The 142263-nt window shown below is 49.5% G+C and overlaps 4 protein-coding genes and 1 pseudogene across 7 annotated transcripts; 4 read left to right on the top strand and 1 right to left on the bottom strand.

Moving 5' to 3' along the window:
* The first annotated feature begins 18723 nt into the window (after nucleotides 1–18723).
* On the top strand, nucleotides 18724–20277 carry SLC18A3 (solute carrier family 18 member A3). Its single transcript, XM_008696335.2, has one exon. The coding sequence runs from the start codon at nucleotides 18724–18726 to the stop codon at nucleotides 20275–20277; it is 1554 nt and encodes a 517-aa protein (XP_008694557.2).
* A 4221-nt stretch (nucleotides 20278–24498) lies between these two features.
* Nucleotides 24499–68088, top strand: CHAT (choline O-acetyltransferase). The gene is made up of 14 exons (XM_040623771.1): nucleotides 24499–24564; nucleotides 26706–26897; nucleotides 27720–27838; nucleotides 29240–29293; nucleotides 30985–31165; nucleotides 33147–33324; nucleotides 51610–51779; nucleotides 54329–54429; nucleotides 55292–55420; nucleotides 56850–56972; nucleotides 59650–59791; nucleotides 59930–59992; nucleotides 65936–66073; nucleotides 67819–68088. Exons 1-14 carry the CDS (start codon nucleotides 24499–24501, stop codon nucleotides 68086–68088), a joined length of 1926 nt encoding a protein of 641 aa, XP_040479705.1.
* Nucleotides 68089–73560: 5472 nt separating this feature from the next.
* On the top strand, nucleotides 73561–74103 carry LOC103667903 (annotated as a pseudogene).
* Nucleotides 74104–77845: 3742 nt separating this feature from the next.
* On the top strand, nucleotides 77846–88610 carry CUNH10orf53 (chromosome unknown C10orf53 homolog). Its single transcript, XM_008696174.1, has 3 exons — nucleotides 77846–77942; nucleotides 87744–87863; nucleotides 88546–88610. Exons 1-3 carry the CDS (start codon nucleotides 77846–77848, stop codon nucleotides 88608–88610), a joined length of 282 nt encoding a protein of 93 aa, XP_008694396.1.
* A 23600-nt stretch (nucleotides 88611–112210) lies between these two features.
* On the bottom strand, nucleotides 112211–137764 carry OGDHL (oxoglutarate dehydrogenase L). Of its 4 annotated transcripts, XM_008696175.2 has the most exons (22): nucleotides 136645–137764; nucleotides 134373–134531; nucleotides 130440–130542; nucleotides 129905–130020; nucleotides 129618–129772; nucleotides 128716–128862; nucleotides 126824–126914; nucleotides 124265–124444; nucleotides 122285–122413; nucleotides 121052–121231; nucleotides 120601–120753; nucleotides 119957–120059; nucleotides 119267–119395; nucleotides 118058–118208; nucleotides 117437–117564; nucleotides 116650–116828; nucleotides 115023–115094; nucleotides 114810–114935; nucleotides 114637–114709; nucleotides 113146–113309; nucleotides 112799–112953; nucleotides 112211–112361 (listed from the first exon to the last, which is right to left on the bottom strand). In XM_008696175.2, exons 1-22 carry the CDS (start codon nucleotides 136846–136848, stop codon nucleotides 112238–112240), a joined length of 3021 nt encoding a protein of 1006 aa, XP_008694397.1. In that variant the 5' UTR covers nucleotides 136849–137764; the 3' UTR covers nucleotides 112211–112237. The 4 variants fall into 4 exon arrangements, with proteins under 4 accessions (XP_008694397.1, XP_040480343.1, XP_008694398.1 ...); XM_040624409.1 differs by lacking the exon at nucleotides 121052–121231; XM_008696176.2 differs by lacking the exon at nucleotides 134373–134531.
* Nucleotides 137765–142263: the final 4499 nt, after the last annotated feature.

Here is a 142263-nt window from a genome sequence, read left to right as displayed (position 1 = left end):
ATAATGTCATAAAAGGTAACTATATGGGTATGTGTATAAGACTTTTTTATTATTTAAGTTGACTTAAAAGATAACATAGATTAAACAAAAATGATGAAAATGTATTATAATAATTATAACGTATGTAAAGTAAAGTATATGACAATAGCACAAAGGCTAGGAGAGAGAGTAAGTACACTGTCATAAGGTTCTTTATCCTGTATGTCAGTGTTTCTCAATCACTCCGATAACAACATTTTGGACCAGGTAATTTTTCACTTTGAGGTACTGTCCTGTGTGAACTGAAGGATTTTTAGCAGCATCCCTGTCTTCTACACACTAAAGGACATTGTCAAATGTCCTCTAGAGCACAGAATTGCCCCCAGTCCAAAACCAGTGTTCTATGTGAAATGTTCTAATATCTCTTAAAGGTAGACCATGATAATTTAAAGATATATACTATAAACTATAGAGCAACTACTAAAATCACAAAACAAAGAGCTAATAGGCCAACAGAGAATATAAAATCGAATATTAGAAAACATTTGATCCAAAGAAAACATGAAAAGAGTGAAAATGAACCAAAGATAGGATACACAGAAAACAAATCATAAGATGATAGACTTGAACTTAACCATATAAAAGAATCACATAAAATGTACATGGTTTAAACATCCTATTAGAAAACAGAAATTATCAGACTGGGTGAAAAAGCAATACCCGAGCTACATGCTAAAAGAAATGCACTTTAAATTTAAAGACAAATAGATTAAACATCAGGGTGGAAAAAAAACATATGCCAAGATAACACTAATCAAAAGAAAGCTTCAGTGGCTGTATCAACATCAGACAAAGGAGACTTCAGAGCAAATAATAATCAGGGATGGAGAAGGTCATTTCGTAAAGATAAAAGGGCCAATTTATCAAGAGACCAAAACAATCATAACTATTCATGATCCCAATAAGACAGCTTCCACATATATGGAATAAAACAAATAGAACTTTATTGAGAAATAGATAAATCTACATTATATTCAGTTATTTCAATACTCCTCCTTCAATAATTATAGAACAGGGACACCTGGGTGGCTCAGTTGGTTAAGTGTCTGACTTCAGCTCAGGTCATGATCTCAGAATCCTGGGACTGAACCCTGCATCAGGCACCCCGCTCAGCAGCGAGTCTTCTTGTCCCTCTCCCTCTGCCCCTTCCCCCACTCATGCTCTCTCTCTCTCAGATAAATACATAAAATCTTTAAAAAATAATTATACAACAATCAGAAAACCATCAAAGATACAGGTTGACTTAAACATTCTCAACCAACTTGACTTAGTTGACATTTATAGAATTCTCCACAGCAAAGTATTCACTCTCAAGCTCATGGAACATTTACCAGGACATTCTGGTCTATAAAATAAGTCTCAATATTCTATTTCATTCCACGGTAATAATCATATTTCTGAAGTCATCCAATTTAAAACTACCTTCTACCTTAGTCCCTACCTGTTCCAGACTAGAAACTTTCAGGAAGCCTGGAAGATGAGATAGGTATAAAGAACATATCTTCAATATCTCCTAGTTCTGCACCCACTACCACCAATGTCTAGACTGTGTTGAACCAAGAGGGACAGATAATTAACAGAAGGCACAAAATCCCTGGTCATCTAGTAAATGTGGTCCCTGGATACCAGACTTATAATTGCCAATGTGTTCTCTCATTGGGGGATTGTGTAGGTTCATTGTTGTTCCCTTTTTGAGGAGAATCATCCTCTTAAGAGCCCAACAGGGGTATGGAGAACAATGGCAAAAAAAAAAATAGAGTGGAGCCTTGGAATCAGGGAAGGTATCTCCACTTTTACCTTCCCACAGACTGCAACCCAGATGGGACAGGGACCCAGCTTCAATGACAAAACTAGGACATTCATTCTCAAAGTGTGGTCCCAGACCAACAACTTAAGCATCACCTGGGAATTTGTTAGAAATTAAATATGCACAGTCCCTAAGTGCATAACAGACAGAACTAGAAACTCTGAGAGTGGGGCCCAAGTCTGGACTCAGGGAAACCGCCCATGATTCTCTCATGCTACAGTAGCTGTCCCTTCCTGGATCCTCAAAGAACAACCCAAGCTCCCTGCATCTGAGCACCTACCCCACAGTTTCTGGACCATGGTAGATCCAGCATGAGACTAAGGGCTCTTGGTCAATAAGTACCAGTGCTTCCTGTCATACCTCCAAGAATCCACGGGGGGAGGGGTTAGCACCTCCCACCACTGCAATTCTGGTAACAAACAACCCAGCGTAGCAGCTTACATGAAAAAGCAGTTATGGAGGTGGTGGGCATCTGTGACTTATCTAGGGTTGGCTGGGGTTAGCTCCAAATTAGGACCCACACCACTGGGGCATGATCTTCTCGAAGAAGAAGGCAGAGCAGAAGATTTTAAACTACATCGTGCAAGCACACAAAAGCCTCTGATCACAGTTGCATTGGCCAAACATCACCCCAGAGGGGCAGAGAAGTACACTCCTACAGGGAGCCATGACAAGAATGGATGGGGAAAGATGGTACATAAATAGCACCATGTAACACAGAATTCAACAAAGAGTCAGTCTTGTCAACCTCACTAAATGGTGGGACTATGTGAAGAGACTGTGTATCATATACTTTTATTGACCTTCACCTCACCCCAGCACCTAACTCAGTGCTCAGCTCATGGTGTGTTAGTGAAGGTAAAAGACACTTTCAGACAAAGACAAATGAAATCCTGCTTCCTTATTTGGGATACTCACTTCCTCATGTGCCATCAAGTACATCCGTCCTCTGAAGCCAACCTCTGACCTTCTCCTGTAGCGTTAAACCCTCCCTATGACCTCATGGTGTGGGCTGGGGATGACCTATGAATGGTCATGGGTCCAAGTGGAAACTTTAGGACACAGAAGGGTCCCGAAACAACAATCCTAAGTCATTTTTTTAATACACCAACACGTATCCAACATTTAATCCCTTGAAATGATCCTCAAGAAAAGCAGAAGGACTTAGTGGTCAAATAATTTTCCAAGACACTAGATTAGCTCATTAAGGTTTCCAAGAAGTTCTGCAGTAAAATACAACACAACAATAATAAGACGACTTCCAAATCCAAACTCGTTTAACTTTGTGTAATGTAGCACAGGACCATGTTCCTCACTCTCGAGCTGAAGTATCTTTAGAAAATGATGCGCCCACTGCCAGAAATTGAAGAACTTAGGGAAACAGAAATTAGGCAAACCGAAGTCAAATTTCAATCATTAAATAGTTGGGCATTTAGCATCAGCCTTTCCCCAAGCCGGAGTAAAATAATGATACTTCTTGCTATGAGAGGCCCTGGGAAAATGCCGTGGGTGGGGCTAAGCACAGCTGGGAAGTGATTCTCTCTCTCCTGGAAACAGATGGACAGTAGCCTGTCCCTTGTCCTGAAACGAGGCATGCCAAGACCTCTATGTGTCTTCTGAAAGGAAAGTGATCTAAGAATCTACTCTGAAGGAAGAAGACCTATATCTTCTGTTTCAAGCAGATGTTTGAAAGCCCCTTTCTTTAACAACCCTACTTGCTTAAAACCTAGTTTGAATGAGTTATATACCATAAAGACATAATTCGCTTTTTAAAACCTGCCTGCTTACCCTTTGATATATGTCTTAAATAAGTTTATGCCCAAATAGAACTAAGGAGATGTCTTATAACTGTCTCCGTGGACCTATAATTTTGCCCCAGATGTGATGATGTTGGTCAGGACGATTCCCACCTTTTGCAGAAACAGCTGCCCAATTGTCCTTAGAGGGGCTTGACTAAGGCGACAGGAAAAACCAATGAGTCCCTCCACCTCATCCCATTGCCAAGCAAACCCAACCAGCTCCATAGACCAGGATCATGTGTGTGGATTGTCTCTAAATCCCAGCCGTCCCCACAGATCATGCCTGAATGTTACATGGTGCTGTGTGCATCTGGGCACATAGGAGTGAGAACCTCAGACAACGCTTGGTGTCCCAGTGGTCTGCTGTTTCCATTTTAGGGAGAATGAAGCATCAGAGTAAAGCCTAGCCTGGATAGGGACAGACACAGCCCAGGTCTGTGCAAATCCTGAAACACCTATTATGTGCTGGGGCTTTACAGACCTTATCTCACTAAATCCTCTGGAGATGGAATATCAATAACTCACCCAAAATCACACCAGCAAGTGGCGGATCCTAAATTCAAATCTAGGTCTTCCAACTCTGATGATTTCAGATTTCTCGGTTAATCTTAGAAAGAGGTCATTTCATAATCCTGAAAGTACCCAGACAAAGCAGAACATTTTGACCCTGATCATTTAGCTTTAGCCACATTTTGACCAAATTTCTGGGGGGGGGTGGATTTGTTAAAAATAGTCAACACAAAATACAATAGGTAAAGCAGCATAGACAAAAAAATTTTAATTTATTAAGTAACTGATTAACCCTCTCCTAAAGAAAATTAAAGGAGGTAGAAGTTATATTGGGGATATTTGATATGGATTATTAAAGCCCAATGGATAAATAAAATCGTCATTGAGGAATTTACAAGAAAAAGAATTCATCCCCCTGAAGATACTGTCAGTGAAATAAACATTAAAACCAAGAGCCAGATGAATGGATGCATAATTGACACGTCAGAGGAAGAGAATGTCATTCTCAAGAGTAACCAGACAGTGGCAGCAAAGACCAGTAATGGAATCAAACTGGCCAGGGGTTCTCTAGTATGTTCTCTGAACCCGCAGCCCTTTCAGGAAAGATATAAGATAATTTCAGGCAAGGGCAAACAAAGCCCTGCTGGGAATTTGTTCAAAATACAGCTTCCCAGACCCACTGAATCAGAAACTATTAGTGCCTAGTACCCTGCGTGTTAACAAACCTTCTAGGTAATCCTGATGCCTGCTCAGAAAACTGTGCAGCCAGACACAAGTTAGCTTTCCCCTTTTCATGTGACCTTCTGGGGCATCCATTCCAGGGAGGGGGGACAGATAGTAAACATAATCTGTAAACTGCGTATGAGGATTCACACTGGAAAAGAAGAAAAGCAGCCAAGGGGACAAGAAGTACGGGGAGCACCTTGAAGCCAGGTGGTCTGGGAAGACTTCATTAACAAAAGCACATCAGAGGGAGATGAGGAAATGAAACGTGCAGGTGGATTACTTTCCAAGCAGAGGGGCGAACTCGTGCAGAGTGGAAGAGCCATGCAGAGGACCTGCTGAGTGGCAGTGAGGGTGGGATCTAGACCCTAGGGCCTGGAGCTACTGGGAGGACATGGTGCTGATGTCTAATCTTCAGATGGCAATAATTAAACAGATGATACAGTTCTCCTATTAGATTGTTGGTTTTTAAAGATAATAACTCTCGTTGCTGTCAGGTTGGAAAGAGGCATCTCATCGTGGGAATGGAATCGGGAATCATGCTTTTATTTTTTTATTTTTATTTTTTTAAATTTTTTATTATGTTATGTTAGTCACCATACAGTACATCATTAGTTTTTGATGTAGTGTTCCATGATTCATTGTTTGCATATAACACCCAGTGCTCCATGCAATACATGCCCTCCTTAATACCCATCACTGACCCCCCTCCCCTCTAAAGCCCTCAGTTTGCCATGATAGACTATGGACTCTGGGAAACAAACTGAGGGCATCATGCTTCTAGAATGCCATTTGGCTTCATGTATTAAGAGATGTAAAACCAGTCCCATCGTTCGGACCAGTCATTCCACATCTGGAACTTCATGTATTAAGAGATGTAAAACCAGTCCCATCGTTCGGACCAGTCATTCCACATCTGGAACTGAAAATAGGGATTCTTATTTTGTTCCTTTCAATTAGCCACAGAAAGCTAGTTGGCTTCCAGGGCCTTGGCAGACAGCGTCTCCAAACCCAGGGCTTCGCACTCCAGCATCTCACCCCCATGACCAGCCCCCCCCCAACCCCCCAGCTGCAGCACCTGCCTCTGGGTATAGCCTCTGTCTTCTCCTCCCTGGACAGCACTGGTCAGGGTGTGCTCTCTCCCCTGCCCTCTGGCCTGGGGCAGCCCAGTCACACCCCACCCCCTGCTCAGGAAAGAGTTCTCTTCCTCTCTCTTTCCAAAATGTCCAGGACTGATCCTGCAAGAGGTACCTCTCTCCATCCCTCCTACAAGGGTCTGAAGCTGGGCCTGTTGGACAGGGGCAGAGGGGACAACTTGGGCATCTCTCACTCCCACCACGAGTAGAAGGTCTTATCTGGTGCTCCTCCGTGTCGGGTACTGCCTGGACCCTTCCTGAGCCCCTTGGGAGCGCTCATTGGGTCCCACATCTCACTAGAGATGGCTGAGGAGGGCTACTCAGGGCAATGCCTGGCCCTGCTGTTCTCTCTTTCCGGCCACTAGAGGAAGAACAGAGGCTTTCTAAGCCCATCAGCCCTGCAGACTAACTCACAAGGAAGGCTGGAATTTGCTCAATATCTGAGGTCGGACAAGAAGTACATTCCAGGTCATGTAATCTGCTATCAGATGGCATCCGAGAAGTTCAAGTAAGGAAATGGCACCTGTCCTCTTGTCACTTGTTCATTTACAAACCCACAGACTGTCCACTCTTTGTTAGTTTGGCCAGGCCTGGAGCCTGCTGGTAGCCAAACATTCAGCTTGAGCCTCATAGCCCATGGGAGACAGGCACAGTCCTTATGCGGGATGCGTGCATGTGTCATCAATAATTAGCTTGAAATGGCACACCTGGGTGGTGCATTCAGTTGGTCATCCGACTCTTGGTTTTGGCTCAGGTCATGATCTCAGGGTTGTGATCGCAGGGTTACGGGATGGAGCTCCCTGTTGGGCTCCCCGCTTAGAGCGGAGTCTGCTTGGGATTCTCTCCCCCTCGCACTCTGCCCCTCCCGCTCATGCTCTCTCTCTCTCTCTCTCACTCACTCAAATGAATAAATAAATCTTTTAAAGAAAAGAATTAGTTGGAAACCAGCTTTAAACTAGCATCTTAATTACCTGAGAAAACAATGTTCTGGTTAGTCTTACTGATACTCAGAGTTGATCATGTTTTCAACTGAGAGTGCCCCCACTGGTCTTCCCACAGTTCCCACAGTTCCCAGCTGCCCAATCCCCCACACAACTGTAGAGAGAGGGAAGCTACATCAGCATTCACATCTGCAGCTACAGATTTTCTGCATCTCTGCCCATGTTACCATCTGGAGCTCCAGGACTAGTCAGGGGACCCACTTTCCCGCTCAGGAAATCCTGAGTCAGGCCTCACTGTAGAATTGGACTCGTGTAGCCAGTGTGGTCAGAGGTAGGGTCATTCAGGGGTGTCCCTGGCCACCTGCCCATGCCCCATTTCTTTCCATCAAGATATAGGTTTTTTCCTCCAGAACCTCCCATGACATCACCAGGAGTTTGAGGGTTAGAGTACCCAACTTTCCAGCCCAGACTTGCTCTCTCATGGAGACCTCCTCTCAGGCCTCATCTTGCCACATGGCCACAGAGCAGGCCTCCGAGTTTCTTCGGATATGTTTTAACATCTTTGTACCCCAACAAGAAGGAGTCACAACTCTGGTCACTTTCCTCCCTGCAAACACCTCCAGAAAAAGCCAGTTTTTATTCATTTTTCCACATGTGCCAGACATGGTGCCAGCTCCTGGGGACACAGTGGTGACAGATTTGAGGGAGGTACAGCTCATGAACATGAACCACTGTCCATCATCAATCTTCCCCAACGTCCCATCCCTGCTCTACCTGGCCCCGGCCTCACTCCCTGAGCACGGACCACAGGCGAGGAGAGGATCCCGCCATCCCTCGTTTAGGCACAAGCTAACTGTCCTCTCACTCCGGGAGGTGTAAGCACAGCACTCCGGGCAGAGCCACCCTGTAGCTGCAGCTCAACCCTCAGGGGAAGGTGATGCTCCAGCTCTTTCTTTCCTGTTGGCCACTTCCCAAGGGTGTGCAGGGAGCTGGAAACCACCCCTGCAGTGGGCTCAGTATGGCCTCTTATCTACCAAACCACCCAGTCCCTCAAGCCCTGATCCATCAGCAAAGCCACATTTGTGCGAGTTGCGAGTGTGGGCTCTGGGGCCACCTGCCTGGGTTCAAACCTGGGCTCTTGCTTCATAGGGTGTGATGTGCCTTTTTGTGTCTCTGTTTCATCAAATATAAAATGGAAGAGAATAATAGCATCAACATGATAAGGTTGTTGTGAGGAATAAGTCAGGCAGTGCAAACTTTTCAATCCACAGTTCACCAACCATTTGCTGATTAGAAACCCAAGTTAGTGGGTTGAGACCAGCATCTAACATAACTATAGTAGAAATGAGAGTATGCCTCATTTGAGATAGGTCAGTATACACATAGCTATATGTGTGTGTGTGGCAGAAACCATTCCCAGATGTTTTTCTTCCTGTGAGGCCCCATTGTGGGCACGGAAGATGTTAGATGGATTAAATACAGGATAGGGACTGGAGACATGCCATCAAACCCTAGAATCCCTTCCGGCAATGCTAGGGTTAAGGTATGTTCATGTGGGCCAGGATGCTCCCCATGGTTAGTAACCCATTCTATTGGGAAAGAGAACATAGCCAACAGTGGGACCGGGCACAGCAGGACCCAGGTGTTCTGGGCAGGCAGCCCTGTGTGTGTGGCAGGGAGTGCTAGTAGAAGCAGCATGGGGAGGAGCTGGGGACATACACTGAAGGCCTTGAAAGCCATGGTTAGCTTGTGAACTTGGCCCTAGGCAATGGGAATTTAAAGCTGAGCTTGTAAGGGCACTGGGATGACTCAGTCAGTTAAGCATCTGACTCTTGATTTTGACTCAGTTCATGATCTCAGGGTCATGAGATTGAGCCCCACATCAGGCTCCATGTTCAGCACAGAGTCTGCTTGAGGTTCTCTTTCTCCCTCTGCCCCTCCCCTCCCCCCTCTAGTGCACGAGCTCTCTCTCTTTCTCTCAAATAAATAAATAGATAAATAAAATCTTTTAAACAAATAAAATAAAGCTGAGCTTGTGAACTTGACCCTAGGCAAGGGGAATTTAAAGCAGAAGGATGACTGATTTAACAAATATCTATGAAGTGCCTACCGTGGGGAAGATTTATGTTTTAAAAAGTTGACTGTGGGGAGTCAGGAGCTGGTGGTAACACCAGAGGCAGGGGACTCTACCAAGAGGCTACTGCAATAGTCCTAGTAAGAGATAATAAGGACAGAGGTCAGAATGTTTAAAGAAGGAGGAAACAGGTATAGCCTCTGTGCCTGGGGCTGGATGGTCCCCAATACCCAGAGGAGAATGGCAGCCATGACCCTGCACACAGGTTGTGGGGGAGAACAGTGCTTTGAAGGCCACAGAGAAATTCTACAGGCTTCCAGAGGACGGAAGCCACATGGCCAAATAGACAAAGCCATGGACGTGAATCAGACAGCCGGGTGACTTTGGCACATTACTCAACCCCCTACACTGCCAATTTATAAAATGAGGCCCAGAAGAGGACTTAGCTCATAGGAGTTTCATGACATTGAAAGCTAATAATGGTAAAAGCCTTTCACGGCGTCTGGCACAGGACCAGGGCTTGCACTGGGGCTGCTTGCTGACCTCTCTCTTACGTCATAGACACGCCCAGAGAAGGCCCTGGCAGGCAGCCTGGGGAAGGACAAATTTCTGGCCACTCAGACACAAACCAGGGGAACTGAAATGACTTTGTAGTGTCCCTGCCCCCTCCAGGCTCATGTTTGAAACTCAGACCCATCTATTCACAATGACTTGGAGGCTTAGGGTGGTAAGCAGTAGGTAGGTCCTGCAGGGCCAGCCTTTTTACCAGATGGGGCCATCTCCTTGCATCTCCACTGTCTACATCTGAGGCCCCTCTGAGAAGGAATCCATTTTCAGAGGCTTCAGGAGAGATGATCTTGAATCCATGGCTACACTATCCAGGCACAGAGGATTTCCATAGTTCTCAGTGGAGATGGTCACCACATACCCATTCAGAACAATTCACTCCCAAACAAGCATTTCCCTTGGATGTTCACTGAGCCCTTCTAAAGGCAGAGATTGTGCTATGTTCTGGGGATGTACTGATGCAGTCAAGCACACTGCAGCCCTGTGTAGCACGCATCTATAAGGGACATCCTTCTGGAATAGTCCTCCACCCTCCCCCTGTGCAGGGCTCTGAGATTTCCCTGCCCCAAACTTATACTTTTTTCAAGTCTGAAAATGGGAGAGACTCTAACTGATCAGTGCTTGCTTTTCTGATCAAGACAAGCCTCTAAAAAAGAAAAGGAATGGCTGGCAGCCTTCATCTATCTTCCTGATTTTCCCAACCCAGCCAACTCTAACTGTAAAATGTAGAGTTTCCCTTAAATATCTTTTTGCCTATTCAACTAGTCAATCAGGAGAGCTTTTCAGCTAGGCTGCAGTGTCAACACGCTTTAAGGCAAATCTGTTTTCTGGCTCTCTCCAGGGTACATCTAGGGCTTTTTTTCTGGTACGCTTTAGCTTTCCTCTGAGTGTCCCTCCGTCTGTTCCAGATTCAACAAAATTTTAGCAAAATAAGGAAGCCCTTTTCTTTTCAAAAGTGACACACAGGCTAATACTTCCGCTGCACAGTCATCTACTGGGGTGCTGGATACCAGGCGCTGAGTGCAACCCACCCTCCTCAGACCCTACCCTCTGGTAGAGGAAAGAGACACATAAACACACCTTCATAACACAGTGTGACAAACAGTGATAGATACATGGTCTTGGCACAAAGGAGAGAGAAATCAATTTTATTTGGGGAGTAAGACAAAGAGACTTGATTTGACCACAAAAGATGTATAGGAGTCTTCTAGGCAGACAGGAGGGGGAATAATTAACAGTAGCAACAACTTACTTCACAAGGAATCTCATTCCAAAGCCTATGAGGCATTGTCAATGCACCCATTTTACAGATATATTAGTGAGGTTTGGGGAGGTTAAGCAACTTGCACAAGGTCAGAGAGTCAGAAACTTGCAAGGAAGGGACAGCTGTATGCTTTTTTAAATGACAGAGGCTAGATTCAGAGCATTTAAGTAAATGTGCTCAAAGTTAGACAGGTAGAAAGTGATGGAATCAGCAATCAAATCTGGGTATCATATTGAGGCCGCAGAGGTAGAGAGATTATAGAGACCCTGTTATGTCAAGCTAAAGAATTTGGAGTCTCTTCCATTAGAGTCTCTCCCATTGATGATGAAGAGGCTCTGAAGGGTTTTAATTGATGTTGCAACTCCACATCCACTCCATTCTATCCTGCCCAATATGTATAAACCATAAATTCTACTAGTGAAGAAGTAACAATGATTTTTAGCCACAAAGGACATGTCCAGGGGAAATGTATTTTATTTAATGAAGTTATTCTATTTAATAATGATGCTCTATATAATGAACATTCCTACGACTCAGGAAGAGAAGAACAAACAACCTCATAGAAAAATGGGGGAAGAAAATAACAGGCAATTTATGAAAAAGGAAACACAAATGGCCAATGAAAATAAGAAAAGTTACTCAGCCAATTAAAATATCTAATTAAAATAATATTGAGTGCCATTTTTCTCCCATTAGATTGACAAAAGGGAAAAAGGCAGAAAAGAACAAATGTTGCTAGGGTGTTGGAAATTGTGTACTCCTATAGATTACTTGCTGGGGTATACATTTATGCAGCCACTTTGGAGGGCAATTTGGAAATTTCTTTCAAAATTTAAAATGTGCACAGATTGCTGGGATCAATAAGGTGCTGGTGCCTCTCCTGGGATAGCACCTCACCCAAGCACAAGGACATCCATTGCAACATCATCATCCCTAAACATTAGAAATAACCCAAATGTCTATCATAGGGAACTAGTTGTAAACACTGGGGTATGTTCATAACAAAAAATACTATGCAGCCTCTAAGAAAATTGAGCTACTTTTTAATGGACTAAAGTAGATATATTCTTGAGTGGGAAGGGAGAGAACAGCAGAATGATACATATATAACAAGCTTTATGTTAAAATAAAGCCTGCTTATGTTATGTTTTATATGGGTTCATAGATATGTCTGGAAAAGGGTTTAGAAAGATCCTGGAAAATACATGTAAAACCAGTAACAGTGGTAGCTTCTGAGAGGGGCAGAGAGGACCAGGACTGAGGACAAACAAATATTTATTATGTTCTAATTTCTGTGAGCCTCTCTATAAGCAATTTCTATTCATGTATACTTCCATGATTTTCATTTTAATAAATGTAGAGATAGATTCAAAAACCACTGACATATCCACTCCTATGCAAAGTGCTGTGACCGGTGTTCTGAATGCATGACAAGCAAATCTTGTTATTAGACACACACTAGGCAGATATTGCCTTCAAAAACTCTCTGGCTGGCAGGGGGGGAGCAGGTCCAACACTGCGTGAGATAAATTCCTAAGAGTAGTAGAAAAATGCAGTAGAAGTTATGGTAGGGGTAGGGGTAGGGTTTCACAATATTTTAGGAAATGGGGAAGCATTTATGGCAACCAAGGAAAGGCAAAGCTGGGCATGGGCTGAGAGAACTTTAGGTTCAAAGGTGCAGAGGTGGGAGCTCCAGGGGTCTGTTAGGGAAGACAAGAAAGACAGGAAAGGTTGGGGACTCATTGTGGAAAGCCACAACACTGGAAAAAGAAGCTGGACAGCAGCAGGGTGCCCTGCAAGGTCTGTAATCACATGGGAACTTGTCTGAAACTTTACAGAAAAGAAGTTTGGCATCCGTGCAGGGAGGATTGGACAGACCAGGAAGCAAGGGCCAAGTTTGGGAGGTGACTGATTGTCCCAGTGTGAGGGAAGATTAGGTTTAAGGGAAGATTAGAGGTCTGGGCAGGGATGGTCTCAATAGAGGAGGTGATAAACCTGAGAAACTCATTGGATTGGGATGAGAAGAGTGGAGGTCAGAGCATAAACCAAGTGATTTTGAGGCCCTGCTCCCACTTCCTGAGAAGCATTGGGAGTCAGAAGAAAAGCAGGTAAGAGCAGCTTCTTCTCTGAGAGCTATAGAGGTGTTCCGAGGCCTGCCCACAGTACAGGAACTTTGGTCCCCTTATTCCCCCACTGGAGCCCAGCTATGCAGTGTGCAAGACAGGTCTGAGTCCTAGGGATGCACTAGCCAAGGGCAGGGAGGCAGGCACGTAGTCCTTCTGGCTTCCAGCCACCAGACTCACAGGCTTCCAGGAAAAGCTGACAGGGGCTGCTCTGTTCCTTTGAATCTGAGAATATGTGACTAAGGAAGCCTAAATTAATTAAGTGATTCTGAGGCCCTGAGGCCTTCCTGAGGAAGCACACAGGGTGAGTAGTGAGACCAGGGTAAATGACAACCCCCTCCCCCAGTACTGGAATCCAAAGAGTCTTCTGAGCTCCACTGGAATTAAGCCTGCACTTAAGTGCTTCCAGGGAGACAAAGAAATCATAAATCAGGAGCAGGTGCCCCACCCACGTGCTGCCACCACCACTATCAACCTGCTTCTCTACAGAAACATGGTCGTTTCGAGTCTCTGAGACCAGCTGTCTCAGCGAAGCAACAAATGGCATGGACCTGGAATTAATGTGGCCCACAACCTTCTAGAAAAGAGTTCAGGATGGGCTGATGCCTTCCTCCAAAGCAGCACCCACGCAGATACACTCCCTCAAGATCCACCCTGGCATACACACACCATACCTCACCCAGGCACAGGTGCGGGAAGGCTATCCTTCCACACCTTCCTCAAGCTCCCATATACCAGGACTCCCCAAGCCCACAGCAAGCAACACTGTGACATCAGTCCAAGCTTGAGGAAAGGACTTTGTTCTAGCAGATGGAGGCCACAGCTGTGTCCAACGGATAAAATGGGAAGAAGTGTTGTCAGCAGGAAATCACCAAGCTGTCTCTGTCCATACAAAACAATAATCATTAAGTTCCTATTAAGTATCAGGCATTGAGCTAGATACTTTCAAGTAAGTCGACTCATAATCTTCAGCCATCCTGGAGCAGGGCTGCATGGTGGTTGACAGCTGGGTGCTGGGGCTAGATAGTCTGCCTTTGAATCCTGTCTCCACCACCTATGAGCTCTCTGACTGTGGATAAATTCCTGTCCCTCGGTGTCCTTGCCTGTAAAAAGGTAATATGAAGGCTGGTAAGAGGATTAAATGAGTTAATGTTTGTAAGATGCTTAGAACAGTGCCTAGAACATCATAAGCACTTCTGTGTGCCTAAAAAATAAATTCTTTCCTTTACCATTTGACTTACCTTGAGTAGCAGATACGTACTCTGTAGTAACAGTTTCTATGTCTAATTGAGAAAGCAGAGAAGAAAATGTTGCCATTTTCTCCAATATGATTGGATGGGAAGTTCTCTTTTTCCTGCAAGTTATGGTCAGATAGAGAAGTCTCTGGAAAGGAATTTACCAAGAGTCCTGTTGAAGAGGAAGCCACAGACCCGGGGAAGCATGAGGGACAGGCCCTTGTGTAAGGCTGGTTGGCCAGCTGCGAAGCTGGGACCAGCACCCTGGACAGCTCCCCGCAGCCTGCGCAGGAACTGGGATTCTTCCCCTGTTCTGCCAAGGCTCAGCCCCTAGCCTTTTTCTGAGGCAGGAGAGTCCTGAGACTCCTGCACCCTAGTCCCTGGGGATGCTGATTGACGGGGTACAGGATTGCATTCTGAGCTGGAAGCTGAAGGTTGAGGGAGTTTAGTGTCCCAGAAGCTTCCTTAGGGAGGCAGCCAAGAACATTCCTCCTCCCACCAATCTTCATCTGTCCCTCTTCCTTACACTGCTAAGGTGTGGCCACCTTGCAGATGGAGTAGCAGAGGCACAATGAAGCACAGGGAATAGGGAGGTATCATAAGGACCACAAAACAGGCCCCGCCGCGCAGCCTTGGCTTAAATCCAGGCTGTACTGTTGGGATCTCAGGCAAGTGACCCAAATTCTCTATGCCCAGCTTCCTCATCAGTAAGACAAGGGAAAGAACACTTACACTGCACCAGGATTGAGAGAGATTAAATGAAACAGCACACATAACACCCTTGGCATAGAGTGCTTAATAAATGAGTCTGTTTCCTGCCATTGGTAAGTGGAGGACTGAAGAGTTGAGCATGATCTCAGAGATAACTTGGCCCCATGCTCAAGAACAGTCATGAATTATGAGGGCTAGCAGGCTGGGAGAGATGTCTGCACCTTGAAGTCCCTGGGAAAGTTTCTTTTCTCTAAGATTCCACTAAGTTTTAAATTCTTCAGCCACTGGACAGAAAAACATCTACTTTAAATCCTCCCCGCTTTTTAAATCAGACAGGGCAAAAAACATATGCATAAATAACAATTGCTCTACAGGCTGGACTACTGCCTCTTTAAAAGTCTCACAACAGGGGAGTCAGAAGAGGCCAGAGGTCTACATTGGGAAGCTGGAGCTGGTGTACTGAATTAAGAATATGCAGATTATGATGTGCTGAAAGAGGAAGCATAAGCCACCCACACAGCAGCCGCAGTAGCCCACACCCCCATCCCAGCATCTGAGCTCCCACTCTGGGAAAGTGAAACGGGGTGAATGGGGTCACCTCAATTGAAGACACAGTTTCAATACAACCATGCAAAGGAAGTAGACTCACAGACTTTCTTGTTACAGATCCCAGAAGAGGGGGGGATAGTTGGGGGGGATGTAGCTGCAATGAGCAGGGGGAAGGGCAGTCATCTGTCATAGATCACCAGTAAGCAGTAGACAGCAGGGTAGCAAACACTTATTATTTATAAGGTAGTTGGGGTGGAGGTCACTAATATTTTGTGGGCTTAACTCTAAGGGGTTATTTTTAAAGGTGCCCCAGGAAAAGCAAAATGGGAACTTAAGTCAGAAATCTTAAACTCAGGGTGCCTAGGTGGCTCAGTCGGTTAAGTGTCTGCTTTTGGCTCAGGTCATCATCTCAGGGTTCTGGGATCAAGTGCCCCATTGGGCTCCTTGCTCAGCAGGGAGTCGGCTTCTCCTTCTCCCTCTGCCCCTTGCCCCCTCATGCTCTCTCTCTCTCAAATAAATAAACAAAATCTTTTTTTAAAATCCTAAACTCAAGTCCTTATCTAAATGTCCAGACTCTGGGTGTGAGTAGGGCTGTCAAGCTGCAAAATGCTTACACAGCAACTTAGAAAAACAAAAGTTGTTTTTCTCAGAAGTTGTTTTCCTCATCACAAAGTTTAAAACTCAAATGACTGAAAAGCCAGGCAGGTGACATAAATGTGCAAAGTCAGGTGGAGGGACATTGTGATAAGCTGAAGAGTGTGTGCTGACTCAAGGCCTTCAAATAAAATTTAAAATAATTCTGCCACCCTGAAGAGCCCTTCTCCAGTACCCACTTCCCTGGGGAATGCAGTGAGTGGCCTCCTCCTTCACCCCTTAGTTAACAGAGACAAAGGCTGGAGGCCGAGAAAGGCTGTGACTTGCCAAATGTCGGTCAGAGCCAGATCTGTCCCCATACTTTCCCTCTCTCAGACAGAGGGCAATTTGGCCAGTGCAGAGCAGGTGCTGGGAGCTCCTTAAGTGGAGGAGTTTCTCCTCTTCCTTCCTGGGGTGCCTGGGTGGGTGGAGAGATTAAGCAACAGGTACCAAAGCCACCGTCTCTCACCCTGACACCCTGGTCTCCATCACCTCATCCCACAGCCATCTCAAAGACAGAAGCCAACTTGCCAATGCCCTTGAGCCTCCCTCCAGCTAGCACAGAGCCTGGAATCACAATGCCCACCTAACCACAGGGACTAGCCAGGAAGCCTGTACCTTCTACCTGCTCTTCACAAGACCCACTACTGTGAAAAAAAGATAAAAGAACACACTTTACAGATAATAACGACAATACCAAGCACTTACAGCACCCTTACTATGTTATGTGCCAGGCACCCTAAGCACTAGGTACTCTTATTACCCCATTTTACAAATAAAGAAACTGGAGGACAAAGAGGTGAAGTAATGCCCTGGCACCCTAACTAGTAAGTGGCAGAACTGGGAGCCACCTCAATCATCTGTCCCTAAAGCCTCCCTAAAGCCCAAGTTCCGTGCACTGCATCACCCATGCCTCACTTGGGGTGGGGAGCACGGTAGAGAAAGAAGCTGGATCTAATACTGGGGTGCTTTTGAGACCAGAAGAACGGGAAAATTCCTCTCTGACTCTGGAAGAGGCAAACTGGAATCTCAACAACACGCGTCTCCCAATCTCAGCTGCATCAGAGCCTTTCTCCTGCCAGCCTGGACTGGAACACAGACTCGGTGTGCCATCTAGGGTCATGGTTCTTTGGGGGACACATTAGGCCAAGTGCACAGCCAGGACGGCTCAGCCAGTCTGCAGAGAATGGGGCGTCTGGGCAATGCGGCCCTCTCGGAAGGTGAGCCTTCCTTGAGCCTCGGATGAGAGCAAAGCTGCTGGGTCCTGCCGTGGGAGTGGGCACGGCGCCCCCTCGGGTTTTCTTACAGCTGCAAGGGAGGACGCCNGAGGAGTTACAATGGGGAGGGGGTCAGGAGGAGGCAAAGGAGAAGAGGTGGAGCTGGGGGACCGAACAGTTAAACCTGAAAGGGGGATTACAGGCTGGAAGAAGGTGGCGAAGCAGTACCGGAGGGTGGAAGGGGCAGGGCTGATATTCGGGGCCCTTGGTGGGAGCGAGGCGACTTCTCCCCTCTATTCCGAGAAGCTCATAGTCAGGAATTCTCTGCTGTGACATTCTCCCGAAGGGCCCGGTCTGTCGGAACCCGGCCCAGCAGTCTGCGTCTCCCCCTCCCTTCCCCGGGGTGGAAGGGGCCAGGGGGTGGGGCCAGAGAAAGGGCTGGGGGTATCCCAGCCGGCCCCCCACCAATCGCCGCCCCACATTTCAGCTGCGAAAACTGATGGACGAAGCCACCGCTCACCTCGGGGGCTCTTTGCCGGCTGCGCGCGGCGATCCAGGCTGAGGCAGATATCTGGAGTCCTCGGCGCCCTCCTCTCCAGCGGCGCCGGTGGGGAGCGGCCGCTGCACTACCCTCTGGGGAGGGGGATAGAGCCGGCGCAAACCCCGCGGGTCCTAGAACTGGGCGGGGGTGGGGGGAACAGACAGCCCGCTCCCCGAGCAGGGCAGCCATCCTCAGAGGCTTGGCCAGGACTCTCTTCTTACCAAGACCCCTTTCTAGGTTTCCAGTCCTGGCGCATCTGGGAAGGGGACCCCGGCCCGGCCGCGCCCCGCCCCCCGGCCCCCGCCCCGCCGACGTCGCATTAGCATGAGCGACGCAAGTGGCCCGGGCACCACTCGGGGGCCGAGACTCGCCGCGTCACAGCCGCGAGTGGAAAGGAAAAAAAGAGGAGGCGGCGGAGGAGGAGGCAAGAGCCGACGCGAGGGGAGGGGAGAGCGGCGGCTGGGCGAGCGAGCCGGCGGGCGGGCGGCAGCAGCATGCCCCTCGGCCCGCGCGGGCGGCTTTTCAACGCTTAGGGGACGGCGCCCGGGGAGCCGCAGGCTCAAGGTGCTTAGTCTCTGGCCCTGGCCCCTCGGTTCGCCTGCCTTCCCTGACCGCGCCTGAGCCCAGCAGCGGCGGGTCCGGGCTCGGCTCCGAATAGCCGCGGCGTCTCGAGGGACGGGGTCTTTGCCTTTCCCGGGACCCAGGGCCATGAGCCCTGCAGCCACCTGAGACACAGGGGGCGCTGCGCCGCGCGGACCGCGCCCGCGAAGTTCCGTGCCCTGGTCTCCGCACTGCAGGGCGCCCGCGCCCGGCCCCGGCGGAGGCGTCCTCGGAAGAGCTGCGGAGTAGAGGCAATGGAACCCGCGGCGCCCGTGGGCCGGGCCCGGGCGGCAGCCATCAAGCTGTCGGAGGCGTTGGGCGCCGTGCTGCAGGATCCCCGGCGGCAGCGGCGCCTGGTGCTGGTCATCGTGTGCGTGGCGCTGTTCCTGGACAACATGCTGTACATGGTCATCGTGCCCATCGTGCCCGACTACATTGCCCACATGCATAAGGCCGGCAGGCCCACCCAGAGCACAGAAGTGTCCACTCTCCAGCCGTCCACTCCAGCCACTGGCAGTGCCGACAAGGGCAACACTTCAGGGCCCGCGAAGGCAGAGACGGAGAGTGAGGACGTGAAGATCGGGGTGTTGTTTGCCTCCAAAGCCATCCTGCAGCTGCTGGTGAACCCCCTGAGCGGGCCGTTCATTGACCGCATGAGTTACGACGTGCCACTGCTTATCGGCCTGGGAGTCTTGTTCGCCTCCACCATGCTGTTCGCGTTCGCGGAAAACTACGCTACGCTCTTCGCTGCGCGCAGCCTGCAGGGCCTGGGCTCGGCCTTTGCGGACACGTCCGGCATTGCCATGATCGCCGACAAGTATCCTGAGGAGCCCGAGCGCAGTCGCGCGTTGGGCGTGGCGCTGGCCTTCATCAGCTTTGGAAGTCTAGTGGCGCCACCCTTCGGGGGCTTCCTCTGCCGATTCGGGGGCAAGCACGTGCCCTTTCTGGTGCTCGCCGCTGTTTCGCTGCTCGATGCGCTGTTGTTGCTGGTGGTGGCCAAGCCCTTCTCCGCTGCGACGCGGGCGCGGGCCAACCTACCTGTGGGCACACCCATCCACCGCCTCATGCTGGACCCTTACATCGCTGTGGTGGCCGGGGCCCTCACCACCTGCAACATCCCCCTTGCCTTCCTCGAGCCTACCATTGCCACGTGGATGGAGCGCACGATGGCGGCGTCAGAACTGGAGACGGGCATGGCCTGGCTGCCAGCCTTTGTGCCGCATGTGCTAGGCGTCTACCTCACCGTGCGCCTGGCGGCACGCTACCCACACCTGCAGTGGCTGTACGGAGCTCTCGGGCTGGCAGTGATCGGAGCCAGCTCCTGCTTGGTGCCTGCCTGCCGCTCCTTCGCACCACTAGTGGTCTCGCTCTGCGGCCTCTGCTTCGGCATTGCCCTAGTTGACACGGCACTGCTGCCCACGCTCGCCTTTCTCGTGGACGTGCGCCACGTCTCGGTCTACGGCAGCGTCTATGCCATCGCCGACATCTCCTATTCCGTGGCCTATGCTCTCGGGCCCATAGTGGCGGGCCACATAGTGCACTCGCTCGGTTTTGCGCAACTTAGCCTTGGCATGGGCCTGGCCAACCTGCTTTACGCGCCCGTCCTGCTGCTGCTGCGCAACGTGGGCCTCCTGAGGCGCTCCCGCTCGGAACGCGATGTGCTCCTGGATGAGCCACCGCAGGGTCTGTATGATGCTGTGCGCCTGCGTGAGCGTCCGGTGTCTGACCCGGATGGCGCGCCTCGAAGCCCTTCGGGCCCCTTTGACGAGTGCGAGGACGTCTACAACAATTACTACACCCGCAGCTAGCAGCCCCGCTACTCCTCCAGGCCACCCCTAGCCCCATCCCCTGGGTCAAGGTGGCTACTTTGCGAGAGCACTGGCTAGCTCAGGCTCAGAGCCCGCCCCTTCCAACGAGTATTCCACAGCCTCCGCCCGTCTTGACTTCCCTATCGGGATCCCCTCTCTATGACCCTTTCTGTGTCTCCCTCCCTCTCGTCCAGTGGGGCGTAGAGCACCGAGGCGCGCGATGCGATACGGTCCTGCAGAGATAAAGAGGTGCGCGAGGCGCCACCTCGGGGCTCCCCTGTGTAGAACCGTGCGTCTGTCTTTCCTTCCGTTTCTCTCAGTGCCAAGTTGGCCCCCTGCACCGCGGTGCTTCCGGCCCAAATCAATAAACTATATCTGTTCGAGACCGAGTCTTTTTACTGATGAGGGTGGGCTGCCGGGCACAGGGCCAGGGCAGAGGGGAGGGTGAGCTGGGTCTAGCCCTAATCCAGGTGTGAGCCTGGCAAGCACTCGCGAAGCCTGTGGCTCTTTTGCCACCTGGTAGAGGAGATACGAAAAAAGCAAATGCAGCAAAGGCTCCCACCCTCGGACACCCTGTAGTACACGACTTCCTTCAGCTCGCGACAGCCCCTCCCTCCCAGCCCCAACGCCGCGCCCCAGGGCGCCGCCCGGGGGAGACTGAGGACCCGCTCCCTCTGGGTGCGCTAGGCCCCGCCCCATGAGGACACTCCCTGTGTCAACCTCTGAGCTCTGAAGCGCCAGGGGTGGGCTTCCCTTCGAGCCCTGCATCCTGGCCTGCCCAGGCTCGGGTGAAGAGTAGGAGGGGCCCGAGCTGTTCCGGACAGAGGTCCGATCTCAGTCATGTGTGTTCGTTAGAGAGCTAGGCTCTATCCTTCGAGGAGTGGGGGAACAGTTGAGTTGGTGTGTCTGCTGTGTCCTGGCTGTGCGGGTCTGAGTCGTGACTGAAGAGGGTGCCAATGTGGGAGCTGGTGCCAACCCCCCACCCTCTTACCCCCACCCTTACCCCGGCCTTGGTGGAAGCAGCTGGCCAAGGCTGTCAGAAGTCTCCCCACCTTGAGTACGGTCTCCGGAGCTGCAGGCCCCCTTTGCAGGCCACTCCCAGTCCTGGAGCCTGCCGCGGATGAGGGCTGAAGAGCCCTCCAATTCTGGCATGGACAGGCAGCGGAGTTGGGGTACGCCTGTGCATTAAACAGTGCCTGTGAGAGTCTTCACTGCTGGTCTGTCCTCCGTCTGCGTGTTGGGCTGTGTGTGTTTGTCTGGGCAGGGTCTGTCTTTGTGGGTCTGTGTGTGTGTGTTGGTGTGTAAGGTCTATATCTGGGGTGGGGGAGGAGTGCTTTGTCTGGGAGGAGTGTCTCCCCGCGCTGCGTGTCTGTAAGCATCCCCAGGTCTGTATCTCCACTCCCCCCCACCCCATAGTGCCAGCAAGGATGGGGTGGAATAGAAAAGAAGGATAACCTGCAGTGATCAACAAACAGGATTATTATGATGATTATTATTATTAACATTATCATTTTGAAAGGAGTTGTAGTATGATTTGAGCCTGGCCTAGACGGCGGGGAGTGCACAGATTTCCCCAGACCCAACCCTCCCCAGCGTTGTGCGGAGGCTGCCGGAGCTAGGTTGATGGGGTTGGGAGAGCGCCGGGACTGGGAAAGGCTGGGCAGGGGGCAATGGACATGGGCGGGGCAATGTTCTGCACCCCCTTCTCGGGCCTGGATTCCGCTGCCCTTACAGAAACTCCTCCGGGAAGCTGTCCGAGCCGGGGCCAGGGGCCGGGAGGTGGGATCGCTGCAGGCAGCGGCGGGGGTAGGGGAGAGGACAGAGAGCGAGAGAGACGGGGTGGGGCTGAGGGAGGGAGGAGGAACAGGAGGAAGGAGATCACAGGCGCGGCCGGTCCCTGGCAGCCAGTAGGGAGGCCGCGGGGACCCGGCGACGTCGGAGCCTCTACAGCGGACAGAGGCCCCCACCCCCGTACTGCTGACGCGCCCCTGGATCCCTTCCGGCTCACGCTCCCTCCCCCAGTCTTGCTTGGTGCGGTGGAGCGGCGGCCAACGCGGCAGAACCAAGGAGGGCAGGTGAGAGGGGCTGGGCTGGAGGAGCGCGGCGCGGGGAGCAGAGCGCAGGGAGCCGAGGGCAGTGGAGGAAGGCTCCGTCTAGGGGACGCGCGGGGATCCAGAAGCCCCAGGATCCGCGGGATTTTCCGAGTGCTGAACCGAAGCGGCCGTCGGGGAACCGCCGGGAGACTGTGGGATCCCGCGGCTCTGGCACTTCCCCACCGAGAGTGGAGGCAGGGGAACCGGGAGCAGGACGGTGAGAAGTTAGGGGGAAAGGGGTTGGAGAGGCTTGACGACCAGGCTCCGCGGCTCCACGTGCCGTGTCCTCACTTCTCTATTCTCCTGGATCCCCATCTGCTAAATGCCAAGGTCTGCACTTTCTGTGCCCACTCAGGGCGTTGACCCGTCTCACGCGGGCCCCTTTGAATCTCGGGTGCGCCCCAGACTCTCGCGGAGGCGGGAGGTGGGGAGCAGCTGCAGGTGGCAAGTGTGAGCTGGGTCCCAGGGAGTCCCTCCAGAGCAGGGACTGCCCGTGTTGCGGGGGCGGAGGTGGGATTGGGCCTCCAGGGGGGAGCAGAGATCCCTCCTGGCAGCCTTCGGAAGCCAGGCTGGTGGCAGCATGGATTGGAGGGCACCAAACAGAGACAGAAAGATACACATAGGTATAGACATACACCTCCTAATCGCTGGCCGTGGGCCAAGGAGGAAAAGCAGCCGGATGCCGGGCAGGGATCAGGCCCTTCCATTTGGTCCCCAGGAAGCCATCCCACTCCAATCTCACACTTCTCCAAGATACGAGGTCTCTAGCCACACTAGGGCCTTTACCAACTTGACCTTGCCATCACCGACCTTTCAGAACTCTGCATGCCTGCGATGGACCCTAACTTGGATGCCGCTGCTTCCATTCTGCAGGGTGTCAGGGCAGCTACTATGCTGTCAGCAGGTCTGGGGACCCCCTAGTCCGGAGCATCCCAGCACAGAGTTAGGGTGCGTTCTGTATTCTCAGCCCAGTGCTGCCCAGCAGCCCCAGGCTCCTCCATCAACCGAGCCTGATTCATCCATCTTTCTGCATGCTCTGTCCTTGGGTCAACTGGGACTGGAGCCTAGCCCCCACCTGGGCTGTGCTTGCCTTGGGTGGGTTGGGGGAGGGGGATAAAATGGGCTAAACATCAGCTTTAGCCTCTTGGGAGAGAATAGGGGATCCGTGAGTGGAAATCATGAGTGTGTGGGTCTGAGGCTCTGCTTAGGGGGTTCGCTGAAGGTAGGGGGTAGCCTTAAAGATAGGCCTTTGCCTCTCTTGCCCTGGGTCACTTCTACTGCAAATAAAAAATAATCCATTTCTCGCCAGGCTGAGTCCCGTGGCCCCTAGGGGCCGGACTGACCAGCTGCCCTGTGCTGTCTCCCTCAGCACTCCCGTGCCGCCTCCACTAGGAGCCTACAAACCAGAGTTTGCCTAAGTCACAGTCCATCAGGCAGGCCCCAGGGTCCCCCAACACAACCCCTGCCTTGGCCACAGGCCAGCCTCCCAGTCAGCCCAGAGTGCATCCTGGAGCCCACAGCCTTAGAGGACCTATATCATTTACGCACGTGTTCACGCATGCGTGCATTCCCTTTATTCAGCTATCCAGCACTGACTCTCCTCCGTGCTCACCACCAGACCAGGTCCCGGAGATGAAGCTCTGAATATAAGAGAAGCTCACAGTCTAGTAGGAGAGATTTTAATCAGCAAAACATGTATCTGCTGGGTCCCAGGCAGAAAAAGCAAGTGCTCTGCCCACAACCCTTATGATTTGGAGTGAGCCAGCCCAGCCCTGCTCCTTCCCACTCTGGGCGGGGTGGTCCGTTGAGCCTGGGTGACAGTCTTAAGGAATAGGTGTCAGCAGAAGGCTTGCTTCAGACCCCACTCTAACCCATGTGGGGACTCAGAAAGGACACTGCGGTCAGGGGGGCTGGTCTGGAGGTTGGGAGATTGGGACCAGGTCTACAATGAGGCCGTGTGTCATTGGGTCCCACGTCTACCTCTGGCCTCCTCACAGGGTGGGGATGGAGTGTCAGGCTCTGGGAGGTGAAGGGTCCATGGCAGTTCTGGGTGACTGTTGTATTGATGTTTCCCTACTTCTTGGTCCCCAGGTCTGCAACTCTGCTTCCCCAACCAGGAGTCACCAAGATGCCCATACTGGAAAAAGCTCCCCAAAAGATGGAAGCAAAACCTCCCAGCAGTGAAGAGGAGCCTGTGAGTGACTTTTGGAGTCCAATCTCTTATCCCTTCTCTCTCCACCCACACACCTTGCTTCCAGAATAGTGCTGTATGGGACTGGCCCCCAGCACTTGACTGGCCACCAGCCCTGCCCTCTCTTGGGCATGAAGCCCAGGCTGCAGTCCTGCCCTGAGCCCACTGAGGAGCCTGGGAGAGCCTGGAGGGGTGGGGAGTGGCTTCAGGGGATGCTGAAGGATGGCTCGCAACCACACTTCCTGACTCCCAAGGCCAGGAAGAGCCCTTGACCCGGGCCAGGTACTCTTCCCCCAAGGCTTTTCCCTCTCCCCAAGTTTCATTTCCAAAGACTTTGAGCCCAGACTTAACTTTCTAAGCCTTGTCACATCCCAGCCCCAGCTGCTGTCCCTAGTTCCTTCCTGGAGCCTTAGGCATCATCTTTCCCACTGTCTTAAGACAATGCCGCCCCTCCTTAAGCAGGCATCCTCCCTCCCCACCATCCTAAATGATGGAGCAGCACATCTGATCTCCAGGTTGTTGAAGTGCTGGCCCCTCTGTTACATTTGTCTTCTTCCCACCTTTTTAGCGAGGGCTTCCTTTGAAACCCTAATCAGAACTTTTTGGCTTCTCCCCATGAATTTGCTCACCACATCATCCTGACCGTTACAGCTGACAGACATCTCTGTTGAGTCTGGTCCATGGCACGTCCCTCCCATTGGACTGGAGCTTCCCTGAGAGCTGGCCTTCTTTCTCCATTGTCCCTAAGTCCAGTCCAGGGCCTGGCTCGCATGAACTGCCCATGAAATGTGTACTGACCAGGTGTCCAAAGACCCTCATTAGTGCATGTCCCTGTCTCCAGCCCCATGCATGGGCCAGCAGCCCAGGAGAGTCTGAGGAGGAGCCCCAGACATGTGGCTGGGACATGTGAGCTGAGTTTTCCTGCCTCATTCCATTTTACCCATCACCGGTTCCCCATGACTGAGTCCCAGCACATTGTCAGATCCCTGAGGAAGGGTGGCCTGTTTCTAGCAGGGGCTCTAGCCAGGCCTGCTGACACTCTTGGCAAGGCCACCAGCTGGGCTGGGCTTTCTGTAGGTGCTTGCCCACTTGCCCACCACACAGACCCCCCCCCAGACCCCAAGAGAAGGAAGAGGGAACCAGAGCAGCTGGGTGGGGGGCCTGGACCTGGCTCTCTTGAAGTGGGCTGAGCAACCTAGAATGCTACCCAGACCACCCTCGTCCTTGAGCATTCCCTGGGGCAGGAGCAGCCTATAGTTGGCACTGACACCCTCCTCCCAGACAGGATCAGGCAGGCAAGGACTCCCATTCACTCATCAGCACAGGCTCCCACGCTTGGTCCCCGTCTGCCCAGGGCGGCTGTGGGGAGGGCTCCAGCCCATGCAGCAGCAGGAGCAGAGCAGAGGCAAGCTTTCAATGGGTCCCTTAACTCCACAGCCTGCCTCTACCACCCCAAAGGGAAAAGCCCCTGAAAGAAGGTGGCCCCTTACCACCAGCTTTGTAAACTTGAATCAGTAATATGAAAAGTTGTGGTTTCTGACTGTGACTAGCTCAGTGAGGAAGAAGGAAAAGGAGGGACGGAAAAAGGAGCCTATTTCTCCATCAGTGTTATACTCTTTGGGTCCAGAGATAAACTAGCTTCTGAAGCCCCAGCTGGCAACAATTCTTAAATTAAGAGTGACCAGCAGCCAATATCAATAACAGATCTCTTTCACCTTAGACCCATTCTTTGTGGTTTAAAAGCACTTTCACATAGGATCTATTTGATCCTATGAGAGGTAGAGGCTATTACCCCCATTTTACAGGGGAGGACACTGAGGCACAGAGGTGAGGTGGTTTGCTTACGATCGCACAGCTTGTCAGCATCAGAGTCAGTGCACGAACCCAGTCTGTCTGGTGCCAACATCAAGGTCTTTTCCTCTATAACTTTATCCCCTCCTGGGGGCGGCCTGGGGTATCAGAAAAAAGACACAGGAACGTCCTAAGGTCACAATTCTGCTGAGCCGAGTCCTGGAAATAGGCAAGACCCAAGATGGGAAACAAGGATAGGGACACACTCTGGGGACCAGCTTGGGAACGGGCATGGTCTTATGGACCCCACATAAGAACAGGCATAGCAAGTGCCTGTGAACTTTCTCTCCTAGGAGTTGCCCAAACTTCCAGTGCCCCCCCTGCAGCAGACCCTGGCCACTTACCTGCGATGCATGCGGCACCTAGTACCTGAGGAGCGGTTCAGGAGGAGCCAGGCCATCGTGCAGCGGTTTGGGGCCCCTGGTGGCCTTGGTGAGACCCTGCAGCAGAAGCTCCTGGACCGGCAGGAGAAGACAGCCAATTGGGTAAGAGTTGTTGAGAGGGGGCAGACTGTGGAGAGAGCGCATTGCAGACAAGGGACCCGCAGGGTCGGGGGCAGGGAGCAGACATGGAGACAGGGATTTGGATGAGGGGCAGGTAGGTAAAAAAGGTGGGACAGATGGGCGGATAAGGAAGAGAGGAGAAACAAGGGGATAGATAGCAAGGGGCAAAAATGAGGGACAGACAGGATGTGGGATGGGAGATAGGGATGGGGACCAAGAGGGGACAGGTGGGAATAGAGATGAGGTGATGGGGAGAGACAGGGTAGAGAGATGGAAAACAATGGGGGGTCAGGGATGGGGGACAGGTGAGGGACAGGGATGGGGACAAATGGGGGGCACAGGGGATAGAAATGGGGCAATAGGGAAAGACAGGGCACAGAGATGGAGACAGACAGGGGACAGGGATGGCAGACAGGGATGGGGCAGTAGAATGTAGGGATAAGCTCAGGGAAGCAAAGGCAGCGGAAAAGCAGGTACAGGACACACATAAGGATGGGCAGGGGACAGGGATGAAGTACCAAACACCCAGATAGGAAACTGGGATGGAAGAGAGGGATGGCACGGGGCAAAGATGAAGGTCAGTCCCAGTGGACTGGAGAGCACACAGACCCTAGCACGTAACCAGGGCTCAGAGTATATTTGTGGAATGAATGAATGAATGAAGTTCATGATCCAACAAAGTGTCCCAGTCATCCCTTGGGGCTGCCAGGATGGGACTGGTACCCTGCACAGGCAAGGTGGCCTTGTTCAGAGGGGTGCGTATGGCCACTGGCGGTAATGGCACCCCTCCCGTTCTCCCAACAGGTGTCTGAGTACTGGCTGAACGACATGTATCTCAATAACCGCCTGGCCCTGCCTGTAAACTCCAGCCCAGCCGTGATCTTTGCCCGGCAGCACTTCCAAGACACAAACGACCAGCTAAGGTGAGGCCACCATGCTCCTGGGTTCAGAGCTTGAGAGTCTTCCTGGGGGCTGGCCCCAGTACCCAGAAGGAAAGGTCGAGGCTTGTGCCTTGGCTGAGCTTTCTGGGGTCAAATGCCCCTGAGACAGAGGCCGTCCAGGCCATGGGTCCAGGAAGGTTAGACGAGGTTGCTGCGTGAGTGACAAACACAAGATCTTCCTCAGAACGTATTTATCTGGGGTGGGGTTGACAGTAGTGGAGGCCATGGGCCCCCAGGTGTTCCTATGGCATTCTTGACCTGGCTGAGGCCCTGAGAGGAGGTGTGTACCCTCTACCCCACCAGGACTTGAGGCTTGGACTTGTCACTGGGACACACTACCCCAGGCTGACTGACGGGACCTCTGCTAGGCCCCCAGCGACTCCAGGCTCTAAAAGGAGACTCCAAGGGGGTGGAAACGGTTCCTTCCTGCCAGCTGCCACCGCCAGAGCCTCTGCCATCTGCTGCAATTTCAGGGCTCACTGAGCCACTGGAACCGCCTCTGGGCCCACTGATGTCGATGGCGGGGGTGCAGTGGGCGAGCATTTACTCAGGGATGTGGCAGGGAGGAAGGGTCTCCCTAAAAGAGTCTCTTTGAGTCACACCCATTGTGGCACCACATGGGGACAGTTCCGAGAGGAAAAACAAAAACAAAACCAACAAAGAAAAGAGGCAGGGCCTACCTGGGCCTATGGGCAGGGCTCAAGGATGCTCGATGCTCGGAAGACCCCCCATCCCCTCCTTCCTCACCGGGACTAGCCCAGCCGACCTGCTGTCCAGGCAGCCTGCAGCCCGGACCTCCCGTGGGCAGAAGGAAGTGTGCAGATAGACGGATGAACAGCTTCTCGAAACAGCTCTCCAACGGCATCCAAGGGGGCATTTTCTTCCTGATGCAGTTAAGCCAGCGTCATCATCCATGGACGGTTAAGATGACACAGTCCTGTGGCACGGTTCTCTGATGACTTTTTTCCCCCTAGCACCCACTTTCATTTTCACTAGCACTAAGGGGACCAAATCATTGACTCTTCCCAGGAGATGGGATTTCTCCAAACCTGGGTTCCTGGCCCAGTCCAGCCCCAGCACAGGCTTTTCCTAGGGAGAACCCCGCCCCTGACCATCCAGCCTTCTCCTGCCTGTTCTGCGGCCTCTTCCAGCTTCCTCTCCGTCCTCTTCCCCATTCACCTTCCAGTGTCCTCTCCTCTCAGTTATCTCTACAGGACCATTTTAATCCAAGGCTTGTGAAGGACTGGCAGCATGACATGACGGTGGCAGTGGTGGGGGTGGTGCTTATTGAGCTTGGGAGGTGAGAGAGGGAGAGGAAGGTTGGAGAGAGGGAAGGAGCCCGGGCCCCTCAGAGGAGAACTCAGGCCTGATCTCTCTCTGCAGGTTTGCAGCCAACCTCATCTCCGGGGTGCTCCACTACAAGAGCCTGCTGGACAGGTAGGGGGGCCAGCCTGGGGAGGGGAGTGCCCTGATTTGGCACAGCCTGTTGAGGCATCTGTCTCCCTGCCACACTAGCCAAGGAGATTCCAGAGGGCAGAGACCTTGTCTTTTTTCAGCTCTGTGCTCCCGGCTTCTGTCAGAGAGCAGGTGGGCTACCACCCCCGACCCTCCAGCCCCCCCACCCCCCGGCCCAACTCCTCCAGCATCAGGATAACTTTTACCCCAGCTGCCCCGACCATTAATGGGTCCTTTTCCTAGGGTGAGCACTGTCCTTCCTTGAGCTCTTTAAAATGCACCCCCCCCCCACGCACACACACTGTTATGTGCATCAGGAATTTAAGAAATGCCCGAGAAGACAGAGAAGGAGTCATGGGAGCGAGGTGATGGTGGGTTCAGCCTTGCTAGCTGCCAGCCGAGGGGAATGGTCTCCCCACACTGAGCCAGTGTAGCTGGCTTCAACCTCACTCGTTTCCTCTCCAGCTTGGACAGGTGTTCCTCAAATGATCTGTGGTGAAGGACCAACGTATTTTTTAATTTTATAAAATGTCAAACACTACAAAAATGAATTCACAGAAAAATGGTACCAAGGTAAAAAAGACACAACCACGTATTTTATTTTTATTTTAGACTGGACAGACATAAAATTCTGCTGTCAAAGTGCCATAAAATTTTCTGAGAGCTCCCTCTGATTCCCACAGTTCAGTGGGGCACCCACACCTTGAGAAGTAGGGCCGCGGGACACCCTACCCTCCCTCTGCCCCAACTAATCTCAGGGCTGCCTCTTACCCTCAGGGCTCAGCTCACACGGCTGGTCCCTGTCACCCTGTCTTACCACCCGAAACCCTCCCAGGTATCAGCTTGTTGCTTGTCTATGCTGCACGTACACATCCCACCACCTGGGCCCCATTAGAACAGGACACTTATGTTCTGTTTGCCACTATAACCCCGGATCCCAGAAAGGTGCCTGGCACAGAGGAGAGCTCAGTGAAAGGGAGGAGGGAAGGAGGGAGGGTGGAGAGACAGAGAGAGGAGGAGGAGGAGAGGGAGAGAGGGATGGATGAAGGAAAAAGGAAAGAGAAGGAGAGAGAAGAAAGAGGAGGAGGGGAAGGAAGTGGAGGAGCGAGGGAGGAAGGAAGTAAAGATTGAGGGAAGGGGAGACAGAGAAAGAAGGAGAGGGGAGAGCGGGATGGAGGACGGAAGGAGAGAGATAGAGGGAGGAGGGGAGGAGGAGGGGGAGAAAGTGGCAGAGGAGAAGGCAAGGGAGAGAGTAAAGAGGGACACAAGATGTGCTGAGACCACAGGAGAAGGAGAACTTTGTGCCTTGAACTCAGAGAAGGCTTCTGGAAGAGGTGATGGAAGGATAGGCTCTTGGAAGGTGGAAGGAGTTTTCTGGACACATTCGTTGAGCACAGTAGTGGGGTGAATGCATGCCAAACAAAGATCGCACAAGCGATGGCACGAGGGCTAAAACACAAATTCTGTATGGGTAGTGCCCAAGGCAGAGGTGAGGGAGACTATCAGAGGCTTGAGAAATCCCCGAGGGTCCCTCCATGGGCCACGGAAATAGGGCACTTCACTACTTCAAAGAGTGGGGAATCCAGCTCTTTGACAGCCATCCTAATGCCATTCTGGGTTTTCCAGTCAAGTGGAACCAATTCCGATCCCTTGCCTCCCTCCCCGCTCTCCAGCCACTCCATCCCTACCGACTGTGCCAAGGGCCAGCTGTCGGGGCAGCCGCTCTGTATGAAGCAGTACTATGGGCTCTTCTCCTCCTACCGGCTCCCCGGCCACACCCAGGACACCCTGGTGGCGCAGAAGAGCAGTGTCATGCCCGAGCCAGAGCACGTCATCGTGGCCTGCTGCAACCAGGTAAGTGGCCCCTCTCCCCTGCAGCCTCTCCGGCTTGGGCAGGGAGCGTGAGTACGTGTCTGTTCCTATTTCACCGAGGATGTTTGGTCTCCTCCGGAGGCACGCGGTGAGCTAGGACACAGCGAGGTCTCTCGACTGCTTGTCAGGACCATTGCTCTCCCGTGAGTTGGGTTTTAAGAACGAGGGGAGTCGTCAATTGAGAATAACTTCCGTGCGCTCCCATTTTGGCCCTGACCAGCCAGGTCAGCTGCTCCGGGTGGACGGTGGGCCAATCATGAGATGCAGCATGGCCTCAGTAGCCCCTCATGAATCACCCAGGTGGCGGCCTTCCTGCACACACAGACGGAGGGACAGCTGGACAGACTGACTGTCCGAATCCCCATGTCCAGGCCGTAGGCTCGGCACTTACATGCGTTCATCCCACCTGATTCTAGTGACTTGCAGAGGGGCTCGGAATCCCCATCTGACCGAAGAGGACATGAGGCCTTGGACGAGCTGAGTGGCCTGCCCAAGGCTGAGAAGGCCCCGCAGGCCTGGCCAGTGCCCCCTGCTCACACCCCACCTCCTGCAGCTCAGGACTTCACGCTGGCTTCCGGGAGCCTACCGGGGTCCATGGGGACCCAGGGGACAGGCTGAGTGTGAGGGCTCCTGACCCCTTACCCGTGCCCACACTAGGCTATATAGTGAGCCCCCTCCTAATTATTTCATCTGACAAAGAGCTGTCTTGGGGCTTTTTTTTCTTTGTTTTGGTTTTGGTTTGGTTTTTGGGATTTGGTGGGGTTTTTGTTTGGTGGTGTTAGTTTTTTGGGGGGTTGCTTTTTTGGGGTTTTTTTTGTTTTGTTTTTTGTTTTTTTTGCAAAACCCAAGTTTGACAGCTTCTAGAAATTCCCCTGCCATTTGTGCTACACTGTTTTCTTCTTGAGTTCACCTGACATTTGCCGTCTAAGATAGGACCTCAGTGAAAGTCTGCCATCCTAGGTGGGCCGTTCCCACCAGAAGCCCACCTGACAGTCTGGCCACAAACAAGAACTTTTCTCCATCTTGATTACAAAGTCGAACTCAGCATTTCCCAGCCCCCACATGCTGCAGTATTCATCCATTCCCGAAATGCTGTCAGGGCTCCTGCTCTGGACCAGGCCATGGGAATGCTGCTCAGAGCATGAGACCAGGGACTCGTATCAACCAGCAGAAGAGGATCTTGACTTGGGGCTAGGAATAAGACCTTTCACGAAGCCCAAGACTCTAGCTTCAAAGCTACCAAATGATAGCTCACAGGCCTCACGTCGAACACACGCACGTACCCATGTATATGTGCACACACAGGGACAGAGCATTTTGCATGTTGTTTTCCATTTTAATCTTCCTCTGCATGCTATTTGCTGACTTGCCTTTTTTTCTCCACTCACATTGTGTTTGAGATCTGTCCCCGTAGCCGTATCTAGAGCGAGTTCGTTCCTATTAACTACGGGGTCGATGTGCATTAGACGAATACAGTACATTTAACGTAGCTGTTCCCCGACTGGAAAACACTGAGCTCTCTCTACCGTGTTGCTATTACAAATACGGCTTCTATGCACACGCCTTCACATATCTTCTGGGCACGAGAGCATATGTTTCTCCAAGCCTTGGGCTAAAGTGTGCATTTAGAAGACTAATTGCTGAATCATAAGGTCTGCACATTTTCAGTTTGCACAGACACCGGCCTCCAATAGCAGTTGTATCACAAGAAGTGAAACCAGAGAAGCAAGTTTTATTTTAGCTAAGTTTAATCTGGCCTTCTTTGATTTGGGGAAGCTTGGAGTACAGCACAGTTGACAACATCGGGTAGGTCCCCAACTTGTGACTGTTCAGAGCCATCACATACGTTCAGATCCCTGGGCCTGAGTATCCCCGCTCTGTGCTCACATGGGAAGTCTCAGTGAAGGCTCTTCGCCTTGGGCGGGCTGCCATGAGTGACGTGTTTGACCTGTTTCCCCCACAGTTCTTTGTCTTGGATGTTGTCATTAATTTCCGCCGTCTCAGTGAGGGGGATCTGTTCACTCAGTTGAGAAAGATAGTCAAAATGGCTTCCAACGAGGATGAACGCTTGCCTCCAATCGGCCTGCTGACGTCAGAAGGGAGGAGCGAGTGGGCTGAGGCCAGGACAGTCCTCGTGAAAGGTTAGCAGCAGTGCCCAGCGCGTCTCCACGCTCATCTCATCCTCATGCCCATTGGCTTTCCTTCCTCCAGGGTCGGGCACCATGCCTCATCCCCATTTGCCATAGCATGGGGAGCTCAGGCCTCCCTCCAACTCAGGCCCCGACAGCAAGTCGGCTGAGGCACCTGGAAGCCGACAGCAACTTTTGTACTTTCATATTTCATCCGGCAATATTCTAGCTTCCTGGATGAGGCTGACGAGCACTGGAATCCTGGGATATCTGGGAATATTGAGGGAGGGAAGGTTTTGAGCTGGGGGAAGGCTGGCTACAATTAAGCAGTTGTGCTTTAGTGGTGGGCAGGGATGGTACCCACTTGAGTGGTCTGAGTCCTTGGGAGAGCTGTCACATGGAGATATGGGATAGAGCCCAGCTCTGGGAGGGTGGGTCACTGCCCCCTTCACGTGATTTCTCGGTCCTAGAGCTTTTCATCTTCAGGCTGACCTATCCTTCTGGCTGGCCGCTGCTCTTATGAAAGTTTCTAAGCATTCCCACAAGAAAGCTGGTAATAGTCTTAAAATTTTTAAATCATCCTTCTGGAAACTCATTTTCAAATCCAAAGCCAGTCCTATTCCCAGGAGTTGGATGGAGTGTTTTCCTTTCTTGCCTACATTAGAGATTCCAGGGTAAGAGGCAAGGCTTCCATGGACTTCCATCTGCGTCCTGGGCTCTCATTCGGCCAGGTGTCCATTCAGACTCCCTGAGTGTCTGTCACCTGAGGAGCTGGGCTAGGCCTGGCAAGTGTAAGAGGCAGAGAGGATGAAGCCATTGTCCCTGAGCAGCCCAGTGGACAGGGGAAGGGAAGGCATGGGGCGAGGACAGATTTAATACACAGAAATGCAGCATCCAGCCATGTAAAGCGGTAGAGACAGCAGGTACCAAACCAGCGGTCCAGGACTTCAGCAAGAGGAAGGAGCCCTTCCGTTTGGGAGGTTTTTGAAAAGCTTCATTGGAAGAGGTGGGAATTGTGCAAAACTCTGAGACATGAGCAAGAAGGGCAGGAGGTAGGGATAGCGTCCAGGCAGGCAGGCAGTCTGTGGGGAAAGCCAGCTGGCCAGCAGGGGCACGCCTGCCCTGCCTGGTTCCACACGGAGAGAAACCAGCAGGCAAAAATGGCCATGCTGCATGTATTGAGAGAATGAAAAGGTGGTGGGGCCTGGTTTTCTGGCAACACGCACTTGCATTTTCTGGTCCCTCTCCCTAGAAAGTTTTCTCCCCAGGATTAACTGGCTCCTGGCACCATCCAGAGCTCAGCTCAGGTGTCACTGCCTCAGGCCCCCTAGAACATCCCCCACTCAGCACACTCTGTCACCTTGTTCTGTTGTCTTATACTAACGGCATTCTGTTGTCATATACTCACTCTCTGAAGCCAGCTTCTCATTTGTTTATGCATGCCGATTATCGGCCTCCCTTTCCTAGTCTCTAAATTCTAGGAGAGTAGGGGCTTTATCTGTTTGGATTAACTTTTTAATCTGCCAAACACAGTGGGGCCCTAGCAGTATTTGTTAAATAAAAGAACAGAGGGTTACTCATGATAGTAGGCCCCAGACTTACAGCCTACCTACCAGTTAATTATTTTTTCATTCAGTCATGGGGCACCTGCGGAATGTTCAGTCCTGAATCAGGGGCTACACAGGCCACGGGAAGGTGTGAGAGCTAACCCTGCCCTCACCGACCTAACCACCAAGTAGCGGAATGAATAACTTATCATTGGAAAGTGAGTTAATTCCCTCAGGAGACCAGGGTGTAATCAAATCCCACTCCTCTCCCCTCCAGGGACAGAGACAGGCATCAGACAATCGCCTCTGCTCGCAATACAGTTTCCACTTTATTAGCAGGCCAAGCTCTTTCCCTGCAGGACTGACAGGGATTGCCTTGAGGTTTAAGTGCTTGGGCTGTGCTAATCGGAATTAATTTGTTAATGGCACTTGATCTGGCTTTCTGAATGGAAGTGCTGTTTCTGAGGGAAGCGTGACAGAGAGGAGGGGCCCACGCGCCTTCCCTTCAGAGATCTGATTATTCTGGGTGGCACTGACTGTGTCATCTACACAGCAGCAAACCAGTCTTTCACAGAGCCCTCCTCCCCGGAACAGCCCCTGACCACAGAAGGGAAACCCCTTTCGGAAAGGATTTCAGTATAGATGTGAAAAATCACAGCAACTTGGACTACAGTGGAGAATAAAGATGAAAGACATGGGCGGGGTCCAGGTAGATTGCAAAGGAGAGGTGACAAGGGAGAAAAGAAAAGTGAGAAAGATCCCTAGATTTTTTTATTCAAGCAACCTGGATCGTGGTAGCATTCACTGTGACGGGAACCAGGCTGGTGAAGTGGCTGCAGGATGAAGTCCTTTCTAAGTATGTCAGGTTTGAGATGCCTTGAGTCATCTCAGTGGAGATGTCAAATTAGATCTATGTGTCTGGAGCTCAAGAGAGAGGTCAGTATGGAGACATAAATTTGAGAGCCATCGGCACAGAAGTGATATTTAAAGTCATGGACCTGGGTGAGATCATCTAGAAACAGCAGAAGGGGTCTTCGGAGGTCAGGTAGAGAAAGATGCAAAGGGGATTGAGAAAGAGCAGCCTGTGAAGTCAAGAGCAAACCAGGAGATGATTCATGAAGATCCAAAGGGAAAGAGGAAGCGGCCAACCACTTGGAATGCTGCTGAGAGCTCAAGGAAGAACTGGGCAGAGAGGAGACTCAGAGCTTGGCCACCCTAAGTCATCAGTGACCTTCACCAAGATCAGACTGGGGAGTAGGAAGAATGAATGGTTGTATGCTAATGGGTGCGATCCAACAGCAGGAGAAATTGTTGATGAGACTGTCAATGAGTAGAATCAGTTAAGCGTGGATGACTCTTTTCAGGTATTTTGGTATTAAAAGAGCAGAAAAATGGGGCAGTTGCTGGGAGAAGATGGGAGTCAAGGGAAGTGTGTTTAGTAGGAGTGGCAAGAGCGTGGTTGTATGCAGACAAGTATTTGGAAGTACTCCAATGAGAGAAATTATTAGTGAAGACAGAGGAGACGAATGGAGGCATGGGATTCTTGCAAAGGCAAAAGGAAATGGAATCCAGAGAATAAGAGGCCTTTGGTTGGTACAGGGAAAACTGAAACCTGGGCCTGCAGTCGTGGTGGTGGGAACGTGAGGAGGGTCCTGACTAGTGGCTTCTGGTCTCAGATCAGCAGAGCCATGGGCATGAGCTGAGAGGTGAAAGTGGGATTCTAGATACAAAAGAGAACACATGAAATAGCCTCTTGGAACACGTGATGAGATTTATGGACTCTGTTGAGCTTATATTTAAGGGTTTGGGGGCCATACATTTTAGGAGAAATTAATTAGCATTGTTTTGCCATTTTTTGCCTCAGGTTCAGGCAAAGAGAAGGCGGGTCACCAGGTTGAGCCTTGGGTTGGAGAATATAACTGAGGGCGAGAGGGGGAAGGCATGGCAAGGGAATGGTTATAACGTTGGAATCTGAAGTGAGTGAGGAGGTGTAGTAGTCTGCTTGGGCCGCCATAACAAAGTGCCACAGACTGAGTGGCTTAAACAGCAGAAATGTATTGTCTCACAGTTCTGAAGGCTAGAAGTCTGAGATCGAGGCGTGCACACAGTTGGTTTCTTCTGGGGCCTCTCTGCCTGGCTTGTAGATGGCCGTCTTCTCCCTGTGTCTTCCCATGGTCTCCCATCTGTGCATGTGTGTGTCCTAATCTCTTCTTACAAGGACACCAGTTATGTTGGGTTAGGACCTCATTTTACTTTAATTACCTCAATAAAGACCCCATCTCCGAGTACAGTCCTATTCTGAGGAATTGGGGGGGTTAGGACTTCAACTTGGGGACTTTGAGAGGACACAATTCAGCCCATGACAGGAGGGAAGTGAAAGAGGGAGGTGGACGATGGATAGGAGAAATAGGTAGTGGGGTTGATGGTTCTGAGGAGTCAATGAGATGAAGCGTGTTGCAGAGCAGAGATAACAGAGTGCGTGAATCAGAAAGTCAGGAGTGTGCTCAGACTATGGGAGGCTTGAATCTGAGACTTCCAAGGGGGTCAGTTCCTGGTAGTGATGAGTTCTGGTAGTGATGACTGTGGGAGTGGAGGCTGAGGTTGGACTGTCAAAGGTGGGAGATCGAGGGTCTGAGAGAGGAGCGTGCCTATGGGCTGGGTCTTCCACGCAGACGTTGAGGCTGCAGGAATGATGGCTGCAGTGGTAATGGGGAGAAAGACGGCAAACCGGGAGCCCAGATCTGCATGATGGGGAGTTGTGAGGACAGCAGGGGAATGCAGCAACAGGGGGGACAATGACGATGGGGGTGGGAAGGTAGAAGTCTAATAGCTGCGGCTCCCAAGGGAAAGCAGGGAGGAGCCGCGCAGGTGCAGGAACAGGGAGAATACCACCTACCCTACCTGGCCCTGGGGTGCATGAGTGTGAAGGAAAATAGTCTCTTGGAGAGGGCGCAGGAAGTGTGTCCCTCAGGGGGGCCACTCTCCTGTTGAGGCAGAAAGTGAACAGAACACTCTCAGAAGAGATTAACAGTGCAAGAGGACCTGCCATCACGACTCAGACGTCATGAAGGGTTCGGGAAGGGGGAAAGGTGAGAGGTGAGGGATGAGTCCATGCAGGGGACACTGGAGCAGCAGAGCATGGGAGTGCCAGCCAGAGACCCAGGGATGGTGGTCACCATTGCAAACAATGCTCCCAAATCCTCAGCATCTGGGACGGTATTCTGCTGGTTCCAGGTGTGGTTGTAGGGCCTGGGGTAGGGGTCTGACTGGCCCATGCACGTGTTGTCCAGCAGGAGGCTTCGACCAAGCTGAGCTCCTGTTGTCTTGGGGAGGTCTGGACCGAGGCACCTGAGCTCAGACAAAATCTGAATTCTCATAGGGTCCGTTGAGAACCGGCGGGACAATTGATTTTATCAACCCTCTCTCCTTGAGAGACAGTCTCTGATCCTTCACTCTGCTCCCCAACCAAAACAGCTCCCTCTGTCAGCCCACAGGCTCCCCAGCCTGACCCTCTGCTGTGACATTGAGAGGGTGGAGCCCAGAGAACAGTGGAGCCAGCTGTCTGCCATAAAGCCCAGGCTCCCCCTCTGCACCCAGTGTCCCCACACCCCCTAGCCCCTCACACAGCACTGCTCACACAGAACTCTCTGAGAATGTGGTGCGGGACAAGTGAGGGTATCGTCATCTCTATCCACAGCCTAACCATCCACAGCCAACACAGAAGAGACTCTTGGGGGTCCAAGAGCCAAGAAACTTGGCAGGACCATCACTGTCCCCCCAGAAGCCTGGGGAGATCAGAATAAGCAGAATTGTTAGGACAAGAGTGGACAGGATAAAACCAAAGGAGTCCCTAACAGGAGTCCTGAGGGAATTTGGGGACCTCACCCCTGTGCCTGTCATAGCTTAGGAGGGCTTCCTGTGCCAAGCACAATATGAGGCTAAGCCCAGGTGTGTTGCGGCGGGTGTGATGGGGGCTGGCTGACAACATTGGAATCATCTAGAGAGCCCCTTAAAATAAAGAGTCTGGGGTCCCAGGGATTTTCCAGTGGGACAGGAATGAGGCCAAGAAACTGTATTTTTAAAGCACCTTCACTTGCAGTCCAGGTTGGGACCAACTTAAGCAGATATCAGCAGCTTCTGGGCATAGAGGTCCCCCGTGATGCGGGCCTTATCCTGGGTCCTTTCTGTCCCTTGTTGCTTTGAATCTTCAGTATAGCCTGTGAGGTGGGGATTTCATCCCCACAGAACATAGGAGCCTGTGTCTGCAACAGGTTGAGCTGGTCTTTGGCCTTAGAGGTGGTCAGCGGTAGAATCAGGGCATCTGTCTCCCGAGCCTCAGATCCTCAGGGCCTGGCAGGCAGGGTGGGAATGGAGGCCTCAGGAAGGGCGCTCATAACCTCGCAGGACCGCCCTCCTAGAGCCTCGAAGCTGTGGCCTTCCTGAACCCAGGAGGACCAACACTGTTATCCTGGTCTGGAAATTTAATTAGCTATTCGGCCCTGAGTCTGGAAGACTACAGTGCTTGTCAATTTGTAGGAAAAGGATAGCCAGCTCAGAGAGCCCGCCCCCCACCCTGGAGCCCGCTGGCTTTCCTGGGTGCTGCGTGGAAATCCTGCAAGCAGACTTCGGGCAGATGCTTCTGTTTACACAGCACCGTAAATATTTATCCCCAGCAACCAATTAGAGCTGAGCCACTGCTTTCAAGGAGGGAACTGACAGAAGGCGGCTGCGTCAGGAGAAGGCCTCGGTCATGGTTTACAAGAACCGCTCAGGATGGGCATTTTGCTACTTAAGTATTGTCATCCAGAGATAGGCAAGTCTGCTGATTTTAAAACCAATTACACATTAGCAATAACAGCCTCTCTGATTTAATTGGCCCAGAAATACCTCCCGGGCTCCCGAGGCTGAATGCTCTTTTCTTCCCTCGGGGCTGGGAGGGTGGGAGGCTTTCCTGGGGCCATTGTCTCCCTCCCGGAGTGGAAGCCTGAAGACTCCTGTGTTTGAGGGCATCCAGACAGGGAGAGGCTCGTGGCCTTGAGACCTGGGCTTGACCCGGCCCTCCTTGCTGCGCCCTGGAGCTGGCCTCCGAGGCTAGGACCTGGAGGTGGCGGCCCTGCCCTGTGGCTAGGACCGAGGGGGTGCGGAGGGGCCGCAAAGCAGGTGGTCTGGTGCCTGGCGCACAGAGGCTGTTCGCTAAATGATTAGTCTTAATTAGATTTGGGGAAATACTGTGGGGATGGTTTGTCCGAGGCACGCAACCTATCTGGAAAAATCTGGTGAACTGCAAATGGGCACCTGTTGAGTGTCTGTCCCATCAGTGACGGTGACCCGTGGCCTCAGACTGAATGGCCTGTACTCCTCGCCTTGGAACCCTAGCCCTTATTCACTCTGAGCTGCTCCTTTATCCCCCTGGGCGCCCCACATGCCCCGTGCTCTGAGCGTGCACACTCTTCTCTTTCATTTCTCCCCAGTGGCCCTCTCTCTCCATGTTATGATATTTGGGGTACAAAGTGAGTGGGAGGGTTTTTTTTTAATCTCCTGCCCTTCTCCACTCACTACCCCTCCCCTAATTCTAGAAGTATGATAGCTCTTTAAATCTGCCTTTGTGGGCAGGGTGTTTCAAACCCAGAAGAAAGAGCAATGCTTGGTTCTTGAAGGGTTTTTTTTTAATTATTAAACTTATTTTGGGGATAATTGTAGATGCACGTGCACTTACAAGAAATAATCTCACCTGGACCCTTTTCCTCCGAGTGCTAACCTCTTATAAAACTCTAGTCCAGTATCACAGCAATATTGACACTGATCCGATCAGGATACAGAACGTTCCCATCCCTGCAAGGATCCCTCCTGTTGCCTTTTATAGCTACACCCTTCCAACCCTATCCCGCCCTAACCCCTGGCAACCAGGAATCTGTCTTCGTTTCTATAATGTTATTGCTTTAAGAATGTTACATAAATGGAATCATACAGTAGTAACCTTCTGAGACTGGCTTTTTTCTTTTTTCACTTGACACACTTCTCTGGAGATTCATCCACATTGTCCCACATGTCAATAGTTCATTCTTTTTTATTTATTCCTTCTATGGATGGATCACAATGGGTGATATCATTCATCCATTGATGGACACCTGAGTGGTCCTACTTCTTGGCTATTACAAATAAAGCTACTATGAACATTATATATATATGTTTGTGTGTGATCGTAAGTTCTCATTTTAGGAAAAATTCCAGGAATAAAATTGATATCTGCATGTTTAGCTTTTAAAGAAACTCCTAAACTGTTTTCCAGATTGGCTGTACCCCTTTACATTCCCATCAGCAGTGTCTGAGCGATCCAGTTTCTCCGCATCCTGGTTAGCATTTGTGTTGTCACTATCTTTTACTTTAGCCTTTCTAATTGGTGTGTAGTGATATCTTATTATAGCTTTAATTTACATTTATCTAGTGACTAATGATGTTGAGTATCTTTTCATATGCTAATTTGCCATCTTTATATCCTCTTTTGTGAAATGTCATTTCCTGTCTTTTGCTCATTTTCTAATTAGATGGTTTGGGTTTGGGTTTTTTTTTGTTTGTTTGTTTGTTTTTACTATGAATTCTGAGAGCTGTTTATATATTCTTTAGTAGCCCTTTCTTGGCTCTGTGGTTCTATATTTTCTCCCAATCTGTAACTTACGGTTTCATCTTAACATGGTGTTTCACTGAACAATTGTTTCCAGTTTTGATGAAGTCCAATTTGTCTATTTTTTCCATTACTGGATCGTGCATTTGGTGTCAAGTCTAAGAATTCTTTGCCTAGCCTTAGATCCTAAAGATTTTCTCTGATATATTTTCTAAAAGTTGATATTACATTGGTACATTCAAGTTTATGATTCATTTTGAATTAAATTTTTTTATAAGGTATGAGGATTTATAGCCAGGCTTTTTTTCTTTCTCTCCTTTTCTTTCTTTTCTTTCTTTCTTTCTTCCTTTCTTTCTTTTCTTTTCTTTTCTTTTCTTTTCTTTTCTTTTCTTTTCTTTCTTTTCTTTCTTTCTTTCAGCCTTGAATTCCTGTAATAAGCCCCACTTCTGTATGTAATCTTTTTGTATGTTGCTTAATTCTATTTGCTTATATATTGTTCAATATTTTTGTATCTCTATTCATGAGGATTATTGGTCTGTAGTTGGTTGGGTGTTGTGGCTTTTTTTCTTCTTTGTACTGTTTTCATCTTGTTTTGGTATAAGGGTAACACTTGATTCATAAAATGAATTGGGAAGTGTTCTTTCGTCTTACATTATCTGGAAGAAATTGTATAGATGGGTTTTAATCCTTCCTTAAATATTTGGTACAATTGTCCAGTGAAAACTTCTGGGCCTAGAGACTTCTTTTTCCAGAGTTTAAAACTTCTAAATTCAATTTTCCTAATAGTTATAGGGCTATCCAAATTATTTCTTTTATATATGGTGCATTGCGGTAGTTTATACTATTCAAGAGATCGCTCCATTTCATCTCAGTTGTCAAATTTAAGTCTGTAGAGTTGTTCATAGTATTTCTTTATAATCCTTTTGATGTCTTCAGGGTCTGTAGTGCTATCCCTATTTCATCCCTGATAGTGTTCTCTCTCTCTCTCTCTCTTTCTCACAATCTTGCTAGAGATTTGATTATCTTCTAAAGGAGCTAGATTTCTTTTCATTGTTTTTATTGTTTTGTTTTCAATTCTCTTGGTCTCTGATTCTTGTTATTTCCTGCCTCTGACTGCTTTTAATTTATTCTGCTCTTCTCAAAGGTTCTTCAGGTAAGAGCTTATAGAATTCGTTCTAGACTTTTCTTCTTATCTATGTCAGCATTTGTGCTATACATTTCCTTTTCAACAGTGCTTTAGCTGTGACTCACAAATCTGGATAAGGTGTATTTTTATTTTCACTCATTGCAATGTTTTTTTCTTAATTTCCCTTAAGACTTTCTCTTTCATCCATGGGTTATTTGGAAGAGTATTATTTGGTTTCCAAATGTTTGGAACTTTTCTTGTTTTTTATTTTTACTTAGATTTTGTATGTCTGAAAATACGTTTTGTATGATTTCAATTCTTTTCAATTCATTTGAGGGTGTTTTATAGCCTAGGATATCGTCTACTTTGGTATATATATTCCGTGGGCATTTGAAAAGAGTGTGCATTCTGCTGTTGGGTGGAGTGTTCTACAAATGTCAATTAGATTGATTGATGGTATTTTCTATAGCCTTGCTGACTTTCTGTCTAGTTGTTCTATCACTTATCAAGAAAGGAGTGTTTAAGTCCCCAAGTATAATTGTAGATTCGTCTCTTCTCCCTTCAGTTCTGTCAGTTTTTTCTTCATAAACTTTGTGGTATGTTTGTTACCTACACACTTAGGATTGCTATGTCTTCCTAGCAGACTGACCATTTTGTTTTATGTAATGCCCTTCAGTGTCTCTGGTAATTTTCTTTGCTCTGAAGCTTACTTAATCTGATATTAATAAGGCAACCCCTGCTTTCTTTTGATTAATATTTCCTTGATATATCTTTTACCTTTCTTTTACTTTCAACCAATCTATATCATTACATTTGATGTGAGTTTCTTTTAGATAGAATATAACTAGGATTTTTTTTTAAAATCTGCTTTGTCAATTTCTATCACTGAAATTATCGATATGCTGGGATTTCATGCTGCCATTTTGTTTTTTGTCACCTCTGTTTTTCAATTCTTGCTTTCTTTTTCCTGCCTTCCTATAGGTTACCTGAACATTTTTTAGAATTCCATTTTGATGTGTCGTAATGTTTTTAGTGTATCTGTGTGTAGCTTCTGTAGTGGTTTTATAGGTCTTACTATATATATACGATTTATCACTGTCTATATCATTGTTGCAATTTTGCCAGTTCTAGTGAAATGTAGAAAGTTTACCACCCTTTACATCCCTTTACTCTCTCATAGTCATAATACAACTGTCTTAATTATTTCCTCTATTATAAATTAGAGCCACATCAGGCAGTGTTATAATTTTACTTCAACAGTGAAACATCATTTTTAAAAACTCAAAAAGAGAATGAAAATTTATTTACTGAAATATTTACTCTTTCTATTCTCCTTCTTGACGTTTCAATGTTCCTTTCTTTATATAACTTCCTTTTTTTGAGGGGGAAATTCCTTTAGCTTTTCTTTTAGGGAAGGTCTGCTGTGGACAAATTCTCTTAGTGTTTCCTCATTTAAGAATGTCTTGATTTCCCTTTTCTTCCTGAAGGATATTTTTGCTAGATCTAGAATTCTGGATCGACAGTCCTTTTCTTTCAGCATTTGAAAAAGGTTGTGCCACTTCCTACCAGCCTTCGTGGTTTCTGATGAGAAATACATCATAATCTGAATTGTTTTCCCCCCTATAGATAAAGCATCATTTCTCTCTCTCTCCTTTCAAGATTTTTTTCTTCGCCTTTAGTTTTCAGAATTTGGCTATGATAATGTCTTGGTGTGGATTTCTTTGAATTTATCCTGTGTGGAATTAACTGAATTTTGAATCTTTAGGTTTATGTCTTTTGCCAAATTTAGGAAGTTTGGGCCATTATTTCTCTGAGTACTTTCCTGCTCTGCTCTTTTTCCTCTCTTTCTGGGGATCCAGTGACATGATTGTTAGATCTTTTGTCCCACAGATTTTTCAGTTTTATGATGATTAATTTAAAAATATTTGTCACATAATTCCAACATTCCTGTCATATCAGTGTTGGGCATCTACGGGTTGTCTTTTTTCATTCAAGCTGAGATTTCCCTGGTTCTTGATATGATAAGTGATTTTCTGTTGAAACCTGGATGTGTTCTATGAAGAGACTCTGGATGGTATTTAAACCTTCTGTTTTAGCTGGCTTTCTGACACCACTCCAGCAGGAGCAGGGCTGGGTGCGGCCTTCTTATAGCCAGGTGGACGTAGAAGGCCAGGTTTCTCATGAAGCCTATATTGACACCCCGGGGGAGGGTGCTCCTTATTACTGGTAGTGAGAGTGGGAATTCAGGGTCCCCACATGTTCTCTACTGATGCTGTCTGTGAAGCAGTTGTGGTGGGGGCTGCCATCCAATGGAGAGGGTTACTGCAGCTTCCATCTGAGACCATGCCTTCTCTGATACCTTCAGAGGCCGAGCTGCTTCATGCCAGACTGGTTATGGTGGAAGTCTAGGCTCCCCACTCTGCCTTGGCTGGAATGGAGGAAGGTTCTTATCTAAAAGTTTCCTGCCTTGCTAGTCTTTCTCTTTCCTGGTCCTTTGGCTAAAGAAAGTAGGCTTTTGCTGGATTTTTTTGTTTGTTTGTTTGCATTTGTTTGTGTTTTTTGTTACTGGCTATTTGAGCTCCAAGTCTGGGAAATTTTACATAAAACAGAAAATCCAGTGTATCCGTTTCTTAGGGATACCATAACAAAATACCACAGACTGAGTGGCTCAAACAACAGAAATCGATTTCTCACCCTTCTGGCAGCTAGAAGTCCAAGGTCAAGGTGTTGGCAGGCTTAGTTTCTCCTGAGGTCTTTCTCTGTGGCTTGCAGATGACCAGCATCTTACTGCATCCTCCAGTGGCCTCCTCTCTGTGCACATGCATCCCTGGTGTCTTTCCCTCTTCTTATAAGGCTAATGGTCATATTGGTTTAGAGCCCCACCCTTATGACCTCATTTAACCTTAATTACCTCTTTAAATGCCTCATTTTTAAATACAGTCATATTGAGGGTTAAAGCTTCAACATATGAATTTCAGGGTGGAGGGGACATAATTCAGCCAGAACACCAGGGAATTCACCATCATGCCGTTCCTTAGGTCCTGAGGCCCCTAGCCCCTCTCTCTCCATCTTTCAGAGTCTTCTTATGTTCATTTTAAATATAGTGCCCAGGATTTTTAGTGGAAAGAATAAGGAAAAGCCCACTTGATGTTCCCGGAAGCAGAAGTCCCTCCCTTTTGAACTCTTTAAAGAGACTTTTGTAACTCAAGTAAAAGCCGTACTGATGTGCAAGAGCCAGGTTTCACTGGGTAAGAAATACCTTTGTTGAAATTTCCATAGCCTCTGGGGACTGGGAGCATAAAGATTATTCCATAAGCCATAGAGTAGAAAAGAACATGGGATGTGTGATGGCAGATTTCCATCCCAAAAGGAGATACAATGGCTTCATCTGGGGAAGAAAAATCCTCAGATGGGATTGACAAAGGTTTAAAAGCTCTAAGCCTCGGAAAAGGAGCCTAGTGCCTCCATCTCCCTCGACCATGTGAGGCAGGACAGTAGGAATGTGACTTGAGCCAACTTCCCAGGGGATAGACCAGAGAAGGCAAGTGTCCAAGACAGAGCTCTGTGTGTGTGCACACACGCACACACGCGCACACGCACACACACAGGTAGAGGTGTTGGGGAGCAGCACCTGATTTCTGCCGCTCTCCAGAGACAGAGGTGCTGTGTTCCTTCCATCTTCGCTCACCTTAGTCACAGTCTGTAAGCTCTCAGTCTCTAACAGAAGTTCCAGGGTCCTCCAAGGCCTTGTGGCCTCTGGAATTTCTACATCACCGAAGCTGTCAACTCCCCAGGCGTGGGTGGCAGAGCAAGCTCCTCCTATTACTCAACTCCGACTTCTCACCATTAAGCAGGGGCTCCTTGAGGAAGATTGATTTACCGCATTAAACGAGCCTCCATGTGCTCGATGAGAATGTCACAAGACAAACGGCTCCTGCCGCGTGCCTCCAGCCCACCGCCCCCTGTTTCCATTACACTGGGGCCAGAGTCATGGTGGATGAGTTTGGGTGTAGTTCATTTTCTGCCTTACACGATAAACTTGTCAGCCTTTGACCGATCAGCTACTCGTAGGCAGGGAGTTCATTTGCAAGGCCACCTGGCATCCCAGCTCTGCTGTCCTGCTCCCATTTCACCCTGTCTAATGAGCCAGGACCTGGTTACCGTTGGTTGGCGCTGAGCTCTGGGGCCCTGCACAACCTGCCCGCAATGGTGAGGGCTCAGTCCCTCCTCAGGGGTCCCTCTCTCCTGCCTGGAGGCGGTGGGGGCACTGATTGCTGGGGAGCCGTCCTTGTTTGCTGTCAGCTTTGAGTTGCCCAGCTGGGAAGGATTGTGCCAAGTGTTCATTCTCCTTCCCCCAGGATGTGTTAGGCCTACTCCCCAGCATCCTGGCTAGACAGGCCTGCCCACTCCATACTGGCCTTGGGGCTGTTTCCAAGGAAATTTTGGTGTAGGCAGATACCCAGCCTGGGCTCTCAGAGCTCACTGAGACATGGCCAACAAGGCCTAGATGTAAAGCACTGGAGCTGCCCATGGTCCGTAACTGGCCTCTAGGCCCACACCCTCCCCAGGCTGCTAGACGTCCTAGACTCTGCTCTGACCACATCAACCCCTGCCCAAGATCCTTTGGTGGCTCCTTGTTGTTGCTAGATGAAACCCACATTCCCGATCCTGCCATTCACAGCCCCTGCTGATCTGTTCCCACCCTGGGCATTGGGGTTGCATGCCTGGGATCAAGTCTAGCTCCCTCAATTTACTGGGTGACCTTAGGCAAGACATTTAGCTCCTCTGTGAATGGAGATGATAAAAATGCTTATCTCGTGTTCATCAATATGAGGACTTAGATTTATGCCTGGCACATAGTAGGTGCTCAACAAAAGTTAGCTAATAGCATCACTTCACTGCATTCTTCAACCTCCCCTAAATCCTACATGCCTTCACCTACAATCTTGGGGTGAACTGCAGCCTGGTCTGCTCACTTACAAGTTTCACCCACAAGCCTAGGTGTCTACACCCCAACCCTCAGAACATTTTCCAGCACTGCTATCTCCCTCCTGACATGCATCTTCCTTCCTCTCTGCCTATTTGAATCTGACCCCAGCCTGGCCAAGGCCTTCTTCTGCTCTGAAGTCACCAGCCAACCTGGGATTCGAAAGGAACCCCCAGAACAGCACACAGGGCAGGACCAGGCACCAGGGCCATTGGCAGGGACTCCTATTAGAGCATAAAGGGGCAGGGCTGGGAGGCTTGTAAAAGGTAAGGAATCCCTTCCCTATCTCTATCCCCTCCCAACCTCTCACTATCCCCACGAGACTCCAAGCCCCAAAGGTAATGGTTTTCAGACCTTCAAGCCAGCTGGTCTTCTCTAGGTTCCCTCTCTAACTGCATACACAGATCTCAAAAACTCACCTGTCCATGTACACTTAAGTCCACTGCCAGCCATGGACATTTTCCTGTGCCCACCTGGGCTGGGGACCCAGTCCCTGCCCTCTGCAAGCTCACAGATATGGGGGAGGAGACTAGATTGGGCTTCTGGGGCTGGACTGGCAGTGACTGCTTGAAGCATGGGGAGGTCTGAGGTCAGCAGCAGGGCATGTGCTGTAGGGTCATGCACAGTGTGGTAGGAGACAATGGGTATAGAGGGGACTGGTCCAGCCCTGGACCTAGGTGCTGTACGAGGCCAGACTAGTGGACAGAGCAGAGATTCTTTGTCTGCACTGAGCAAGGAGCTGGCATGCTGTGGGTGTGAGGAGTTCTGGAAGGCAGGAGCTCTGTCTGGGCTGCTTCCACCCAGGCCAGGCATAGGGCCAGTTCCGTTAAAGGATTGGGGAGCTTGGAAGGGGGGTATGCATGAAACTTTGATAGGCAGAGTAGGAGAAGGGCCTCTATCCAGGAGACATCCTATGCTGTGGTGAAGAGATGAATGAGCCCAGGTGTCCAGAGAATGGCAAGAGGCATGAGGTCGTGGATTCAGGGGAGGTGACCTCAGAGGGCAGCATGGTGAGCCATGGAGCCCAAAGGGCCATGTTTAGACTCAACTTCTTGAGCAATAGAAATCATTTCAGGTTGAAGACGGTAGCGCAGTGGCTGCACCTCCCTTGAGGAGCAGAGAGCAGGGGAGTTTCCCCAGAGCTTCAACTGGGTTGCTTTACCTGTAGCTCCTCAGGGCATGGCCTAAAGCCTTGGAGTTGATCAGACTCCAGGAAAGGAGGCTATGCGGAAGATAAGGAGACCATGCAGAAGATAAGGAGTCATGCTGGCCATGCAGAAGATAAGGAGTCATCCTGGCCCCATCGGGATCAAGAGGGGTCCTGAAAATGTGGTGCTCTCCAAACCCTCATTCCATGCAGAAAGTGGGGAAAAGATGACCCAAGGATGGGCTGGCTTACTTGTCATTCTCCCTCCCAGAGTGGAAGGCTTGCTGTGAGAAGGATTTGCAAGTGGGAGGATGGGGATGGGTGGAGACTGGAGACTCTCTTCCATGAGATGATAGATGGACACCTCTCATGAACTGGAGAAATCACGTGGGCAGAGCAGGGAACAGCACGGGTGGCCTTAGCATCGTGTGCCTAGCTCATGTTGCAGAGGCCCAGGGAGAGTCTTACGGACTGCCCTACTCAAGGCTAGTGCACTGGGAGAGAGAAGTTGCCGCATGCCCCAGTGAAGGTCAGGGTGAGGCTAAGAGGAGGGAGGAACAGACAGGACCTCATCAAGGCTCCCCTGGGTCCTTAGCTGGACAAAAGGAAGGGCAGGCTCCCATTGGTAGTGTTGGACTGTGTATGGACTCAGCCTCCCACTGACTGGGGAAGGTACGGTTGTGCCTAGCTCCAACCCACAGGCAGGACCTGGCTGGTGAACAGAGACCCTGAGCCTGAGGGTGTCAAAGCCACACCTGCTCCCACACATTCCCTGGACTTCAAGAAAGCAGATTTCAGATGGCTGTGAGAGATGATGGGCATAATTTTTGACGTGAGGCTCTGGAAGAAGAGAAGCCTCCAGAGCCAGGGGCTCCGAAAGAGGAAGTTCTGACTCAGCAGTAAGTGGGATCCCAGTAGGGAAGGAAAGGGCAGGAGCGAGAGGTATGTGTGCCTGGGCTTGGATCTATTTCCTACAGGCAGTAGGAGAGCCAGCACTCAGGACCAGGGCCTGCCCAAGTGCTTGCCTTGATGGGACAAGAGGGAGCAGGGAGGGTCCTGACTGTCACCTTGGAGGGCTCCTCAGCCCGCAGAATGTTTCTCTCTGACAAATAGCCTCCTGCACAGGGACCTTGGATTTCAATACCTACAGGGACCAAGGAGGTTGAATGAATGAGAGAAGACTATGGTAAACCAAGGGTGCAGTTTCTCCGCTCCAGCTAACTCTTGCAGTGCGAGAATGTGAACCCACCATCACCAGATGGTATAAGTTAGGATTCGATTTGGCCACATATGACAGAAAACCCAAAATAATAGTGGTTTAAAGAAAACAGAGGTTTCTCTCTCTCTCGTATACCAGAAATAACCATCAGAGCTGATACATGGTGGCTAGGATTTTTCCTTCACTGCAAATGTGTGGCCCACAACCATATGATCCAAAATGGAAGCTAGAGGTCCAGCCATCACACCTGTGTTCCAAGCAGTAGATAGAGGAAGGTGGGAAGAGGAGCCAAGAGCACCTGCTAGTTTTCTTTTTTTTTTTTTCTTTTTTTTTAAAGACCTTACTCATCTATTTGACAGAGAGAGACAGCCAGCGAGAGAGGGAACACAAGCAGGGGGAGTGGGAGAGGAAGAAGCAGGCTCACAGTGGAGGAGCCTGATGTGGGGCCCGATCCCATAACGCCGGGATCACGCCCCGAGCCGAAGGCAGACGCCCAACCTCTGTGCCACCCAGGTGCCCCCACCTGCTAGTTTTCTTTAAGAAAGTCTGTCATATAGTGTTTTTAAATTTTGTCGGCAGAATTTAGATGTGTGGTCTCCCCTCACTGTCACCGAGGCTAGGCAGGGCAGCTTCAGCTCTGGTTCTCCCTGCGCCAGGCTAAAACCAGGCACTCTGTGACTAAAGGGAGAATAGATATTGCCATATGCAGCTAGCAGTCTCTGCCCCATAGTGCCCCCTTGCCTCCAAATACTTCATCCCCCATCTTCCGTGCATAGAATATTCTGGGGCTTGGGGGGAGAGGTAACCCTGCACCTGCATCCAGCCCAAAAGTCTGGGTAGAGGAGGTGGTGGAGGTGGAGGAGGCTACCTGGGGACAGCCCACCCAGCTGGCCCAGCTCTATCTGGGGAGGAACCCTATGCTCAGTGTCCCCCATGGAGAAATCAAGCTGCCTTGGTGACACATCTCCTGCACAACTCAGTGGCTTCTAGCCTATTTGTCCTGATGAGTTCCACATGCCTGAAATGGCCCCAGTGGGCTCACCTGGATATGGCTTGGGGCAGGCAGCCTGGCCCTTCCATCTGCCCTGTGCATTGAGATAACCGCTGACGTGGCTGGGGGCGGGGAGAGCAGCACCTTGACTCCCTCACTTCAGCTCTTCATGTGACATTGACTGATTTTTAAATTTCAGCAACTGATGTTGAAGAATTTTAGTTCAGGACGAACACACATGCCGGTGTGCCAGATGTGGTTCTCAAGTGCCGTGGTCGGGGCGGGGGTACCGTTGGATGGAGGCGTTGGAGCTCCTCCCCTGGCAGGGGCTGGCCTGAGGGTCTAACGCATGGAGAAGGCCCCGCATGAGCCCCCTTCATCCTGGCAGGCAGGCCCGGTGACCACCCATCCGGGGGCAGATCTGGCCACAGCTAAAGAGTGAGCGGGACTCTTGCAGAGACCCTGAGAGGGAGCTGGCTGCTGGGATTGGCACAGAAGCTCACGGCCCACCCACTGGAGTTGGGACAGGAGTCAGGACCTGCTCAGGGGCTGGGGGTCCATGTGTGTTTCTGCCTGTGGTGTGTGGGGCTCCGTGGAGGGGACCTCAGGCCTGGGGTTTGGAGGATAGCGGGTAAGGCCTTGTTTGCCTGGCCTGCAGACTCCACCAACCGGGACGCATTGGATATGATCGAACGCTGCATCTGCCTCGTGTGTCTGGACGCCCCGGGGGGCGTGGAGCTCAGCGACACCAACAGGGCGCTTCAGCTCCTTCATGGTGGAGGCTACAGCAAGAATGGGGCAAACCGCTGGTATGACAAATCCCTGCAGGTAAGCCTCCCCAATGGCACGGCCAGGGGCCCAAGCCAGCAGGTGCTCACGCCCGGCAGGCTCGCTCGCTGGCCTGTGCTGCCCAGAATGCTGCGTCTGGGTCCACGGGACCTGAAGGCACTGGAAATGGGCCACTGGTGTCATCCTCTGGACTGGCCAGAATTCTTTTCAGGAGCAAGTGACCAAACCCAGCTCAAACTCCCAACCTTCCTGCAGTCCCAGGCGTGTGGGACCTCTGGGTCAGACCCGGAGCTCACTTCCCCTCTCCCAGCACACACTGTCAGGTGGGGGCATCCCGGGGGCCCCACTGAACACATCTTCAATGCATTCAGCAAGAATCATGTCTAATGCCCAGAAATGCCAGCTTTTCTGAATCTCCATCACTCTCCCCTGACCGTTTCAACACACCCCCATCCCTGAGAAGTAGGACAGCCCAGCATCCCACAGAAGGAAAGTCATAAAATGAAATAAAGCAATTCCTATAGTTTCCATTCACATGGCATCAACCCAGAAACAAGACATTCACTTTGGCCTGGAGAGAAATACTCATGCGGGTGTGGATGAAGTTCGAGGTTGGGCCCCTTCATTTCTGTTCCTCCAGCCTTTTTTTTTTTTTTAAAGATTTTATTTATTTATTTGACAGAGAGAGAGAGACAGCCAGCAAGAGAGGGAACACAAGCAGGGGGAGTGGGAGAGGAAGAAGCAGGCTCCTAGCGGAGAAGCCTGATGTGGGGCTCGATCCCATAACGCTGGGATCACGCCCTGAGCCGAAGGCAGACGCTTAACGACTGAGCCACCCAGGCACCCCTCCTCTAGCCTTTTTTCTCCAGTGTGTCATCCTGAATCAAACCTTGTTTATTTTTAAAGCCACCCCACTTTCACAATGACCATATTAAATGGCCAACAATCACTATGCTTTGGGCTCTCATTGCTCCCACTGATAAGCATTTCTAGGCAACATTCATTTTTCTCTTTCTCCGGCCCCCATATTCAGCAGGTTATCCTTTTTATTGGTTTGCATATCAATTCTGCTATTTCTGATGAGTCCACTTGCTGCTGCCCCGGCTGTTTTAGCCGCCACCGGTGGTGCTAATGGCTAGTAATCTTTCATGGAGCAGCTGTGGGAATGAAATGATATAATGGATGTACAGGACGAGAAACATAGGAAGCCTCAGTAGTGATTTTAAAAAGGCACCGTTTTCCTCCCTTTTGTTTTAGTGGCAAGGACAGATGACAGCCCACCCCTGGGCTCTTTTCGCAGGCAGAACAGACGATCAGGTGAGCTAGAGAAGCCAAACAGGCTCCAGGGACCTGAGTTGAATGACCAGGAGCTAGTCTCAGGACAGAGAAGCAGGGGACATTGGGGAAAAGAGAAAAGACTGCAAGAGATGAGTTTTGAGAAAGACTATGTGGGAAGGTTGTTTGAAGAATGGGAGTAGAGATTCGGGCCACTGACACTATGTGAGGGACGGGGGAAGACAGGAGGAGAGTCAGCTCACGTGTGTATCGAGCGTTACGGTGCCCCGGAAGGGCATCAGTAAAACTGTCAGTAGCTTGTTGATTTGCTTGCTTGTTTATGGATGGCGGACTAGACGTGACGCTGTGCCGAGCCGGTCTATGGGCAGCCCCACTTTATCCGGGTTACGCTTTAACAATCAAATCACATTCTTCTCATTCTTTTCTCCCAGCATGTCTATACATGCTGAGTATGTCCTTTTTCCAAGTCAGCTAAGTACAGCCTTTGCCATCCCTGTGGACCTTTCCTATACCTTCTCTCTAATCCTCATAACAATCCTGTGAACTGGGCTTTATCCATTTGAAATGGGAGCAAACTGAAGCCAGAGAGCTGAAATGGCCTGTCAAAGATCTCCCAGCTGGCAGGTGGCCATGGCGGACCTGGTATCTGGGTGCCTGACTCGAAGCCCAGGCAGCAGTTCGTGAAGCATCCCCACAACACCTTTCCTTCACTCCCATCAACAGACAATTTATTTCTCCCTAGGAATCCGCACATCATCCAAATTGGATCACTAACTGTCAATCACTCATTCAACAAAATTACTGAGCACCTGCTATGGGGTAGACACTGGGCTAGATCCTGGGAATAAAATCAATGGTGGCCAAACATACAGGGTCCATCTAGACACGTGCACGAAGCTGTACAGGATCGTGGCCCTGTTGCACACTGTGAGGGGGAACCAGGGCTTAACAGAAGCCAGAGGAACTTGCCCGTGACCTAAGCAAGAGTGCACAGCTTCAGGGTGGGCTCTTAGGACTCCCTGGGCTACTTCACAGGGAACCTTGGGCTCCACCCTCACTGTCCGGAGCATTTCTGGGAAGGAGGTCACCTAATAGAGCTGTCTTGAGGCCCCCATATTCTCAGGTCATGGCAATTTCATATAACATTCTTTTGGGGAGATAATGTGCTTTGGTGTTCTGGGAGGAGAGATCCCCCCGAGAGGCCAGGGAGATCCGGCCTGGAGCCAAGTGGCCAGTTTGAAATGCAGACGACCCGACCTGAGGTCCACTCACCTCTCTACTCATTATTGCAGTTTGTGGTGGGCCGGGATGGCACTTGTGGCGTGGTGTGCGAACACTCCCCGTTTGATGGCATCGTCCTGGTGCAGTGCACAGAATATCTACTCAAGCACATGTGAGTCTGGGGGCAGGGCAGGGGAGGCAAAGCCAGACTGCCAACGGACTGCCAAGCTAGGCCATGAAAAATTTGGGTTGCCACCGGGGGGCTGCATTAGTCTGGAAAGTGTCTTAGCAAAAGATGGTTTCGAAAACCAGCTTGACATCAGACACTTTACCTGCCGCGGGCAGTGGGGGCAGACTGGATATCAGGTTTAGGGCAGTTAGGGAGAAGCTTGACAAAGAATTCTTAGCCAAAAAGGAACATCTGCTTTGGCCCAGGGAAGCCCAGACCAACACCTATTTCTTATTCCGAGTCTGGGCGGGGCCGACTGTTGACCCAGCAAAGAGGAGGGGAGGTCTGTGAGTTCCACCTCCTTCCACCCCCATGGGCTGGATATCTCTCCCTAGCTTCCAAGCTGACCAGACTGCGTGCTTCTCTATGCCTTAAACATACCGAGTTCCTTCCTCCATTCATGGTTTGTCCATTCTCTCCTTCCAGAATCTTCTCCCTGAATCTAAGTTCTAAATCTCTTCCATGATTTAGGAACTCTTTAGAATCCCTAAAAGCCCATACCCACCCTCATAGACACACAACACAGTTTGCTTCTTAATTTCTCTCCACGGGTTTCCTAAGTGTTAGTGGGGCAGGAAAATGCGAAAAGAAATGGCAGGCCCTGGAGTCAGGCAGAACTGGCTGGAATCCCGGCTCTGCTAGGTGCTTACTTGGGTGGTCTCTGACTGAGTGTCAGTCTATTTATCAGGGGTGGATCAGGGGCAGCTCCCACCCCCTGAGGCTAGGATGACCGCAGAGGGCAATCACTGTTGCCCGCAGCCCTCAGCTGCCAGGGCCGCAGGCCGTCACCTGTTTGTGCCTGCAGGGTGACAAGCGCCAAGAAGCTGGTCCGAGCCGACTCTGTCAGCGAGCTCCCGGCCCCCAGGAGGCTGCGCTGGAAATGCTCCCCGGAAATTCAAGGCCTCTTAGCCTCCTCGGCGGAAAAACTTCAACGGTAGGAAGTCCAAGCCTCTTTTAGGGCGATGCTCTGGGGTCACCCTGTGTCCACCCTCACCCCAACCCCCTCCACCCGGGATGATGAGGCCCCCTGGAAGTTTCCAAAGACCCCAGCTCTTCTGCTTCCCCCTGCCCACCCCCTCATGGAAATGTAGTCAAAATAAGAGGAGTTATAACTCTCGGGGAAATAACCTTGCTGAAGTCTCCATCATTTCCATAAAATGCAAACATGGAGCTATTTTTTCATGGGTTTCACCTGACTGAGCCGAGTCATGGCGGGGAAATCATCCCCCTGCTTTCGGGGGGAGTAATAAACAACTGGTTTGAATAGGTCATTTGAATCCAAGCTATTTCAATTTGCTTGAATTTACACTGCAATGTGACAAGGGGGCCTTTCTCCCCAGGGGAGAGAGGCAGTTCAGTCCCTAATGGGACCCATGCAGGAGGGCCGGGGTGGGTGTGGGCCTCTCTGGGGGGCCTTTCTGGGGGAACCTTTCTGGGGGGTTCCCGCACTGGCACGGTGGCAAGTTGTGGAGGGAGCTGAAGGCTGGCCACTAGATCTGGCCCTTCTCAGTGTTCATTGCCTCATTCGGTAAGCGAGCATCGTTCGTTCATTCATCCATTCATCAAACGTGTGAGTGCGCCAGGACTGTGGAAAGACTGAGGACACAGAAATGAATATGCCACCGAGCCTGCCGTCCACATTTCAGCGGAGGAAGTAGACCCCCAGACCAAAACGTGTGACACAAATGCTCAAACCAGATAAAGACATACAGGCCTAAACACACAGAGGACACAGCAGTGGAATTCTACCAGGACATTGTGGGAGGGCTTTGCAACAATGGGCCTTGAAGGATGGATAGGAGCTCGTGGTGCAGGCAGCTGGAGAAGAGGCAGAAAGGCAGCTTGTCCAAGCTTGTACAGGTTCATAGAAGATCTTTGGGCAAAGGCGGTGGGCCAAGTCTGGCAGAATGGCCAGGACGCCAAAAGAATCTGAGGATGTGGGACTCACCTTCCCAGCAGGTCAGAAGTATGGCCTCTTTCAGGCCCACTTCTGTGGGCAACGGGCTTCTAGGATTTTGTTTGTGGGCAGTGTTCTCCCTGTCCATGCAAATGTCTCTCGGGCCCCTGTGCCACCATGCCCCTCCCTGCAGCCAGGCCCCCTCCCCCTCCAGCACAACAGGGCCACCGCCCTGCCTGGTCAAGCCTCCCTTTTCTGCTCAGAGGAACCCTGATCTGGCGTGCCCTCTGCCACTTCCATATGTCAAGGCCTGTCTCTGACACCTGATATGTTCCTGGCGGGCAAGGACCGTGTCCTCCACTTCCAGAGCACTAGGTCGTGGGCCAAGCCTGAGCGACTTGGTTAGACTTTGAGGAGTGTGCATTCTATGTTGCACGCAATAGCACCTCTTCTTTTTCTCCCACAGAATAGTAAAGAATCTCGACTTCACTGTTTATAAGTTTTATGCCTTTGGGAAAACATTCATTAAGAAGCAGAAATGCAGTCCTGATGCCTTCATCCAGGTGGCCCTCCAGCTGGCCTTCTACAGGTAAGCAAAGCCTGCCCAGATGGGCTGCCCGACAAGCTGCTCTACACTCCAGAGTCTGGAAGCATCCTGGAGGGAGGAATGACTTTCTGTGGGCTTAGAGGATGGGAGGGGCAGGGCAGGCTGCATAGAAAGAGGTGCTGCTGGAACTGGGATTTGAAGTGTGAGTCCAATCTCAGAAAAGAGAAGGAAGGACATCACAGGAAATCGCGCGAGCGAAGGCCCAGGTGCTGTTCCTCCTGCCCTCACCGAGACCACGTGGGCCCCTGCAGCTGTGCCCTGTTCCTTGATAAGGACGTGCAACCAGCAGCCTCCATGGGGCAAGTCAAAGAATGTGAACTCATCCTTGATTCGTCCCCGTCTCTCCTCTTCCAGCCGTGACACCCCAATGGCTTCCCACCATGTTTAGAACAAAGTCCAGGCTTAGAAAGACTCCTTGTGAACTAGCCTCTGCTGGGGCCCTCCTCCCAAGCTCTCTCCCACCTCTAGCCCCTTGCTCCGGCTGAGTCTCGGCCCACCCACCCGCTGCCATCGCCACTCTTCACACACCAGCTCCTCCCCTCCCCCCAGGTCTCCGCCAGGGAGTCAGCCCTCACAGGCCTTCTCTGACCCCCTTCCCTAAAGCAGCCACCTCAGGCCCCCTCGCCACCCAGCTTTCCAGCCTATCACACGGTGCCCTCTTTTTCTTTCATCGCAGTTGTTCATGTGAGCTATCTTGTTCATCGATTCGTCGATTTTGTTTTCTAGACTGTCTCTCCCAAGCCTGACACTCTGGGTATCTCACACACATGGCACAGAGTAGGCGTCAGGACCTAAGTCACAGACGTGAGAAGACACTAGAGGATATTAACTGAGGTGGAAGAGTCAGGTCTGTGGTTTAGGAAAATCTTTATCATGGTAGCTCTGTGCTGGGGACGAGAGAAAGTAGAGAGGAAGGGTTGAAGACAAGGCAGGGAGGCCAACTGGTTTTTTATAGGACGCGAAAACTAAAATGCAAAGTAGATCGTCCTCAAGACAAGGCTGGCTCCTGTTGGGTCCAGTGTTCCTGAAGCAACGGCTCATACACTGGCCCAGGACCCCAGCAGGACCCACTTTTATTTTGCAATATATGGGGGGAGCGTAAAGTGACCTTGCAATAAGGCCAGGGCAAGGAGGTCTCACTAACGAGCAGACAGCACCCGTGTGGACACAGCAGCCCAGATCCCGGTGTCCTCCCGAGGGGCCATAACTCACAGGGAAAGGAAGTGGCTGCAGCCACTCTGAGCACTCGGACTCCTTGGGAAGGCTGACATCATCCCACATGAGCTCTGTGCTCATCGTGGGGACACAGAGACCTCGCTGGCATTGAGCCGTGGCAGGACCTGGTGTCTGGAACCACTGTCGCCCTTCTGATACTGGCTTGTGGCAGAGATGGGCCATGAGGTCAGGTCCTCCCGGTGTTACTTCAGAGAGCATTCCAGTTCGAGAGCTAAGAGGGCCTAGCGGACCCTGCACAGGGCACAACCTCTTCTACCCTCAAGTGATCTTTGTGTCACTGGACGTGGCCAGCAATGGACATGGCCAGAGGCTCCTGAGCTCCGCAAACCGCCAAAATAGGATCTGCTTCCCATGGAGAACACTCTTCAGAGTCTAAGCCATAACAACAACAAAAATTTTTTAAATCTGCCCCTAGATTCAGCAGAAGCCTGGAGGCTGCCTAGATTGGGGTTGATCAGCCACTAGCCAGTGATGGCATCTACTTTTGTGCTGGGCATGGCCTTTCCCTCCAGGGGCCATAGAGATACAGGAAATGAACTCCCTGCCAGAGTCCTTCCTCCCTGGGGAAATGCGACAGAAGTGTCCAGAAAGTTTATTCACCTTCTTGCCGAGTTACAGCGCCAAGCACTGTGCTGAATCAGACTTGGCCTTCCCCCTCCCAGAACTCCCTCAGCACGGGAGCTACATGCTCTGACAAGGCCAGCATGCAGGACTGTGACTTGCGCTGTCACTGCCCCTCTGTGACTCTGTGTCTTCCTCCTCCCCACCCCCAACACCAAAGACTTTAGTGACGGGTGAGAAAGACGTGTGCCAGCCAGGTGTGCAAGCCTTGGAGTGCTCACTTGGTCTGCCTGCCTAAGGAAGGGACTTTCTCTGGCTGGTGTGGGGAGTGACTCCTGTCACAGACATCGGGCAGGACAGGCACAGCCATGGCACCCAGCGGTTGGAAGCCCAGCTGACCCCCGACAGGCAGGGCCTGTGCCGCAGTTTCCACTCACGACCACGAAAGCCCCTCCTTGCCTCGACCCTTAGGTCAGGGCTGAATTGTTCTAAATAAAACAGGATTCCCTCAAGGGTGTGAGTGATTAATTACACAATGATGCCATTCTGTGCTATGAATCAAACCCTCATCAGGTCTCGAAGAAAATTCTAGGTTTCCCACCAGACTGGGGTTTTTTGAAAAGTCACCTGTCACTTCTTTATTTTATATCCACGCAGTGTCCCCAGCGGATGCACGCGCACGCAGCTCTCCCGACACTCCTCTTTGGGAAATCTCTAGAATTCTATTAACATTAACATGAAATACTACGCCAAGTAGAGTGGGGCTTGCACAACGAAAGCCCGCAGAGGCTGTTTTTCTGTCGGCGGCTCTGGCTTCCCGAGACTGCGACGCCAGTCGCCCCTCCTCGCTCGTCTTCCGCAGGCTCCACGGGACGCTCGTGCCCACGTACGAGAGCGCGTCCATCCGCCGCTTCCGGGACGGCCGCGTGGACAACATTCGCTCGGCCACGCCGGAGGCCCTGAGTTTTGTGAAAGCCGTCGCGGGCCGCGAGGCTGCGGCGCCGGTAAGTCCGCTCCGTGTCAGGAGCCCGGGCCAGCGAGGCGGCGAGCGGCTGCCTGTCGTCCGGGCTCCGCGACAGCCGCCGCCTTCGCTTGCTGGTCACCCAGTGGCCCCGTAGAGCCCGCCTCTGGTCTGTTGACAGGAGTCGGAGAAGCTGCTGCTCCTGAAAGAAGCCATCCGAGCCCAGACTGAGTACACGGTCATGGTGAGTGAGGGGCGCCTTCTCGGGGGCACTCATGACCGTGCGCTGTGCCCAAAGCTGAGCCGGCAGGCACAGGGCCACGGCGCAGGACCTGGGTGACAGCTGGGCCACCCGCCACCCAGCGACTTGGCCAAAGCCATGCCTCTCAGAGCTTTTTTCTTATTTTTAGAACCTGGGTAACACAGCCCTCATTTTCACATGGATTTTACAAGAATACCATGAATGATCGTTGAAAAAACAGTAATGATAATAATAGCACCAAATACGTATAGCACGTTAGAGTTATACAGTGAGAAAAGTCCACTGTGAGAGAGGGCGGCCAAGCCTGGCAAATTGTGGTGGCTTGCACACCTTGCATGACTGCAAGTGAGGCGGTCTTTATTCCCACCTAGAGCTGGTTTCACACTTTCTTATTTTCTGTCCATTTATATTGCCTATGAATAAAAAGTCTTCGCTGAAAATTAATAGTGAAATCAAAATTTTATTTATACTTTTTTTTTTTTAAGAGAGAGAGAGCAGGGAGGAGGGGGAGAGGGAGAGGGAGAGAGAGAATCTTAAGCAGCTCCATGCCCAGGGTGGAGCCTGGCCCAGGGCTCCATCTCACGACCCTGAGATCATGACCCAAGCTGAAATCAAGAGTCAGACGCTTAACCCACTGAGCCACCCAGGCGCCCCAAAATCAAAATTTTAAAGGAAATGTTCTCTTAGTTTAGGGCAATACTTTCTTTTCTAGCATGGCAGAGCCATCATTTGCATACAAATAACAGAGAATAAGCTACTACTTGGACTGGTGATCAATATATCAATTGAAAATTATTCTGATACAGTCTTTGAAGGCTCATATAATCTGTGAAAAGGGGTTGAACGAATTGCACTCTATATACTTGAAAGCAAGGACAATACATATCTGGGTTTTAGAACTAGCCAATGTAGACTTCTTTCCAATTCAGCTGCCAGGTCGCTAATTCATCTGAAGAGTTAAGTGTTAGTTCTGTTTGGGGAAAATCAAGCTCAATCTCGCGTATTCAGTGGGTTTTTTGGTTTTCCTGTTTAATGCCGGACAAGGTGCTGGGTGGTAGGAAATAAAAGATTAAGTCCATAACCCCTGTCCTTAGTGAGTTTATTGAGTAGCTGAGAGGAAAAGCCCTTAAATGATAAATCTCATCCCATGTGAAAAGAGCCCTCAGGAAGTACAAGAGAGCATGGAGGGGCAAGCTAGTTCCTCTGCCTGGGAAAGCCAGGAAGACTTCCAAGAAGAAGTGGTGCTTGATATGAGAATTGAAGGAAGAAGAGGTGCTTGTCAGGTGGATATAGAAGGGAAGAATGGTCCCAGAAAGGAAGAGTATGTGCAAAGGCAAAGAATCCTGAGAGAATAAGACACATTGGAGGAAAATCAAGTAGTTGAGTGTGTACAGCTTGCAAAGGACAGAGGAGCAGGGGAGCTTATGATATGGGATTTTTCAGTCACCAGGTTTACTCTGGTGACCAGGTAGAAGGACGGGTTGGAGCACGGGTGGTCTGCCAACACTCAGTGACACTAATTAGGAACCTATATAATATTTAGGTAGAGCTGAGGTAAGGACTGAAATAGAGCAGGGGCAGGGGATTGAAGAGGTAGACATCAACTTCTTCTTAAACATGGTGGACACAAGGGTTTACTGTCACTCCCTGTGAAATCCTCAAAAATATCAGCAAAGGGGTTTTTTAAGCCATGAATACACTAGGCAAAGAGGATGGGAAAGGAAGGGACAACAAAGTTTCCTAGTTGGAAAATAGAACAGATGGCCACTGACTTAGCAAACCAGAGGAAGCTGAAACCCAAGCAAACAGTAAGGGAGACCCAAGAGCCCAATGAATCGTACCACAGAACCACAGAATGGCTAAGGCAGTGGAGGCACCCCCCAAAAGTACAGGTGTGTGCAGGGCTGAAAAGAAGAGGATTGGTGATGATCTCTACAAGAAGCAGTTAGACCCTCAGTTCCTTTCCACTACCCCACGCAGCTAGGTGACTACCCTCCCCTTTGTCAATGATAGGCTAGAAGCTTATCCTCCAGAGAAGTTGAAGACAGAGGACTCTAGATGTGGGGACACCGGGCAGAGCTCAGGGAGGGTTAATCAAATTAAACAGGGTGATTAATCAAAGTCCACCTACTCAGCCCCAGGGCCATTGGGAAGTACTTTTATTACCACCTCTCTCCAAGTATGAGATTAGAGGATTTCTCCATGGTGAAACTGACCAGGCCAAGAGAACAAAATCAGAGACACTGACAGCTGGGGTGTCCAATGAAATAGCCCAGCCAGCTCACCTCCCAGTGAAATCTACCAGATGGCAAACACAGGCTTCTCCTTGTATCTTCTAATCATTCTTTCAGTGTTTTCTGAAATATAAACAGGTAGCCATTAATCATCAGACACTGAGGAAAGCTGCTAACATAAGACACAAAAGCCAATACAATTGTTTTTGTGTAATTTTTAAATTTTTGTTTAATTAAAAATTAAGGAAGCAGGAGAACATTTTTTAAAACTGTCATTGAGATCCTCTGAAAGATAATGAACTTATTGCATCCATTAATAAGAACATGAAACTTAAAAAAATGTTTTTGGGGGGAAATAAAAATAATTCTGGGGGAAAATATGGTAGAAAAAGTGCAATGGCGAGATTGGGAAATAAAGCTGAAATAATCTTCCCAAAATATCAACAAAACAAAGAAATGAAATATAGGACAGAAAAAAGGCTCAGTACAGGAGAATCAAAATCCCAAGTAATACATGTTCAGAAAGAGAAAATGGGGGTGGAGGGGAACAACAACAAAATAATTCAGGAAAATTTCTCAGAATTGAAGGACACGAGCTTCCATAATGAGAGAGCCCACCATGTACCTTGCATAATAGATGGAAACATTTATACCAAGGAAATTTCACAACACAGAGGTCAAAGAGAATATCCTAAAATCTCTGAGAGGAAAAAAAATCAAGTACAAAAATAAGGAATAAAAGTGTAATTGGACTTCGCAACAACATCACTGGAAGGTGGAAGATAATGGAGCAGTGCCTTCAAATTCTGCGGGAAAATGATTTTTAATGTATATTCCATACCCAGATGAACTATGATCAACTTTGAAGACAGAAGAAAGACATTTTCAGACAGACAAGTTCTCAAAAGTTTTACTAATTAAACACTCTTTCTTGTCAAACTATTAGAGGATACAGACCACTAAAGTGAGAGATAAAACATAAAAGACCTCACAGGCTCCAAAAATCAGAAGATTCAACACAAGAAAGAGAGAGGGTGACAGTAAAGGGAGATCCCAAGTTGACAGGTGTTCAGCAGACAGGGACTAATCGGTCCATAGAGAAGCAAGAAGAGGGCCCCCCAGGGGCTCAGTCAGTGAAGTGTCTGCCTTTGGCTCAGGTCATGAACGAGTGACCTCCCTCCTTGCTCAGCAGGGAGCCTGCTTCTCCCTCTGCCTGCCACTCCCCCTGCTTGTGCTCTCTTTCTCTCTCTGCCAAATAAATAAATAAAATATTTTAAAAAGAGAAGCAAGAAGTGAGAGGGGGAATGAAATTGATAAATTATCTGATTGTAGACTGTATTAAGAAGAGGCTTACCCTTCTGCTGAGAGTTTAGGAATCAATTAGTTATAGATACATAGAAAGCTAAGCAAGTCGGGAAAATCATAATTTAATCATTTAGAAATCGTCAATTCCAAGGAAAACAAAAGATGAATAAGAAAGGAAATCTAATCATAATACAACCTGAGACTCAGATGTGAATATTTGCATAATTATAATCATGTCAACACTGAATACTGATGAAACCATGAGGAGTTAAACCTACCTCTAATGAGAGGATGGGAAAATGGAAGACTATTTGGGGAGCAGGAGTATGAAAGGGCCAAAGTTTCGTCTTCTATAGCAAGAAGATATAGATAGAGCTGAAAAATGTAGTGAACGCAGTCTAAGACTGTTCTTTAGAACTAAGACAATTAAACAGCTGAATTGGTTGCCTCTGTGGAGTGGGAATCAGACCTGGCAAAGTGACAGACGTCTTTAGCTTCTTTGGGGTTTTAAGCTATATAAATATATAACTTTGGTAATAACTGTTTATGAAAGATTTAGAAAAATATCCTCTAAAGCATTGCCCTAGGGTTCAGCTGTGTTAATTATATTAAGTTGATGAGAACAGCTAAATAAAAGAGGTGGGGGTGGGAAGGGGACAGCTATAAAAATGGTTTGTGGTGAATCCGGTGCCTGGTTGGCTGTGTGGGGTCGGGGCCAGGGGAAAGAAGCAAGGGCAGCTCCAGGTCTCTGGCAGCTGTGTTTGGTCTCGGTAGTGGAGAAGGGACAGCCCAGTGAAGGAGCAAGCATGGTCCAGACACTCTGGCAAAGATTCTCACAGCACCTTAGGCTTTTCCTTCATAGCACGCACAGCCCCAGCACCCAGCACGCTGGGCACATAGTGGGCGCTCAAGGAAGTTTCCCTGAATGAATGAAAGACTGAACAGATGAATCATTTTACTCATGACTACTCGTGGCCTTAATCCAAACGATCTGTTAAATCCACCCCTGTTGCTACAGTGAGCGGGAGGTGGTGATGACGGGGCGGGGGGGGGGGGGCTGCTGCACAGAGCACCTGCTTGTATAGATCTCCACAAGTGAGCCATTAAACGGAGCCAACCAGAGAAGCTAGCAGCGCACTCACTTCCTAGACGGGCTCAGTCAGAGTCCTTCCCCTCTGTCCTCACGGGCACGTCTACAGTGAGCTGTGGTTATATAACACGTCTTTCCAGCCTATAATTAGGTGCATCTGAAGAGACTGGGGCCTCTGAATCATCTTTATGCATTCACCCGCCACTGAAAGAGAACAGCTGTCAAATCCCAAAACGTGCCTTGTAAACTTGAACAAAGTTCATTGTGATGGAGGTTTCCTCCTACGTGGGGCTTTAACAGCTAAGTGGCTGTCTTACATAAGGGGGAACCTCCCAAGATTTCCAATTACCCTGATGTGGACCCACAGGTTACCTATAGGCCAGAGGTGGCCCCCAAGTCTCCACCACTCCCAGAATTGCCCCAAATGAACATGTAATCCAAGCAAAACCAGTGTGCATCCTAGACACACAGCCTCAAGTGGGGAGGAGATGAAGCAGGTACCTGGCCCCACCGCCCCTCTTCCAGCCATACCACCTCTGAGCTCTGCCTACAGAGACGTCCTGGAGTCCCCACTGCTCTTATCTTAGCCTTTGATAAGAGTTCAAGTATCTTGTGATAAAAAGAAAAAAATTTATCTTCATTCAACAAGCTTTCCTCTTGTAAACATCAGCCGAGCCTCTGCTAAGATATCTAGTTCCTGTCTCAGAGTGATTTCTTAGGTTGTAAATCCAGTTTATTTGAACTGATTCGGAGCCCATGAAATAGCAACCAAGATTTAGGAACAGACTTTAATGTCCTCTATCCCTCATTCCTTCAACTCCTGCTGGAGGATAAAGTGTTGCTTGTGGTGAGACTCTGCCCAGTGATAGCCTGGGGCACCCCTCCCCATGCCCCAACAGGGCCCAGCACCCATCCCTGCCCCCCAGACTCCTCCCCTACCTAAGAAAGTACTAGGGATCCCCAGCCCACCCCTTCCACTTAGAGGGGTCAGCAATGACCATGCTGGGCTTGAGAGGCAGGGGATACTCACACTCATAGACCTTTAACTCAGGCATGCTCACTTTAGAGCCCAGCCTGCTCTGGCTTCGCCCTGTGCACATAGAAAGGGTCCGAGGAACACAGGCTGAGTAGTAGAGTGGTCAGTCCTGGGCGGCCACCCACGCACGTCGTCCGCAGCAAGCACTGCGAAAGCACAAGCCGGGGCCCTTGCAGTGGCCATCAGCACTGTGGCCTAGAAGGGGGGAGGGCATGGGAGCCCCTGTCTCATTTCCTGTTCTTTGTCCCCAACTACCCCAGGCCATAACAGGGATGGCCATCGACAACCACTTGTTGGCGCTGCGGGAGCTGGCCCGGGACACGTGCAAGGAGCTGCCCGAGATGTTCACAGATGAAACATACCTGATGAGCAACCGGTTCGTCCTCTCAACCAGCCAGGTACAGTATAGCTGTCACCCAAGGGGCCGCTTTGTGTAACCAGCGGGCTTTCTAAAAGGCCACTTAGCATCAACCAGTGACTACAGCCCACTGGCTGGAGTCAGGCAAGTCCCAGTGGTGCTTCTTACAAGCTGCACGCCCTTTGGCAAAATGACCTAAACGCTCAGAGTGCTGGTTTCCCCAGCATCTAAATGGGTGTAATCACGGATGCCTCCTTCGCAGAGGTGGATTGGATGGGAACTGGCACCCTAGCCGTTATGCTAGGTAGCCTTTCAATCTGTTACCTGCGGGCTGGTGTTCCACCATGATGGCCACAGGCTCCGAAGCCCAACAGGTCTAGAGTGAAGTCCTGGCTCAGCTAGAAGCGACGATTTGGGTAGAAAGCCTAGCCCGGTGCCGGGCACGGACCGGGCCATCCAAACAGGTCATTATTGTAAAGGGCTTTGCGACCAACGGCAGGCGATCGGCTGCCAGCCCAGCGTCTCCTAAGCCCGTTCTGTTGGAGCACGAGTGTGACAAAGACAGAAGGAAATCCACTCAAGAGGGTTTAGGAAAGAAAAGAACCCCCCAAACGTCAGTTCACTCAAACTCCACCTCGTCAGCTAAGGGCTGGATGTGGGCAATGAGAGGGGCTGATAAAGTTGTGTCTGAGGGTAAAAGCCCGCTCAGTAATTTGATTTTGACATTACGGCAGTGAGCTCGCCGCCGTGAGTAAACGAGGGCAGGACACAACAACATAAATTCTTCAGGAAACCATCCATGGGCAAAAAGTGCTTTGGAACGGCTTTAGGGCCGTCAGCTATTGCACGGCAAATTTATCTGACAATGAGGTGACTCTATTAGCAAGACTAATGGTTTGTTCTGCCCCATTAAAACGGCCGGTGTCATTTCTGAAGGCCCGACGACACAGCACCCGAAACCCTGGGTTTAAAAACAAACCCCACCCTGCAACTACCCAAAACCTGTGTCCTATTTTTTCCCCCTCAGACCAGCTAAGAAAGTGAATTTGGGGGTGTGGTGGTTTGGTGTTTTTTCTTTCTCCCCACTGGAAATGAACGTTTATGGCTCGAATGCCTTCAGAGACACATTTTCCTGATTTGTGACCCTGATTACAAAATCTCGGCGCTCCGAACTCAAAAGGTATTAGGTGCATCACTAAAACTGCAGTTGATGGCAATCTTCGAAATGCCCGATGCTGGGTAATCGCGCATGGCCGGGCTGTGGGGAGGAAATCAGCCCAGCCAGGCAATACTGACAGTAATTAAGGGTGTGGGGGAAATCGACGGAGAAGACGGGGGCCAGATTTCCTTCTGTTCATAAATTACTCCCTCTGGGAAGCCATCTAACCGTGGGGTGCCACCAGGGTGCCATTGAGTAAATTAGCCTGATTGCCTCAGTGCCTCCAACAGCCCCCAGGTGAAGGAGAGACTCAGCCTGAGACCCGGCACGGGTCACTCTGGGGGAGTCTGACTCCACAAGTAGAGCGGATTTCCCACCGGGGAGCGGCTGATGGACCCTCTTCTTTTGCTATCGTGCAGTTAGACGGGTTTGCTTTTCTGACTCTGGCTGCGGCCATCCATGCTGACGCTACTGGTTCATTTGGTTAATTCAGTCAAACGCCCAGGTGGAAAATAGAGAAGTAAATACCCCGTTGAGGCCTCAGGGTTGTTGAAACGCCCTGTAGTCTAGCAAGTTCACAGGTTACTTTTCAGAACCAGCAGCTTCTGACCTGTCCTCTTCTCCAGGTGCCCACGACCATGGAGATGTTTTGCTGCTACGGTCCTGTGGTGCCCGACGGGTACGGGGCCTGCTACAACCCCCAGCCAGAGAGCATCCTTTTCTGTATCTCCAGCTTTCATGGCTGCAAAGAAACCTCTTCTACCAAGTTTGCGAAAGCAGTGGAAGAAAGCCTCGTTGACATGAGGGACCTCTGCAGTCTGCCACCGTCTACAGCGGGCAAGCCACTAGCAACAAAAGAAAAAGCAACAAGGCCCATCCAGGGGCACCAACTTTGACTCCTGCCACTAGGTTTCACCTCCCCAAACCCCATCACTCTGCGGCCGCCAGACCCTGCCAGACCCCTGCTCCCAACACTCTCCCTAGCTTTCGGTAGCTCCCCTGTCCTCAGGGCCCAACACAGAGACCACGCGGAGGCATCACGCAAAGCAGGAGTGTGAGGAAGAAAGTGGCCCTAGGTAGGCATAGGGATTGTCCTTATTTGCCAAGCTGCCCTCTGGGAAGTAAGACCAGCCTGGCTCTGAGGCAGCCTTGGTGAGGTGGGCAACTCTACACCACCTTCCCTTCATGGCCTCAGAAGCTCAATGGTGGTGTTTGCTTCTCTAGCGGGACCTGGTGTGTCCAGGTGATGTTTTGCCCAACAAAAGAATGAGTCACCCTGTTACATGCAGTGAACCTACATGAATCACGAAGAAAGAGGCTACCTCCAGGTCAATACCTCTTTTCTTTTGGGGAGTAGGGGGCATCGTTTTGAGATTCGAAGCAGTGTGATCACAGCATTCAGGGTGGCCCGCACTAAGCCACGCAGGGCTGCAAACAACTCGTCCCCTACACACACACATACATACATACACACACACACACACACACACACACACACACACACACACACACACAGAGTTAATTTAAAGTACAGTGACCCAGGCCCCAAAACACATTTCTCCTTCCATCTCCCAGGGGCAGCCTTCCACTGAGTTCCGAAAATCTGGTCCTATTCTTCTGAAAGGGCCAAAAGAATCGTGGGCCGTTGCAATGGAGTCGTGCTGCTCTGCCTCCCCCAGGGGCATCAGCGCCAGTCCAGGATGAGTAAACAGCACGATGCCTGCCAAGCAGCAGGGATGGAGGGAGGACCAGTGCACTTCCCAAGAATCCTGCCACTCGCATATTTTCTGGTTGCTTCCCCAGTCCCCCCTCACGGGAATCATATCCTTATAGGTGATCTGCATTCTAGAGGAGAAGAAAGAGGGTTGCTTTGGGGGATTTTCTGTCGTTGTTTATTTGTTTTATTTTATTCATTCTTAAGAGAGGTTTTTAAGAAAAATCACTATGACATTAATTTCAGAAAATGATCTCAGAGGCCCAAGCAGGACACCTACGGAGAGCTGGGCTCCTTTATGTGGAGGATGTCATCTAGGGATTCTAACTAAACCCCCTGTGGAGGAGCACAAAGCAGGGCTCTCCCCGGCCTGGGGGGTCGGGGGGAGCAGGTTTGAGGAGACAGCTGGTGGGGAGGAGGGCCAGGAGGGCCAGGAGGGCCAGGAGGAGGGAACGGCTATGTCCGAGTCAGCCCTGACGGAGGGGCAGACCGTGTACAGAGCCAAAGTGAAGTTTGTCCTGAGAGGCTGTGATCATCAAGGAGATATGAGAGGCACTTCCCATTTGGGGAATATTTTTATGATACATCTAAAAAGGCAAGGGAGTGGGAAAGCAACCAGAAAATCAAAACTGCAAAGAGCTGAGACAGCCTGTCTCTGTCCAGAGACTCTGTCACCACTGTGTTCTGCTGTGCAACCTGCAGGGGATTCCTGAAAAAGCCCCCTCGCCCCATTCCCACTGGGCTCTGGCCCAGGGACCCTGCACGAGTCCCTTTGGGCCACTGTGCAAGCTTCCTGCGCTTTGACCTCTATTGAAGGCAGGGCTGAGATGGGGGTGGCTGGCGTTATGACCTTTGCTCAGCTATTTGAAAACACAAACAGCCCCAAGCAGTAAATTCCTTGAGCCCTGGTTTTCAATCGAGGGTTTCTGTTGGGTGACCTGGGAGATTCTGCCACTGCCCTTCAAAGTCATGGGTCTGTAGGTCCATACTCCTTCCACAGACATCCACCTTCCTGCTCCCCTTGGGAAGCCGCAGCCCCAAGAGTCCTGGGACTATCTGGGGAACTGCTGTCCACCTACTGTAATTTGACCCAAAGCCACTTGTCTGTTCTCACCAAATGACCACAGTACAGATCTGCGTTCTCTTCTGGTTTCCTTCCATGGATTTCTGGGCAGGCAGAGAGCTCTGATTTGGGGGTCACGAACCCCATTGACCTTCACCAAGAGACTTAAACGCCAAAAGAATCAATTCTACCATCAAATGGGGACAAGAATGTCCCAACCTTGCAAGGCTGTGAGGATTGTAGAGCACATGTGTAAAGGGCCTTGCACAAGCAGGTGAGGACCCTGGCGTCCACTGTCAGGACGATGTTACCCCAGCGGCCACTGGTTAGGTGAATTTGTTTCAAACTTTTTACACTGATTTGAAAGAACCAAACTCACATGTATCATTCTCTGAGCATAGGGAAAGGAAAATGACTCTGTATATTCAGATATCAACCATACACTGTGAGGGCGTCAAGAAGTGTAGGACTGTGGACATTTGGTAGGAGGGACACCTCCTCTTTCTGAGGAAGAATCTGGAAGCTGGTCTTCCCCCTCTAAGAACAGGTGGATGCACTGACCCTTTATGCAAAGGCAATGCTGAGCCATGGCCATGGGCATCTCGGGGAGATCCTGGTAATGGAGACTATTCCAAGTGTTCCCAAAGAGATGGAAACTGAAACCTGGAGACAGTCACTTTGGGGCAGTGATGCATAATAAACATGCTTGTGGCCACCTTACAATACTGCTAAGTTGCCAAAATATATAAAGTTGACATTTGAGTTCTATTTTTATAAAATTGTTCTAGATTTATGGCAATATATACATGTGTATTTATAGCCTTTCAACTTTAAGTTTTGTGCTTTAAAGAAACATATGTATGACTAAAGAACTGTATATTGAAAGCACTATATTCAAAATATTTAAAGACCGCAAGTCCGTATTCAATAAAAAGTAATGCCAAGAAAGATGGTGTTAGCCATTGTTTCTAAACAGAAATGGTATACAAATTTTGTTATAAGTTCTGTGAACTGGGTCAACGATTCCTTTGGCATTGTCTGAGGTCGGCCAGCAGCAGTGGTGGATGTCTGAAAGATACAGGGGCCAGGAGAGAAAGGGAGGAACTCTGTCTCTCCCAGTGTGTGGCACGGGGAGAGGGTGAGGGGCACAGAGTCTTCACGGGCTGCTGGTGATCAGGTTGGCAGAAACCTGGGTGTAGAGATGGGTGTCTCCACGTAAGCTTGTGCAAACATGCATAGACAGAATGGAGTGGAGGGAAAAGCACCAGGCTCAGAAACACGACGGCTGGACAATAAATCCTAGTTAGAGTTCTACCTCTAACTTTGGGGACGTCACTTCACCTCTCTAGCCCTATTTCTTCATCTGTAAAATAAGGATGTTGATATCAGCACCACCCACTTCCAGGGTTGTGGTGAGCTGACATGGATGGTCCTTGTTTGAAAACTTGGAAAGTAATGTCAAAGCCTCCTACTGCAGACTCAGGTCCCTGCACCGAGTTTCTTCACTCTGCACAGACCAAAGATATATTCCAAGCTGCAAGACTCCCTCTACTGCTACAAAAATCCACAGAACCAGAACTGAGGTTCCTCCAAATGGAAGCCCAAATGCTTTCCAATCAGAGCCTAAAAGGAACCTTAAAGTATATGAATTTGTGTCATTGGGATGCAGAAGAGGCATTATCCAAAAAAGGTAATGGCTAAGAATATTCCAGGAGGAATGGTGGGGTTAGGAAGGAACAAGATCCAAGTAATGTGGGTTTGCTAGTCTGTATCAAGTATATCACACGTGGCCCTAAAGTAACAAGATGAAGACAATAGAGAGAGAAGGGTACAAACAGGTGAGCCAGCCCCCAACATACAAAATAATTCAACGCCCTCCTTGTTGCCTCTGGAGGTCCTGTGGGGTGCATGGTGGCACATTTAGCTAAAAATGTAGAGAAGAGTCCCTTCCACATGAACAACCAAAAGTTCCCAAATTAATCCTAAGCAGTTCTCCTTGGTAGTCGGGGGAGAACCAGTACCTTGCGTTCCCTTTATAAATTCAGCCAATCTCCCTCCTTTTATATTTCTCTGAGTTTTCCCTCCAAAGAGGCCTCTTGAGTCTGCAGGATTAATGATATGCCATCCCTGGGAAAAGCTGGCCTCACATCCCATAAGAGGACCTTTCTCAAAGCTGCTCTTCCTGTTTCCTAAAGACCAGCTCCCTCCTTGTTCTATTCCTACTGTTTCTTCCATCTCCTTGTGGGATTTCACTTCCTATTTCTGTCCCTCATATGTCACTGGACCCGAGGGTTCTGTCCTTGATCTCTATTCCTTATATTAAGGAACAGCAAAATGGGAGACTGAAGGGATGCAGAAGGGTCCCCTCCACCTATAAAAACATAGGCACAAAGAGAAAGTTCTCTTAAATATATAATCAAGTTCAAAAGAAAGAAAATAAATCTTCACGATACAGAAAAAAGAAGAATGTCCGAAACAGAGCAGTGAGCAGGAGCCAAAGGTGCGTCAGACCAGACACAAACTCCGGGGCTGACAGCAGGATTTACCACCCCTGCAAGCTGAGAGAACATGACCTCAGCCCATGCAAGGTGGGGGATGGGACTAAACTCTCTGCACAAAACCAGAACCTTGTAGAGGTGTCCCAATCTTTAAAAAAAAAAAAAAAAAGTAGAAAAACGCATCCCATCAGCCCAGGGGAGCATTAAGGAACAAATTCATAAATTTGTGCCATATGCAGACGTGGAGTCTGAGTTTATACAACTTATTTGTAAAGCAGGAATTCTAAGCCAATCATTTTTTCAAATTTCCTGGGTGAGTAAGATCCAAAGGGCCTCAGCAGAATCAAATACAAAACCACCACTTTCCAAAAACCCTGGAAACACCAAACACCCAGAGAGAGAAAACATTCTATTAAAGATGAGCACACAGTCAGAAAAGACAAACAGCATAAGAAATGGCTCACAGGAGCACAGGAGGGAAAGCAGCAGATAAAACAAACAAGAGAATCAATAACACAAAGACCGGAGAGAATAGATGAATCAGAGAGAAGCTGTAAAACCAATATGTTTAACATTATAAAGAAATAAAAATACAGGGAAGATACATGTAGAAGTTCAGGAAGAAGAGATTAGAGAGAATAGAGGAAAGCACTATTCAAAGAGAAAATCATTAGGAATATTCCAGAATCAAAGAAAAATGTTATTCTAAAATCCTTGGGTCAAAGAAGAAATAATAATGGAAATTTAGAAATACTTCGATCAGAATGATAATAAAGATACCTTATATCAAGGTAAGCCTCCGGGATACAGCAAAACTGATGCTTTGAGGAAAATTTTTACCTTAAAATACTTACATCAGAAAAGAAGACTGAAAATTGATGAGCTAAGTGCAACCTCAAAATAAGAAAAAGCGTCAGACAGTAAACTCAAGGAAAGTAGAAAGAACAGTAAACTCAAAGAAAGTAACAACGGTAAGACAACTATCCATGAAGGAGAAAACAAAAAATAACAGAGACACTAAATAAAGGAGAAATGGGTGCTTAGACCACGCACTCGGTGGAGGCTGGGAAGCCACGCCAGAGTCAGGGCGAGTACAGTGGTAACCATTGGACCGACCACTGCTGCGGCACAATTCGCAGACCATTATGTCTGGCAAGCCATGAAACATGTGCAGCCTCAAGTAAAACAAGTTTTTCAAAATCTACCCACACCTATAGACATGTGTTTGAACTCAAAATGACAAAATGAGAAGCAGCATTAATACTAGGCATAGGCTAGGGGCACCTGGGTGGCTTAGTCGATTAAGCATCTGCCTTCAGCTCAGGTCATGATCCCAGCGTCCTGGGACGGAGCCCCGCATTGGGTTCTCTGCTCAGCAGGGAGCCTGCTTCTCCCTCTGCCTGCCACTCTGCCTACTTGTGATCTCTCTCTCTCTCTCTGTCAAATAGATAAATAAAATCTTTTTTAAAACATTAAAAAAATACTAAGCCTAAGCCCTACTACTAATAAAGGAAAAATAGGAGATGTTCACTGATGAATTATGCTTTTAAATCACCCAGACAAGGAAGGATCTCCTTTTAGAGCAGCCCAAATCAATGACGCTCAAGATTTACGAGGAGGTCAAGCTAAAAAATGAAGTAAGTGTGTGATGAATTTTTCTCGTTAGTTTAGGTATATGAGTGCCAAGTTTTTATGATAAAATGCCTCAAAGCTACAAATTTTAAAAAATGATTTAGCACAGGCTAAAACAAAGCTTGGGTGTAAGTTTCTCCTTTGAATTTGAGTATTTTAAATCAGCTTATAGAATATTTGGAGATTTAACACTTAGAAATTATGGATAAATACACACAATTTAAATAGAAATATTGTTCGTTATTCATTTAGCAAGTAATTTGTTACCTACTTCAAGGCAAAATGAATGCAACAGTCGCTGGCTTTCAAGAAGCCCCCAATCTAATGGGATACTGATAAATTCATAATTAAAATATGATGTGATAAATATTTTTTTAAGTTGGTTCTTTGAAAAGAACAAAATAGACGAGTCTCTGGTAAAACCAATAAAAAAAGAGAAATTCAGAAATAAATAATATAAGGAATAAAAGGTTGATACAGCTACGGTAGACATTACAATGATAACCAGAAAATATGTCAACTACTTTACGCCAGTAAATTTGAAAACTGAGATAAAAATTCTTAGAATATAACTTACTAAAACTAATGAAAAAATAACTTTCTGGACAGTCTTATAAATCGTAAATGAACTGAAACAGTAGCTTAAAATCTTCCCACTTAGAAAAGAAAGTAGGGAGGGATGTAAAATTTTGTAGACATGTCTTAGCAAACTTTCAAAGAAGTGGTCATTTCAATTGTATATAAAGTCAATAAGGGGATATTCCCTCTTTGTATATACTCCTTTATTTATTATTCTTTGAAGGTAGTATAACTTTAATATCCAAACCAGACTTGGACATCCAATAATGAAAAACTAAAGGTCCATTTTCCTCATACATAAATATCTAGAAATCCTAAATGAAACAGTAGAAAACACATTCTAACAGTGTATAAAAGAGATAAGACACCCATGACCAAGTCAGGTTTATCCAAGAGTGCAAGGTAGTTTAATATTAGATGATGAGCACTAGTGATGTACGCAAGTGTTGAATCACTATATTGTACACCTGAAACGAATATGACATTGTATGTTAAGCAACTGAAATTAAAAATAAAAACTTTAAAAAAAGAAAATCGCTAAAAGTTATTTACTCACGAACAGCTGAAAGAATAAAAATAAAGGATCGCTCTAATAGATCATTAAAATGCATTCAGTAAAATTCGACAGTCATTCATAATTTTTTAAAAAACTCATTGTAAAAGGAACTAGAAAAGAAATTAGCTTGACATAGAACACCTACGTAAAACATACAATATACATCATCCTAAATAGGGAAATGTAGAATAAAGAGAAGATATGCACTATTTCCATTTCTATTCATCATTGCACTAGAGGTTCTAACTTGTGCAATAAAATAAGAAAAAGAAAGACAGGCTTAATAAAAGAAAAAAGCTATCATTGTTTGCAGACAGTATGATTGTCCATTTAGAAAATCCAAAAGCATCTGTAAATAAATTAACAAATCAATTAAAAAGATCAAGGTTGTTTATATAAAATCAATATTAAAATGTCAATTTTATTTCACACACCAGCAACAAACAATAAAATCACAACACACAATACTTGATTTATAATAGAACCTAGCAATAAATCTAACAAAAGACATGAAGATCTATACACAGATAATTATAATTATAATACATATATTAATGTATTGAAAGACACTGAAGAAGATCTAAATAAGGGAGAGGTATTTCAAGATAATGCATATGAATGCCTTAGAAAGATGTTAATTTTTCCCAAATTGATCTCTAGATTCAATGCAACTCCGGCAAAACTCTCAACAGGAAATCTTCTGTCTCTGATAATGGTAGACTAGTTAATTCAGACAAAGCTTCCTATAGAAGACATCTTTAAAAATCTGGCATATATGTATATTTTTTAAAAGATTTATTTATTTATTTGAGAGAGAAAGAGGGAGCAGGGGAAGAGGCAGATGGAGAGGGAAGGACAGACTCTCAAGCAGACTCCCTGCTGAGCGTGGAGCCCAACATGGAGCTCAGTCCCACGACCCTGAGATCATGACCTGAGCCGAAACCAAAAGGCAGCTGCTCAACTGACCGAGCCACCCCAGCACCCCTGGCATATATATTTTTTTAAATCTTCTTAAATCACAAAAGAGCTCACTAGATCAAGAGCAGGGAGAGGATGAGAGTAAGAAAGCAAAGTACTGGATATGCTTTTACTCTGGGGCTATTTAGTGATCTTGAACGGGCAACCTAGAAAATGAGATGCAATTTTTGAGTCTTTGCAGAGTTAGGCATACAAAAATTGGAGTCCAGCACTACCCCGGGGGAATCCTGGCAAGCTACCACCCTCTTTGGGGCAAGAATGAAGATAAAATACAAACAAACCAACCTCCACATGGCCTGCAGCCAGGTTTCAAGCCATCTGGATGGCTCAGATAATCTCAAACCCTGAAATTGAATTAAGATGATCCTGGGTTGCTGGTGTTACCAGGAACTTTCTCTGTAGAGGAAGATAACACCACCCTTGGCCTCAAATTGTTCCTACAAATAACATTTGTAATACAATGTCCAGTACACAATTAAATTAAACCAAGAACTCTACACAAAATAAGCAGACTCCAGGAGAAATAACAACAGAAACAGACACGCGGGGTCTCCAGATAGTGGAATTCTCAAGCACAGACTATTACAAAGTATCTTTACAATGATCAAGAAGATAATCTCAAACCTAAAAAACTTGGCAAGAAACTGAAAACTACAGAAGGTGGCACAGCAGATTTGAAAAAGGATCAAACTAAAATTCTAGAATTAAAAAAATAACTGAAAAAAAACAACCATTTTGATTTTAACAGCAGTTAAGACATGGCTACAGAGAAAATTAGCAAACTGGATGACAGGTAAAAATGAAGGTGTGCAGACATATATACACATAATCGAAAAGAAGAATGAAAAGAGAGAAAACACAGAAGCGGTCAGAAAGTATAGCATGTATTTAACTGAAGTCCCTGAAAGGCGAGAAAACGGAACCAGAAGCAATATGAGAGGAGATAATGACTCACATTTTTCCAAAAACAGATGAAGGACTTAAATTCAGTTTCAAGAATCTCAACAAATCCCAGGCAAGATACATAAAAAGAAGCCTACAGACAGGCATCTTACAAGGGTTTCCAGTCCCTTCTATACACCCCTGGCTTGCCTGGGAAGGTTGTTTGGCCCTTCTGAGCCTCAGTTTTGTAAATACAAAGTAGAAGATACAGCCTACTTCATAAGGATGGTAAAATGGGTAAATGAGATAATATACGGAAAGTGCTTAGCATGTCACATGACACATACTTTCTGTAACCGGCTATAAATGTTGGCTATTGTTGTTGTTTTTCATTAACACTTGCCACACCGGGCGGAAATACCCCGTTTACCTGGCTGTGAGGGTGAGAAAGCAGGTCGCCTCTGACGACCACCACACCCTTCTTGCACCCCGGAGGTGGCGGTGCAGATATCCAGAAAGGGACATTCCTCATCCCGGGCCCCCATGCAGGCACCCAGCACCGGACTTGGGGGAGGATCCTCTGGTCGCCCCCACGCAGGAACCTAGCACCGGACTTGGGGGAGGATCCTCTGGTCCCACCCCTACCGGCCATGCCCCCGCCCAAGCCGCGTGGCCACACCCACTCGCAAGGGCCTGCAGAGCAGTTGCCTAGCAGTGTGTGTTGCGCTTTGGCCAGTGTTAGCGGCCGGCCATGCCGAGGGACGCGGTGGTCATCATTCGCTACGGGCCGTACAGTGCCGTCGGCCTGTCTGTGGAGTACCGCACCTTCCGCCTAGAGGGCCTGCAAGGTGGGCAGCCGAGCGCCCCAGGCCACCCAAATGCATGTGTCCAGGTGCACCCCAGCCTCTGAACACCAGAACGGGCCGTGCCCTCTGCCTGTACCTCCTTCCTTCCCGGGACCCACACCAAGTTCACACAAGTTGTTTGGATAGGAGGGATTACACACCCTGCTTTACACATTGGGACACTGAAGATCAAGAACATTAAGTGACTTTTCCAAGGTCATATGGCTGGAGAATGGTGGAGAGTCTATACCTTCAGCTTCGATCATGCAACAACCCTTTCCTGAGCACCTAATGTGTGTTGGACACTCTTCCAGGTACCGGGGACACCCTGGTGAACAAAGATAGATGCCCTTAAAGTGGCCTTCTCATTGTTGATGACTAGTTGAGAGTTGTGCCCGGACCTCCAACAGAGGAACACAAGCATAGTGGGACCTGCCACTGGCCATAACTGGAGGGGAGAGGGCGAGATCTGGAAAGGTTTAGTCGCTAGAATTTTACTTGAGTTGAGCTTTAAAGAGTAAGGAGAAAACCACCAGGTAAAGAGAAGAAAGAGCATGCCAGACAGAGGAGCGGCAGAGGCTGAAGCATGGACCAAGGATGTATTTGTTGAACAGTTGGGAGGATGAGGCTGGAGAGGTAGACAGGGACAGATCTGCACAGCCGTATGAAAGCTTCAGGCAGGAGGCTGAAACCATGGCTGCTGTGCGGAGAGCAGATCAGAGGGGGGCCAAGAATGGAAGCAAAGAGACAAGTCAAGAGACTTCGGGGTGGTCCAGGGGAGAGACGAGAGTAGTTCGGACCTGGATGGCCATAAGAGGGGGTACATTAAAGTAAGAGGAACGGTACTTCCTTGGAGGATAGAGATGGGAGGCGAGGGTCAGGAGGACATCCTCCAGATCCAGTCAGTGTCTGGCTTGAGTGACGGGCTGATGGGTGGCAGTGCTTGACACTAAAACCAAGGACACCACAGAGGGACCACGATTGGAGGACCATGCTCATTTTCAGCCATACGTCGATGGACATACTGAGTTAGCTCTGCAGTTCTGGAGTTCAGAGAAAAAGTCTGAGCTAGAGATAGGAAGGTCTGAGTTACGGATTTGGGGACAACATACAGAATGAGAGGAGAGCCCAGGACTGAATCCTCAGTGCTTTAAAATGCTCTAATGTCCCAATGAAACCTTCTCGCCAGCTTTCTCTCTCGGGGTTGTTGAGGTTCGCTGTAGCCCAGACAGCTATGCATTGTTCATTGGCCCTCACGCTGCCCTCGGCTTTTCCGCCCTGTGTGCGGTCCACATTAGGTGAACCAGAGACAAGGGCCTTGTGCCAGTCCCTGAGCTAGCCCCCGGACAGGCCGGCACAGACAAACACGGGAATCTGCAAACAAGACACAGGAACCAGGGCCCACACGGGGGGGCAGGGGCTGCCACCTGCCAGGCTACCAGCAAGCCGGGGAGGAGGTGGGACAAGGGCAAGTTAAGAGGCTGCAAGGCTCTCTTACCACTTTCAAGTTGCCTTTGTCTTGACTCAGCATTTTACTCTTTTGCCAACTTTGACTATTTTGCAGAGTTCTGACGAAGTGGGTTCTCAGTTTTCTGGTGGTTTTTTTAACTTCTCTGTGGAGGAATGGGAGTTCGGAGTGCCCACTCCACCGTTTTGCAGCTGTCTGCAGACCCTTTTTAATTATGTTTCTTGCTGCTGCCATAATCAGCACGACTCTATAGAGTTCAATTAGATCATTTACATACCAAGAATTATATTAAAGGAGAACGCATAAATAAGCATTTGTTATAACGTACAATTTACAAGTATTGAGGCTGTGGGGGGGCTTTCCATATAGTTTGTACACAAATCCCATTGATTCAACGGTCACCTCTGGTCACTTGTCTCCTACTTGCATTCTTGGCACTGCTGGCAGAGCAGAGATCAAGTACAAGGACTCTGAAGTCCAACCAATCTCCTTTTGAATTTGTCTCCACCATTTAGTAGCTGTATGGCCAAAGTCAAGATCAAGTTATTTTACCTTTCCGAACCTCAGTTTAGTTGTTGGTAAAATGGGAGCAGATCCCTACCTCACTGATGCGAGATTCCAATGGGAAAACGCACACAGAGCCATGAATACCATTCCTGCACATAGTAAACGCTCAACAAGCATTCTTATTATGGGGGGGTTACTAGGAGGGGGAGGAGGGAGCAGCTTGGGGCGTGCTGGGGAAGCGGCAAGCTGCTGGGTCAGGCTAGAGGACTTATGCAAAGAGAGAGTCAAGCCTGTTTCACCCTGGACAACAGGGAGCCAGCAACATTTCTTGAGCTAAAGAATGATGAGATTAAGGATGTACCTTCAGAGGCCAATTCTGAAAGAAGAGATTTGGGGAGGGGAAGTGAGAGAAGACAGATTATTAAGAAATATGAAGAGATTAGAAATTAAATTCTGAAGTTCAGAGAAAGACAAAAAGGACTGACTACCTGATTACTAAAGACTGCTTGGGGTCAGAAGTAGTTGTGACTTTATTTTTTTAAAAGATTATATTTATTTATTTATTTAATAGAGAGAGAGAGCACAATCAGGAGGAGCGGGAGAGGGAGAACCAGGCTCCCCACTGAGCAGGGAGCCCGTGGGAGAGGGTGCCAGGACCCTGGGGCCATGAATGGAGCCGAAGGCAGACACTCAACCAACCGAGCCACCCAGGTGTCCCCAGTAGTTGTGACTGTAAATGACATCTATCTGCTAATGGCTCCCAAACTTCTCTCTCCAATGAGGACCTCTCATTGTCATTGGGAGGGTCAGTAAGCATCTCAGACTAATATGTCCGAAGTCTCTAAACTGGCCTCTTAATACCCAGCCCACCCCAGCCGCTCCTGCCTTCTCCCCATCTTAGTGCACACACTCCAGTCTTTCAGTTACTCAAGCCAAAATGCTTGCAGGCATCTTTCTTTTTTTTTTTTAATTTTTAATTTAAATTCGATTTAGTTAACATATAATGTATTATTAGTTTCAGGGATAGAATTTAGTGATTCATCAGTTGCATATAACACCCAGGGCTCATTACATCACGTGTCCTCCTTGATGCTGATCACACAGTTACCCCATCCCCCACCCACGTCCCCTCCAACAGCCCTCTGTTTGTTTCCTAGAATTAAGAGTCTTGTGGTTTGCCTTCCTCTCTGTTTTCATCTTATTTTGCTTTTCCTTCCTTTCTCCTACGTTCATCTGTTTTGCTTTTTAAATTCCACATATGAGTGAAATCATATGGTACTTGTCTTTCCTGACTGACTTACTTCGTTCAGCATAATACCCTCTAGCTCCATCCACGTTGTTGCAAATGGCAAGATTTCGTTCTTTCTGATGGCTGAGTAATATTCCATTGTATATATATACACCACATCTTCTTTATCTATTCATCTGCAACGGATATCTAGGCTCTTTCCATAGTTTGGCTATTGTGGCCATTGCTGCTATGAACATTGGGGTGCAGGTGTCCCTTCAGATCACTGCATTTGTATTTTGGGGTAAATACCCAGTAGCGCAATTGCTGAATTATAGGGTAGCTCTATTTTTAACTTTTCGAGGAACCTCCATCCTCTTTTCCAGAGTGGCTGCACCAGTTTGCATTCCCACCAACAGTGTAAGAGGGTTCCCCTTTCTCCGCATCCTCGCCAACATCTGTTGTTTTCTGAGTTGTTAATTTTAGGCATTCTGATCGGTATGAGATGGTATCTCGTTGTGGTTTTGATTTGTATTTCCTCGATGGTGAGTGATGCGGGGCATTTTTCAGTGTCTGTTAGCCGTTTGTATGTATGTATCTTCTTTGGAGAAACGTCTGTTCGTGTCACAGGCATCTTTCTGTCCTCTCTTTGCCTCACACTCATCACGGGCACCATCATCTCCTGCCTGGACCAGTGCCCTGGCCTCTTTCCTGAGCTCCCTGTGACCACCCTTGTCCCCTGCAGTCTGTCCTGAGCACCAAAGCCAGCTGATGCCTCTAAGCTTGAGTCAGAGCATGACCTGTGCCTCCAAGAACATCCTGGTGGCTCCCAGCTCACTCAAGGGAGAAGCCAAAGGCTTACAGTGGCCTACCAGGCTCCTAGTGTCCTCCCCGACCTCATTTCCCCCACCACTACCCACTCCCTCCCCTTACTCTCTCTTCTGCAGCCACACTGGCCTCCTCACTGGCCTGTGAACCCCTGGTGCACTTTGGCCTTGGGGTTTGGCAGCTGTTCCACCTGGAATGCTCTTTCTCCAGATGCCTGCTAGTCCTCACTCTTTACCCTCTCACGGCCCCTGGGTGTTTCTCAAAAACCACCTTCATCCACGGGCGCTCCTTGAACATCCCCATCGAAAATGTCAACACCTCCCTCTGCCTCCCTCTTCCCTACCTCCCTTCCTTCCTGTCTTCTTTCTCCCCAGTGCTCATAAATTTGAGCACAGTCTTTTTCTATGCCCTCATACTTCATGAATTCATCTCTTTCTAGGCGAAACATACACTTCTCCTGTTTACCTCATTATCCTTCTCTTCCCCCAGGATGTGTGTTTCAGGGGAGCAGGTGTTCTTGTCTCTTCTGTTTTCTGCTCTGTCCCAGTGGACTGTGCCAGGTATATCTTTATTTTTTAAATATTTTATTTATTTATTTATTTATTTATTTCACCGCTGAGTGTGGAGCTTGTTGTGGGGCTCGATCTCAGGACCCTGAGATCATGACCTGAGCTGAAACGGAGTCAGACACTTAACTGAATGAGCCACCCAGGCGCCCCCGTGGCAGGTATATGTTAAGGGTCGTGAAACATGAGTTAAAATAAAACTGAATGGAGCTGAACACTGGATCCACAGGAGGTGAGACTTGGGGAGAAAGCAAACAAAGACAGAACTAGCAGACAGCAGGACCTTGGCAGTGGCCCCTCAGAGGTAGGAGAGAACCCAGGGGCAAAGGAGGCCAGTGAGATGAGGATTTCAGGCAGAAAATGGCTAATGGGCCCCAAACTGTGAAGTAGGAGTCATTTCTAGAACAAGATGAATTCGTGGTTGATGAAGGACATAGAAAAAAGTGTTCTCAAAGACGGGATGAGAAGGTAAAATGGCACAGAAACTTCAGAGGGCAACTTGACGGTGTCTTAAAATTTAACCGTGTACTGCAGAACCCGGCTATTCCGTTGCTCACACATGTACACAGAGGCGTGCCCAGGAATGTTTCCTGCCATGTTCTTGCTGATAGGGAGGAATTGAGAACAACCAGAGAAAGGACTGGCTCGAATAAAACTGTAGTCCGTCCATCCCATGAAGTGCAGTGCCACAGACCCGTGTGTATTCGTGGGGCTGGGTCACCGCGACACAGCGACACCATGACACAGCCACAGCGGTAAGCGAATAGGGTGTGTTCCTGAATTCCACTTATGCTGTGATCCCATTTCCATTGAAATGACAAAGAGAAGGGGAGAGGAACCAGTATGGGTGATTTAAAAACTTTTGTCCTGTAATTTCAAGGTTTTTAAAAAAACCTTGGGCCTACATGACGTTTATACTCTGATAAAATTTTAGAGTTTAAAATAATTTGGGTTTCTTTTTAACCAGCAAAAGGATTTTGTTTTGTTTTATTTTATTTTATTTTATTTAAGATTTTATTTATTTATTTTTGCTAGAGAGCGAGCGACCATGAGCAGAGGGGTGAGGGTGGAGTGGCAAAGGGAGAAACAGACTCCTTGCTGAGCAGGGAGCCCAATGCCGAACGCGATCCCTGGACGCCGGGATCATGACCTGAGCCGAAGGCACACGCTTAACCAACTGAGCCACCCAGGCGCCCCAAAAAGTATTTTAAAGAAGAAAGGGGGGTAAGTCAGGGTGTCGATCGGCTAAGAGGGGTAGGAGAACTGAGTGAGCCACTGAACGTGCTGGTGGGTCCCCACGTCTGAGAGCACAGGGTCAAGCAAAGGTGGGCTGAAGCCTCCGTCTGCAGGAGGTAGAAAGCTGGGAGGGATGAGGCCAAGAGCACAAGCAGCTCTTCCCACAGTAGGGGAGGGGAAGGAGTATCTTGAGAAGATCGAGGGGAGACTTTTTATGGCTGAAGGAGAAGAGCACTGGATACAACCAGCAGGTGGTTGATTTTTAAAGTTAGTTTGTGTGCCCCTGAATGATAATTCATATAATGCCAGCAGCCAGCATTTACTGAGGGCCCGTGACAAATGCCCGGGTGCTAGCAAAAGCAAAGCAGGACGGGTCTGCTGCCCCGTCTCTGTCCCCCCAACTCCATCCACCACTTTAGGGTCACTACTGAACATCGCACCACGCACAGAGTGGTGCATTTGTACGTCCTCCTCTGTAAAATCTGCATCTGAATTCCGTATGTTTCTTGGAAAATCATAGCCCTTTATCATGTCCCGTAGCCCTGCTGGCTTTGGAAATATGCCTGATCTTTCCTGAACTTACTGTGCCTTACAGAATCTGAAAATTTTTGTTCATTCCTTATGACCCACAAATTACAACAGTTCAGCAAAAATATTTCTCCTATGGCCTCAGTATTGATGAACTTGAACTAATGCTTAACAACAAGTCCAAAGTAATTCCCTGGCCATGGTTGCTCCTTGTCTGCTGCCCCGAATGAAGTCTGCCGAATGACCTGCTAAAAGGAAGGGAAAGGAATTGGAATGGACCCATAAAGATAGGATATGCCCTTAGTTAGCCAAGATGCTCTCTGTGCCGTTCTCCCACCCCAGCCCCGCATTAGCTGCACACGGTAATGGTCCTCAGCCCTGCAACTGTGCCGAGCAGAGGAGGGGGAGAGGCCTGTCTGTTTGCCGGGACTTCCTAACTAGCTCTGTTTAAATCCCAGATGGTGCACAATTCCACCAGCGCTGAGAAGAGGGAGGCTTTTCCGTGTCCCTTCATTTTCCCCGGATCCCCCTTGAAGAATGAGGTGCCACTTCAAAGAGGCAGGCTTTCTGCGGGTGGCCTTACAGCTTCTGGTTGATTTATGCTGGAGTTTAGCCACTGCCTTTGGAAAGACTTTGTTGCGTGGAGTATATTTATCTGACCTTTCTTTGAATAGACAACCCCATAGCAGCTCATAGGAAAAAATGGGTCCTCCATGTAGAGAGGTGGCATTTGGATGAGCCGCAGGAATTCTGGTACCTCTCCAAGTTTGATCCCTTAAGCCTGCACTGACCACCCTGTAGCTGGGCTCAGCACATCCCGGATTGATGAGAAGGGGACAGGCGTCCTGAGAGTGAATCTACGATGTGGACTCCGAGGTGGCTCATCGCTTTAATAAGAAGCAGACTTAGGTCACTCAGTGTCCAAAAGAGTCATTGGAGGTGCCCAGCGCCATTACACCGAGCTCGCTTATTTAACAAGCTGTTTTAACACCGGGCACCTGGTGGGGTTGGAGGGATGCGGACTATGGTTGGCGAGGGAGACATGAGCCCTTAAAGGCCCCGAGAGCCCATGCTTCGCGAACCGTACAGAGGTGAAGTGAAGGGTGATATATTCTCTTAAGAGGATTTCTTCCTGTTGGGCTCCTTGGCTCAGGTATGAGGCAGACTCTCATTATTTGGCACCACTGACTTCCCGAGGGTAGGTCATTTGGTGCATCGAATCCTGTTTCTTAGATGCACTTTGCCGTGAAAGAGTGCGGCTCTTCTCATAAAACAGAGCCCAGAGCCAGATGCTCCAGGAGACTCAGTCAGACGGGGCCCTGCCCTGCGCGAAAGGAAAGCACCGCAGCGGGGTTCTCAGGGGCTCCCCCTGACTTAGACTGCAGTCACAGTGAGCACGCATACAGAACCCGTGCCTCCTCCTCGCCAGGACCCCCAGGCCTTAGGGAGTGGGTGCTGTGTGTGAGTCGGGTAGAGGCAACAGCTTGTCTCCAGAGACGAGGTGGGAATGGAGAAGCTGGTTTGTTCCTGATTTCTTCCCATCATACTGAAGTCCATTTCCCAGGAACATCTTCTGACAATGCAAAGCCAAGGTCCTGGAGGCCAAGTTGCCTCTTACCCACTCACTCGCAGATTTCCCTCTCTGGGTCCACGTCCCCACTCCTGAATGGGTGTTGCTGGGAGAGCGTCTGATCCCCAGATCCACTGGCCATCCCCAACTGCATGGACCACTTCATTGAAATAGTCATTGGTCCAAGCTGAGTGCCTTCCTCCAAAGATGTTTAAGACAGGACACTTAAATAGGATACAATAACATAAATATGCTGCAGAAAAAGACGCGGGTGTTCCGTAGAGAGCGGCGTTAGCTGATGCCGGGTCAATTAGGGCCACCACTGGGTGCCTGAAGAGCGCTATCTTGTTAATGGAGATCCTCACTGAGTTACTCTCTGAAGTTGCTTTCCAGAAGTGAAATTAAAATCACGCAATTAAAATGTTCACAGTTGGGGCTGGATGTTCTTGAACTGATTGAAAGATGAAGAAGTGGACACGCCAACATTTTGAAACAGCAATTGTCTCTGTAATTAAATGCAATTAACTGACATAACTGTCTGCTTTTCTGCACATAAAACTGATTGCAATTCTAAGACTTTAAAAATAAATAAATAAACGTGCCCTTCCTCTGATTCCTCTTCCCATCCTAACCAAAATTCTCACCAACGTATGACCAGAGATGGTGGTTTAGCGCATGGACTCTGCCACCAATGTAACAGGTGAACATATTAAGGAAACTGGGGAGAGCAGCGTTAGAGAACACAGACTCCATGATGGTCAATGCACGTCATTTCTCCTAAATGCATAGGTTTTTGGATTTCCACAACGGAGGATAGATCTAACAACTTTTCCGTGGCTGTACTCTAAGGAACTGATAACCAAAAAGCAGCCTCCAAAGTTTAGCTCATTAGGTTTGTTTTTTTTTTAAAGCATTTTGTTTCTTATTATTATAGAAACTCTGGAAAATGCTGAAAGAATAAAGAGAAAGAGGTTTCACATACTATTACCACAGAGGTATACCCACTGATTATTTCTTTTTCTTTTCCTATTACATATACATATTTTTCTTAGTATTGAAGATGTATTTTCATAAATATTATATATGTACCCTGATTGTTTGCTTATGTTACAAATATTTTTCTTGCTATTAAAAAAATTCATAAACATCTTTTGAAATGTTTGAATAAAACCTCATCATATGGACCTACCATCATTTGCTTGACCAGCCTCTTCTGATTAGGACAGTATGTTATTCAAAGCATTTCCTATTGTAATACTGCAGAAAGGAACATCTTGTTACAAAAGTCTGCCTGAATTCCTTATTTTCTCCTGAGGAAGCTTTCTTATAAATGTAATTTATTTCTTATAAATGTAATTTATACATTTATACAATAAATACATTTCTTATAAATGTAACTTCCCAGGCCAGTGTTTAGTTCATTTTGTAATTCTAAATTCTGAATTTTTGTAATTCTAAATTTTCTTGAGGCTTTTGAGGCTTTTGGCATATACTGCCAAATTACCTCCAGAAAGGTGACCAATTCATATTTCCCTCCCGCAGGAAAAGAAGTCACCTGATTCCCCACATCCCTTCCAACATTATCATCTCTATAAGAAAAGTTCAAAAACTCTTCCTGGAGACATCTCATATTTTTCACACATCCTATGGGTCTGGGGTAAATTGTAACCAAAACCTGAATTGCTCAGGTCCCCGGCTGTACTTCCCGGCAAAGGCGAGGGCACAGCTGGGGCAGCACCAGGAAGGTACCCCCAGTGCACAGCAAGGAGCAACTGGAGAACAAGCCAGCTGCCGCCATCCATGAGGACATCTGCCCATCAGGTTAGTCTAGAGCCTGTCCCCGTGTTACCCACACCCTCTCCATCTTTTGCAGCTGCGTTGACCAGAGATGGACACAAGGTCATCCTGGAGAAGATAGAAGACTGGAATGTGGTAGAGCTCATGGTGAATGAAGAGATCGTCTTCCACTGTAACATCAAAGACTTGGAGTTTGGTAAGTCCTTCAGCGCTGCTCCCAACCAGCCCTTTGCATTCTCGGAAGCGTGCTCGATTTCAAGTGGGTGATGCCCAGTCTCAAGCTGGGTTTTTTTCCGCGTCTTAAATTCTTACTCAAAACCCTGTGCTGTGTTACGTGCATGAGCACGTCCTAAGCCACACACAGTTAAATGCTTGATGCTCTGGACTTCTTTCCAGAACACTGGAAACAGAGGAGGGACAGAAAGAAAAATGAAGTTTTAGCCCTAGATTTCAAATGATATCATAGGAATTTAGGGGTAAGAGGTTTCGGGTTTTCTTTTTCTTTCTTTTTCTTTTCACATTTTAGCAATGTGTGTTTTATCAGGGTTTGCCTCCAAAACAGTTTCTGTTTCATTTGACTATTCTACCTAGGCTCGCTAAGACAATAAGAGTCCATACGCCGGCCGGCCGTGCCATTATCAGTGAGGCTCTAGGGATCTCTCGGCCCTGGAGAGCTTCCCGCCTGGCAGGCTGGCACCGCGCATCCCGCACTCTGTTCAGAAATAAAAGCTTGTGCGATCCATCCATACTCTGTTAAAGGCTAGTTGACAGTTGACGTGCCTGTGTACTTTGAGACTTGACCTCTAGCAGAAGCCATGTCTTCTATGACATGCATTGTATAGAAAACTGGCCAAAGAAAATCCTATCTATTTCCCTAGGAGGTGATGGTAAACTAGACCCGCTGTGTGAAGAGGCCAGGATAGCCGTCCTGAATGCCTACTGATCTCCTCGTCCAAACAGTCATCTGAAGTCAACAGAACAGCAGCTGCCTCTGGCCCCTCCGTGCAGCAAACAAAAGCAGCCATTCCAGGCCATGCACGCTGGGCTCTAGCAATCCCAGGTGATACCAGCCTGTCCTGCAGCCTGCCCACCACAGTGTCTCTCACCTGGCTGCAAGGAAGCAGGCCCCACAAAAATAATAAAACATCCTTTGCAGCATCTTTCAATCTCAACCCACAGGGAGAGCCCTCCAATATCAATCAGGTACACATTGAGCTGAAGGAAATAATAAAATGCAATCTAATAACAAAGCGCCATCCCGTACTAATAACACAGAGTTTGCCAGAAGCATCTGAGATTCCAGTCTATAGTAAGTAAAGAGCTAGGAATGGGTGAAATTAAAGATTGGGCGGAAAGGGGAACAGGCAGGGAAAAAAGCGGCCCTTGAAAATCTGAACCAAAAGTGTATGTCGGTATTTGGAAAACTGGCTATTTCTACAGGCTGATTTCTTGCTCCCAGGGCAATAACATTTCAAATGTTCATAGACAAGCACTTAAAGTCAAATCATCAGTTATTCATTAGAACAAGAAAATTATCTGCCTTCTTTGCATTCTCCAGTCCAATGAGCCCTTCTGGACAGAGCCCAGAAGAGCACAGGACAGAAGGGTCATCCTTATCCGTCTGGGTGAAAACGCAGCCCTGCAGAGTTAAGGAAGGATTTTAGTTATGGTCACTGTAAAAATCAGCTACGTCAACGTGATGCTCCTTGTGCTTTCAGCCCGAGGCGCCCAACTGTAGCACCGTGCTTAGCTATAGAGAAATGCAGATATTGATCTGATGACGTTAAGTGTGACGTCATGGTAAGAAGGCATCACACCTTGGAGGAGAAAGAGGAGAAAGATGGATTCCTTCACAGAAGACTCTGGGTGCCCTGGGGAAAGAGAAGAGCTTTCAGGCTTCCACAGGCCACCGCTGGCTCGGAGCACACACTCCCCAGGGAGGGGGCCACCCTGCTCCCTGTGGCTTCCCTGCACCTGGCAGCCACCCTCTCCATCCCTCCAGGTGGCCTCAAAGCCCCCGCACCGCAGGACTTCAAAGGCATCTGGGAGGCAATGAAGCTACTTGCACAAGTTCTCTCTCGCATGTGAGGAGATGGGGGATGTAATTTTCATTTTCAGCCCAAGCTTCACTTACCAGATTTCATTCAGAGATTACCAGCACTTAAGACTGCAAATATTTAATCATCCTCACTGAGAACCTGAGGCTAAAGAACTTTCCTCCTGGGGTCTGGTGCCAGTTTTCACACGTCTTCAGTAACCCTCGATTTAGTCCCTCTTTCCCAAAGACCAGTTTCAGTTATTATAGGTGTAGCCTTCTGCTTTCATATAAACATTTTACTCCAAGACAAATACCATTTTCATTACAGTAAAATGGAAAAATACAGGTGAGGATAAAGCATCAATTTGATAACATTTTGGTATATTTCAGTTTGAGTTTCTTTGATTTATGTCTGATTATTCATTAAGAGATAGATATATAGAGAAATTGATTTCACTCATTCGTGATCACATTGTATGTACCCAATTATGTATCTATTTTTTAACTTAACATTTTATGTTGATCCTCTTCCTGTGTGATTAAAACATTTGTCTAAGCATTCTTTTTTTTTTTTAAGATTGTATTTATTTATTTGACAGCACAAGCAGGGGAAGCAACAGGCAGAGGGAGAGGGAGAAGCAGGCTCCCCACTGAGCAGGGAGCCCGATGCCGGGCTCAATCCTAGGCCCCTGTGATCATGACCTGAGCCGAGGGCAGATGTTTAACTGACCGAGTCACCCAGGTGTCCCTTATCTAAGCATTCTATCATGAATCAGGCGATTTCTTCCTCCATGAACAATGATTCCTACTTTCACTGCCATAACTTTTTCTGCTAAGAAATAAAATTGCATTATTTCCCACCTGCAGTCAGGGCAGTAACTTCAGCCCCAAGGACTGAGGCTCCTCCTCGGGCTCTGCCCCCGTGTTGAACGAGCACTCCACCAGCCAGCCGCCTTACCCTCCCCTGACTGGCCCCATCCCAGCCTGGCTGAGTGGCCTCAGAGCCTCACCCTCCAACCTGCTCTCCTTCCCTCCCTGACCAGAGCAGAAGGGCAGGTGAGGCAAGATTGCACACGATTCTAAGACAAACTCGTGGGCACAAAGCTTCTGGGAGATGGCTGTGCCCAGGATGCTGTGCTCCAGCTTCCATCCGAGTTAAATGAGGTATGAATCAGCATGACCAGGCAAAGTCACAGGGTCACCTCTGGGTGGTAGGCTTGGGGGGGGGGTGGGGGGAGGCAGGACTTTCATTTCTTCCACATTGTAAATGTTTTCAGTGGTGGAATTTTTACTTTGTGTGTGAGTGTGTTGTGTGTTGGGCTTGAGGGTGCTTTTCAATAAACATTTAAAGCAAAATCGCGCCCCTGGGTCTTTCAGTCGGTTAAGCATCTGCCTTCGGCTCAGGTCATGATCTCAGGGACCTAGGATCGAGTCCCTTATCAGGCTCCCTGCTCGGTGGGGAGCCTGCTTCTCTCTCTCCCTCTGCTCCTCCTCCCTGCTCTTTCTCTCTCTCTCAAATAAATAAATTAAAAATCTTTTTTAAAAATCAAGAATTTGACATAAAGGTCATCTGTCCATGTGACGTAACCCTTTTCTGTCATTGATTAAGCAGAGCTTTCTCTTCGGAAATGTAATCAGTTTTTCAGTCTGAAGAATTGTGCCCATATCCTCCTTCATCTTCCTCTGTCTTATGTCTTCCTGAACATCTGTCTCCCTGCACAGAAACAGGAAGCATGGCTCGCTCCTGACTGAAGGCAAAAGCCCTCTGCGCTTCAACAAGCTAGACATTCAGGTGCCTTTTAATGCTTTTAAAATGCCACTTAATTAAGTCATATTTTAAGTTTATTAAAATGCCAAATCAACTTCATTACTTGACATGAAAATGTGTAAAGAAAGTGTCTCTTTAGTAGATGTCTTTACTATCTTTTAATAAAATTAGAAACATAGCTTTAACTTGCTAGCTATTTTAAGTGAAATTCAGAATCTCTAAGCCTGTTTCTTCTAGTTTTAAAATGTACAAAGAATGAAGTTTTTAGGAGCCTCCCGGGGCTTGGTGCCTGGGGCCTCACTGGCTTTACCGGCTCTCTTGGTGGTTTCACCCTTAAAACCTTGACGAACAACATGTGACAAGTCCATATGTAAGAGAACTGTGTGAAAAATCCATTCCCAAGGTGAGCTGCTGGGACATTTGAGCAGTGGGTGTATGGTGGGGGGAGAGGCCCAAAGGACTCTGCATAACCTCGCTAGCAAATGCTCCTCCCATGGACCCTATCCCAAAGTAATATTTGAATTTGATGCACAAATTTCCCTGCACTTTGAGGGAGAAAAATCTCGGGGGACATGTGTACAGCCTGTGGGGGCCATGCTTCCAGGAGAAATACGCAGGTGACCAGATCCAGGTGAAAGACCAGCAAACGTCGGCCGAAAGTGGCTGGCCTAAAGCAAAGAGAAATATTCTTCCCGAATTGTTTGAACCTTCCGAGGGAGCGTGACCAGGCGCACCAGCCCTGGAGGTAAGCTGATGTTCTGAAAGGAAGGGAGCCCTGAATTCTCCTCCGCGGGGGCCACAGGTCCCCACCCAGCCTGGAGGCCGCAGTCAGGCAGCACAGACTGAGTGGCACGAAGCAGGTAAAAAGGAACAAGAGGACTAACAGCAGAATGACAACCTTGGAGACCGGGGCGCCGTGGGGAGTGGGGACTGGGATGGCCTTAAGGGCCCACACTGCTGCTGTGGTCTCGAAGTTCTGAGTTTTCCCAGAAGAGTGGAAATCTAGATTTTAATTTGAAACTTTTGGTTTTAAAGTGTGGGCTCAATTTTTTGAAAGACACAGTGCCAACCAAAAATGAAAAAGCAAAACAGGAACTACCACATCCGGCCCATTCGCAGGATAATCATCTGCTCCTGGTTGCCGACCCCGCCCAGTTTACACCTTCGGCCTGGCTGTCATTATCCCCATAAGCGACGAGGTCACCCTTCCCATGAGGCCCAGGGCCCTCCGCCCCAGTGAAACCACTTGACTCCGCTATTTGATTACGCAAATGAAAAGCAGAGGCTGTTTGCAGATCTCTGAAATCAAGACATTTGAGAAGCTAAGCGCCTAAAAGGCCTTCTTGTTCTCTGTGATCAGGTACAAGGGGGCCCAGCTGTAGGCAGAGCTGCGTGCCCCAGATCACATTGCCTGATGGGAAATGCTGTTCTCTGAGTGAGGTAAGTGGGGGACTGTAGGTGCCTGCATCATGATGGGCCTTTTTGAAAGCACATGTTCCTGTTCAAGAGGCTGTTCGGAAGAGATCAAGAGGGGAGACCCAGAAGCCTAAGAGGAAGGGTAAGTCCCAACCTTTGCTTCGTGTGGGAGTCTCGAGTCCAGGCTGTATTACTCATGCCCCCAATATATAATATTTAGGACCAAACCCTTCTGAGTCCTTAAAGGAATGCACTGATGTTATAGTGTCCATGTCCTCCTATGCTCTGATTTAATGACCCTGGGATGGGCCCCAGGAATCATTTTAACACATGAGTCCATTGATTCCAGCGCACAGAAGCCAACTGCGCTCTGAGAAACTTGGGACTGGGGTGTAAGGGAAAGACCACATCCCTACAGGGACAGGTGGGTTCCCCTGTAAAGGGAATGGAGTTGTCCTCCCTCAGTCACACTGGGCAGGGATGGGAAGACAGGTGAGATGGAATGTTTCTTCCCTCTGGGCCTCCCAGATTCCAAAGAAACTAGGAAGGCTTGGAAATCCTCCTGGGATGTGAGAGAAGCTTGTCTCTGGAGCATGGAGGCAGGTTGGAGGTTAGGCTAGGAAGCCTGCTGCGGCCAGTACTCCGTGAATGTGACCAACAATCCCAGAGCCTCCAGCAAGCTCTTGACTTCTGAGCTGTGATGTAGGGAGAGGAATCTATTCTTCTTCTCAGTGTGTGTCTACTCTTGGGCTGCAGGGAGGTTCAGTTAAAGGGGGAAGGGCATATAACCCCAAGGTATGTACAGCGACCGCAGAAGCCTTAGAAAGCAGTGGCTCTGGAACATGCTGGAGGTGACTCCCTATTGAAAAAAGCCTGTCAGAGGCCCAGAGCAGCGTGGGAGACCATTGGGGTACATCCCCCCAACACTTCTGTCCAGAGAAGGGGGCACATTGAAGGACACTTGTCCTTTAGCCACGCAGGAAGACACTTTTGAGCAAACTTGGCCTTTTGTTGCCAATAATTTAATTGTACCCATGAACCAAGAAGAGTCAGGCGGCTTTGGGTTATAAAAGTAAAATTAAAAATAAAAATTACTTGCCCTTTCTGTATGTATATCTGTTTATTAAAAACCCACACTTCTATTAGTAGGTCTTTCACCTTGGATAAAAATCAGTCCAGGTACTCGTCACTTGGCAGAAGAGGTAGACTCTGGCCCAGTGTGGCAGTCAGCAGCACCTCTGGGGACAGAGGAGGAGGGCTGAGGGAAAGGCCACACCTGCCTAAGGCTGTGTCAGATTTCGGCCTTGTTCAGTCTGCAGACACCTTCTTTGGAGACAAAGGTGGTACCCTGGCCCTCCCCAGGGGAGTGACCTGCAGCCAGGTGAGCCTCTGTCACTGATGTGAGCATGTCCTGTATGGGGACAACAAGGTGGCGAGAACCCCGGCTAGAAATGTTTTATAAAGTGCTTCTTTCTCCATTAACTTTCATTTTATTTTATTTTTTTTAAAGATTTTATTTATTTATTCGACAGAGATAGAGACAGCCAGCGAGAGAGGGAACACAAGCAGGGGGAGTGGGAGAGGAAGAAGCAGGCTCATAGCGGAAGAGCCTGATGTGGGGCTCGATTCCGCAACGCCGGGATCACGCCCTGAGCCGAAGGCAGATGCTTAACCGCTGTGCCACCCAGGCGCCCCTTAACTTTCATTTTAAACCTGAAAGTATATTTCTTTTTTTTTTTTAATTTTATTTATTTATTTGAGGGAGCACAAGCCAGGGGAGGGGCAAGAGGGAGAAGGAGGGAGAATCTCTCGACTCCCCACTGAGCACAGAGCCCCACATGGGGCTCGATCCCAGGACCTTGGGATCATGACCCGAGCTGAAGTCAGACGCTTAACCGACTGAGCCACCCAGGCCCCCCTAAAAGTGCATTTCTCAACTACAATCATTATTGTACTCCAAGTTGCACCCCAAATTCATTATGGTTTCTCACACCTTGTAAGTCCTACCTCGGACCTAGACCTTGGCTGATACACACCCAATCTGGTTTCCCCACATTTCTATACACCATGCCTTTCTTGTTCCTGCCTTTCTCGTGCTTCTGTCTCCTCCCGAAAGCCCAGGCTGTGTTCTCTGGCTGAGAAAATGTTGCCTAAACTTCAGCCCTGCTCGAAGCCTTCCCCGCCCCTCTCCTCTCCGGCCCGTAGCACCAGGTACAACCTCGCGGGCGCTTCCTACCGCCTGTCGTTCTATGCGGAGGCCGCTTGCTGGTCTCCCCACGCCTCTGCGGGAGGAGCTCCCCAGCCAAGACGCTCTCTTCTCTTGCCCGTGTGCTCTGCATGTGTGGAGTCAAGTTCAGCAGCGCATCGAAGAAAAACCCAAAGTAACAGTGGTTGAAACCAGTTAGAAGCGGGAAGAAGCTGTGGTGGTTAATTTTATGAGTCAACTTGGCTGGGATGCAGGGTGCCCAGATATTTGCTTAAGTGTTATTTTGGGTGTGTCTGTGAGGGTGTTTCTCGTTGAGATCAACATTTGAATCTGTTGACTGAGTAAACCAGGCTACGCCCCCCAATGTGGGTGGGCCTTGACCGATCCCTTGAAGGCCTGACTAGAACACGAGGCAGGGTAAAGGAGAACTCCCCTTCTCTGCCTGACTCTTTGACCGGGGACATCCGTCTTCTGCTGCAATTCAGTTACAAGGCACACCACCGCTTCTCCTGGGTCTCAGGGCTGCACACGAGAACCGAAAGCACCCTGCTTGCTCTCCCTGGTCTCCAGCTTGCAGATGGCAGACTGTGGGACCTCTCGGCCTCCGTAATCATGTGAGCCAACTCCTTATAATACATTTTTCTCCCTCTGTCTCTCTCTCTCTAATATATATATATAGATAGATAGATAATGTGCATACATATATTACATATATATACACATATCCCTATACACAAATATTATAAATATATAATATATGTATATATAAATATACAGTTGCATATATATCTCCTCTTGGTCCTGTGTGTCTGGAGAAGCCTGACTAATAACAGTAGTCCAGAGACCCTGGCTCCGTGAACCTCACTCCAACGTCTTAGCATCAAGCCTCCTGGTCCATGACAGCTGCTGAATTTGCGGTCACCAGGTTTGGGATGCGGGCAGCCAGAAAGACGAAGGGGTGAGAGGAAGGGCTTTCCCCTTCCTGAGCATGAGCACAAGCAGGGGAGAGGGGCAGAGGGAGAGGGAGAAGCAGACTCCCCGCTGAGCAGGGAGCCCAACCACGCAGGGCTCAGCCCAGAGTCGCGACCTGAACTGAAGGCAGACTCACTTAACCGACCGACTGATACTCCCAGGTGCCCCTCCCCTTTCTTCTAAGAAGAATTCTCAGAAACCCCACACGATCCTCCATTCACATGGCCAAACCTTGTTGCAAAAGGAACAGGAGACAGAGATGTTCAGCCAAGCAGAAGCGTGCACTAAAACATCTTATTATTAAGAAGACAGGAAGAACAGCTAACTTGAGGCCTCAGCCACACGTGGGCGCAAAACCACGTGCTCCCGCGATGTCTGCTATATGCATTAAAGGGGGCTCAGTCATCACGGGAGGCTTATCATGCCTAGACTTGTGACGAGCTGAGTGTCGTAGGTCTGGGAATATTTCTAGGCAGTTCAAAGGCCTCCTCTCCTCGTACCTCCTACTCCTCCTAGACACTAGCGGCAAGCTCATCATAAAACATCAACTCTCCCTAAATGAATCTGTAAATGTCATGTTAAATTAAATTAAAATGCCAACAGTCCTTTTTAGAAACAAGAAAAACCAATTATAAAGTTTATATTGAAATATTTAAAAAGCAGTAGTGAAAAATAGAATAGAAATCTGAAATTGACAAACAGGAATGTAGGGTATGAGAAAGGGCTTTTCCAATCAGTGGAGAAGAGTGTTTCTTCTAGAATTGTTGTAGACAACAGGGTGGCCATCTGGATAAAAGCTGGATTCCTATTCGGCTTTATCTAGAGTAAGTTCCAGAGGGATCAATAATTTAAATGCAGTAAATAAAATCACAAACTTGAAATATTTTTTAAACTTGGAAGCAAGAAGGCCTTTTTAAGTGTGACTCAAAACCCAAAGACAGAGAAGCACACATAAGATAAATTCAACTCCATAAGAATAAAAACAATTGTGTGGTTTGTAAAAAAAATGCAAATAACATTGAAGTTAAAATACAGGTAGTGAAAAACATTTTCAACTTGTATCTTCAATCTAAACACAGCTCCCACAAATCAATGAGAAAAAGACCAGAAACCCAACAGAGAAAAGGCAAAGGACATGAAGAGACAATTCACAGAAAAGGAAATCTGAAGAGTCCTTAAACATAGGAAAAGATGCCTAACCTCGCTTAATAGATTCTTCAGATCCTAAAGATAACATTGACACATATGAGTCTCTACATGTGCAAAAATTCTTTACAGGATGACTTATAATAACAAGCTGCCCCATGTCCACTCATAAGGGACTGATTCAATAAACCACAGTTCATTCATACAATGGGGTCCTGCATGTCCTGGGAAAAGACAGATCTTTGGAATACTGTTATGGAAGGATCTCCAACATATATTGTTCAAGTCAAAAAATCATGAAAAGCATGACTCAGAGAAGTATGTATACTATGTGTGAAAAAAAGAGAAAGAACATACATATAAACATATATATGCATATGTATGTAAATATATGCATAAAACACCAAGAAGCAGGAAGTCGCTGCCTCTAGATTGGGAGACTTGGGGTAGCAGAGGGACAGCAGTGAAAGGGAGACTTTTTCACCATGCCTCCTTTTCATCTATTAAATTTGTATTTAAATTTAAATTTGTATATATAACATTACCAACTCAAAAATAGCATTTTTTTTCAAAAATTACATTTTAAAAAATAAAGCACTTAGGTTTAGATCAACAGAGAAACCAGACCCTAGCATAGCTGAGGGTCATGGGAGACATGAAAAATGAGAATTAAACTGGAAGGAAAAAAATCAACTGAAAGACTGCACCAAAGAGAGAAGTCAGTATATGGAGAAAGACCCAAAAGTTCGTTCCCTTAAGAAATGGTGCTGGGACAGCTGGATAGCCACATGCAAAAGAATGAGATCTGATCCTAACCTCATACTATATACAAAAATTACCTCAAAAATGGTTGAGGGGCGCCTGGGTGGCGCAGTCGTTAAGCGTCTGCCTTCGGCTCAGGGCGTGATCCCGGCATTCCGGGATCGAGCCCCACATCAGGCTCCTCCACTAGGAGCCTGCTTCTTCCTCTCCCACTCCCCCTGCTTGTGTTCCCTCTCTCGCTGGCTGTCTCTCTCTATCAAATAAATAAATAAAATCTTTAAAAAAAAATGGTTGAAAGACCTGTATGTTAGAGCCAAAACTATAAAACTCTTAGAAGAAAACATAGGGGTGAATCTTCATGACCCTGGATATGGCAACAAATCAGACGTCATCAAAATTAAAAACTTTTATCTTTCGAAGGATACCATCAAGAAAGTGAAAAGACAACCTATAGAATGGAAGAACTTTTTAAAATCATGAATCTGTTAAACGATTTCTATCTAAAATACATAAAGATTTCTTACAACTTAATCATTAAAAGACAATCCAATTTTTAAATGGGCAGAGAATCGAATAGACAGTTCTTCAAAGAAGATATACAAATGGCTGACAGCATGTGAAAAGATGCTCATCGTTGGTGATCAAGGAAATGCACATCCAAGCCACGGTGAGATATCATTCACACCCATTAGGACAGCTATTCTCAAAAAGTTAAGAGGTGCCTGGTTGGCTCAGTCGGTGAAGCGTATGCCTTGGGCTCGGGTCCTGGGATGGAGAAATGCAAACATGCTGACACAGAAAGTTGTACATGAATGTTCATATTTATGCATAATAGCCAAAAATCAGAAATAACCTGAATGTCCATCAACTGATAAATGGATGAACAAAATGTGGTGTATCCATGCGATGGAGTATTGTTCAGCCATAAAAAGGAAGGGGGTGCTGATACATGCTACAACATGGATAAGAGCCATCTTCTATGATTCCATTCCTGTGAAATGTCCAAGTGGGCAAAGAGAGAAATAGAAAGCAGATTAGTGGCTGCATCGGGCTGCAGGATGGAGGATTAAGGGTGTGCTAGAGTATGGAGTTTCTTTGACGTAATGAAAATATTCTGTAATTGATTGTGTAATGGCTACACAAGTGGGTGAATATACTGAAAACCATTGAATTGTACACCTTAAATGGGTGAATTGTGTGACATGTGAATTATACATCTATAAAACTCTCACCAAAAAAAAAAAAAAGTCAATGGCCTCTTTCCTTCAAATCATTTGAACAATTTTAAAAAAGAACAAGATACTGTGTGTATCTTCCTACAGCGGCTGGTTTTGCAAAGATGCACATATTGTACGGACTCATGTGAACTCCCCAATTGCGCCATCTATGTATGGTGTGTATACACACGCTTGCACAAGTAAACATACGTCAGGACCCTTTACCAGGTTTACCCGAGAAGGTAAACAGGTCGGAGGGAAAGTTTCCTTTCTACTTTATACACCTCTGTGTTGTCTGAATGTTTACAGTGAGCACTTGCTATTTTGTTAGTAAACAATAAAAATAAGAAAAGGCAAAAAAGTGAGCTCCTTTACGGCCCTACACAGTAAATATTCTCTCTTACTGGGCGGGAAGACTGAGTCCCAGCAGAGGTGAGGGACACCGCCAGGCTTTCTGACACGGCGAGGGGCGGCCGTGCCTGGGAGCAGAGAGCTCACCCATGGGACCCCAAGCCTAAGCATTCCACCTCCACCCCCTCTTTGCTGGAATGGAACTCAGGCTATTTTGGTAATCTTCCCGAAACGGACCTCCTGGGAGTCTACTTCAACAACAGGGGATGACAACAATAACCCAGTTCAAGTGCACACATGAAACTAACCAGGTTTGTGCAACACATTTCGAAGTTCACCAAAATTAAGTAAGAGCCTACGAAACACCAAAGGAGGCTCAGAGCAGCTGGTGATCAGGCTCCAAGGCTTGAGAGATTCTTGTCTTTAAAATGTTCCAGTCATTTAAATATTCATTAGGAATTCAGCATCACTGGGGAAATGTGTTAAATGAGTTAAAAGAGCTAAATACCACAATTCACAGTGGAAAAATATCCAAACTACTTGTTGATTGCTACACTTTCTGAAGCAACCAGTGGAGTGGCACTAAAGCCAGGCAGCCCCCTGGCATTTAAGTAGTGTGTGCCTTCTTGGAAAGTGTCCTTGGAGAGACCTCTGTTTTCCCTTGGGCTGAAAAATGTTTCCAAGGCTTCTAGTAGTATCTCAGTGGTTTTCCGTAGAAATTTAAAAAACAAACAAACAAAACACTTGCCTTGGTGAGAAGTGCTTAGTACGAATGGTTGCTGACAATTTCTTAGCATCTCCCTTTGGGGATCAGTTGACCTGCTGGAGAAAACTGTCTCCCTAGGTTCTTGGTACCTGGAAAATCTCTGAAACTGTGGGGCAGAGGAGACTTGGCCTCTCCTTTGTGGTGAACAGTGGCTTTTCACTTCCACTGCCTCACCGCCACCTTCCTCCAGTTAATAACCCTGTGGTTTGAGGAACGCACCTCTCCCCTACTCTTAGTCTATGGGGTCCAACTGGGATGCCACTCTTTGCCTTGTGGCAGCCGGAACTCATGGCCAGCTAATCAGAACACAACACCCCCCAGCCCACAGTGATTGGCTTTTCTTAGGTCAGTGTGAGTATGGTTTCCTATCACTCGGAACCAAAATGGTTTTCACTGGATCAGCCCCCAAACACAACAGTGGGTGCTCAGAAAAACAGCCACTGCTAGAGCAGCTAAGAGCAGCTGGGGGGCCTGGGTCCTCTCTCACTCAGGAACTGGGCCAGCCTCTGGCACACCCCACTACAGTGTGGGACCTGACCTTCCCACCTCTGCAACAGCTGACTTGTCACTCATTTTATCTGCCTCTTAAGGCACCCCCAAATAAACCCACTCACCCAGAGGTGACCATGCACAAAATAGAATTTGTGGAAGGTTCCCTAGGAGAGAGGGGAGGGCTTCTATCACGTACCCCACAGCAACGCCTTTAGAAGTCTTCATCACGTGTCCGTACTCCCCAAGGCTCTTCTCTGTGCCCCCCTGCCCTGGCACATTCTTCTCTCCCTCCCCACCTTCCCCCAGGGGCTCTGCAATCTCCCCCCTACAGAAGCAAACACTTTCTTATTTTCTCAGGCAGCAAACTCCTCCCTTGTTACAATTCCAGGCAGACGTGGACCCCAGGTCGTGAGGCTTCGCTGCGGTACCCGTTTTAAGTGAGGAAACCATACCTTGCTCATCATGTATGTTAATGAACTTGCAGCAACCTGGGAGCTAATGAGACTTGCTATCCAGATTTTTTAAAACAGTGTTTCACAGAGTGAAGCAACTTGCTCCTGGCCACAAGCCTGGCAGGGGGCAGAGTCAGGACTCAAACCTACTCTGCCTTGGCAATCCAGATGAAACCAAGCAACTGGTGTGGACAAGCCATGCGCTGATGGATAAGTGAGAGAGGCAGTGGAGGGGGCCGAGAACACTCGGATCCGCTTCATTAGATGTGAAGGTGTCCAAACATGTAAGGGCTTTGGGCAAAGGTGCGGAGATATATGTGGTGGAGATTTCCTGAGAAAAATGATTGTAACGTTGATATGTTCGGGAAAATTGTACATTTCCCAATTTGTTGTTCAGTTTGTCACAGTGATTGTTGCTGTTTTCCGGACAGCTTGACCTGCTCATAACATGAGTTATGCCCGCCCTGGCATGCAGACTCACAGCACGGATGGCCCCTTTGTTGTTTAAAGCACACATTTCAATAGACTCTGAGATCCCAGCAAAAATTGCCCCCCCAATCCCCACGTAGGCAACCCTCTCCAGGCCATGGACTTCCTCCAACTTCAGGGACAGCCTTGATTCCAAATCTCCTTTCGACTGGAGCATCTTCTACCTGACCCAGGGAGCCCCATCTACGTGTCTGTGAGGACTGGCCTTCAAGGCAAGGGGTGCGGGTGCCCCCTGGTTCTCGATCCCCGCACTGTCCCTGCTCTGCCTGGGCCCCAAGTGGCTGCTATGTCAATTAAATCTCCCCCTGCAACAACAACAGCAAAAAGTGCCCCCAGTCCCTTTCCTGAACAAGACAAGCTCGGCACACATGCTTGAGAAAATGCTTTGAACGTTGGTCATAGCAGATGCATATATCATTTTACGGACTTGGGGCCCAGAAAAAAGAAAAGATGGCTGTTTTCTTCGTCAGCAACACCACAGGCACAGTTTGGGGCGGAGATTCAGAGCCTGGGTGCGAACGCTAGCCCCCTCTTAGGATCTGTATGGACGAAAAATTACTCATCCTCACAATCCTCGGTTTTTTCATTGATAAAATGGGAGAGGTAATAACACCTTCCTGATCGGACTATTATGAGGATAAAAATGAAAGACTGTAAGGAGCAGAGCTGGGATCCTGGCACGCTGTTAGGCCATCGATAAATGTTAGGGCTTATTATCCCTTATTATTATCCTGAGTGTCCATTTTTGTTCAAAGGACATAGATGCTTTTCCCATCGGGAAAAAGATGAAGTTTGGTTTTAAGATCCTCTGTAACAAAGCAGCAGCTTCTGTTTTCTTTGGCCTTTCTTTCGGGCCCAGTGATTCTGCGAAGGCAGTGACTGCGGGGTATTTTCATTTTGCACTTCAGCTGGAAATAAAGGCGACGAACAGCATGGAAAGTAGACAATTTGTAACACAGTTCAGCTCTGGCCTCCAATGTTTGAGAATTCCCTCATGACAAAATGTTCCTGGGGTATTCAAAATAAAAATAGCTCACATTACCTCCTCTCACTCCCCACATATGGAGGAAACCTAATGAGCCCCATTGGCCCCACATTGACCAACCTGGTCAGGCCCTGAACAAGCAGCATAGACCGAGCACTGGTAGCTGCTCTCCCTGCACTGTCTTAATGTTCAATCAAGTGTATGAAGATGCACTTGAGTCCAGAGGCAGCATGACTCAGTGGCTCGGTGGCTCAGGAGGAGAACACTAGACCCCAACCAACTGGATGTGAATCCCAGCTATGTGACCTTGGGAAAGTTACTCAACCTCTCTGAGCCTCAACACCTTCATCAGTAGCATGAAAGTAGTACATGTCTCATGGGGTGTAGTGAGGATTTAGAGGTGCTATTAAATGGAAAAGACCAACAATGACAGGCACATAGTAAGTACTTGGAAGTACGCGATAAATATTAGCCACTATTTTTCTCACCCTACTTAGTGACAGAGTAAGTAGAATGGGCATCTATAGTTTGTTCTATCCAACATGTATGTTCCTGTCTTCTGGAAACCACACCCCAATTTTATTTTGAGTTTCCTCCTCCATTCATTGCACATAGTCTTGGATAGGCTGTCAATTAAATTACTCCAAGAAAGATATGGCTGGCCCAAGAAATGCCAGTCAGATATTCTTTCCCGGAATTTGACTCAAGGATAGTGACCAAATGACTGAACATGATTGGGATCTAGAAATTCATCCTAGGAACAACAGGGACCAGGGTCGTCATTAGCTTCTGCTGCCCAGATCTATTCTGGTCATGTCCCTCTACTCCATGAGCTACCTCTCAGGCTTCCTACGTGCAAATTCCAGAGGTAATTTCTGTGGCTTGCAATGAAACAACGCTAAGACATCCTTCAAGATTCTTCCTATTTCAGCACAGCCCTCTGCTCTAGTACATAACAATGACAGATAAAACTTGAAAAGAGAAACACTCTAGGATAAATGTTTGGGGCCAGAAATAAGACAGGAATGCAACATTGAAGATGATACAGAAGGTATGGCCTGTTGACCACTGGAGCCCAAAGCAGGCAAGGTACCTGGAGCTTGGTGGTTTTTCACAGGTAAGGGGACTAAAACTATTCCATGTGAGTTGGAGAACTGGCTCCAATCCCTCTGCTTAAAGTCAGGTGTTGGGATGTGGATCCCCTGGTGGGGCAATAAGGATGAAATAAACTCCGACCTACTCCCTGGAGCATTGATTTATTTGAGGTTCTGGATCTCGAGAGGAGGCTGGACAGAGAACATAGAATTAATCAAGACTGCTGCTGGCTTTTGTCTGGGCGTAGGATTTCTCTAGCATTACCAAAGAACAGAATCTTTAGAAAATAGATACTATTCAAACACAAAGAAAAGTCGAGTATTTATATTTATATTACACAAAGTAGAATTCAGAAGAAGGAATATTAGCAAGAATGAAGGAAGATATGATGATAAAGGAATCAATTCATTAAAAAAGAAATCCAGAGGCACCTGAGTGGCTCAGTTAAGCATCTGACTCTTGACCTCGGCTCAGGTCTTGATCTCAGGGTCATGAGTTCAAACCCCATGTTGGACTCCACTCTGGGCATGGGGCCTACTTAAAAAAAAGAAAGAAAAAAGAAATAAGAAATCCAAATATGTATGCATCTAATAACAGGCTCTAAAACATGGAAGAAAAACTGATAGAGGTAAAAGGAAAAATAGACTAAACCACAATTGTATTTGGACATTTTGACACCCATTCATTAACTGATAGACCAAAAAAAAAAAAAATCAGTAAGGATATAAAACTCAACACTATCAACCAACCTATCCTAATTGGTATTTCTAAAAAAGTCTACCCAACAACAGAATAAACATTCTTTTTGAGTTTATATGGAACATCACCAAAATATACTGTATTCTGGTCATAAAATAAGTCTCAATAAATCTGAAAAGGATTGAAATAATACAGATATGTTCTCTGACCAAAACAGAACTAATCTAGAAATCAAGAACAGAAAATTATGAAAAAAAATCCGAATATTTGGAAATTAAACCATACACTCCTAATTTACCAATGGGTCAAATAAAAAATCACAAGGGAATTAGAAAATATTTTGCACTGAATCAAAATGAAAATACAATATTTATAATTTTTGGGATGCAACTAAAGCATTGCTTAGAGAGAAATGGATACCATTAGCTATTTATATTAAGAAACAATGGTCTAAAATCAGTGATCTAAGCATGTATCTAAAGGAACTAAAAAGAGGAGCAAATCAATCTTAATAACAAAAAAATGAAAGCAGAAACATCAATGACACAGAAAATGGAAAAAAATAAAATCGATAGGAGCACCTGGCTGGCTCACTCAGTCGAGAGACTAACTCTTGGTTCTGGCCCAGGTTATGATCCCTGGGTCATGGGATTGAGCCCTGTGTCAGGCTCTGTGTTTGGCAGGGATTCTGCTTGGGATTCTCTCTCTTCTTCTCCCTCTGCCCCTCCCCCCCATGTGCCCTCTCTCTCTCAAATAAGTAAGTAAATAAATAAATCTTTTAAAAAATAAAATCAGGGGCACCTGGGTGGTTCAGTTGGTTGAGTGTCTGTCTTTGGTTCAGGTCATGATCCCAAGGCCCTGGGATCAAGCCCTGCATCAGGCTCCCAGCTCAGCAGAAAGCCTGCTTCTCCCTCTCCCTCTGCTGCTCCCCTGCTTGTGTGCTCTCTCTCAGTCAAATAAATACATAAAATCTTTTTAAAAATAAATAAAGCCAATAAAACCCAAAGTAAATTCTTTGAAAAGTGTTTTTTTAATTGAACAACTCTAGACAGACTTGCCAGAAAAAAGAAAAAAGACACAAATTGCCAAAATCAGGCAAGAGACACCACCACGAAGCCTACAGACAAACAAAGAATATTAAAAGAATACTGTGAAGAATTTCCTCCAACTTTTTAAATTGTGGTAAAATATGTAAAATTTACTATCTTAATCATTTGTAAGTCTACAGTTCAGTCATATGGGAATACATTTATAATATTGTACAACCATCACCACCATCCATCTACAGAACTCTTTTCATCTTTTTTTTTTAAGATTTCTTTAAAATTTTTAAATAATCTCTACATCCAACATGGGGCTGGAACTCACAATCCCAAGATCAAGAGTCACACTCTCCAAATGAGTCAGCCAGGTGCCCCTCTTTTCATCTCATAAAACTGAAAATCTATATGCATTAAATAACTCCCCATTTCCCATCCAACCAGCCTCTAGCAAACACCATTTTACTTCCGTCTCTGTGATTTTGGCCACTCTAAGTACCTCATAAGTAAAATCAAACAGCATTTGCTTTTTGTGATTTGCTTATTTCATTTAGCATAATGTCCTCAAGCTTCACCATGTTGTAGCATATGTCAGAATTTCCTTCCTTTTTAAGGCTGAATATTCCATTGTACATATATACCATATTTTTTTAAGTTTCTTTTTTTAATTCCAGTTAATTAACATACAGGGTTATATTAGTTTCAGGTGTACAACATAATGATTCAGCAATTCCATATATCACCTAGTGCTCATCACAAGGGCACTCCTTAATCCCCAATACCTATTTAATCCATCCCCCCAATATACCACATTTTTCTTATTCATCCATCCACCAATGGACATCAGGGGTCCTGTCACATTTTCAGATACTGTGAACAATGCTCCTATGAACATAGATGTATAAATATCTCTTTGAGACCTTGATTTCATTCCTTTGAGTATATATCCAGAAATGGAATTACTGGATCATATGGCAATTTTATTTTAAATTTTTTGAGGAACTGCCATCCTCCTTTCACAATGTGCATTAAGTGTTTTAATTTCCCCACATCCTTGCCAGCATTTGTTATTTTCTTTTCTTTTTCTTTTAAAGATGTATTTATTTATGGAGGGGGGGCAAAGAGAGAGAGAATCTTAAGCAGACTCTGCGCTGAGCACAGAGCGCAACATGGGGCTTGACCTCATGACCCTGAGATCACAACCTGAGCTGAAACCAAGAGTCAGACACTTAACCGGCTACACCACCCAGGCACCCCTTTCTTTTCTTAATAATAGTCATTCTAATGAGTGTGAGGTGGTATCTGTTATAGTTTTGCTCTGCATTTCGATCAACAATTTTATGCTAATAAATTCAACAACTTGGTGAAATGGACAAATTCCTTGAAAGACCTTGTATTACTTTGCTAGGACTGCCATATCAAAGTACCAAGACTGAATGTCTTAAACAATATAAGCTTATTTTTTCATAATTCAGGAGGCTAGAAGTCTAAGATCAAGGTGTCAACAGGGTTGATTTCTTCTGAGGCCTCTCTCCTTGGCCTGTAGATGGCCACCTTCTCCCTGTGTCTTCACACAGTCTTCCTTTATACCTGTGTCCTAATCTCTCTTTTTTTTTTCCCAAGAGTTATTTATTTATTTAGAGAGAGAGTACAGCAGCAGGGACAGAGGGACAGGGAGAGAGAATCTCAAGCAGACTCTGCACTGAGCTTGAGCCCGCTGCGGGGCTTGATCCCAGGACCCCGAGATCACGACCTGAGCCAAAACCGAGAGGGTCTTTCAACTGACTGCACCACCCAGGCACCCCCTAATCTCTTCTTATAAGGACATCAGTTATGTTTGATTATGGCCCACCCTAAGGTCTTAACTTAATTACCTCATCAAAGGCCTGATCTCTAATACGGTCACATTCTGAAGTACTGAGGGTTAGGACTTCAACATTTTAATTTGGAGGGAAACACAATTCAGCCCATAACAAACTACCAAAACTCACTCAAGAGAAAATAGATAATGTCAGTTGCTCTAAATTTATTAAAGAAATTGAATTCAGGGGGCTCCTGGGTGGCTAAGTTGGTTAAGCGCCCACCTCTTAGGTTCTGCTCTGGTCATGACCTCAGAGTCGTGAGATGGAGCCCCGCATCAGTGCTCAGTGCAGTGTCTGCTTGGCATTCTTTCTCTCCCTCTCCCTCTGCCCCTATCCTCTCTCTCTCAAATAAATGAAATCTTTAAAAAAAAATGAATTCATTGCTTAAAACCTTTCCACAAAAACAAAAACAAAAAAACTTCAAGCCCAAGTGACTTCACTGGTTAATTCTACCAAATATTTAAAACAGAATTAATGCCATACCTACACAATCTCTTTCAGAAAACAGGAAATGATGGAACACTGATATCAAAACCTGACAAAGACACTACAAGAAAGAAAGCTGCAGAACTATATCCCTCGAAACCACAGATGCAAAAATCCTAAACCAAAATTTTAGCAAATCAAGTCCATCAATAGGTAAATGGGTAACACATCATGAGCAAATGGGTTGAATGCAGGAATACAAAGTTGACTTAATATTCAAAAGTTAATCTAACTAAGAAAAAAAAATGGAAGAATTGCTAAAATCCTACATCCATCCCTTATAAAAACTTTCAGCAAATCAGAATAGAAGAAATTTTGCTCACCTGATAAAAAGCATCCAAGAAAATACTTTGGTTAACATCATGCTTAATGACAAAAGACTAAATGTTTTCTTTCTAAGAACAGGAATAAGGCAACTTCTTACAACTTCTATTCAACATACTACAGGAGGCCCTAGCCAGTGCAATAAGGCAAGAAAAATAAATAAAATGTGTAAAGATTGCAAAGGAAGATATAAGACTCTATTTGCAGATGATATGATGGCCTTTGCAGAAATCCAAGGAGATCTATTTTTAAAAAAGCCATTAGAACAAATAAGCATGATCACATCATATAAAAATAAATTCTATTCCAATATAAACAATGAAAAAGTATAAATTTAAAAATTTTAATATCATATGATGGCTAAAAAATTTCATAGATAAATTTAATTATGTATGTAATGTAACTATACACTGAAAAACTACAAAATATTGCTGAGTAAAATCTAAAAATATAAATAAATGGAACATATAGAACATATTCATAAATATAGAACATATTCATGGGTTGGAAGGTTTTTTCCTGAAATTGATATGTACATTCAACATAATCCCATTCAAAATCCTAGCAGACTTCTAGTATACTTTATAACAAGTCTTGAAATTAGGTAGTGTTCTTCAGTATTCTTCCTGTTCAACGTTCTTGGACTAAGTATTTACATATAATTTTATAATTAACTTGTCAATTTCTACAAAACAGTTTAATGTAATTTGGATGGGGATTGTACAGAATATAGATCAATTTGGGGAAAGCTGATTCTTAACAATATTAAAATTTCTAATCTATGAACATGGTGTAACTCAATTTATTAGATCTTCTTTAATTATCAGTAATATTTTATACATTCAGTAAGTCTTACTTATCTTTTCATATTCTTGATGCTATGTAATTGACTATACATAGACAAAGGTGCAAAGTTAATTCAACGAATAAATGAAAGTCTTTTTAACAGATGATACAGGACCATTTAGGTATCATACAGAAAATCCTAAAGCTTGACCCTTATCTCATACCACCTGCAAAGTACCTCAAAATGTATGTTTATAGACTTAAATGTAAAACCATGAACTGTCTAGGAGAAAATCTTTGTGACATTAGGTTAAGGAACAATTTTTTACTTAGAATATAAAAAATGCAAACCATTAAAAATGATAACTTGGACTCCGTGAAAATAAAAATCTTTCACTATTAGAGGAAATTAAAATACCAGGCATAGCTGATGATATTTGTAAAACATATATCTGATAAAGGACTTAGATCCAAATGATATAAGGAGTTTTCATAACTTGATAACCAGTAGCAAATAATTCATTTTTTTTAAAGATTTTATTTATTTATGTGACAGAGAGACAGCCAGCGAGAGAGGGAACACAGCAGGGGAGCGGGAGAGGAAGAAGCAGGCTCCCAGCGAAGGAGCCCGAAGTGCGACTCGATCCCGGAATGCTGGGATCACGCCCTGAGCCGAAGGCAGACACCCAATGACTGCGCCACCCAGGCGCCCCAAATAATTCATTTTTTAATGAAAATTTTTTATAATTATACAATTGCATACAGTTGTAAGAAATATATCCCACGTAGCCTTTATCCAGTTTCCACGATGATAACATCTTGCAAAACTACAGTATAATGTCACAACCACAACTCCAACATTGTACTGTCCAAGAACATCTCCATCACAAGACTCCCCATGCTTTCTCCTTCTGGGACACGCACATCAGAACTGTGGGATCTATACGTATTCCATGTCTCTTTAAAGCATTCTTTTTTTTTTTTTTTTTAAAGATTTTATTTATTTATTTGACAGAGAGAGAGACAGCCAGCGAGAGAGGGAACACAAGCAGGGGGAGTGGGAGAGGAAGAAGCAGGCTCACAACGGAGGAGCCTGATGTGGGACTCGATCCCAGAACGCCGGGATCACGCCCTGAGCTGAAGGCAGACACTTAACCGCTGTGCCACCCAGGCGCCCCTCTTTAAAGCATTCTTTTAAATACATCTTTGTTCATTGTTCTACATGTTTTGGAGAATTGCTTCACCTTATCTCCACATGTATAATTTCGCATTTCAGCTGTGCCCATTCCGCTATTCAGAACATCCAATGACGTTATTTTGGCAATATTTGGTATTTTCTAAATATCTGAATAGTTTTTTTTTTTTTAATTGTCTGTCATTGTTTCATAGTAGCAATATCCTCCTGGCCCTCTGAAGTTACTACAGTTCATGTAAAGCTTTTGTTTGGGCCATGAGCTCCATTTTACTTCCCAGCATTAGTTCTTATGTTTATAGAGTTTGGACCCCTTGTTTCATGAGGCTGGTTTTCCTCAGTTCAGTAATCCCAGCGGTTGGCCTTCATCAGCCTGTGCCTAGCCTTTGTACGCTGAGAGTGAGGAAGGGACAATGCGTGTTACAGGCAGGACACCCCAACCATCCGCCTCCGGAGCATGAAGGCTCCCTGCTCAGCCCAACTGCGCTGGCCACAGCCCAACTTCAGGGAGAGAGCCCAGGCCATGGGATCTCTGTGGAGATCATCTATCACATGATATGGGAAGAGCTTATTTCCCAAGGGAAGCAGTGTGGTCACGGACAGAAGTCAAGTCCACTTGCTAAGTGACCCTGGGCAAATAACTTCATGTGAACCTCAATTTTTTCATCTATAAGAGAGCATATCCCCAGTATGCAAAGCCAAGGTGAAGGTTAAACAGTATTTAGTAACACATGCAAAATGCCCAGCAGAGGGCCCAGGACACAACGGACACATGATAAAGACAGCTGTAATTATTTATACTCATGTCACTTAGCTGCTGTGGTGTGATTCAAAGCATACCCCAATAAGCTGTTTTTGAGGCTGACGGAACACACTGTTCTCCAACTTTAGGCTGATGGTTCCTTTAGGTTGCCCCACCCCAACCCTGTGGTCTGTATTTCTAGGTCTGCCCCATGGGCGATTCACCTCTCCCAGTTCTCCTATAGGATTCTTCTTCCTTGAAATACCACCTCCTCCAGGAAGCCTTCCTTGACTCCCACAACCCTCTGCACTTACCTCCAACGTAACTCTTTTACCCAGGCCCCAGTGTCTAGCACAGAGAAAGTACTCTAAGAAGCGATAAATGAATAAACGCTTTGCAGAAAGCAAAACATCCTTCCTCCGCTGCAGCTTCCCCAGCATCTCTGTGGGGAAGCAAAACCAACGAAACGCTAAGAGTGGACATGCCAACAGATTTTGCAAACATTGCAAACAAAAGAAAATCTGTTTGATGGAGGCAGATATTTTACCCTCTACAAGTTTAGTTTTCTTCTTCCACCCCATTTCCTACCCTCTCTCAACCATACGCCTCCTCCCCAATTCTACAACATGAAATGAAAACGGAAAACCTCTCTTAAGCATTTTTTATTTCTCTTGTTATTTGGTTTTCGACTTTGGTACACATGAGCTGCGGCTATATTTCACACAGAAGCTGACATACCTCATTATGACACGCCCCATGAAACAGAGCACATATAACTCACCTGGCACGGTTTTGCTTCGCCTGGTTGTTATTGCTGAAATCTTTATTTCTAAGAGCACAAAAGGGAATATTCCTTGAATCTACAGATGAACAAGGACAGGGTAAGCAGCAGCCAGATCTGCCAGGATGGAGAGAGGGACCAAAGACATGGGTTCCCGCGTGGCTGTCCGCAGAGACATGAACAGCGCAGATGGAGAAGCCAAACAAAAATTTCAGAAAGACCAGGGCCAGTGGGGAAACACTCCCGAACGACAGCCCATCTATCAGGCCCCTCTGGCTTGCTCGGTCCTAATAGATTCTGACATAAACACGATGGCCCAAGGTGGCCTAAGACCTCAGCCAGCAGTGCCTACTCTTTGGCCTTAATCACTTAGGTGAGTATTGTTTTCTCCTGGAGCTCTAGACAGCCCCTCTCCTGGGCAGGACCACCATCCATCCCACCCCTTGCCAGCCCCCATGACCCCAGCCAGTCCCACATCAAGACCCAGCTGGGCCTTGCCAGCTCTAAAATGTCTTGCCCTCAAAGGCCTGGAGATTAAAGGCAGTATCCAGAAACTTCTTCAGAGAAACCAGGTGAGTGTTCCTGTTTCCTGTGGCTGGTGCAGCTGCTGGGTCACGGCCAACGTACCTGGGGGAGAAGAGACAAGTCAAGGGGAGGTCTGGGCCTGGCCTAGCCATTGCCGAGGACTGCATCCGGTCTAATCCTGACCAGCACCCTGCTGTAGAGACGAAGAGCCTAAGGCTCCCAGAGGCTAAGTGACTGGCCTAAGATCAAACGAGGTTCTCTCGTTCAGTTCTGGCTGGAGAACAAAAACAAAGGTTTACTCTCCACAAGGTGGAACTGCCAGGGTCTCTGATCTGTCATCATTGGTCACAAAGCCCACAAGGACTATGGGACCCATCCCCTCAATTTCCAATATGGTCCAGAGAAGGGCAGTGGCCAGTTCTGGCTCACACAGCCAATGGGGCAGGCAGAGCCAGGATGGGGCCTCAGGCCCCCAGAGTGCCTTGGGCCCAGAGGAGGTAAGGGGTAGGTGGCAGGCACCCCCACACCCAGCCTCGTACCATATGGGCCGCGCCCGGCTCAGGATGGTCATGAAGCGCGGGCTGATGTAGTCATAGTAGCCCATGTTCTTGTGCTCTTCCTGGCACCACACCAGCTCTGCACCTGGGTACTTCTCTGCCTCTCGTTTGATCAAGTCGAAGGGGAATGGAGAGATCTGGGGAAGGCAGGGAGAAAGCAGAGTAGAGCCAGGGGAAGGGGGGTGTGCCCACGGCCAGCGCCTTAGAAGAGTCGCCTCGGCATCCCTTGTGAGGCCCAGGCCTGGCCCTGCCAGCTATGCTGCCCACAGCCAGGGGGCTGGCCATCTGCCCCGGTGCATTACCCCAACTTGGCAAGGGGCTAGGTGCACCTGTTCCAGCCGCGTGATGGCCACTTGCTCCTCCAGGCCCTGGCTGCTCCGCTCCTTCACCAGGTCATAGTACACCTTTCCGGTGCAGAAGATGAGCCGCCGGACCCGCTCAGAATCCTGTGCCGCAGCCCCGTCCTCAGGAATCACCCGCTGGAAGCTCGTCCCTGAAGATCCGACGGGACACGGCAGGGGCATTAGCTCCCAGAAGCACAACAACTCGGCCAGAACAGCTTGAGAACCAGGCCTGCATCCCTGTCACCCCCAGGCTCTTCCTGGCCACTGAGACTAACCCCAGGTTTGGAGCTGTGGCTGCACGGGGCACCTCTTGAGCCAAACCATGGAGCAGGGGACCGATGACACCCTGAGACATCACAGGGAGAAGGGTATAGACGGGCTGGAGCCAAGGGCACGGCCCTGGGAACATGAACATTTAAAGTGACAGGCTGTGGCGGGGGGGCACATATGATGGGGAGAGCCCCTGGAGGGGACAGAGAAGGTGGCATCAAGTCTCCATCCGATGGCTTCAATGTCTGTCCCAAACCTGCTCCCCATCCAGTCACGCTCACCTCCTGCCTGCACTTCAGCCACCGAATCACCAAGCTAGAAGGTGTGCAGTTGTCTGGGAGGTGGCCGCACATTCGTCCCTCCCTCCCTCAGCCCTGCAGCCAAGGCCCCGTCTCCCTGCACATTCTTCCTTCCTGGGCGCACACCACGCACCAGGCACCAAGCCAAGCATGCAGCAGCGAACCTCTGAGGAAGCCACTCTAGTGTCCCCAAACTGCAGGTGAGGTAACTGGCTGCCAGTGCCCAGCAGAGAAAAGCTAGCGCCGGGTGCTCAGGCCTGGAGGTCCACAAGGCCGAGGCCGGAGCTCTGAACCGCCGGCTTAGTCACCTGCCAACACTTGAGGGGATGCCCAAACACATACGGGTGAAAAACACCTGTCCGTACTGCCGACTCCCTTCCTGGCCAGCACCTGCCACTCCCCCTACTACCCGGGACTGTTTTCCCACACGGCTCTGCTCTGCTGAGCCTCAGGGCCCCACCCTGGCCCCTCCCTGACCCTCCCCTGGATCACATCTCAATTCTAACACCTGGTCCTTCAGATGCTTTATCCGACCCTCAACTCCTAGGTAAAGGAGTCTGAAAGCTCCTGGAGCGGCACTGGGTCCCCAGGGCCAGCAATGTCTGTTTGTTCAGGAGTAAAAACAGCTGAATACATGCACGACACTCAGTGCCCTGCCATGCTAGGCAGACCTGCGCCAGGCCTCCCACCTCTCAGCGCCCCCAGCACAGCCAGGTGGGCCCGGCTCTTGGCCCAAGTGAGCCAAGCCGGACCATGTCAGCTGGCTACCACGCTAACCTCCCAGCCCGGCCACTGGCGGGGACAGAGCCAGGAGGTGCTACAGAGACACGGACGGAGGCGAGGACAAGAGTCCTAGGAGCCACCAGGCCCCCTATCGGCCACCTCCCCGGCACGCTTGGGCACTTACCGGATACCATCTGGTCGAAGCTGGACTTGGCCTCTGGGTGTCTCAGCAGAGATTTGGGTGTGAAGATGATCAGCTGGAAGGGAAACACGTGCCCAGCTGCCGGCGGCCCCAGCGGCCAGAGCTCCCACCCCTGGCCCCGCACTGCCGTGGCGCTGAGCAGGGCGGCAGCTCACCGGCTTACGGAAGGGCAGCAGGACCTGGCGGCGCAGCACGTGGAAATAGTTGGCTGGTGTGGAGCAGTTGACGACGATCCAGTTGCAGTCATAGAGCTGGCTCACTTCGAAGTCCTCCGTGAACACCTGGGGGGCCAGGGTACGGCTGGGAGGTGGCCCACCTGTGGCGCCCGTGCCCTGGCCTGGCCCTGGGGGAGGGAGTGCAGCACTTACGGGGTAGGCGTCGGAGTCATCATTGCTCATCTGCAGGAACCTCTCAGGCCTTGCTGAGGAGTGCTCTGGGCCCTGAAAGCAAGTGCCACATGGCACAGACTGGCACCCTGCTCCTCGCTGCCCCTGCTGCCGGCACGGCCTAAGTGTCACACAGGACAGACACCTGCTCTGCCAGGACCCAGGGCACAGGGGAAAGTCTGGGTGGCTTCATAGAGGAGGTGCCCTCTCTCTCTGGAGCCCAAACCATAGTAAAGAACCAGGAATGTGGGAGAAGAGTGGAGAGGATGTCTTCAGAGGAAGGTCTGGTCAGAGCCAGCACATGTGAACATGTGGGCCAGGAAGAACAGGTAAAAAGGCCAAGGTGAGATGCTTTTTCCAGAATGTTCTGGAATTGGCAGTTGCCATTTACTGAGTACCTGCTGTGTGTCAGGTACAGTTCTATGGACCCCATACACATTATTCACAAATCTTGAAAGCAGCCCCGTGGTGTAGATATGTTTCCTCACTTTACAGATGAAGGTAAGTGGCAAAGAGATTAAGAAACAACCCCATGGTCACTCAGCCACAAGGGGCAGATTCGAAGCCATGACCGACTCCTACTCCTGCCCTCGCCCATGTGGGCTGCTCTGCTCCATGACAGCAGCAAGACACCACCACACGGACCTCCAAGGTGGCTTCCCATGGGACGAGGGTGACCTGTCCCACAACCCCAATGACCCAGCGCCACAGGCACCCATCAGGCTGCCCCACCCTCCCCACCCAGCCTGGCTCAAGCTCCACCCTGTGCCTTTCCAGCTGCATGCCCTGGGGCAGGTCCCTCCACTTCTTTCCTCAAGCGTGACATGGGAAACAGGACTAACCGCCCCCGTGCAGCTGTAAGAACTCCACAGGACGACACAGGGCGTGGAAATGCTCAGCACCGCGAATCCTGGCTCTGACACGAGTGATCAGCCCCTGACTAGGTGACCAGTCCAAGCGGGACAGGCCCTCAGGGACGTGCACGGCAGCCCAACCATCCAGGGTGGGGAAGGCCTTGCCCCAGGTCACAGAGCCAGGATAGAGGCCGCGCACCCCGCTCCTTGCTGCCCCTGCAGCCAGCACGGCCCCACTCATCCCCTACCTGGTCGGGCTGCACACCCACCAAGGTGTCTTGAGGGCTCTGCTCCTCCCTCTCCCTCCCCAGTGGCCTGCACACCCCCCGTCTTCCCTCTGTGCCACCGCTCGGGAGAAGACCAGAGGACAGGCAGCACTACCCAGCATTACGTTCAGGTCCCAGCTTCTAGCTAGGTGACTTCGGGCAAGCCACTCTACTTCTCTGCCTCAGTTTCCTTCATCTGGAAAGTGGGAACAAGAGCTACTTCATTAATACGTTGTCAGGACTGGGAGAGTCCATAGAGAGGGTGTGAAACAGCGCCTGGCCCAGAGCAAACCCTCCGCCGTGCCGGCTACTTCTATCGCTAGTGACAGCAGCAGCACAGACGTACGCAGGCCCCACCCAGAGCAGACCCATGTGTTCCCGGGGCCTGGAGGGAAAACACCCCCAACCCTGCAAGCAGCCAGGGGTTCACCCCCCCTCTCCCAGGTGCCCCAGAGCCTTTCGGGCCCCCGGCCACCACGTGGCCCTCACCATGCCCTCCATGCCGTGGGGCAGCAGCAATACGATGCCGTTGTGCCGCACCCACTTGGCCTGGCCAGTGCTGATGAACTGGTCGATGATGCACTGGGCCGTGTTGTGGAAGTCACCGAACTGAGCCTCCCAGAGGACCAGGGCATTGGGGCTGGCCATGGCATAGCCCAACTCAAAGCCTAAACAGAAGACACAGAGAGGCCACCGCACACTGTCACCAAGTGGCAGTGGCTCCGGTCAAGCCCAGCCCTTGTTCATACACTCTCCCTGCCTCCACCCATCCTTCCCAGCAGGCCAGTAAAAGCCAGCAGACTCCTTGGGGCTCAAAGGCCAGAATCTTCCTTCCTGGCAGCTGACAATATGCCCAGAGATGCCACCCTCAGCCCCAACCTCACGTATGGCCAGCTTTAGCCTTATCTAGACCTGAAGCCAAGTCCAAAGATACCCTGGGGAGGCAGCAGGAGTCATCTGCCAAGAGGAATCCCCCAAAATATGTACAGTGCCGCAGAGGGGAAGGGATGAGGTGGGGGGCTGCTCTCTGCAGGGTTCCTGCTTCTGGGAGGAGGCAGTAAGGGAGGAAGCAGGCCAGCTAAAGGTCAAGCCAAGGAAGAAAGAGTACAGGGGACACAGTCCTGGGAGCCCAGAGCCTAGGGAGGGGCTCTTGAGATAGAGCTGCTAGGTGGTCATGGTCAAAACAATAAACATAGGACAGCATGGGGTGCAAGACCCTCTCTGGTCCCCAGGCATCGCAGGGCCTGCCTGACCTGCAGGCAGAGTTCTGACCCACCCAGGACTCCATACTCTGAGAGGGAGCTGTTGCACACAGTGTAGGGGGCCTGGTCAGGCCAAAGGTGGTTCATGGGGACACACGTCCTCCGGTCAACTTCCTGGTCATGGAGAACGTGGTGCCGGTGACTGGAGAGAGACAGATGGGGAAGGGATGGAGGGCAGGTGGATTACCACCTGTTCACCCAGAGCGGGTGGACCAGGCAGCAGGAGGCAGGCAAGCCTCTGTCACTGTGCCAGGAAACCTGACAGAATGCCAGAGGACAGCGACACCAAGAAGTCCCTGGGAAGCCAGAGCAATCTGGTCTCTCCTCCAGGTAGCCTCCCTTCCCAGTGGTAATCCCACAGGGTCAGAGAGGTGGCCAAGCAGCCCTCTGATGACTTGACCCAAGAGCAAGGGCTGGAGAGGCTGATGGGGCTACCTGTGATTACCCCAGCCACATAAGGCCTCCCCAGACATGGTCCAGGAAAAGGAGGAAGAGCCAGCTCCACTCCAGAGCTCTTGGGCTGATTCTGGGAGACCCCAGGCACAGATAAGCTCTCAGCAATCCTGTGGGGTCGACGAGGACAAGGCTAATGCCCACGGGGCCCCAGCGCCCAGAGACCACTCTCCCCCCCTCACCTGAACGTGCCCCTCTCCACATCCTGCCCGCTAAGCCGCACGTGGATGCCCTCCTTGAGCAAGGAGCCGAAGGCCATGTACTCTGCCAGTGCCCAGTCCACCGTCCGTGTCTTGGTCATGTCCGCACGGCCCCGCAGGATTCGAGAGAGGCCTGCAGGAATGAACAGCCAGGCTGAGAGATGCAGGGGCCTGGCCACCCCAGCCGGGGGGTGTATATGTACTCAGTGTACACCGTCCCACAGAGCAGGGCCTTGGCAGATCACAGGGAACCCAATGCCAGGCAGCCCTCCTCCGGCACCCCCACTCCATGAGCAGGCCTGGGCCCACCATCCCCCCACCACCAATGTCCCTCCCTTCGGGAAGAAGGAACAAGCATCACTAAGTGAGCATCTGCCACATGCAGACACTGTGTGCACTGAGTCAGGAACATTCCTCATAGGTCACCTGCCACAGAATGGTGCTGACTGTGCCCACTCCCCAGATGAGGAGACTGAGGCTCAGAAGAGGAAATTAATTCACGCATGACCACACCACTATAGAGATGTTTGGATTTGAGCCCAGACACCCAGCCCAAGCGGGGCTCCTGTTGGCCCTACACCTGTACAGGCCCCATGTGACGTGCACATCGAGTAGGCACCCCAAGACGCGTGGGCCACCTTGCACATGGTGGAGGAATCCCACAGGCCGGGCAGGGGGTATGCAGACACCCCACGCCACCCCGGGGGCCCTCCAGGCTGCCCAGCCAAGACGTACAGCCAGCACCCACCTACTAGCCTAGGTTCACCAGGAGCGGCAGGCTCGCCTGCTCTCATCCATCCAGACCACCAGTAGCCCCAGCACTCCTGCCCATCCCCACATTCCAGACCCAAGCAGTCCCTCCACGGAAGCCCCTGCTTCCCTGCTCTCCTTCTGTTCGACCCACAGACAACCCCAGCGAAGGCACTGGGAAAATCCAAGGTGCCCAACGTAAGCCTCGGTCACTGGCACCCAGCAGGGAGCATGGCTTCCCCACCTGCCCGCCCTGAGTCCTCTCACTGTGGTGTGAGGGCACACCTCTCACTACTATCGTGGGCACCTCACAAGAGTGCCAGAGAGGCTCCAAGAGCTCAGCTGACCTGCCAACCACCAAGCGGGGACACAAACCAGGCCTCCCGACCCTGAGCGCCATCTCCCATGGGACACACGCTGGAGCCTGCACAGCAGCCTCACCGGTGTGGATCTGGAAGTCCTCCACGGGCACGGAGCTGGCCACTTCTCCAATGTGGGTCAGGACGTCCTCGGGAATGCCTGTGGCTGTGCACGTCATGCTCTTGGGCTCCCCGTCCACATTGAAGAAGCCTGAGAGGGCAGAGACTCTGTGTGCTTTTGGGTGGTGGTCAGGCCTCAGATCCCCTGGTCAGCCTGCCTTCCCAGGACTCGGGCCCACCTCTTCCTTAATCCCAACTGCACTCAAACCCTGACCCACCCTCAGGACCTGTGAGGGCTGACAGCCACAGCTCCAGCTCCTACACCAACCCATCATCTTCCCCTGGGCCCCTGTGGGGGCTGCTCCCTGGGCCCAGAGTCACAGCCATCTAGCTGCACCCCACGGAGGCTCTCTGAGCACCCTCCCCCAGGCTCTCTCCACTTTGGCAGGCACCTGCTTTGGCTCAGCCCTCCCTTCCCAGCAAACAGCTGGTTGCATATGCTCCCAGGGCAATGCCATCTCTCCTGTATCCCGACCCATCCCCACCTGCAGGAATCAGCCCCTCCAGCCTCAGGAGTCTCAGGGATGGAGCCCACAGCCTCTGGGTTGGGCCATGACCGCTCTCACCCAGGACCACCGCAGTCCGGGTCCCAGGCCCCGGTGAATCACTCTCAGCCACACACCACTCACTCACAGGGCCAGGGGGAACTCACCAGGCCAGGGGGAGTCCAGCCAGTGCTTTATATGCAGGATCTTTTTATCCTTGGACCTGCCATATGCCTCCTCACAGATCCGGTCATATTTGGCGATTTCTTCCTGAAATCAGGGTGAATGCAAGGATTAAGGCAGTGATGGGCTGGATAGCCAGAGGCTGGATCAACCTGGACTCTAAGCCCTGGTCCCCTACACCACATTCTAGAACGATCTGTCTGCTGGCCTGCAGGGACCCTGTGGCCAGGGGCTAAAGTCTCAGAGCTCAGGGGGATCCCTCCTGCTCAGCAAGGGACTTGGAGGAGGCTCAGAAAAAGACTCACAGTGCTTGCTCTCAGAGCTCTCTCAAAGCAGGAGGACCAATGGATCCATAGATAACTGTGGGGACAAACCCAGCTCAGGGCTGCCTCCTGCAGGAAGCCTTCCTGGACTCCTGCCTGAGGCTGAGCTTCCCCCACATGGCAACATTCACTGTCCCACCAGGCTGTAAATGTCTTTGGTTCTCTGTCTCCCTGACAACTAGGGGCTGTTGGGGACAAAGACCATATTGGCTACTTCTTGAAATCATTGCCAACACCAGCAACTACTCCAGGATCCCGGCTCTGCCGGAGGCTTATCTCAGGCGTCCATCAGCCTGCCTGCCCACCTCGAACTCTTGCAGGGTGACTGTGCCCTCAGCAATGAGCTTGTCTGCGTACTTCTTCAGCACAGGCACCTGTCTGTGGATCTGCTTGTACATGAGCGGCTGCGTGAACATGGGCTCGTCCATCTCATTGTGGCCACGCCGGCGGTAACAGACCTGCAAGGACAGCGTGCAGAGGGGCTCAGTCCCTGCCCCCGGGCCATGCAGACCTAGTCACTGCACGACAGGGGGTGGGGCAGCTGGCAGGACACACCCTTCCAGGCCCCTGAAAGCCCCCCACTACCACGTATCACGGAAAGCCCCACCTCCAAGCCTTTGCACAGACTCTCTCGGTGGCACTAAACCTTCCAGCCAGGAAGCACTCCCTGCCCTCACCGCCGAAGACACTGCAGACCTGGCCCACTTGGCCACACACACCGCCTCCCCCCAACCCTGGTCTCAGCGCCAAACCCACCAAGTCCACCACAACATCTTTATTGAACGTGTTCCTCCACTCGGCTGCCACACTGCACACGTATATCACGGCCTCTGGGTCATCTGCGTTCACGTGGAAGATAGGCGCGTTGACCACACGGGCCACATCGGTGGGGTATGGCGAGGAGCGGGCCATGCGGGGGTCTGTGGTGAAGCCAATCTGCAGAAGCAGGAGGAATGGACAGCGCCTCTGGAGAGCGAGACAGGCACTGCCTGCCTGGGAGACCGGCGGGTCCAGAAAATGGGGGGGATCTCTGCCTCGAGGTTCGTTCGCTGTGATCAGGAGGTACACGGCACAGGAGGGGGGAGAATAAATGGCCCCTCGATCAGGCACAGCAGCAGGTCCTACGGCGATGGCAGCAACACCAAGGAAATCATGCCTGCTCTTTTTTTCTACATTTCCTACAGTGGAAGTAAGAGCGCAGGCCTGGCTAACTGCCAGTCCCATCAGCTTCTATGCGTGCAATGCTAAGCCAGGTACTCAAATCCCCAAAGCCTCAGTTTCCTCATCTGTTAAAAGGGCTCATTAAATACTACCTCACAGGGTTATCCTGTGAAAATTAAATGACTTAATGCAAATAAAGCAATTATCCCAGGGCTTTATAGGCTCAGAAGAGCTATTAGTAAGCATAGCCGCCCGACGAGCAAAGGCCTGTGACAGTTGTGTTCTAAGACTGACTGGTTCCTAGAGAGCTAACAGTAGCATCTAGTTTCACGTCCAGCGTCTGTGCTAGTTACGCCTGTATGCCTTCGTCCTTACAACGTTCTCCATGGTGTGTATATATATTTACATGTACACGTATAAAGACACACACCAATTTCATAGACCAGGCTGGGGAGAGCAGGGATCCTGCCTGAAGTCACACGCCGGGAAGTGGCAGAGCTTTGGGATTAAAACCAGGATCATCTCGGGGCACCTGGGTGGCTCAGTCGGTTAAGTGTCAGACTCTTCGTCTCAGCTCAGGTCAAGATCTCAGGTGAGACTGAGCCCTGCATAGGGCTCCGTGATCAGCGCAGAGTCTGCTTGTCCCTCTCCCTCTGCTCCTCCTCCCACTCACTTTCGTACGCACGCTCTCTCTCTCGAATAAATAAAATCTTAAACAAACAAACAAACAAAACCACCAGGATCATCTCACACTTCCCCCGGAAGTGCTACCTGGAATTTAGGAATGGGGGACACTGCCGAGGCCCGCCAGGCAGCCCAGGTCCTCACCTGGTTGTTGACAACCACATGCACAGTACCATTGGTGGTGTAAGAGGGCAGGTCACTCAGGTGGAAGGTCTCATACACCACACCTTGGCCAGCGAAGGCAGCATCCCCATGAACCAGGATGGACATGACCTGCAGGGCAGGATGTGAGCCAGGAGGAGCCTGAGCCTGTGCAGCCCAGCTCTGCGCCCTACAGTGCAAAGATCCAAGCCCTATTCCTCAGAGCCCAGTCCTCCTAGCCCACCCCTCACAGCCCACCCCTCACAGCCCAGTCCTCACAGCCCAGTCCTCACAGCCCAATCCTCCTAGCCCACCCCTCACAGCCCACCCCTCACAGCCCAGTCCTCCTAGCCCACCCCTCACAGCCCACCCTCACAGCCCAGTCCTCACAGCCCTCCCTCAGAACCCATGCCTCACAGCCCTCCCTCAGAACCCACCCCTCACAGCCCTCCCTCAGAACCCACCCCTCACAGCCCACCCTCAGAACCCATCCCTCACAGCCCTCCCTCAGAACCCACCCCTCACAGCCCTCCCTCAGAACCCACCCCTCACAGCCCTCCCTCAGAACCCACCCCTCACAGCCCTCCCTCAGAACCCACCCCTCACAGCCCTCCCTCAGAACCCACCCCTCACAGCCCTCCCTCAGAACCCACCCCTCACAGCCCTCCCTCAGAACCCACGCCTCACAGCCCAGTCCTCACAGCCCTCCCTCAGAACCCACGCCCCACAGCCCAGTCCTCACAGCCCACCCCTCACAGCCCTCCCTCAGAACCCACGCCTCACAGCCCTCCCTCAGAACCCACCCCTCACAGCCCACCCCTCACAGCCCACCCCTCACAGCCCTCCCTCAGAACCCACCCCTCACAGCCCAGTCCTCACAGCCCACCCCTCACAGCCCTCCCTCAGAACCCACCCCTCACAGCCCAGTCCTCACAGCCCACCCCTCACAGCCCTCCCTCAGAACCCACCCCTCACAGCCCAGTCCTCACAGCCCACCCCTCACAGCCCTCCCTCAGAACCCACCCCTCACAGCCCAGTCCTCACAGCCCACCCCTCACAGCCCTCCCTCAGAACCCACCCCTCACAGCCCACCTCAGAGCCCAACCTCACAGCCCACCCTCAGAGCCCAGTCCTCACAGCCCACCCCTCAGAGACTATTACTCTCTCAGAGTTCAGCCCTCAAAGCCCATTCCTCAGAGCCCCGCGCTCAGATGCAGCCCCTCAGGGCGCACCCCCTTAGGTGAATTCACCTTCTTGCCCTGGGCATCCCCTCGGTAGAACTGCTCTGCCTTCGTCTTTCCCTGCACCACAGGGTCCACGGCTTCCAGGTGGGAAGGGTTGGCCACGAGGGACAAAGTGATATTTCTGTTGGTGACCCGGTTGATCCTCTCATGGTACATGCCGAGGTGATATTTGACGTCTCCAGAGCCCTGAAGGTTGAGGTGGGCGATGAGGAACCCAGCCCTCACGTCGCAGACAGGCAGACAAGTAGACATGCAAGCCCACAGTGGGGCTGGGACATCCCTGGGATCCTGCTCCCTGGGAAGGCTGTGCTATTCCTGCCCCACACCCTCTTCTTGCCCTCCCACCCCTACACACTACCCCTCCTTGAGAAAGGCAGGCAAGTTCCCCTGCCTTGGCTCGGAATCCAGCCAAGCTCCCTCTTCAGAGTCCCTCGACATTATCAACTACCGTCCTCAGCATTAATGACAGTGCGCCTCACAGCCCATCCCTCACAGCCCTCCCTCAGAACCCACGTCTCACAGCCCTCCCTCAGAACCCACGCCTCACAGCCCTCCCTCAGAACCCATCCCTCACAGCCCACCTCAGAGCCCAACCTCACAGCCCACCCTCAGAGCCCAGTCCTCACAGCCCACCCCTCAGAGACTATTACTCTCTCAGAGTTCAGCCCTCAAAGCCCATTCCTCAGAGCCCCGCGCTCAGATGCAGCCCCTCAGGGCGCACCCCCTTAGGTGAATTCACCTTCTTGCCCTGGGCATCCCCTCGGTAGAACTGCTCTGCCTTCGTCTTTCCCTGCACCACAGGGTCCACGGCTTCCAGGTGGGAAGGGTTGGCCACGAGGGACAAAGTGATATTTCTGTTGGTGACCCGGTTGATCCTCTCATGGTACATGCCGAGGTGATATTTGACGTCTCCAGAGCCCTGAAGGTTGAGGTGGGCGATGAGGAACCCAGCCCTCACGTCGCAGACAGGCAGACAAGTAGACATGCAAGCCCACAGTGGGGCTGGGACATCCCTGGGATCCTGCTCCCTGGGAAGGCTGTGCTATTCCTGCCCCACACCCTCTTCTTGCCCTCCCACCCCTACACACTACCCCTCCTTGAGAAAGGCAGGCAAGTTCCCCTGCCTTGGCTCGGAATCCAGCCAAGCTCCCTCTTCAGAGTCCCTCGACATTATCAACTACCGTCCTCAGCATTAATGACAGTGCAAGCAGAGAAACGAAGGTGCTGTTAAGAACAGCGGCGTGGCCTCTGGGCAAATACTGGAGCTGAACCCGTACCTAATCCCTTACACCAAAGAAACCAATAATGCATAGAAGACGGTGAAGCCATAGTATAACAGAGAAAAACAACATATATTTTATGATCTTGGAGTAGGGAAGGCCCTTCCAAATAACGTACAGACCTCAGAAGCCATAAAAAGTAAGGCAGCTAAAATTTAATAAATCTGCCGGGGTGGGGGGAAGCAAACCCACGCACCGTGTTGGGGGGAAAAAATCAAGCTGAGAAAAACATAAGACAACTGCAGGCAAAGGGCTAACACCCTCAATATATGACATTTTCACAAATCAGTAAGTCAAAGCCGCAAATCCCGTAGAAAAACGAGCAAAAGCCATGAAGAGGAATTTAGAGAAAAGGAAATGTACATGGCTTAAAAATATGCAAAAAGATACTCGATTAACTTCATAACAAAGAAAGATGTTAAAATGCAATCATTTTTGCATCTGTCATATTGACAAAGACAGAAAGATTTGGCAGAGTAAGGGAGGACAAGGACCCGGGACCCTCACATGTGCTGGGGGTGGGCTCACTGGCATCCTCAAGCTCTCTGGGGGGAAGTTAGTCTGGCCACTGCATCTCTCAGACCCCATCTAACAAGGTACTCACACATGTGTGCAAGGAAACTCATTCAGCAGCTTAATGCCCTTCGACTGGGGGGCGTAACCCAGTGGCACGCTCAAAGCTCAGGGAGCGCCCGTGTGCCGCATGAAGCAGCGACAGCTCGTTCAGTGAAAACTGCGAGGTGCCGAGTGCTGTCACAAGCGGCTCCCCTGGCCTTTTACAAACAGGACTGTACCAGACAGATCTGTGTGTCTGGACCTGTGTGGAACACTTCTGGAAGTACACACCTTAACACAAACAAAAACTGGGCACAGAGGAGCCTCTGAAGAGCAGGCAAGGGGTCTCACGAGGGGAACTTATTCTCACCGCGTACACTTTTTTTAACAATGCTCGTATTTCTTTTTTAATTAAAAAAAATAGTAAATACTTTTTTTATGACCAGGCTTCACACAGTTCACACACATCATCTCTTTGATTCCTCACAATGATCCTGGGGCAGGGGTTTTCATCCCCATTTTACAGAAGAACAAACTGAGGCCGGGAGAGATGAAGGGGCCTTTAGAGCGAGTGCTCTGATCTCTGATAAGCAAAACGAACAGCATGTTGGGGAGATTCTGGGCCGGAAGCGAGCAGATGTGGATTCTAGTCCTGCTCTGCCTAATGTACCAGACGACCTTGGAGCAGCCATTTACTGCGGTTCAGTTTACCAAACCAAGCACCTGCGCCGGGTGCTGGAGCTTCGGGGATGAGGTCCCTGCCCTCATCCTGCTACCAGCCTACAGAGGAAAACAGACACACATGTGTGCACAGGCTGGAGAAGGCCAGAAGACAGATGGTACTGAGCGGAAAAAGGGTACAGAGGAGGGAGTGATGGGCTTGCTGCCTCGAGGACCAGGACAGCCACCCAAAGGGGAGTCAGGCAGGGCTGTGAAAGAGGCAAAGAGCAGAGAAGACAGGAAGGCCATCTGTGCTCAGGCCCAGCGTGAGTGAAGGCATTAGGGCATGAGACGTGCTTAACATATGTGCAGACCAGGAACAGGGGTGTGAGCAGAGAAGTGGTTCCTCTGCTCCGCAATGGGCACAGGAAGCTGTTCTGGTCTCCCAAGGCTGTCCTGAGCAAACCAATGAGTGAAGAGACCCTTCTGGGCTGGTTGACAGGACCTTGTGTACAGAGTCAGGTCACGCAGCTAAAGTAAATGCCTTTAGGCCCTTCCCTGCACCTCTCCAGGCCTCAGTTTCCCTAGCTGAAAATAAGGAGGTTGGTCCAGATTACCTGAGGGCTTTCCCAGCTGCCAGAGATGACAGCACGCAGTCTAAAACACCTTCGTGACCTCACACAAACATACCCATTTTTCTCCCACTTTTCTGCAGATCCATCCATCTCCAGGTCTGCTTGAGCCTGGTCCAGCCCCTCCCTAGTCCACCTCCCAAATATCTGGGACCAGGGCTTGGCACCTACCTCGTCTGCCGCCTCCAGCTTAGGGTCAAACTGGCAGAAGATCTGCTCCAGGTCCTTGCGGATCACGTTGGCCAGCACATTCAGCCTGCCCCTGGAGCCACAGGTGGTCAGACACAGGCCACCTCCCCCCACAGGCCCCAGCGTCCCCACACTCCTGCCCTCCGGGGCCTATCAGAATTACCATGGGGGTCAGGGGAACCCTCCCCGTACAGTCCAAGGGAGGCCAACCCTTACACCCTGTCTCAATCTACAAGGCAGGGGAGTGGTTCTAGCCGGCCAGCTCCCCCAGAAACCCCTGTACATCTCACTCAGACTCTGGAGGCCCTCATAAGCAGAAGCCACCCAGCCTCATGGAAGGATGCACATGCCTCCACTCCCCCACACGCCCCTACCTCCCTGCCCCCCATCTCCGCACCACCACCGCCCCAGAAGCTGAGCCTAACCCAGTACCTCAACCCCAATCTGCTAATGCATCACAGCTGCTCATACATGACTCCCGGCTCAGCCAGCAGTGTCTTGCAGCAGGACAGGGAAGAGGGGATTGGACTGATCCCAAGGTCAGCAGTTACCAGGGGACCTGTCCAGGGGAGCTGAGGTCTAAGGGTAGGGGTAGGAAAGCAGCCAGAGACCAGGGACTCTCTAGTCCAGCTTGGACTTCCCATCAGGATGCAGTTTATTCAGGGGTGGGCGCCAGGCTGATCAGGGCACAGGGGAAGACTCAGAACTCACCCCCCATAGCCCAGGCCTGCACACACCCTGGCCCAACATCCAGCTCCACATGGCCCTGTGACAGAAGGGCAGCCCTCTTCCAGGTGAGCCTCACCTATGTTCTGTGGGGGTAGAGCTATGAGGCCAAAGGAGCTAAATGAACAACCCTCAGCTCCTCTGGGCAAAGTCCTCCAGCCTTAAACCCTCCCCCCACCCCCAACTATGGCGGCCTGGCCTGGAACAGCCCTTTGGCTCCCAGAGCCCTCCTCAGGCTGGGAGCCTGCCCAGCACCACCATACAGTCCCAGAGCTGCCCCTGACTGCCCAGAGCCATCCTCCCCGAGATCCACTGAAGCCACGTGTGTGGGATCGCACAGCACTGGGCCAGCTCTGCCTGACCCTCTGACAAGACACTGGGCATTTCTGGGCCCCTCAGAGCAAGGAGCTGTGACAGACAACCCAGGCTCCTGGTAGGCTGGCCCACAGGATGGGGACCCTCTCACGCTGCATCTGGATGCAGTCCGGGACTGGTTCACCCGTGAGCAGATGCAAACGGTCACAAGAAATGCTGGGGCTCTGCCTCCGAGACTGCTCAGCATGTCCTCTTACACCCCGTTCCACAGGAGCCCTGGCCACCCTGACTCTGTCCCCAGGCTGTATTCTTCACTAGTCTACAGGCTCCAGCTCAGAGGCTAGTACCCGGCTGCGAGGCCAGCCTTTCAAGTCCATCAAGGTCTCAGGGAGACTGCGGTCAGCTTGTAGCCGGGGGAAAAACCCTCAGCTCACCCCCAGAGATCCCCCCTCCAGGGGATGCCAATGAAGGCCACCTGCCCAGGCCCTGCCCTCACTTCCCTGGGGCACGCCCCTCCACAGGAACCTCAAGAAGCAAGATACACCCCTTTTCTGAAATTTTGGCCCTCCTAGGGACGGTGGCAACATGGGGAGAGAGAAAGTAAGTCTGAGCAAACATGGTTAGTCCCCGCCTCCATGTGCCTTTGGCCAAGTGCCTAACTCTTCGTGATGAGCAGACCCTAGGGCTGGGGGACTGAGAACTTTCTAGGCCATCCTACCTCTACCCCCAGGTTCCACCCAAACCCCTGCTCTGATTTTCATCCTCTCCCTTCCACCTCATTCTGCTGGGCCCGGAGAATAGACAGGCTGTGGAGGAGCAGAAAGGGGGCCCACCTGTGTGGCATCCCAAGGATGACATTCTCGATCCCCATCTCACTGGACTTGTCGATGATGGTCTTGAGGGCGGGAATCATGACCTCACAGCCCTCCAGGCCAAATCGCTTCTCGGAGGACCACTTCCGGGCCAGGAAGTCTTCAAATCTGCATGGGGAGAGGAGAAGGGAGAGGATGGAGGGGCTGGGGCTCACAGGGGCTATTCATGAGGGCCAGAGCCAGATGCCCGGGACAGAGGAAGCTGCGAAGTCACCTCCCAGTGCGTAATCAGGACCTGCCACCAATATCCATCAACAATGAGCGTAGGTCAGAGGACCCAGCCTAACCAAAGACCTCTGCCTCACCCAAATCCAGTTATCACCCTCTCTCCCCCTCCCCCTGCTCCCAACCCAGCATCCTGCACACACACACACACACACAACACAAGGCTGCCTCTCCACACCCCAAAGACCCCTTCACCACTCAATTCATATTCCAGCCTGCGCCTCACCACCAGGGATCCATTCCGCACCCAGCAGCTGAGCCCCATGCTCGTCTCGGCCCCTGCGGCCCTGGTCTACCCAGCTTCGGATGGCCGGTGGGCAGAGCCAGGGGGAGTCCCACCTGCAGGGAGGCGCTGCTACACTCACTCCACGTGGGGACAGCTTTCTGTCCAAACATTCCCACGGCCACTTTCTGCCACTTCTGCCCCTGCCGTCATGTTCCCCTGGAGCCCGGCCCGGCCCACCGGCCCCCGTGCTGCTCCTACAGGCTTCCCCAAGGCCAGGGGATGAGGCCCATCCCGTCCTGACTCCCCCTGCCACTGATCCTAGTTTCTTGGCCAGGGCCTGGGACATCTCGTACAGCTCTGGAGCAGCCCCTCCAACCACTGCAGCCATCCAGGGTGGTGCTGAGGGCCTGACCTCATGGAGCGCACCAGCCGGGCCAGCAGGGTCCGCTTCTCCTCACTGGAGAACTGCATCACGCCGGGCGTCTCGAACTTCCGCCGGATCCACTGGCACTGCTCCACATCATTGATGAACATGAACTCCAGGCCGATGTGCTGGCAGTAGGTGCTCTGGGGGAACAGTAAGGATCGCACAAGGAGCCGGGAAGAGGGACAACGTCCTGAAAAGGCAGCACCCTCCTTCCCTCTCGCACGCTCCAGAGAGTGCCAGCAAAGGTTCCTGACACACCTGCCCGTGCTCACCTCCAGGCGCCGGATGATCTCCCGCAGAGACAGGGTATGTTCAGACCCCCCGATGAAGGTGGTCGTGGGCAGCTGGAACTCCTTATCTAGGTCAGCCTCCCGCAGGTCATAGAAGGCTGAGGAGGCGCACACAGCCCAGGTAGCAGAGGGGAGGCGGGAGGGGTCAGGCCCAGGTGGGGCCCGGTAGTATCCCCAGACCTTCCAACAGTGTCCCCGGCACCCTCCCACCAGCTCTAGCCTAAAGCTCAAGGACTCTGTCTGCAGGGTCCAGGGAGGGTGAAAGTCAGAGCCCAGCCTGTACCGCAGGTGGGGGGGAAGGGGGGGGCCTCGGACAAGTCTCGAGCTTGCTGAGCACGGTGTGCCAGCTACGGAAGAAGGGGAGACAGCACAGTGAGGCAGATGGGCAAAGCTGAAAAGAAAGCCGCTAGGGCTGATGGCTGGTCCCCAGGCCTAGAGGCAAGTCAGCCCCAGAGCCCCTCACTGGGCCACAGGCACCAGCTGGCTCGGGTGCTGGCGGAGCAGCAGGAACGCTCACCCAATTTATCGATGGTTGTGATTAAGTCTGAGGGCACAAAGGAGTCCAGGTCTGCATCCAGAATGCCCAGGGGGTCCAGCTGGGCCACATGGTGGCCCCGGATCTGGGAGAAAGGGAAAAAGGTTAGGGCCAGGCTGGGACACAGATGGACAGACCCTCACCCAAAGCCACGTTCTGGGCACTGGCCCCTGACTTCCCACTTCCGAATCTCAACTTTCTACATAGCTCCAGCACCCAGCCAGTGCACAGTGCCGATGCCACGAGCACGAAGGTGGCAGGAGCTCAAATCCGTTTAGAAGCACAACATGCAGCTTACAAAAATAAGGATGCACACGTAAAAGGATTAGCTATAGTTGTACTGGCAGTCACAAAATTCTAGAAACTTCCCAAATGTCCATCAAGAGCAGGCTGGCATATGAATATGGGAAATCCACACAGGGAAGTACTATAGAGCTGTTAAGAGTAATTTAAAAAATTCCTATCTGCTGCAATGAGGTAATCTCCACAAAATACTGTTCAGTGAAAAAGCAAACTGTAGAAAAGTCTGTGTGGCAAACTCTCCATTATCTAAGAGGAGATTCAAGTAAATATAAATGCATATATTTGTATGTATACAAATAAATATATGCATTAGAAGAATATATCATAAAATAAGAAAAACTATTATCTGTGGAAAAAGGACAAAACAGGGTACAATGCCAGGGCTAGAAGCTAGACTTTTAAGAATACATTTTGCTTTGAAGATTTGATTTTGGAATCTTGCAAATATTTTATACCACTATAAAACAAAATTAATTTTAAAAAATTAATATAGAACAAAACAAATGAATTCATGCATCCATTTGGTCATATAACTATGCAGTTGACTAACAGAATATCCCCAGAAGGCAAATAGAAAGAAAAAAAATATTATAAATTCATTTCTATTACCAATCAGTAGTGGTAGTATTAGAGTTATATTGGTTTTTTTTTAAGATTTTATTTATTTATTCGACAGAGATAGAGACAGCCAGCGAGAGAAGGAACACAAGCAGGGGGAGTGGGAGAGGAAGAAGCAGGCTCACAGCAGAGGAGCCTGATGTGGGGCTCGATCCCATAACGCCCTAAGCTGAAGGCAGACACTTAACCGCTGTGCCACCCAGGCGCCCCTAGAGTTATATTGTAAAACTGCAGTGTGTAGACTGTGGGAAAATCAAGCAAGTCATTGTACTGATGTCTGTGGGAACCTCTACTTTGGGCATCTTTAAAAGAAGACAGTGACCTAAGATTAATGAGGACAAGAACAAACCCTACATCCTGTGTCTGAAGTATGTGGAAGGATCAATATAAACCCATAAATGTGTTATCTTTAAAAAACAGTATATTATTTCCTGGCTCTAAACACGGAAAGGTCCCGGAAGTCCCAACCAGACCATAGCAGGGACACTCCGGGCACTCCCTGAAGACCTGGCTGGTCCAGGGCTGGCCAGAAATGCACAAGACGCGCTCGGAGCCTCCTGTATACCAGAGAGCAAAGGGGTGCTCGAACACTGCCGGGGCAGGGAACAAGGACACATTCGGACAATGGGAAGGATGGGATCTACAACAGATTAAAACTCATCAAATAGGTTTAAATTCATACATTTATATCATACTAAAAGAAGAAAAACCTTCATGGACCATCTTTGGAGGATACCTCACACTTTTGAAAATCAGCCAATAAAAAGAAAAATCAAGCACTGATCCTGCCTTTCCCATACAATTTGTACCTCAGGATAAATGCGGTTAACAAAGTAAGTTTTTCCTGATGGAAGCATTTCACGTAATAAACAAAGGAAGGTAGAAATAGATTATCGCCCTTTTTACCACTCCTAATGAATTAATGTGTCCAGGAAATAATCATCCAAGCCGCTAACTGATGAAGTACCCATCACCACCAGGAAGCTGATTTTGAAACCAAAAAAATCAGATCTATATTGGATAAAGCTTCTAGATGTAATTACCAATTTACAGAAATTACACGGGACAAAGGGACAGATGAAGTGACACCATGGGGATGCAATCAGCAAAACCCAGACTCAGGAAAACTCTACAGCACAAACAACCTGGTTTCTTACACACACAGGAAGGAAGGAAGGAAGGAAGGAAGGAAGGAAGGAAGGAAGGAAGGAAGGGAGGGAGGGAGGGAGGGGAGGGAGGAAGGAAGGGAGGGAGGAAGGAAGGGAGGAAGGAAGGAAGGGGAACACATACACAAAACCACAGAGGAAGCTGTAGAGCACAAGAGACTTAAGAACCATATCAGCTTAGCACAACCTATGGCCTTGTTTGGATCCTGATTCATTCAAGCAGTAAAATCATAAGACAAACAGGCAAACGTGAATACCACCTGGATATCTGATGACCTTAAGGATTATTGTTAACATTTTTAGGTGCGACAGTGCTATCACGGCACATTTTTAAAGAGCTTTTGTCTACAGAAATACGTGCTGAAATGTTCAACCCATGAAATGCTATGTCCGGGATTTGGTGCAAAATCATCGGCGGCCAGCAGGTGAGGGCCCGAGGTGGTAACAGATGAATCAAGACTGGCCCTCGACTAAAGGGGGTGGGATCTGCTACACAATTCTTCCAGCTCTTCTCTGTTTGAACATGTCCACAATAGTAAGTGTGGGGCTTTTCCACTACTGTGTGTAGAGGAGTCAAACAAGAGCGCTCGCTCCTCCAGGGCTGCAAGGAGCTGCGGCCCGCCTGGTAGGAACTCACCCACATCAGGCACGGCCTTTGGCAGATTTTTACCCTACAAAACACAGTCACATGGCTGAACTCAGACACTACCCCCCTGGAAGGACTCTCCAGTGCTTCGTCTTGGCTAAAGAACAAAGAGCAGCTGAAGAGCTGGGAACTGAGCGGAGAGGACAAGGCCTTGAGGCAGCAGCATGAATGTTACCTTGTATTTAACGTGGAGTTTTATGTTCTTTGTTCTTGGTTTTCAAAGTAAATGGTTAGATCATTTTCTGAGTCTTTCAGCCAGCCAAGGAGAACAATTACTACTTTTTTTGTTTGCAGGTGGCCCACAATCCGTAGGTCCTCAGGCCAGCAGGGAAGGCCAGTCCTGCCCACTGGTGCACAGGAAGGGCAGCTGCCACCCCAAAGAGTGCCTCGTTCAGAGACAAGTCGTCGTTTCCATTTGCTAAGGCCTCCCCCTCCCCTGGCTCCTGCCGTGGCTTGCTGCTCCTTCCCATGGAATCTGCCAAGGGCCCCGGAATGCCCTAGCCCTTCCTTCTGCATGTCTGCCTGACAAGTTGCTCTTATGAAATACTTTCTGCCACTGACTCCCAGAGATATCCCAAATGATTATACTTGTTATGGAGGGAACACCCAGAGCAGCCCTCCAATTAGTCCTGTTCAGTCAAGACCAAGAATATGGAACCTCATCAAGAGGCTTTGTCAGAGCGGGGGCCCAGCCTGGGGACCCAGCAGGGGAGAGCCGAAGTCTCCAGAACAGAGCAGCTGGTAGAGAACGAGCTCTTTACTGAACTATCCGTTCATTCATTCTGTAAACCCTAATTAAGCACCTGCTGTATATCAGTCCCAGTCCTCTTGGAATGCTCAGTCAAGAAGAGAAAACAGACATTAACAAGGGTCAATCTACTCGATTTTCATCCGATCTTTACCGAAATTGATTACTAAGTACTCTTCTAGGTGCTTGGGGCATAGTGGTATGTGAGACAGACAGCACTCCATGAGAAAGACCACAAACAAAATACCAGGGTTTGGTGAGCAATGTGAACGTTACATGACGAGTAATGGGAAGAGAGAGAGCCACCCACCAGAGGACTCAGGGAAGGGCTCTCTGGAAATGACACTGGAGCTGAGCCGGTCCCCTTCCAACAGCACGTGGCCACACGCTAGAAGCAGTCCCGCCTCCAAGCCTGGGCCCTCCCAGCCACTCACCTGGTAGGCCCGGATCAGGGACTGCACAGCTAGGTGGTCCTCTACCAGCTTGCTGGTCTCGGTCCGACTCGAGACTGCTGGCCTGCTCTCGGGGAACCGTGGCTGAGTCGGGTCACAGGCGCCTTCCTCACTGGCTTTTCGGAAGAAGCTGTCCCAGTACTGGGCAGAGGCAGAAGCAAGGAAACAGTCAAGTCAGGGCCTGGAAAGAGAGGGGGGTGGCCCTGCCTGGGGGCCCCAGGCGGTATTGGGTGTTCCTTCACCACTATAGCTCTTAGGACCTTCCCAGGACTCTGCCGAGACCTCTTACAACTAGCCCAGGGTCCCCCAACCCAAAGCCCAGATCTCTTCAGTTCCCAGCTTGGAAGGGTGTTGGGGGAAGACTCTAACTTGTGACCCAGAGGCCTCAGATGTGAAAGGGGCTTCTACCCTGGGGAAACATCCCCTCACACACTGTGGGTCGGCAAGAGGGCAATTTGGCAAGCATGCCCTCAACATCTTCAATGAATGTAACTTTTGAACCAGCAATTACATTTTAGTAATTCACTCCACAGATGTACTTATGCAGGTGTGCCTGGATATACATACAAAGATGTTCCCTACAGGACTGTTTCTAAAAGTGACAACGAAGAAAAATATCTAGCGGCACCTGGCTGGCTCAGTTGGTAGAGCATGGGACTCTTGATCTTGGGGTTGTAAGTTTGAACCCCACGTTGGGTATAGGGATTACTTTAAAAAATAAATAAATAAATAAAATCTTTTGGGGCGCCTGGATGGCTCAGTCGTTAAGCGTCTGCCTTCAGCTCAGGGCGTGATCCCGGGGTCCTGGGATCAAGCCCCACATCGGGCTCCCTGCTGGGAGCCTGCTTCTTCCTCTCCCACTCCCCCTGCTTGTGTTCCCCCTCTTGCTGGCTGTCTCTCTCTGTCAAATAAATAAATAAAATCTTTTTTTAAAAAAAATGAAGTATTTTAAAAAAATAATTAAAAAAATAAAAAATAAAAATAAAATCTTTTTAAAAAAACCTAAGTGGTGACCAATAGGAAACAGGTTAAACAAATGATGGTACATTTAGAGTCTAGAAGATTATACAGTCTTAAAAAAAAGAAGGGGCATTTATTACTATGGATCTAGAATATCCCCAAGATACGTGACTGCAAAGTGAACCACGCAGAAGAGGACGTGACTGCTACCGTTCTGTAGAAGCCAAAAGCAGACGTGCATAGGCACAAGCACCCCGTGTTCCAGCAGAACACAAGTGTTTTCTTCTCCACACCCCCATTCGAGAGAACCAGGCAGCACAAGCCCTCTGGAAAGCAATTTGGCAATGTCCGTCAAAATGATATACACAGAGCCTCTGTGACAGCAATTCCACCTTGGGAATTGAGCCTGCAGATAGCGGCACGGACAAGGTGACAAATGGACTAAGTGATGCCCTGTGGCACTGGTTGTGACAGCCGGGGACTGGAAATGGGCAAGAGGTCTGTCAGTGGGGACAAGTGTGGACGGAACACTACGCAGCTGGAAAAAGGAACAATGAGGCTCTTGACGCGCGGACATGGAAAACCCTGGAGATGTGTGCTAATACGCTAAGGAAGAGAGCCTGGAGACGCTGTTTTTGTGTAAAGGGGGGAACTGACTTATGTTTGCAATAAATGTACCTAAAGAAACTCTCTGAAAGGATACAGAACAAGCTACGAATGAACTGAGGGACACACAGGTGGGAGCTGAGCAGACAGGGGATCAACTGGGAGGGAGACTTTTTACTATGTAACCCCACACTTTTTGAGTCATGTTATCACTTTCCTCCAAGGGCGAGTGAAGAGGGGGGAGAGTAGCTACACGTCTCACTCCTTGGCCTGTCATCTGATTTTTTTTTTTTTTTTTTTTTACCATCAGCAGGTATTTATTTTATCAGCTCGGTACCTATATGAACACTTCTGGCCCCGACTACACAACAAAGAGCCCGCTGGCAACAGCACAGCATGACGAAGGGGGCAGCGGCGGGTCTCAGACCAGGCGTGGCTGAGCAGGACAGGACCGTGGCTTCTCAGGCCAGACCACCACCTACCGGCGGTTCAGCAACAGGAAAGCAGCGGACTCTCCTCACCCAACACCAGGACAAGGCTTTTATAAACAGGGACGCTGGAGGAGCTGAGAGGCAAAGAAGCGTGCCCAAGAGCACACAGCAGGCAAGCCGCTTCTCCCCACGACGCCCTCCACAGCCCAGCTCCAGGAGCTTCCCTCCTGCATAGCAGGCAGGCAGGGGGTGCCGACCTTGTGCACGCTCTGGGGGTTTTCCAGCCAGGCGAAGTACATCTCCTCCATGTAACTGGAGCTGCCTCCACGTTTGCCACTTGGGAAGGTGGCCGGTGGCCCCGACGACCTGCTGCGCCAGTTGAACATCTGGATGTCATGTGGGGCCAGGAGCCTTGAGGCCTGCGCCCCAAGCCGGGAGGGCAACAGTCTCAGCTGACTCATTCTGGACACAAGCAATGAGGGAGAGGCATAAAACCACAGGGCCAGAACAAAGGCTCGGGCAGCCACAATTCACTCATGCGGCATTTGTTGGTTCTACTGGGCAGGCAGCCCCGGGCTTGGCACTGATGGGACAGAGGACGATGGGACAGTCTGCCAGCCCTCCCAGGGTCACTGCCTAGTGGGAGATCCCAGCTCAGTCAACTTCACCAACAGCTCTTCAGCATCCCTGAGCCCCAATCCTGCCATGCCCCGTGCACCCCAGCCCACACTCCCTCTCTGTTGTCCCCCTAACCCTGATAGACAGACGGGTACCACCCAGGCCCTCCCTCAGGGAGCACTCGGCCTAGGTCCTGGAGCCCACTCAGAGGGTCACAGGGCACGCGCAGGCAGTACACCCAAGAAAGAATGCGCCGCATAGCTGGCCACCCTGGAACTCGAGCAAGGGAGTCCTTCAGGGGCTGGCGTGTGCCATGCGTGGCCAGGAAAAAGCCTGAAGATGGGTCTGGCGGAGCTGCGCTATCTCAGGTGGCCTATGGCACTGCTGGGTCTCTGGCCGCTGTGACCAGAAATGACCAGTGTCTTCCTCTGACTGCAAAACCAGCCCCGAGCACTCTCCCAGGCCAGAAAGCCAATGACACAGGCCTCAATGAGCCCACTTCAGAGTGGGGAAAACAGAGGCTCAGAGAAGGGAAGAGTACTAGGGAACAATGAAAGACAGATCAGAAGCCTGGCCCCATGCGCAGCCCCCTCAGCTCTCAGCGGCAGCCTCCTCTCCGGCTCTACCATCCCGCCCAGAGTCTACCTTCAGAGCCAACAGCTCAGGAGGTACATACGGGCTGGAAGCCTCCCCAGGCTGGAGAGGAACAGAACCTGCAGCTCATCTCATCCCCACTATGTCACCTGCCCTTTGCCAGGGAAAATTCCTAAATAACCAGTTTTAAATACTGCTTCTTCAACCACCACCACTCCCCCCCCCCGCCCCCGCCCAACCAGAGGACAGTTCTGAGAGCCTGAGAGCCTCCTCCAATTCTGGCAAGCCCTGGGGCTCCCTATCCATGCCAGGTGTGGGTTGACAGGGCCCACTAAGGCCACCTTCTCCTATGCAGGATTTGTAAAGTAGGACCTCTGTTTCCCTACTTCCACTCCCACAACAGTGAGCAGAGGCCCCTCCTCTGCTCTAGCCCAGGACTGCCTGGACTCAGAACAGCATCCCCTGAATCCTCATTAACACCCTTCTTCCCAGAGAATCCCAGTCTGTAAGGAGGGTGCAGCACCAGAGCCACCCCATCACAGGCCACGTACACAGGAGGAGCCTGCTTCCCCTTACACAACTCATCCCAGAAAACATGCCTTCTGGGGCGCAACCAGCTCCCAGGTCCTACCTAGCCCTGAGCCAATACCCCCAGACAGGGCTCCCCAACCCTACCCCTGCCCTTAGCTTAACCAGAAGTATCTGGCTCCCTTCTACAAGCCCTTCCAGCCTGCTTCCTCCCCCTCTCCCTCCAAACTCACATGAGGCAGAGAGAAGGGGGTGGTCTTCTCAAGGGGGGGAAAGTAGGCTCCTCCGGGAAACCAGCAGGAAATCTAAACAGAGTAAAATTAAAAAGCAAAAATATAGTCCAGTGAAGGGAGGAAGAGGGTGGGTTCAGATGGAACTTAAGCCCACAGTGCCCCAAGCTTCCCACATGCTCAACCCCTCAAGCTTCGGGCTGCTAGCCCAGGCCCACCAGCCGATGATTCCACGCTCCACAGCAAGGGCCACTAGGGACTGGGTCTCCCTGGAAGAAGGCCTGGGCTCTGGGATCAGAGTGCCCGGGTCCCAATCCCTGCTCTACCTCTGACTGTCCCTGGGCAAATATAAGTATAGGGCTGACCTGGCCCATATGGCCAGAGGCAATGAGGGAGAGCCATAGGACATACTGGCCTAGAACATCAGAAGGATCCAAACAAGCCAGGAAGCTCCATCATCCCCATTCTAAAGCAAAGGAAACCAGACACCAAGACCATCCACTGCGAGGATAAAAGTTAAGAGCACACCGTCTGTGAACACTGATTCTGTGTTCACTTAACCCTCTCAACAATCCCAAGTGGTGGGCCTTTAGAGTAGCCCCACATTATAAAAGGGACACTGAGGCACCGAAAGACTAAGCTGGCGAGTGATGGGGCTCTGTGTGGCTCCAGAACCTGGGCCCTCCTCACTGCAGAGTCAAGATGTAAACCCAGATTTCCCTTAACATGTGCTTGCCCATAGCCGCAGCCAGACATGCACTCCCTGCCAGCACCCACCCCCACGCCCACCCCCACAGGGGAATGGCATGGCTTGGGGTGGCAGGGACAAAGTCTGGCTGTGTCCAGAGTGGCCTAGTGCAGGAACACTGTGTTTGACAAACACTGAATGAACAGACACTGCTATGGCTTTCACCCAGCCCGGTAGGAGAGCAGCCAGGTGGACATCCCTGCCCCCATTCCAGTAGGGCTTGAGGACCCAGAAGCCCTGGAGGGGTGGAAACAGAACCAACTTCAGTCAGAACCCCAGTCAGCCCTGCCAGGTCCTGTCTACACAGGCAAAGGCAGCAGCAAAGAGTCAGAGTCAGGCACCCTGTGAACCACCTGCCTAGACCAGTCCCCAGTTGCTCTGGGCTGCTCTTGGGGGTCTCCTCTCTAGGGACAAGATCAGTAACATCCCCACCACCATTCCCACAACCGTAACAACTGCAGACATGCTGTCCAGGAAGTCTCCCACACACAAGGCCCTGTCTGGGCTGCCCTGGTGAGGACTACTCTGCAGTATGTCCGTTGCAGAGATCAGTTAACAGAGATCCAAGGAGGGGAAGGGACCTCCGCAAGACCTTGAAGCCAGGCAGCAATGCAGGATGGACGCACACTGCTACAGGCCTACTCTGGCCCCCAACTCTGAGAACTGGGTGGGCTTTTCTCAGGAATAAACCCAACTCTAGTTTGCTGAACCCAAGAAAAGGCAGACACCAAGGTAAGGAGAAGGGCAGAGAGGGGTGTGCTTATTTCACTGTCAGAGACAAAGGGCCTGAGCTAAAGCCCAGAGGTTGTAAAAGTACAAAGGTAGTCGGGACCTGTTCCAAGAGCCTAGGGCACCTGTGGTGAGGAGTTGCAGGGGAGGGGCTGCAAGGGCGGGCTTGGGCCCCTGCGGGGGGGGGGGTGCAGAGTGGGACCCTTAAGGTCCAGTTTATGCCCACTGCACCCCGCTGCACCTTCCCCTCTCCCCCAACATCTCCTTGGGGATGACAGAAGCACTTCCCAGGCTGGCTGCAACCTAAGGCCCATCCTGCCTCTCTCCTGGCCTCAGCTTCCTCATCTTTAAGCAGAGACATTGGTTAAAGCTGTCTATAAGGACTCTACCCCCAGAGGTCCTGAGACTTGGAAAACTGCCTGTGTATCCTGCCAGGTACGTAAGGCGGGACCCTCCCCATCCCCAGCTCCGCAGCTGTGGGCAGACTGGCCCCTTGAGAGGGTAAGGAGAAAGCCAACACCCCCCCTCCCCCAAGGCCACAAAAGGCAGCCTGGTCAGTCGGTAGTCTTCGGGCTGGAGGACCCACGCTGAAGCCTGAAACCCCACCGTTCACAGGGCGCTCCTTCACGCAAAACACTGCATTCACAGGGTCGAACATGCGCGAAGGGCTGGGGGAGGGGGATGTTCTTGGAGAGGCCGCGGCCAAACAAGGGCGGGGCCAAGGTCACGCTCACTCCCCCACCCCCGCCTCCCCCGACGGAGCCCCGCTCAGGACCCCGGGTAGCGGCTCCCCAGGACCCGAGAGTAGAGGGGCCGCCCCCGAGAAGGCAGGAGAAGAGGAAGTGCATGGACCCAGAGTTGCGGGGCCGCCGCGCTCACCGGGCCGGCGGGTCCGCGCAGCAGCGCAGTCTTGGAAGCCGCAAGTCAGGGGCTGCGCGGAGGGGGTGCGCGCCTTGCCCCGCCAATTACCTGGGTCACATTACGCGGCAGCGCCGGCCGCTCGAGAGCGCGCGCCCGAGAGACTCCGCGCGTCGTGACGTCTCTGTGTACGCCCCGCCCCTTCACCCACCGGCGCTGTCCGCGGTGCTGACGGCCCACGCCCTCCCGAAGTCGCCCGACCGGGGAAGAGTGAAAATCCCAAAGACCGCGGGGCGGGACAACTCCATATGGCTGGGACACCTGCTATGCTGCTGAGCTCCTGAATCCCAAGGTCCTCAAACGAACGCTAAGGAAAATGCACCAGAAAATAATCAGCCATTTGTGTGCACGGGAAGATAGTTTCCTTTTTATTTCCTGTAAAACTATTTAAACTATCATTGTCTTAGGATTGTTTTAAAGAAAAGACAAGATAAAGTCCTTATCACAAAGCCTGATACACTTTTTACCGTTCCATTGTCCCAGTGATGGAGACTTACATTGGCTTCACCTTCCTGTTTGTCACAAACAATGCTGCAATGAACATCTTCCTACATATTCTCTTACAAACCTGTGTGAAAATTTCTCTGTAATCTATGACCAGAAGTTGAATTGCTCGGTGATGGGTATGTGTATACTTAACAACTCAGCAGTGTCACATTGTTGTTCAATTCTAGATTTTCATTAACAGTGCAAGAGGACTTTTAAGTCCTTATCTCCCGGCCAACACTTGGCAGCACCCAGCTTTACAACTTTTCCCAAAATTACAGATGCAACGTCATATAGCTGTTTTCATCTGCACTTCCCTGAATATCAATGATTTGCATCTCATGTTTTCTGTTAGTTTTGAGGGTTTCCTGTTGTATTTCTCTTGGGTTTTGTTCTTGTTTATACACATGAGTTTGTTGTGTAGGTGGTTCAACCACCATCAACTCTCCCAAGGATTATTGCCAAAGCCCCCTAACTGCCTCCTTGCTTCCACACTTGCACCCCTGAATTTTAGTTTCAACACAGCAGAGCTTTCCTTGTAAAACAATTCAAATCATGTTGCCCTCTGCTCAAAATCCTCAAATAACCTCCCATTTTACTAGAAGTAAAAGTCAAAATTCTTAGATTTGCTCGTAAGGGCCATTATGTCATCTCAATTATTATAGGCATGCTACCATGCTTAATGAAGAAAATTGGAAAACTACAAAAACATATGATACAATATTCTTTGTGTTAATTAAAAGCACATGCTCATGAAACTACACTATACTTTTCACAAGAACACATTTAAATATATATCAAACACATGAATATGGTTGCCTGTTGTGGGATATAGATATGAGGTAATTAATTGATTGCCCGTACCAATACTGATAAGATACCATGAATGGAGGAATATGATTAACTCTCCCCTCTATATCTGTAGTCCCACAAAAGTTGTTTATTTGGAGATATTTTAAGGTCCATACAGCCAAAGACCATATGTGTTCAATTTACTATTATAGCCCCAGCACTTAGCACAGTGC

Source organism: Ursus maritimus, unplaced genomic scaffold, assembly GCF_017311325.1.
Source record: "Ursus maritimus isolate PB19 unplaced genomic scaffold, ASM1731132v1 scaffold_7, whole genome shotgun sequence".
Lineage (NCBI taxonomy): Eukaryota > Metazoa > Chordata > Mammalia > Carnivora > Ursidae > Ursus > Ursus maritimus.
The sequence above is the reverse complement of the archived record's forward strand: the minus strand, read 5'-3'. Positions and strand labels throughout refer to the sequence as shown.

Coding starts and splice junctions, on each gene's coding strand:
- OGDHL (XM_008696175.2), bottom strand. CDS start 136,848: ATGAGTCAGCTGAGACTGTTGCCCTCCCGGCTTGGGGCGCAGGCCTCA. Junction 128,863..129,617: donor CGGCTGGTGCGCTCCATGAG/GTCAGGCCCTCA, acceptor CTCCCCATGCAG/ATTTGAAGACTTCCTGGCCC. Junction 116,829..117,436: donor CTCAGAGTATGGAGTCCTGG/GTGGGTCAGAAC, acceptor TCTTCTGTTTAG/GCTTTGAGTTGGGCTATGCC.
- CHAT (XM_040623771.1), top strand. CDS start 24,499: ATGCCCATACTGGAAAAAGCTCCCCAAAAGATGGAAGCAAAACCTCCC. Junction 33,325..51,609: donor CAGGACAGTCCTCGTGAAAG/GTTAGCAGCAGT, acceptor CCTGGCCTGCAG/ACTCCACCAACCGGGACGCA. Junction 59,792..59,929: donor GCCGCGAGGCTGCGGCGCCG/GTAAGTCCGCTC, acceptor GTCTGTTGACAG/GAGTCGGAGAAGCTGCTGCT.
- SLC18A3 (XM_008696335.2), top strand. CDS start 18,724: ATGGAACCCGCGGCGCCCGTGGGCCGGGCCCGGGCGGCAGCCATCAAG.
- CUNH10orf53 (XM_008696174.1), top strand. CDS start 77,846: ATGCCGAGGGACGCGGTGGTCATCATTCGCTACGGGCCGTACAGTGCC. Junction 77,943..87,743: donor CCGCCTAGAGGGCCTGCAAG/GTGGGCAGCCGA, acceptor CATCTTTTGCAG/CTGCGTTGACCAGAGATGGA. Junction 87,864..88,545: donor CATCAAAGACTTGGAGTTTG/GTAAGTCCTTCA, acceptor CTATTTCCCTAG/GAGGTGATGGTAAACTAGAC.